The sequence below is a fragment of the Tachysurus fulvidraco genome, chromosome 10 (assembly GCF_022655615.1).
Source record: "Tachysurus fulvidraco isolate hzauxx_2018 chromosome 10, HZAU_PFXX_2.0, whole genome shotgun sequence".
Taxonomy (NCBI): Eukaryota; Metazoa; Chordata; class Actinopteri; order Siluriformes; family Bagridae; genus Tachysurus; species Tachysurus fulvidraco.
In genome coordinates, this window is record NC_062527.1 from 8,940,199 (window position 1) to 9,051,089 (window position 110,891).

Here is a 110,891-nt window from a genome sequence, read left to right on the forward strand (position 1 = left end):
TCAAAGTCGTTGTAGAACTTCTGAGAGCGTCAGGTTTTCTAGACAATTTTTAGTCAATCTGTCCTTCTTCTAGGCTTAGTATCCTACCTATAATTATATAATATTTCCCCTTTAATAACAGTGCTTGCAGTAACACACTCCTGCTTTACTGGATATGTTGTTTTGCTTTAATCTTCTTCGTTCCTTTATTTTTCATGGACGTAAAATGTTTTAAAATGATGCAGTTTTCAAAGGGACAGCATTTCTTTTCGATTCTGATGTGTGGAAACGCATTGATTAGCTCTATAAACTCATACTTCTGTACTAAATAGCAGGATTGGCACTTCAAGATCCGAGCTGTACAGGTTTCTATATTATGACATAAAATTCTTCTTCTCTCTCAAGAGACCAAAAATTACTCGTTTTTCTTTTGGATCATTTTTTTCGTTTGCATTTGATTAGATAAAAATATATGTGCTATTTTTTATAAGCAATTAAATAATTTAAATCATTTTAATATTGTAACAGATATTATCTCTTCACGTCTAGGTTTGGTGTAGCCCAGAGTCACTGCGACGAATTAAATAAAAAACACTCTTGACTTTTCAGCACATTTACTGCTCTGGGTTTGGGTTCGTTTTTAAATTCTCCAAAATTAAAACAAGAAGGAAATGTAGCTCAGGGTCTGAAGATTTGAACATAAATATTTCTAGACAAATATTGTCCAGATGTTGACATTTTGTCTGATTAAATGTGGATATTTCGACCGTCTGTATTATGGATAGTTTTTCTGGTTTGGAGTCATTGATTTACCCAAAACGCCTGTTTTGGATAAGACTTTTGCAGATTTCTGTTTCCTGATTTCTCCAAAAATTATTTAACAAACATTTTAGACACAAATACGTTTGTAATAATAGGTGATTTATTTGTGATTTGTTTATATTTAAATGCGGATAATTTGTTGAAATGCACTTTAATTGATACGCTCATTTAATTAGCTGTGCAAAATTCAAATTTGGGAAAGAATGCCGTCTAGTTTTTGGGAAGTGTTTATATACATAATATTGCATGATAATATATAATAATAGTCAGAGACACGTATGCTATATATATAGTCTTTGACTATTTTTCCATAGTCGCAATATTTTAAATTAATGTTAACCGGAAATAGTTTATCATAAAAATGTTTATTATTATTATTATTATTATTATTATTATTATTAATAATAATAATAATAATAATAATAATAATAATAATAATAATGTATTTGTAAATGTATAATGTAAATGTATTTAACGTATTGTTTTGTATTATGAAACGAATCTATCTATCTATCTATCTATCTATCTATCTATCTATCTATCTATCTATCTATCTATCTATCTATCTATCTATCTATCTATCTATCTATCTATCTATCTATCTATCTATCTATCTATCTATCTATCTATCTGTTTGTCTGTCTTTCTGTCTGTCTCACTTGTCTGTTTGTTTGCCTACAATCGGATAAACACAATATTCTTTTAACTGAAGTTATCTGAAGCCTGAACAGTAGGCTAATTGTTCACCGTCTCCTTTTTTCTTGCCAAAATAAAAAATAAATAACAGTTTCAGCTGGTGAGAATATAAAACTCAGAGTGATTTAATAGGCAGTAGGTCGCAGGTTGACCTCCGAATCTCCGGGCAGATGGGAATGAAACTGCGGCCGCAGGGCTTGTAGAGGGAGTTGCTGTACAGTTCGTTGTTGTTGTAGCTGTGTGTGTGTGTGTGTGTGTGTGTGTGTGTGTGTGTGTGTGTGTGTGTGTGTGTGTGTGTGTGTGTGTGTGTGTGTGTGTGTGTGTGTGTGTGCAGGTGATGCCGAGCGCAGATAAGACGCCGCCCATCTCCCCTCTGTCTAGACTCGCGCCTTTACGAGCCTAATGCTCAGTGCTCACGACTGGGAGGCCAAGCGACACTCTCAATATCCGCTTCTACACCCGATCCGCGCGCTGATAACGCGGATATCTACGAAAGGTTACATCTGACAGTTCAGGCAACTATGAATCGCTTTATAGCGTCTTGGCTCTTTGCCAAGATGTGGGTCACCTAACAGAGGGTGAGAAGAGCCAAACCGAGATCAGGGGCCAAGAATCATTTAGAACCAAACACATCTCCTCTTCACACACTCAGAAAAAAGTTACTAAATTGTATCACCAGGTAAAAAAATGGTGGTGGTCGTGATGATAGTGTACCTAGTGTATATTATATCCACATTTCCTGTTGAAAATACAATGTACAAAAGATTTACAACATTTCACCCCAGAGACAGGGAAAGGTACAGTTTAGTATCCCTTTTCTGAACATCTTCAATCACCGTGATTTAAACTATGAAGATTAGCTCGTTATTGCCAGCCAGACTATTGACATTTTGCATAGGCTGCTTCTCAGGGTATCTGTATTGATTAGGGACAAAGACACCTTCTCACACTATTCATCAAACCATTGTTAGTCCCACAGTCTCAAAAAAAGGCTACTAACTGTATATTTTTCTGTGGCTAGGTATGAAATCCTCAAGGGTACCTGTATTGTACTGTTATACGTGTACATAGTGTAATTTTTAAATACAATTTACAGGACATAAATGGACAGTATTTAGTTTTAGGGTACAGATTTAAAGGTAAGCTACCTGCACATTTCTAGGTAAATGGTTCAGACTTGTGGTACAAAATGTGTACATTTCACAGTAGGGAAAAATAAAATATAGTTTCTTACCATTTTTTTCTGAGATTATATTGATACACAATAACAATGACATTTTAACAATGACTAATTCCTCCCTCAATTAATTCTCTAATTATGCGTCCCTCTATTTAATTAATTATCTAATTATGCGTCCCTATAATTAATCCATTTTCTAAAGATTATGAATTATTATTACATGTAACAAATTAAACTATTTTGTTTAGAATGCTTTTGTTTTGTTTTTATGAAAAAAAAATGCAAGCCATATAATTCATGAAATATTTCTTTACCGTATTGAAATCAGATAGCAGAACATTCAGGCTAAATGCCATTCACTGATATTTAATTCACCATTTTTGGTGTGACGTTGAAATCTGTCCTGTTGATCGATATGCTGTTGTCCACTAATAAAATCCCGAAAAGGTTTTTTTTTTTGATTGGTCTTTTTAAAGTTCTAGATATCTTCGCATGCAAAGTTTTTTTCTCAGACATAAACAACACTTAGAATAGTTTATTAAGGTCATTTCTTAATTCTCGTTCGGACTCTTGTCCTGACAATAAATAACAATAACTTACTTTTTTCTCTCGAGAAGTTCAAACAATTTGTCCTCCATCCGTAAAGTTAAAATAGTTTACATGTCACTTTTATACATTGTCTTCGGAGATCATGCGCATTAAGACAAACGTGGCTCTGTTGTCTCACTGAATTAGGGACATTTCACCGGGTGTTGATAAAACTACATAATGAATACTGGTAAAGACATTATTGTTATTTGGTATGTTGTTGTCGTCAGAGGGTCAACTTGTTCATATTCCTCGGGAAGATCTCTGATCCGTGTGGGTTCCAGCCTTTACGCCTGGAGTAAACGCATATGGAGAGTCCCTGTGGTTTGGCTCCGTGCTTTGTTTTGTTTTATTGGCAGACTTGTGCGTTCCGAGTTTAATCCACAATGTATGTTGTTTTCCGTGATTCAGTCGTGTTCCTCAGGTGGAGGTGGTGAGGTGCTTTGTGTTCATGCAGATCGGGGTGGGGTTCAGCATGCTGGGGTGGACAGAGGTCGCAGGACTCCATCACGTCTCCACAGGGCTTGACACCATGCTGTTGGGGGTGTCGGGTAACTGTGATGACAGCGAAGTCACATCACTGCCCGAGGAAGTGCCCAGAGAGCCCGATTCAGAAAAGGACACCTTTACAGAGTGGGGGGGAAACGGGAATTAAGTATAACTGGCAGAAATATACACAAAAAAAACAACATATTTCTTTATTTACAAATGCGACGTGCTGAAGCTGGAAATTAGCTTACAGAGAAATTTTAACTAATTTACACATAAACTATTGAGCAAACATGATTACAAATTAGCTGAAGGGGCCCTTAAAGGAACCTTTTCAATTCATGTATGATACGTCATGATTTTTTTTTTTTCATTTAATGCGATTATATTATTATGAGACGAAAACATAGAACATCCATGCTCTTGATGCTATTAAAATGTTATTCTTCTAATCATTCGGTTTTGGTTCTTATATTTTGTTTTTAAAGTTTGCATATATTATCATATATGCAAAAATGCGCTATGAGAATTTTGTTGAAACATTCTACACCAAACCGGTGCATCAGAAAAATGACCAAAATTTAAAAAAAGAAACAATAAAGTATAATATATCTCAATTACTTTAATATAAAGTTATACAGCTGAGAGCTAATGTTTGCAAATCGCTCGGACAATTGTTAAGAACACTATAAACATATAGTTAAAAATATCTACAATATATAAGATATTTTGCTCAATTTCCTTAACTATATCACAAGTCAGTCTAAATGAAAACAGCAAAATAGTGTCAAATAAAAATGAACAGTGAAAAGAACAGTTTAAAGGTCTGAGTTTTCCTTCCTGACTGTGATATAAATATTCTCTAAAACATGTCCACCCTTTTCCTTAAGAACTGCCTCCAAACTCTTTTATATACTCTGAGCTGGTTTCGATCCTCTCATTTGCAATATTCGCCTCCTTTTTCTTCTTGACACATCTGTTCTAACTCTGCCAGATTGCTAGATTAGTCCATTCTTTTGGATATATCTGTTAGAACTTTGCCAGATGTCATATACCATACACTGCCAGGTCTGGAGACCAAGAGGGCGCATGACAAAGCTTTGACTTCTTGCATATGATTATTTGACAATAAACGATCTATTTTTTTCCTGTTTAATTTAAACAGGCTATTATCAGCACTAGTTTCAACATAGGCCCATATGTAATTTACCTTTCCTGTTTTTGCTTCTTTCAGGATAAATTGTATTTATTTGCAGGTAAATTGTAAGCTATAAGTAGGCCCACGTTTTGATATTTTTTACCCAAGGACCAGTGGGACGCATTTTATTTTTTCACTCAGCTGTAACGATTTACAGTTTGTCTTTTATCTAAATTGTAGATAACATAATGAGCTTGTAGTGAAGGGGAATCTTTGTACCAGCTGCTGAAAGGCTGGCTGCTCCAGGTCACTCTGTAGCGCGAACTCGCTCAGCGCTTTCCACGGAGGCTGGTACGTCTGCACTTCTACAGGATTCCCCTGCACCGTGTTATCATGCCGAATAGGACTACCTGCCACTAGAGGTGTCCCTGTTAGGCCTTGAAGATTCTGTGGGTAGCAGAAGAAACGAATTTATAAAATGAATTAATAAATATAAAAAATATAAATTATGTATTTGCTTTTTGCACTCAAGGTGTAGCACACGTTTAGAAAATATTTTTTTATTTATAATTATTATTGCACTTAATTCTTCTCGTGCGCAAAGCATTTTCTGTTGAGGAACGGGATGGAGAGAGCAAAACAGAGTCTTACAGTTTTGTCGCTGTGCTGCTGCTGCTGGAGTTGTTTCATGAGCATGGACCTCTTCTTGTCCTTGCAGCGTTTGTTCTGGAACCACACACGTATAACTCGAGGGCTGAGGCCTGTCATCTCCACCAGCTGCTCCTTCATGAGCGCGTCGGGTCGCGGGTTGGCGTTATAGCATGTGCGCAATGTGTGCAGCTGCTTCTCGTTCAGCACAGTGCGCACCCTAGTCGTCTTCTCCGACTGCTTGTGGACGTGGTTGCGGTGTGGGGGCTGGCGCACAGGTACCGGCTCTGCCAAACAAACCGCAATACAGTCTCGACTTTAGGAAATGTCATTATCCACATAATAACATACCCAGGACGCTGCACATAGCTATGCGCCAAAATATGCAAACACATTAATCAAAGCAATACTGAGTAAAAAATGTGCTTTGTGAGAGACAGAAATAGTTGACGATCAACATGTTTGCATCGAGGTAGCAACAGCTCGTGTGGCACATTAAAGATGATTATATAAATTATATTTGAGTAATCATAGCATACCATCTCAACCTTAAAATAAACAAAATGCAAGAACGACATTCATAACATAATTCATCAGTTAGCTTCTGAGCACACCATTCACCTCAATAAACAGAAAACACCATTTTTATATCCACTATCTAATTTTATGTTTAACCCTTACAGTTATGTGAAATTTGTCTGCATAGAAAAATAAACACGGCAGGAATATATGCCAACAGCTCTTTTTTTGCCTTTGCTAAACATTTTATTTTTTTGCATATTACAGATTATTTTGCTCTTAATGCATTTAAAAAAATATATATATATTAGCAGCACAAAATTCAAGCATTTTAAATGTTGCAACTTCTCCATATTGATTTGAGTAAATCCTTTGAATAAATGTTTTTTTGTTTACAGTTTTTCACTCAAAATTCAAGTCAGTAAAAAATAGTCTTAACAACTATTTTTAAGAATGTTACTAATAATGTTACTAAAAATTATAAATGCATTAAGTACACATGTTAAGCGTTGCTTATAAATCCCACATTATTATTATTATTATTATTATTATTATTATTATTATTATTATTATTATTATTATTACATTTTAATAATATTGTCTGCAGAATGAGTTAATGAGCTCACCGGCCATGTGCAGAGCTCTGGTTGAGTGTGTGTTGCCCGGGCTGATAGGTGGACTTCCCGACGCGGCGCGCTCCAGCAGCAGCCCGTGGTCAGCCCGGCACAGCAGCTCCTCTTCCCGCAAAGAGAACTCATCTCCCGGCAGGAGGTGTCTGCTGCACACCGAGCACCTGAAGCACTCCATGTGGTAAACGTTGTCCCGTGCACGCATTACCAAGTCACTGCTGCAGAAGCCCACGTTACATTTCGCACATTTAATACCGAATAACCTGCAAAGAACAAAGTAAACAATAAGCTAAGTAAGCTTCACATTCCCAAGTGAACGACTTTGATTTTATTGTATAATTATAATAAAAATAGTAGTAGTAGTAGTAGTAGTAGTAGTAGTAGTAGTAGTAGTAGTAGTAGTAATAATAATAATACTAATAATAATCGTGACAGCACCACATTTTATAAATATTTTTTTTTAAACAAGCATCTATAAATTATTAGCCATATTATAATCCTTTAAAAACAATGTTATTCATTTATTCAGACATTTTAGTAGAACAAACAGGACATGTTCCACTGCAAACTACAACTTCGGAAATACAGCATTACAAATCCTACAAAATAAGCCTGAGACGCATAGATTCATAATTAGTCATAAAAATAACATTGGATTGCAACACTATGCATATTTTGTCTGCATGTGCTTGCCAATTTTAGCTTTCCAGTTTCTAGGTTTATCCTTAAATTCCTCATCTGCAAATTGTGGAAAGCAGGGGGACGTCTACCTTACGTAGTCTCTTTTGCAGTAGGTCTTGCCGTCGCGGACGAAGCAAGTGCACGTCTCGTCCAGGTACTGACTGCACTCTGCGCACTTCAGACACGCTGCGTGCCACTCCAGGTCCGGGGAGACCCGCAGGATATACTGGTCATGGATCTGACTTCCGCAGCCCACACACATGGCGATCCCGGTCTTCTCTGCGTGCAAACGCGCGAATTAAAGCACCCAACTCCAGCGCTACATATCCTCATATTCAACGATCAATTCATGTGTCTGCCTTCATGCATTCTGCATTGCAATGCGTTTCGTTCACAAGTCCATGCATGCCACCCTAACAGCATATTTTCCCCCATTTATTTGTGGAATCATTGTTACCATTTCATTACACTAGTTGATGATGCTGTCTCGCCGCAGTAAGAACGCAAAAAGTACCGGAGAGAAATCTATCATTTTCTTTTAAGACCTATACAAAATATCGTACAATGCTGTTACAACCTTAACATTAGACGCGCATGCCTTCATTGAACCTTATTTCCAAACCGCAAGTCACACTTTGTGTAGAAAACAACTATCAACCCTAGAATCCTTTTACATAACAAACATGGCACTTACTTTTTGAATGATCCCCCATATCACCCAAGAAAGAAGAATGAAGTAGAATATCCAGCATAAAGGATGGTCAGTGCGCACTGCTATAGATCAAGAGACACAGTGGGAGTGGGGCAGCGGCCCGTGCACATCGAGAACTTGTAGCCGATCCGCGAGCTGCGGCGGCCCACGCGTGCCGTGACGTCACACGCAAACTCGGACCGCGTTCCGTGTAGTGTGTGGGGGAGGAGGTCCGAGTATTTGTGTGTGTGTTGTGGCTGTGTTTGTGTGTGTGTGTGTGTGTGTGTGTGTGTGTGTGTGTGTGTGTGTGTGTGTGTGTTTTATACATAACATTATACAGAACATTATTTTATACATAACTGACAAATACAGCTTGTGAACAGTTTTTTCCCCTTCATATTACAGTTCTGTATTAATGTGTGAAAATTCTTCATGTAAAATGCATTAAAATATATATATACTTCTTCATTATGCTGAGTGACATTTAATAAATTAAAACACACCTTATTTTCTACCACATCATCTATAAACCTAGACTGTCTCAGATTTTTAGGTAAAATAAGTAAAATATGATTTTATGACGACGACGACAACAACAACAACAACAACAACAACAACAACAACAATAATAATAATAATAATAATAATGAATTATTTACTGTATTTTGTTCATTTTAAAATAAACACTGGTCTACATAATAATGAAATGAATAAGCTATAGTTATACCCATTCTATAGTTATTATAGTTATAGAATATCTGAAAAACTAAAGGAGTTGTTCTTAAATACTAAAAATTGGTAAAAAATTATATTGCCCAATTATCTAATTTTGTATTATTATTTTTAAAAATCTCTTTTATTCTCTATTTATTCTATTGACGTCATACAAGAGTGTTTTCATTTCATAAGCTTTAACCCTTGTTTTGTGAGAATATAAAATTCTGCAGGAAAGCAGCAACACGATGTTTGCTTTCTCCAGCTGTGTTCTTCCAGGAGGCTGTTTGCTCTATAGTGGAGAGCCTCCTACTGGAATAACAAAACTATTACATACTGCAGAAGCACATCATCAGTATCTACAGTCCATATTTTCAGTTCATCCTTATCACAAACATTATAACATTAGAATTCTGTTTATAAGTTACTTTTCATGTAATCAGTCGTCAAATGTAAGGTATTAAAACCCTAGAATGTCTATTCAAGTGAAACAAGACATTAAATGATCACATTTTAAAAAATAAAAACTATATCCAGTTCTTTAAAGGATTTTTGCCTCTCTATCATTCTCTTTTTATTTCTCCTTTTTCCCCAACTGTGACTACATATTATTTTTGTACAAAGCATTTTAAAGCCAGTATTACTGTTGATTAAATGTACCTTAAACATTTTTTTATTGCTTTTTTTATTTAAAAAAATATATTATAAATACATTTTAAGCAATTTGTAATTTACAAAATTGTACATTTTTACTGCAACCAATCATTACTTTTATTGCTTCTTTCATAAAAACACTTTTATAAAGTAAATTTTAATTAATCTGGAATTTACAATCCGGTCTGCAACCAATTAGTGAAAGTCAGTGAATAGACTTTATATATTTATTTACACTAAATATTTGCTTAAGATGTTCACAGATTACCAGGCGTAATGACCCTGACCTTTGACATTTACCCTAAACATTACCTTGAAATAAATTTAATTAAAGAGATGTAAACTAAGCAGGTCGTCCATGAGTGCCTTCGGACTCTTTATATTTTTCTAGCTGTAACGAGGAAGCTATTAGGCAACAGACGCAGTGGACTAATTCTGCTGGATTTTTCGCTATAATAATAACAACAACAGTAATAAATAAACCAACCAAAACAAAGATTTAATTTGTGTTAATATAAAATATGAAGAGGGGAAGATTACAAGGTGTCAAACTTACAAAAATATATAAATAAATATAAAAAAAACATATAAATAAATACAAAACAAATATAAATATTAATAAATCCAAAAATATATATATAAATACATTAATAAATGAACAGTTAAAATAACAAATCTGTTCAGCAATCTGCCATATATATATATATATATATATATATATATATATATATATATATATATATATATATATATATATATATATATATATATATAGCACGGTTTAAGATAATAAAGTTATACCTAAAAGTCCATTGGTATGATTATGAGATACAAATTCTTTTTTTCATAAACTATTCACTGTAAGATGTAAAATAAAATGTTTTCATCCCAATTCATTTTCACCAATCTTTTTTTTAATTCCTATTTTGTCTTATTCTAACTCTTGTAAATAAACAAACAAACAAACAAACAGAAAAACAAAATAAATAAATAAAATACATTTTTATTATAGCATATAAAACCCAGGTATTATAGGTGGGCGTTTCTTTTTGAAACGGAAGTGACGTAGTGTACGTGACGCAGTGTGGACTCTCGCGAGACTCTAAGGCTAAACCTTGACGTGAGAGTAAGTGACTCTGCTGCTGCTGCTGCTATCATGCTGAAAGCGACCACAAAGCTAAACCTCAGGACGTTGGTAAGATCCGTGTACATAGCAGTGCGTTATGCTGCTTTCTGACCAATAACATATGATACATTATTTATTCGTTGCTGTAATTAAGGAAAGTGAAGGTGTTGTGAATAAGTGTTAGCATTGCATGCTAACAGCGCCAGTTAGTGAAAAACGCGCACTTATACTTCATTGTGTCATCTACATTACACGGACAAGATCGTTATTAACTCCAACTAACAAGCTTACTGTTCTGAGTTATGCCATTTTTGTAACATAGCTGAATTATCGACTGGGATGCATTGTTTATAATGCTAATGCTATCGCTAACCGGTTAACTTGCTTGACCTTTCACCTAGTTATTTACCTTCAGCGACACCGCACGTGCGACATTTGCTTCAGCTGTCTGAAAACTAACTTTTCTCTAAAAGATGGGCAAAAATCTAAATATGAATCATTTCCATTCAGTGAGAATTTGTCACAGCTGTGTTTAAAACATGCATATGACTTGTCAGTCAGCTGGTTAACTGTTTGTTAGTAACATGTCAAGGTTATTTGTTTCATATATACAGTATCACTCTTATAACACACAAGGTTGACCCTGTATATTAAAACTGTCTGAACTGTATATCAGGATGATTTCAGTGAACAATGAATGTTTATTATTTACAAAACTATTTCCAATATAATATATAATCTAGTGCGACACCTTAAAAAAATCTTGTATCAAGTATTGATCAGAGTATTGATAAAAATATTGATCATATTATTGATCAGCTGCTATCAGCCTAAATTACTCAGATTTGGATTGAACCAGTAACAGCCATGACAGCTACCGGATATCAGCTGTCAGGCGTTGCCATTTATAGACCTATATCTCTATTTCACATTTCATTCCCTTATTTCTAGACTTAAAATGCTTTCTTAATACTATATACATACAGTCCTGTAATCCCTATTTAAAATAAGGACCAGGAGAAAAATATATTACATTTAAAATGTTTTATTTTAAACTTAACCTTCCTCTGATCATAATAACTTCAGTTATTAAGACAGAAATGTCAGCAACCATGGGAAACTCAAATAATTAAAATGTAAACATAAGTCTAAAGTCACAATGAACACTTAACAATTATCTTTTAACATTTAAGGTGCAAAATGAAAGAAAATGTAAGAAATACTTAATATAGTGCAAAAAAATATTGCACTTTATTCACCAGAAGGTGAACAGCTAGTGAACTTCCTAGCACTAAACTTGCTACGAAGTTCACTAGCTGTTCACCTTCTGGTGAATAAAGTGTTTTAAAATATGTGCAGTGTTTTGTAAACATAAATAAAACTGAGGTAGACTGAGATACAGCTGTAATATAAAAAACAAACCTGATACAGAACAGTAACATTGTTTGAAATATAAAACCTGCAGAAATATGAAAAAGTAACTATCTTTTATTTACAATTTCCTCACTTGCTGCGGTGCTCATTTTCTGCTCATCAGTCACCGGTTACTGAAGAAGAATCCAGCAGACCAGCATGAGACAATGATATGGCGCAACCAAACATGATACTGTTACATGATTGGCTGTTAGAGTGTCACTCCCCAAGTTGTAAGGTTACCAGAGAGTGAGTGCCTTTGTTAATGCAAGCAAACATGCTTTGGAACCTCTGTTTTCTTTCGACGAAGAATAAAAAATATCGAATGTTTTTTATCGAACAAATTTTTTATTGATATCGATCATGTGTTTATCGCGATACATATTGTTATCATTTTATCGCCCAGCCCATGGGCGTAAACCCCGGATGCCCCCCCCCCCCATCTGAGGATTGTGCCCCCCCAAAAAATTATTTAAATAATATCGCACTCTCTATTGTGTATGTATGTATACCTAAATAATTGTGTAAGTAGAAAAAAAACAAACGTTAAAAACTGCATTTAGAAACAGTAGTTCCCCCTCCCCTTGCTCACAGCGGTTTGACCCACTGCCTGCTTTCCCAGTCCATCTCACCTACTCTGCACACACGAGTCAGGTGTGTGGCTGCGGCTCAGTTAATGTTGAACTCCATTAAGTAGGGGATTTTATTCACTTTAAATAAAGCGATTCACTTTAATGTAGTTGATGCAGACTTATTCATAAATTAGTTGCGGCAAAAATGCTAAATACCGATGTAATTTTCCATGAATCTGCTATATTAGCGATTAAAATATTACTTCTAGTTAACGTTAGCTTGTTTACAATAGCTTGTTGCGTAGTGCACTGTAACTAACACGCCAAAGCCGTTTCCCATGCATTGTTTTATTTGGGACGACTTGGCATAATGTTAACTTATCATTAACGGCCACAATTAGCGTATTGTTTAGCTGTGCATTTACTAAATGAGCACTGTGTTATGTCCGAACTGACCTCACTGTATTTTTTTGTATAATCAATTTCTATTCTGTTTTAGAGTGTCTTAATTCATTTTAAATAAAATGTTAAGCCTTTTTTAATTCCTTTTTTTATTGTTGTGATTGTTTTTTTATGATAGTTTTACTTTCTTTATGTAAAGCACTTTGAATTACCATTGTGTATGAAATGTGCTACATTGTAAATAAACTTGCCTTGCAGTGTAATAGACTAGATAAGATGACGGAGAAAAGAAAAATTTGAACCTGAGAAAAACTTTGAGAATAACCATAATGACGCAGTCTCCATGCTATAATAATAATGATAAAAGCAAAGTTGTGGGGACATGTATTTATAAGTAAAAATTGACCTGTATTATTTGTCCCCTTAAAAAATTGCTTATGATAAATTTTATATTTATTGTCCCCCCTACTATTAAATGAAATTTATGCCCATGGCCCAGCCCTACTGATTTGTCGTTGATTTGTCTCTGATTTCTCCACATCTATGTTGGCAAGCACTGACGTGAATGAGAAAAGAACACCGTTTTTTTTTTTCCAGTGCTAATAGTAAAACTCAACATTTTACTTTTATTTGGTGAGATTTAAAATTTGTCTTCTATTAATAACCGTTGTAACTGTGCTTGCTAGCATTGTCTCCCGTAACTTCGATGCAGAAGTGTTTAAAAGAAATTAGCAGCAGATTGATAAACATATTGATTTTTTTTTATGTCTTTATTTTTTCCCAAAAGTCAGGACTGATCCGGAGGTTTCAGAGTACCCTGGTGGTTGCAGAGCACAACAATGACACCCTGACGCCCATCACTCTCAGTGCTATCACAGCAGCCAGCAAACTCGGTGGGGAGGTGTCATGCCTCGTTGCTGGAACAAACTGCACTAAGGTAAATGGACACTCTGTTCCAGTCATAATTAACATCGATTAAAGGTTTGTTTCAGATGCTGAACTGTGTCTTTATGTGCAGGTGGCAGAGCAGCTTTCACAAGTTGAGGGACTGAAAAAGGTTCTGGTTGCACAGCATGATGTCTATAAAGGATTGTTACCAGGTAAAGTTTTGCATTAGAGAGTTGGTGATTGAATCAGAATAGTTAGCTTCAGTTAGTTAGTTAGCTTCAGTTAACTTCCAGTTAAAAACATAATTGCCATAACATTGAGCTAATAGAAATACAGACTCTTTCACTCTTACACAGTGTTACATGTCTCCCAGTTACACTGCCATTGATGGCTCAGTTTGTTATTAATTCATCTACAGTAACTTTATCCTGGTCAGGTTGGGATTGGGATGTCTATCCTGGGAACTCTGGGACACCGGTCGATCACAGGATACTGTGTACACACATTCATACAATTTTTCATATCTAGGAGTAATTTACTTTAGCCTGTCTGCCTATTGTCAGTTTGTTTGGAAAGAAACCCATTCAAAAATAAGAACAACTCCACAAAGACATTAATTTAAGCTCAGAATTTATCCCAGGGACCCTGCAGAGTTTAGACAACTACTCTACCCACTACACCACTGCGATGCAGCTATGAGCCACTAGAGTGGCTTATTAAGTGGAATTGTTAATGCTCACTTATTTCGCCAGCGCTAAAATACATAGGACAGTGTAAATCAACAGGGACACACGTATAACTTCAACATCTTGACTTTCTTGGGCCTAAAATATTTGTCACAATGTGTAATCATCAGAAAGTAGCATTCCTGTCTTTTCATTCATAAATAGAGAGTTTGAGGATCAGGCTGACATCATAGGATCCAAAGTAAAATGTAGCTTGTTTCCTCTTTTTCCTTCACAGAGGAGTTGACACCTCTCATCTTGGCAACTCAGCAACAGTTCAATTTTACCCACATCTGTGCTGGAGCGTCTGCCTTTGGAAAGGTAATTAAAATGTATGAGGTTTTTATAGTACAGTGAAAAATGCCAGCATGCACTTGCTTTTCTCCAAAATAGGAATTTGTAAAAAAGTAAAAAAAACAAAAAACAAAAACATGAATGTATGGCATAAAACATTTTGGGATGTGCTGTTGTAATCCGGTGCGAGGGTCACAAAGTGCATTATTGAAGACCGTTGCATCAAAACCTTTATCAATTTGCATACATTTATATAACATCTGTGTAAAAAAATGAGCTCTCGTGGACACTTGCATTTAATAGCGTGATGTAGGACAGAAAATGCAGCATGTCAAGTCACAGAGAAACTACTCCATTTTATAAACGCATGAATAGATTATTAAATAAAAAGTCATTTTTTTATAATAAAAAAAAACGTACTAACTGCTGTACAGTCAGCATGTCCTAGACACACGCTTAAGTGTAACTTACTTTCATTGCTATTTCCCCCCTCTTTTCCCCCTTTTTATGTTCCATTTCTTTAGTGAAGTAGCTTGTAATATTCTGTATGTAACATTTGCTCTGATCTGCTGTAGTTATTCTCAATGGGTTTATTGTAGCGTATAAATGGGATATGAATCATGTCTGACACTCCATAGTTAATGTTGTGCTGGACTTTATCCTTTCTGAATTGTTTGAGAAGTCTGAAGTAAGTGAAGTGAAGCCCAGCCCACCATTATATGCACAGCGATTTGTCATTCTGCAGCCAAACTGTCAGCCGGCAGATCTAATGGTATTTAAATTCAATTGTAATACATTTAACAGTATCTTGTGTAGCGTAACCCCAGACCAAATAGATATATTAGTCTCAAATTCCTCACTGGCTAGATGTATTTCATATGATGGATTTTTTAAGTGGTGGATTTGGTTTCATTATGTCACTATATGAAACACTTGAGGTACCACTATGTGATATTTTTCACATCCAAGCATTTTCCCTCTCACAGACAGGATGTTTGTGTTCTGTCTGAGGTTCAAGATCGTGGACGTTTTCACACGTTACAGAGCCCGAACCGTTACTTTGTACTTCATAACAGAATTGCAATCTTTATAAACATGGAACGTTTGTAAGTTTAGCCCATATACAGGAGACAAGGCTATACATTTAACTCATGCTTAAGTGTTGCAGTAACGTTTAACAGTCACCATTCAGTGTTTTATTTATTGTAGAAACTTTGCCTGCTGGTGGTTTGAGTGATAGGCAAGTCATATTAAATACAGTGCCTTGCAGAACTCACCCCCCAACCTTTCCACATTTCTTTCATTTTCTCACACAAATTTATTAAAAAGAAAACACAGACGTTTTGTTGGTTGCTTGTATTCACCCCCTGGATCAGTACATGGCAGTACTACCTTTGTCTGCAGTTTCAGCTCCAGTTTTCTTTTGGGATATATATTTTTCAGCTTTACACCTTTGGATCCTGATACAGTATTTTTCCGAATTCTCTTGGCAAAAGTGCTCAAACTCATTCAGATTCCCTGCCCAAGCTTTTGCCAGAGATTGTCAGATGACTGATGTTTGGATTTTGACTAAGCTGTTCATACAGTTTAGGTTCTTGGTTTTGTACCACTCCACCAGCGTAGCGCTGGCAGTATGCTTGGGGCCATTGACCTAATGAAAGGTGAGCCTCTGTATTTTGTTTCCCAGGCCATGCTGATGAAAAGTATTCTCATAACATGATTCTGCCACCACCATGCTTCATTGTTATGATGGTGTTCTCACGGTACTGAACGGTATTTAAGTTCTTATCAAACAAGCGACCTTTTCCAATAAGTCTTTTGGGTTATGTTTGTCCTCTCAATAGCTTCTCCCACTTTTTTTTTGATATAAAGGAATTTAACTAACTCAGAATGATAACTTTCCTGAAAGGTGCTGAAGCTGTTTTAATAGCTTGTTTTTCTAAACTCTAGAGTTTTGTAGAAAGAGGTGGATTTATATAAACACATGTATATTGATCATCATTGCATATGCTTACTAGACAGTCAGCAGAGTTGAACTAAAACGGTAACATTTCTGTAACATCTCCAAATGCTGACTTCTTACACCATCCAACATCCATCACCAACAGTGTGGAATGCTGCTTTTGTGTATTGTCTTGTAGTCTTTTGTCTTGCACTGTTTGCACCAGGTTGCACAGATGCACTTGATGTGGCTAACTGCCTTAGTTAACACACAGTCCTTAGCTCTGTTTTTGTTCTATGTAGCTCTATGGTCCTGGAGAAAAAATGTCTCATTATTTTCACTATGTACTGCTTCAGCAATATGTGGCTGAAAAGCGACTTGACTCATAGGGACATGTAGATCATTCCATCTTAATGAAGGAAAACTGAAATTCAGCCAGTGCTGATCTTATTAGAGGAAAAAAAATTCCCAAGAAAGAAAGAAATAGTGGTACTTGGTGCCAGTATTAGCCATCCCCAAATGTAGTTTTTATTTTAGGTCTTTTCCTTATATATATGTGTGTAATTTGCATGTGTAAATTCAGTTTTTGTCTTTTGTAGAATCTTCTTCCCAGAGTGGCCTCCAAACTGGATGTTGCACCGATCTCCGACATCATCGAGATCAAATCCCCTGACACGTTTGTGAGGACAATTTACGCAGGTAACTGTGAAGTTTTTTCATTCTGTATTCATTTGAATGAAGTCCTTTGTGTAATGTGTACAGAATATGTTCCAATTCACATCATGTTTCTCTTGTCCTTCTCACTAGAACATTCCTGTGCTTGTTCATAGGATTTACTACTTTTGGATGAATACACACCCAGTGACTCACTCTCATGTATTAAATCAGATTTTCACTGAAAAATCTGTATTTCCTAAAAAATTGTTTCCTGGTGCCCTTTTGACCAGTGTTTCAGTAATTATGTCCCAAACATCTCTTATGAAATCAGCCTGCATAAGAATGTGCAATAAATGCTGTCTTTAACCACTTTATCTTTTGGCAAGTATATATGTAGTTCATTTTTGCAATCTTCTTGTAACATTTTTCACGTAGGGCTTCTGCTTTGTACCGTAAATTATTTTTAAATAGCCATTCAATTAAATCTGATCCTGTTCTACACTACTAGAGCGTTCACATGGATTAAATGAATGAAAAATTGATAATTGGGTGAAGGTCCTTCAGTTCAGTTAAAGCATTTAGGTCAGATTGAATGGTGCAGTGCTGCAGGTACACATGGTTTTTTGTTTCTTCTGAACCGATAGAAATCACTCTTGGCAATTTGGAACCAATGGTGGTTTTGTCAGCTTGCCTGTTTTAAAAACTCTGCTCAGTGTCTCTGAAGTAGCTCTGGTTTAAAACATACTCTTCATGTGCAGTGTTTTAGAAAAACCTTATATGACAAAGTGTAAACCTCTTCAATCTCTGTATTGTGTTCGCCTTAGGAAATGCCCTTAGCACTGTCAAGTGTAATGAAAAAGTCAAGGTCTTCACAGTGAGAGGGACTTCATTCGAACCTGCTAAACAGGGAGGAAGTGCGACGTCAGAACAAGGTACTTGACCTAGTACTGTATATTGGCAACAAATGATTCTAAAGCTTTTCATGGGTGTAGAGTGAAGTGAAATACAATTATAATGAGAGTTTGGAGAAATATAGTTAAAAAGAAATTTAATTTAAAAACTACAGAATGTTCAGAGAATCTTTTGCTGCTGTTGTAGTGTCTCCTGCTGCTCCTGTTGGGATCTCTGAGTGGGTGGAACAGAATCTGACCAAGAGTGACCGACCTGAGCTCACCGGGGCCAAGGTTGTTGTGTCTGGGGGTAAGAGCCTGTTCTTAAGAACTTCTATATTCTTATAGGAGGCTACTGATATGCAGTGAAATGAATGTGTTTCATTTAGACCTAATCCATTCAATTCAAAACTAAAGTGTGTGTCATGATGCTGAATATCACTCATAATTTTTGAGCATGGTCAATCAATAGGTTGGAAAGCAAGCCAGTATCGATTTGACACGAGTCATAATCTTGTCAATAATGTTATATTATATGGCTGTCTGCTTTCTGTGTCTCCTACCAGGCAGAGGTCTGAAGAGTGGTGAGAACTTCAAGCTGCTGTATGACCTGGCCGACAAGTTAAACGCTGCTGGTAAGTAGGAGAATATTTTCCTTACTAGGTGTGGTTCATGATGTGATTTGAAAATGATTATTATCTGTTAAGTGAGTATTTTTCCTCAAGAATTCACATTTCGTGGGCATTAACTGAATAAAATACTTTTATTTCACAAGTTGGTGCCTCCAGAGCTGCAGTAGATGCTGGATATGTCCCCAATGACTTGCAGGTTGGACAGACAGGAAAGATTGTAGCTCCTGTAAGTAATATGTTTATTTGCAGATGAACTTGACTGCTATTTACTGATTTCCAATTGACTCCTAATGCTCATACTGCTCATACTCATACAGTTTCTAAACATGACAGATAGTTCATCAGAAGGCATTATTTTTTACTTCCTCCATCCGTTCTTACGTATTTGATAGATCGCTCCAACTTTTAAGCCAACAGTCTTTTTTGTAGTCGGATAAAGATGGATTCTTGTTGCTCTTTAAAAAGGTTAATTTTCCATTATCTGGTCCAAGTGGGACCTCCCAACTGTCATTATCCACACATTAGAGTGGCTTGGAGCTGCTGTAATGTAGTTAATGGCACATTCAGGCTCTTAAATGATTTACCAGAGCCATTAGTGGAGCAGACTGCTGTAAATGTCTGCCCTCGGCTCAAATCAGGCAACCCAGTTTCAAACCCAGCTCACCAAATGTTTTGACAAGCTTGTCGGATGCTCCATGGCATTTGTGTGTTTGTAATCATTCTGAAGGAAAGCTCAAAGTGATTTTAACACTCAGACTAATTCATAAAAAATAAAGTTGACTAGTCATCTTTTCTATGACTAGATTTTTTTTGTTCGTGCAACAAAAATTTAAATATTTATTGAACAATTTAAATCTAAACGAAAGTTCAATTTTACTGTATACTCATAATTTTTTTAAATAAGGGTTCTCTCCTACTCTCTCTCTCACTTTCTTTCTCTCTTTCTCTCTTTCTCTCTCTCTCTCTCTCTCTCTCTCTCTCTCTCTCTCTCTCTCTCTCTCTCTCTCTCTCTCTTCCCCCCCCCTCCCCATTATGTTTCAGCCATAATAGTGTCAGAAAACACTTTCTAGGAGTCAGCATATGTTGCTGATCTAACTTGAAACTAATTGAGAGAGAGACAGAGATAGAAAAGAGCTTTTACACAACACTGGTCATTACAGAATTTACAGTGCAAAGATTTTAAATTAATTTTTATTTGCTTTAAAGGATAGCAAAAAAAAAGAAAAGTGAATTATGAATTCCTTATTGAGCAAGCAGCAGCCATTTCTATACTTCATACAGAGAGCTATTAAAACCGTTCTCAGCATAGTCTCTTACAGGAGATTTGGCATCTTCTCCTCTGAAAAAACAAAAAAGCATCAGAAATGTTTTTTTTTACTTGCTGGTTGTTTTTCTCCAAATCCTGCTTTGCTGACAGCTCAACACAGCGGTTACTGTCTGACTGTGTTAACATTGGACATGGTAGTAGTTGCAATTAATATTCTTCCATAACTCAGTAGTTTTTTCTAAAATTGGATTGGTGTCTTTCTATAAACTTCTCACGTTCCAATGACACATTGTAACATTATGACCAGTATACGCTCCTCTAATCTCGCTCCATTGGATAAAAGCTTCAGGTTCTTTTTCTGTGCATTTCTGAGTTAAGGGTCAAACTTTTCTTTCAGACTCCTCCATGATTGTGTCTCAGTATGGACTGGAGTAATAGACACTGGAGCAAAATACTGTATTGGCCTGGCCTTGTTACGGTTATATGTGGCCTGGCTTTTAGAACTGAGGCTGCCTGTATGTTCACAAATTGATGCTGTGCTCCTGGGAAAGCACGGCAGTCGCATTAAACAGCACTAAAATATTCATAGGGCAGTGCATTAAGCAGAAAGCTCGTCCCGAGGGACCAGGGGTGGTGAAGGAAGGGAAGGGAATGGTGGGGGCTCCCTCACGCTACACCCCGTTAAGAGTCTGCTTTTGAGGGATTACTTGGGAAGGCTGCTATGGTGCAAGAAATGTGCAGATGGGGTGCTTGGGTATTTCACTGACATACTACATATAAGCATGTGGTTACCCAAGGCCTGTACTGACCACCTTTCTTACCACCACATCTTTTCAATGAAATATTAGGTTTCCGCTTTAAAAAAAAAAAAAGAAGAAGAAGCAAAAACATTTTTTATAGCTTCCACATTTATTCGCTTCAGTGCAGTAGATCTGGACACATGCTGTTTCTCAGTCTTTATAAGTGCTAGTTGCAGGCAGCAATCACATTTAGTATTCTGCATTTAAGCAGCACATTTGTACCTGCCATATTTCTGCCTGAGGCAGGAACTGATTAGGGAAGAGCTCAGTCAGGCACTGAAAGCTTAATATAGGAGTTATTCTGTTCTTAAACGATTCATTACTGAGAGTGTAATGAAGAAAGAGCTGACCATAATTAGATTTGATAGATCAATTAGGAAATGTTTAAGTTAATGGTAGTTAAATCGAAAATAGTTAGTCAGTATTTTAACACCAATCTTAACTGACACCTGTTTAGTTGAACATAAATGAACCATGTGCATGAGTCATGCACCAAAATATTCTGCTCGATATTCATAATGAAGAATGGAAATATTATTATTATTATTATTATTATTATTATTATTATTATAGAGAACGTTCTGCTTCGTCATTTTGAACTCGATTGCTCTGTGCGCAGGAGCTGTACATTGCAGTTGGAATTTCTGGAGCTATTCAGCATCTTGCTGGAATGAAGGACAGTAAGGTAGGATACTTCACCACCACGACAACACGATGTTATGCAAATTAAAGCTGTAATAGAAATAGTGATGATTGGTATAGTCTGTTGCCCTGTAGCAGGCACTGAATCTTCCACAGTGTCTAACCCAAGTTGTGCCTTTTATTGAACTTGACGGTGTGTTCAACTGGAGAGCGAGTCTAAATGTGATCTGGAGGAGCTTTTTACCTGCATGTATTATTCACATGCATTTTCTGCCTGATCTGTACCTTGTCAGTGTGGCTCTTTGTAACAGTGCTTCTTCACTGTCTAGCAGACCACCCAAATTTTCCCTGTAATTCACCTGCTTCTCTTTCAGTGAATTATAATGATAATTGCTGACTTAATTGCTGTTACCACCTGATTTTGAGTTCATCGAACACCTGGACTGTAGTTTTGGCTGCAAGGTTTAATATGGATTACAAATGTAGAAAATTGTTTGTATAGTGGTTTTTTGTAAAATCTCCAACGTCACTACTTTGTGACCGTCACAGGTAAAGGTGTAACTGTACATTTTTCAGAACGGGAACTTCTTTCTTTGTAACATGAGGAGTTGCATTTGTTTTAGTCTACTTCAAGAAAGTGAAATAGACGCTAATGTTATAGCGTAAGTGATAAAACTCATTTAAGGTTATGGAAAAATCAGTTAAAGGCATTGTTCCTTTTATCAATTAAAAGTATGTTGATTTTCAATTAATAATAATAAAAATAATAATAATACTTTCTGCACTATGATATAAAAGGACATTTTTGGTGCTTATTATCAGCTTACATTACAGTGGTGTTCATTCCATGTTGTGTAGGTTATGAACCATAAGACATAATTGGAGAAACACAAATCTGGCAATTTGTGATTGACATAATTTATTTAATATTCTTTATTTAAAAGGTTTGCATTTCTAAATCCACTTGCCAGAACAGCTACATTGGCTAAAACCCCTTTGTTTTCCAGACTATTGTTGCGATCAACAAGGATCCTGAGGCCCCCATCTTCCAGGTTGCTGATTTCGGCCTGGTTGCTGACTTATTCAAGGTAAACCTTCCTCAGTGATTAGAGAAGAAAAGCAAAATCACACAAAGTATTACGGTTTCAACGGTAGGAACTTCAGACAAATCATAAAACACGGTCATTAAAGGGCCACTGCACATGTAATCGGACTCCTGTATATTCACCAGTGTAGGTAGTGCAAAGTTTACCTGATCACTTCCAGTCAGAGGACGGAAATGCAGAAAGACTGGAGAAATGAAAGCTGCCGTTTTCCCTTATAAATCTTGCAGCATGCATTATTCCAGCTAATGGAAATGTGCTTCTGCTGAATTATTGACCTGCATTAATTACAAGAGGCTGGTCTTGAACTCTGGCCTGCACCTTCACATGAAGGAGACGTAGATATAACATGCATCTCTCTCTCCTTTGCAGAAAAGTAATTGATAGTTGCTACAAGTGTTTGGGGTGTAGACTTTCACCTTTATTTTCAGTGCCCCTTTGCCAGTGCTTTACATGGCCCATTGGTTTCTGTGGTTTTACAGTGGCATGCAAAGTGCAGGAGGCAGAGGATTGCCACACACTCCAGCACCCGTCTGTTGTGGGTGTTTAGCGCCTGTAAACCTAGCGGCATTTATCTTCCTGTGTTTGTCCTGTCATTCATGTTTTATTTAGGATGTGTAGTGCAGGAGCAGGTGTATTTGTGTTTGTGTGTGCAAACTCTGTAGAAGTGATTGGTAATGATAGACCGAGGAGTTGCTCACCGATCAGTTTACACCTGATTACTCCTCAGATAACTGATTAATATAGATAGGCTTTCTCCCCTTCCTGAAACTGAAAAGTGATCTGGGGATATATTTAGGTGATGCTATACTTTTACAGCTGCTTTGCATAACCTCACTTAAAAAAAAATTAAAATAAAATAATTAAACTAAAATAATATTTTGCTTTAAGGAAGGGTAATAGCAGGGAGCAGGGATAACTGCTGGTCTCCTTCTGATAAAGTTCTTTGCATAGGTTTTCACCCTCTTGAGCTTTTTATTTTTTATTGTGTGCTAAAATTGACTCGATTGGGATTATATGTTTTGCATCTACACAAAATATTAATATAGTTTGGAGAATTGTGTCTGTGACTGCCTAAAGTATGTGTATGTTGCTCAGGATTTGGTGCAATGATGACAACCTTGGAAGATTTTTTTTTTTTTCTACCCACATATAGGCTGTTCCTGAGATGACCGAGATTCTGAAAAAGTGAAATTCATTATTCATCTTTTAACTGAAACATACTCAGGAGCCTTGACTGTAACCGTGCAGGACACACGCCTAAGGATACGTCATTCCTCCTGCATTCTTCTGTCCTGATGCACACACCCGGCCTTTCTTTTTTTTTTTTGGTAAAGTTTTCAGGAGTCTACATGTCATGTTACTTTATTTAATAGAATCATAATGTTGTCAGTATATTAATGATGTCTGATCTAATACGTCAGTGTGTAACAGCAGCACAAACAATCCTTATTGAGTAATAAATATCAACTCTCATCAGTCCATTGTTCATTTTTTTGTTATAAAGGCCGCTTCATGAAAGAAAAACGTGATATTTTATAATTTTAAAGCAGGTTTCAATTGCTTTCATTAATGGGCAAGCTCCTGCAGTTCAGTGCAATTAGACAGAGTAAGCTCATTTCACATTTAGTTCTCTGCTCTGGACTTACAGTGTGGAATAAATCATTTAAATAAACAAAAAATATAAATAAGTAAAAAAGTTTTTGCAAAAAAAAAATTTGTCTGGTCTTTTTTTCCCCTGTTTCCGTTTTCCAGAATGGCTGTAATTAGGCATCGTTCATGAAAAACACCAGATTCAATGACTTTAACAGCTTTTATTTGCTTTAAAATTTCTCCCATGACCAGTTATATAAAATGCCTTAATCAACAATACAGGATTAGTCTTCAGGATTCAGCCTCAATCAAAAAGCAGAAATTTTATTCTCACAGGCTCATGCTAAAAGGATTTGGGTTAACGTTAAGGGTTATGACAACATTCTTCATCCTATCATTCCATTAAAAAAAAACTTGCTAATATATTCCTGAATTTTTCTCCCGTCAAATCCAATCATAGCAGGTTTTTTAAAAATACTTGAGTTGCGTGCTTTGTTCATGTCATAGAATTTTGAATACAAACGTTATCATCAGTAAGAAAGGCAAAGGTAAGAAATTTGGCTGAGTAACACAGCTCAACACATTTGAACACAGATCAAATGTAACCCTGCAGCAGTCGGATCAGTAGGCCTGCACTGTACATTGTGTTATTATTCATATAAATAACTCGAATAAAAACGATTACCTCGTTGACCCATCACCTCGACCCAACCCTGAAATAAGAACACAAAGAATCACAAGTATTCCCGCCTCATTTCTATACTACGTGGCTGTCTGAAAGCTTGAGTGCGTTTGTGTCCCATTGCTGGTTTCAGACGGTCACCGAACATGGACAAACATTGAAGTAGGAAATTCCTGATGAATGTTCCAGTGATGGCTCCCAAAGTGCCTCTCCTTGGGCTCTGGAAGGTTGTGCTATTTTGGCAGGAGGGACACACACTGTTTAAGTGTTTTACAGAGAGAGAGAGAGAGAGAGAGAGAGAGAGAGAGAGAGAGAGAGAGAGAGAGAGAGAGAACATATGCCAAGAATTCCTCACCATGAAGTATTGAAACCCCTCTGGAGAAGACAACTGAGAGCAAAATCCTTAGTGTTTTGCTCAGTGTGCCCTTCTAAAGAGCAAGAAGCCTGGGAGTCAGAGTGAACAGTGCTGGCTGAGAGAGACGGAGATAGAGAGAGAGACGTAGAGAAGGAAGCTGCTTCAGCTGGTGATGGTGGCCATGCTGCTGCACTCCATATCCTACGTGTCTGGCATGTGAGTCATTGGGGAATCTGCAGGCTCCATGAGTCTGTACTTCTCGTCCAGCAATGGCTCATTTCCCTGCAGGTGGATCAACGGCTTGGTCTGGAACACAGCCAGACTCTCCTGGTTCCTCTTATTGTAAATATTGACCCTGTGTTCCAGCTCGGGGCTGGCCTTAGCTGAGCCGGCTGGACTGGGGAGCTTCAGGTTAAGTGGGTTCACTCGGCCCTTCTGGGCCAGACACGAGTCCTCAGACAGAGATGAGAGAAGTTCCTGGACCACAGCACTGGGGTTGTGCCCGCCTCCCTGTGTGCCCAGTGTCAGTGGGCTGCAGTAAGGCGGTGGGCAACAATGCTGGCCACTGTAGTCAGAAGTGGAGGCTTCACGTACGGTGGAGCTGCACTCGCTACTGGAGGCCAGTGTATGGCTGCTGACGCTGTGCTGACGTGTCGAGAAGCTGCAGCTGGAGCGTGACACTGTGCTGCTGGGAGCCTCGCTCACTGAGCTTCCTGGTCCATCAGCACTCACCAAAGATGGAGGCATCTGACATGGATTGGTGGGCAGGTGCACGTCTATGGCTGCAGTAGTTATGATGCGTGCACCTGGCTCTGGAACGCCAATATCTGCAACAAAAACTAGTTTGTTATTTTTGGCGTAGTTCTGGAATTAGCAGTAACAACTTTCTGCTTACTAGCAGACAAACATAACTGGTGAATGAATTCTTACCATAAAGCCTTCTTCAGTTTCTATGTCTTTAAATGTTATATGTCAAACTTTACAAATGAGCGTTTCTTGATCACAGAGGGTAAAACAAAAGTTTAGAAAACTACAAGCCTCAGCAACTGAAGAAAACTTTGAGTGGTGGACAACAATCACAAGAGCATATTAAAGATGATGGCATTGGATTGTGATGTTTAGTGAGCACATATGGATGTGGTGTCACATTTTTTCTGTACAATAAGCACGCCAAACTTTGAGAGGAATGTTAACTGGATTACACATGAGCTAACAGATGACCCCAAATGGGTACGGTTTCTCTAACTGGAAGGAAAAGAGGCAGGAGGTCCTTCTCATTCAGACAGAATGTCATTCAGACAGGCAGTCATGCTTGTGGCATGTGTGTAGAATCCAGTAGATGGCTTTTCTTAACGTATCCTAGGTATACCTTTACACAATCCCCCGATGATGGAACACAAACTTTTTTGTTGTTGTTGATTTTTTTTTTCTTATTGGTGAGCAAGCATACAATACATGCAATGTTCTCATATTATCAATATTTTTCTTACCACTACTTGGCTCACTGTAATACTGGCTGATGTAATTGTTCATGTCATCTTGAGTGATGTTTTCTGAAATGAAACAAAAGCAATCATTCACGTAACATAGAAACACAAGTCGGATTATTATTGCTACTAATTTTTCATCGGACAAGCACACTGGGATGTGACATAGTATTTTACCTAAACATAAATTACATGTGATGTATGATTCAAGTTCTAAGTGCTAAGTGTAATGACTGATAGACTAATGTAACCTTAAAGAGTGGACCAGGTAGGACTGGAGCTTAGGCGTCAGACTCTGGATAAGTGAGCTACATGGATAAAAACGATTCACTAGGCGGAATGGGAAGGCTGCCACTCTCTAAGTGCCACTCCTTCATCCCTGGAGACACAGCCTTACTCCCAGCGCCTTTATGTCATTCATTTTTTACTGTTTAAAATATTTATATGACAGTGGCTCAGAAGGAGAGATGTAGTGGCCTAAAACACCAGCAAGACAATCACTCTGGGATAAATAACACATGAGGAGAAGGAGGAGCACACACTGTGTAAAAGCTGTCTGCTTTTATTCTTCACTCCGATTGAGACACAGAAAAAGAGAAAGACAGGGTGAGAAAGTGTGTGGGAGTACGAGAGTGAATGCACTTGAGGCAGACTCAGGTGATTTAATGCCCCCTGTAGTGGTGCTTGTGGTGTGTGCTCTGAGCTTTGACCTCACTGCCTGACAGCTTCAGCCACTCATTTGGCTTTGAATTTTATGCTCTGTCAAAACCTGATCATCTTATCATGCCCCTTTATTTACTTTTCCTATCTCTTTTCGAAACATGAAGAATTTCTGTGGTGGAAATATGGGGACATCCAAAGCAATAATTCAAACAAGTGAGTCTTAGAGTCTCTTGGGTGCAGAAAATGGCAATAAATATTCACAGCGTGACCAGAACATAGCCATGTCCTAATCATTTCTGAACATTCATTACGTCATTGGGAAGCACTGGCACAAATCAAAAAGAGGGTCTTTGTCTTCGGGATCTCTTGTCCACTCCTGCCATGACGTGAATAAGACTTGGCCACTAAAACACACAGCCTCAGGCTCCTCTAGCTCTCTCGTTTTTCTCTGAACGCTCCCCTGAGGTCAGGCGCCACTCCAACAGCCCTTTTCATCCAGACGCTCTTCTGATGAGAAAAAGCCACACGCCGGGGTCCTGCTCCCACAATCCTCTGGGGGCTAGAGTGTAGCTTGCTGGCAGGCCTTTGTGGTCTTTTCAGGTGAAAGGAACAGATGTTTATGCCATATCTGAGTACGCTTTTAGGAGAAACATGGCCCAATGCACAGAGCACTGTGGGTGTGTGTAGCACATCAGCTGTAGCTATACAGATCCCAGTGTGAGCTGACATCATGCACACAACACACAGCCAACGTGCAGCAATGTTTGTTACATTTAGTCACATAGAAGCGATATTTTGGAGCATATTTTCATTCAGATTTTAAGTGTATTATAGAGAGAGTAATATTCTGTTTATTATGTTTATATATTGAGTGCAAATGACTTTAATAAGACAACTTGTTTTAATCATGTCTTCCAATAAGCCATATGCAATGAAAATTAGTTAACAATAAATTGACATTTTTTTTAAAAACAGGACATTATCCTTGCTGAAAATGTAATTCTCCCACAATTCTTGCTTTGTACAAGTCAACAGTACCGACCTGATAACATTTTATCATCCTGCTATAAAATATCCATTTCACACCAAAGGACTAAAAGCTTTTAATACTGTAGTCATATAATAGTCCTACACTTTAGTCATGTAAAACTTATTTTTCAATAGTCTGTGATCCAGCACTAAGTAATGGTTAATGTTGTAATGGTATAGTTTTGGTACCTGTTAACAATACTTAGGGACATTGATAAAAACTCAGTTAATTTCTGTTTCTGATAATAGCTCATATAATGTATCACACCATGCAACAACACAAAATAAACTAAAGAAACACAGAACATACGCAGAACACTGATGTGTTTGCCATGGTTGTGTCATTAAAATCATTCATCATTCATTCATTCATTTAGTAACCTCTTCATACTGGTTAGGGTAATGGTAGACACACACGCACGCGCACACGCACACACACACACACACACACACACACACACACACACACACACACACACACACATTTCATCATGTTTAATAAAAATAAGTAAAATCTTCTGGTATTTTTTAAAAGAGTTTATACTATTGATAGGATGATGTACTGTAGTGTATACTAACAAGGCTCCCAAAGAAAAGAGAGCCCCAGAACTTCCACCATACTGAACAGTTGGGATTAGGTTTTTATCTAAATAACCATGTTTCAGGTAAAATCCACAAAACTATTTTCAAAGGTCCTGTACTGTCTAGAGAACTCCATGTGCTTACGTTTGTGCTTAGTGAAATATTATTGTAGTTGTTGACCACAATATGCATGATCCGTTTATGTCTCCTCTGTGCTCCGGGTTAAACCTCCAAATTACAGACATTTTTATTTTTAAAGGTGTTGCCTGATTAATAAAAATAAACACACCTTTGTTTCTCTTTTTGATTATTCTGTAACCTTTCCTATGCTGACAATACAACTAAATGAATCAGCTTATCTGAGGGAAACAGGAAGAAAAGCCTCATTGGTGCGACAGGTAATGTTGTGCTGCACATTCTTTTCAAGTTCATTTGTGTTTCTTCCAGATTCCCTGGTTTTCGTCACTTGTCCAAAGACATGCAGTTAGGCAGACTGTCTATGCTAAAATTGCTCCTATTTGTGTGTGTGTGTGTGTGTGTGTGTGTGTGTGTGTGTGTGTGTGTGTGTGTGTGTGTGTGTGTGTGTGTGTGTGTGTGTGTGTGTGTGTGTGTGTGTGTGTGTGTGTGTGTGTGTTTCTGCATGGTACACTGTGATAGATTGGCTTCCATCTGTTGTGAATTTTCAGGAAAAAGTGCTTTATAAAAAAATAAGTGAATGAATGAAACAGTAATAGTTTAATAGTTGCTAAACACACAGAAGCATATAAATGATAAAATGCTTTAGTTACATTTTGTTTATATGAAAGCGTTCATTATTGTGGCAAATGATTTTGTTATATTTGTAATAAATCTCTTTATATTAATATTTAATTCAGTTCAATTTGTGTAACACTTTCAACAAAAACATTAGGTACGATTTCTCACATATTTTTTTAAAGTTACTGTAAATACTTTCGATACTTACCGAAATTTTACAGCTCACTGTAAATAGCCATTATATTTAGGGGAGGATTAATAATGTAATGTTTTAGTGAGTATATAATGGTCTTACAATGCTAACATAATTTGAATGTAATTATATTTCATTATCTTCATTAACTAGCCATTAACAAGACATTTACCCAAATCGAATCTGAATAATTTCTGTTCATGATGACATCACACTGGGTTTGGTAACCAGTTGGTCAACAGTGAATGAGAAACAAAGTTCCTGTTTGAGCTAGTTTTTAATAGTGTGCCTGAAACCTGCACAGACACAAGACTAACCTGCAGCCTTGCTAGTGTGACTGGACCCTATGAGGACTCATGTCTTTACCTGTAGGAGCTCCTGGCTCTCTCCTCTTGCTTCTTCCCTCAGTGCCGGCGGCTGCAGGTCCGAGTCCATCCACCTCCTGGAAGCTGCTGCTCTGCTTTCCCCATACGTGATGGATCTGCATAGCAGCTTCACGTTCAGCAACCAGATCCAGATCCTGCTGAGCCAGATGAGCTCGCAACTGCCTGATCTCAAACTGACAAAATAAACAGAATAAGATATTTCACATCACAGAAACTGTATCAAATATTGAAAGTGAAGGTTAAAAAACTGTATTACTTATCAGCAACTCGGCATTATTATAAATAAACCATTATAGTCTCAGATAAGGGGAGTTAAAGAAATTAAATTTGCATTGCATATATGATAAATATTTGAAATTACAAATATGATAAAAATGAATCCTCTTTATAAGACCATTTATATGTAAACATTTCCATTTCCAAAAAAATAAAAAATCTTTTCGAAATCAAATTCCAATCTTTTCTGTTTGTTCCACGATCAAATAAAACGAATTACTTTTCTGTGATATTTGATCCATGAACTATGCTGATGTCAGCTAGATACTGATCATAGGTACTGTACCAGTGACTTCTCTACTTACAAATGTTTGTGATGCTATAGTTCCAGAAAAGTAAGAAATATTGTGAATAATAAGTTGTTCATTAGATTTCCACTTAACCTTTTTACATGTATTTTTCCCTTAAAAGAAAGAAAGTGCTTAGAGCTGCAAGCTATAGCTGCTACAGTATCTGTTTCATTTACCACATTTGGCAGACACCTTTATCCAGAGCGACATTTTATTATCCAACTGAGCAATTGAGTTTAAGGGCGTTGCTCAGGGGCCTAACGGTGGCAGCTTGATGGACCTGGGATTTTAACTCACAGCTTTCTGTGCAGTAGTCCAACACCTTAACCACAAGGCTACCACATCCTCCTGTTTCCTGCCAGTGTTTGATTCAATAGTTGTCACAAATTTCCTACTGCTTATTTCTTTAATGCTAACATTGCTGAAGATCAACCAAGGTGACATTTCCATTCATTTATCCTATCAACCACCACTCACTGTACATAATCAATAGTCTAATGACGTTTACTCCTGACCTGCAATGCCGATATTGACAAGCTCCTCGTCAGATCCGTCCAGAGCCTGCGTTTGGACATTGCCCTCATTATCTAATTTGTCTTTTTCTCTCAGCAAAAAGCAACACATTCCTATGATGTATGAGCTCTTTCACTATTGATTGTTAGATAAGACTTGCTGAAATAGATGAGACCTTAGCTTTTATCTGACTGGAAGCTCAGCACAATTGCCTCAGTCATGTAACTTACAGCTGGGTGCAAAAGATTGCCCTCAGGACAAAACAAAGAAGGCAAAGAAATTTAATTTATAGCAAAAAGACTTTAATGCGTTATGTCCGTCTCATGTTTCACAGACACTCTTTTATTGTTACAGAAAAATTTGCATTTCCCTTTTTGATGGTCTTTAATATCTTGCATGATCATCATTTTCTTTTAGAACAATCTTCACCCTCTTTGTGTAGAATTAAAAAAAAATTTGAAGGAAAAAACTTAGAAAGCAATGTAGTTGCAAATTTTCAAGTCCTCATAAAACTAAACCAATACTGAATTCCCAAAAAATTAATTCAAGGAGTTCACTGACATATTGTACCTTGATAGCTATATGATTTTTATTTGAAGAAACTACAGAAATCTAAAGAAATTACAGCAACTAAATAATAATAATACACCAAAACTTTATTATGTAAAATAATGACCAGAGCCTATCCTGTTTATCAGCAGCGTGCTTATATGTACTATGTGGCACTGCTGCCCTCTGTTGGTGCACAAAAACACGTGACGTGATATTTCTTTATGAGACTCTTTATATCAGTCCTGGTAACTACATCTCCACAAACCTTTGTGTGTGTGTGTGTGTGTGTGTGTGTGTGTGTGTGTGTGTGTGTGTGTGTGTGTGTGTGTGTGTGTGTGTGTGTGTGTGTGTGTGTGCGTGTGTGTGTGTGAGTTCTGGATGAGAACTACCAGAGATGTTGAATCAGGTGTTTGGGATTAAACAAAACACAAATATGCACACTGCAAAACCATTATTATGAATCTTGTATACAGTAGTAAACTGAGTGAGAAGAGGTAAAAGACATGTGTGTGTCTCACCGCCTGCTCTTGACAGATCTGCGTGAGTCTCTCTAGCTGCTCCTCTCGTACAGCTTTAGCTTTCTCATACTGCTGAAGCTCCATCTCCATCTCCACCTTCACCTGCAGCATGTACGCTACAGCCACAGACACAGGAAAAAAGCAGAACAGGAAAGGCTATTTGTTATATGTCACGTCTGATATACATCTCCGATAACAACTCAATTACAGGCCATGGTGCTGCGGCTTACACCGAGAAGCTACTTTTATCTGGATGCTGTGACACCCTTGACTGCTCTTTTTAGCCAGTGAGAAGCATTTACACCCAGGAAGCAGAGCACAACACAATAGGACTGTGGCTGTGGACAGGCTCACACTGTGTCTGCTTTCTGCCGCATGGACTTATCGGCTCTATTATAGTTCAGGCCAGATTTATTCCTGCTGCTCCTAAATGTGACTATACCAGCTGAGCTCCATCATGTAACTCTGCATCTCAATTAGACTATAATCATTAGAGCCATAATGCTGAGCCTATGGTGACTGTGCATGTCCTGAATGCCTCAAGCTTCTACAGAAACAATCAGGCACTGCAGCATCACTTTAAAGAGTAAAACTGGTATAAACTGAACAGCAAACATGTCGTTTAGATCTTGTCAATGTTATTACTATGAATTCTTTTCATTCAGCTGACATTTACCTCACAGCACTACACAAAATGTCTACACTCTGGTTCTGCAATTGGTTTAATCATTTGTTTTTTTTTTTATACACTAACTGAACATTTTGTTAGGAACACTGCACTAATACTGTGTAGGGTCTCTGTTTGCTCTCAAAACAGTCTCAAATCTTCATGGCATGGATTCCACAAGATGTTGAAAACATTCCTTGGACATTCCACTTAATGTTGGCACAGATTTTATGTCGTTTTTTTGAGCTAATCTCATGCTGTGAATCTCCCATTCTTCCACATCCCAATGTTGTTCTACTGGATTCAGATCCAGTGACTGGGAATCAGCCAAAAACACAGAATTTCTTGTCATGTTCATAAAACCAAATTGAGAAGACTTTTGCTTTGTTACATGCTGCATCATCATCATCAAATTGTGGTCATGAAGAGATACACATGGTCAGCAACAATACTCAAATAGATTATAACATTCAAATGATTGTGTTTCTGCCATTCTCTGTTGATCTCTCGACACAAAAAGGCAGAATCTCCAGTTATATATATATATATATATATATATATATATATATATATATATATATATATATATATATATATATATATATATATATATATATATATAATAGGTTGATATTTTTTCCTTTAGCTTAATTTTTTTCAACTTTCTACGTGGGTTATTCATAGAAGATTTAAAGGGGCCACCCATAATTCATTTTCCATATATAATTGTCTATTTCTGGAGGAAAGCACAAATATAACCCTATGGAGGGACCCTTATTCTGTGCTTTCTATATATGTGACTATTACCGGAGTTTCATGCTAGTTCTGCATGTGGTCAGTTTTAGCATTAGCATTAGCATTAGAAAGATATGGAGGTTTATACTGTGATATAAATATATATACTTATACAGTATACTGCATGTCTTTAACGATATATATGGATTATTACATTCTGAGAAAAAGGTACACTAGGGTGGTACACCTAAGGGTATGTTTTTTAATTGTATCATTATCAACACAACCGAGCAATTGAAGGTTATGGGCTTTGCTCAGGGGCCCAGTAGTGGCAGCTTGATGGACCTGGGATTTGAACTCATGACCTTCTGATCCCTTAAAGTATATAGGTCATGCCACATCATTAATGTATATACTGTAATTGAGATGCACCTTGTTGTACTTTTAAATGTACAGGTACATTATTTCTGTCAGTAAAAATATTTTTCCAGAGTGTAATACTGGTAACGCTGTTCTGTTGGTTTGTGACAAAATTGGAAAATAAGATGTGATACAAACAGTACAACCATTTTTGTCACAAATCGTGGAGAACTGGCCTTACCACCACGGCTGTTATTACACCATTTCAGTTTATCAAAAATGTTATCACGTTTTGGTTGATTATTTCTCTCATATCTGTAAGATAACAGTACTGAATATCAGCTGACACGGAACTGATCTCTCAGCTGTACTGTTTTCATTTATATTTTTAACTCTACACCTGTGTTCCATTCAGTATTTGTGTGTGAAATCAGGGGAGAGCCACAGGAGGGCGTTACAGTAAAGACCTCACACAAATCTCAGATGGATGCATGTTAAAGGCTAACAACAGCTTGGCAACGTTGCTTGCTGCAAGATATTTTTGGAAAAAGATCAGTGTAAAAATAAAAATATTTCTAATGGCAAAAAAAAAAAAAATCTCATTTAAAAATATGGCTTATAGTCTATAGATTAAATAAGGAACCATGGCCATGTGTATTTAGCTCTGTATGGGGACCAAACCTCCCAGTCATTTAAAAAAAAACCCAAAAAAAGGAAGAAACATTTCAGCATTGTGTTAAAACTAAAAAAGGCTAGTCCTTTTAACAAATGTGCATTGAGGTAATAATAAATAAAAAGTAACTTCAGTGCCTGAAGTAACGACAACAACAACAACAACAACAACAACAACAACAACAACAACAACAACAACAACAACAATAATAATAATAATAATAATAATAATAATAATCTGTTAAAATAATTGTTTCAAACTTGGGTTTTGATGTTGATGTTGAGGATGAGGATGAGGATGCGGTGAGGTGTAATTATTAAGCTATATTAAAGCAAGTTAGAAGGAAAGAAATATCCCACAAATACCCTTATTTAAATAAGTAAAATATGACTTAAACATTGCCTGTGTGTGTATGTGTGTGTGTGTATGTGTGTGTGTGCTGGCAACTACCTGAAAATAAACAACGCAGGAGTTGCCTGCTCTTGTAAAGCAGGGGTGACAGTATTAATTTGTCTTTGCACATTTTCTGCTGACTGCACACTCTCTAACAGATCCAATAACTCAAAGATGAAACTAAGCAGGCAAAGACACATTTAGAGAAGTCAGTATTTACACACTGCTGAGTGAAACACACACTGATTTCAGGGTGCAGGATTTATACAAATGCACCAGAAGCAGGTTGAAACATGGCCTAAATGAAAATTCACCACGCAATACAAAGTGAAATGAATAAGCAATGAAAATTCTTAGCACCATCCAGAAGACTAATTTACTAATATATCAGTCTGGACATGGAAGTAAATTAAACATCAGCAGAGGAGTGAAGCAAAAAGGCAGACTCTTTTTGCAACCGGATCATTTATAGTTTTTCGAAGGGATGATTTATTTCAAAATCACTAGGTCTGTTTGCAAGGAAGTTGGAGTTTGCTCGGCTTCCTGTTCCAGCAATAGACAACCTGGCCTGAAACTGAGTCCTGTGAGGGGAACAAAGGTGACCTGCCAAATTCATCAGCCCTGCAAACGCCTGCATTGATAGGAGCTGTGCTTAACTGCTATAGATAGGAGAGGTCACCATGAATTTTAATCGAATGCATCCTGGCTGAGCTGCCTCGAGAAGGACTTGATTGACGGTAAAATAGAGTTATAATGACTAGCTGACACAATACGCACTTATTTGTGGGAATCAATTCTTTTGATTAGCACTTTAAATTTTCCAGGAAAGGATTTTTTCCCTTAACATAATGAAACGATCACATTATCATATTTTATCACATCTGTTTGACAATTTCCTAGAATATCTGTATAAAACTGAAAGGAAAAAAGCCTAAACTAGGGGCAATAAAATAACAAAACAAGGCAATATAAGAAAGACAAGATAAAGTAAAATAACAAAGAAACAAACAAATATGGAAGACCAGTGCAGGGGTTTTGCTTACCGTCAATAATTCTCTTGACCCTCCATATGCGAAGGGTGATGATGAGGCTAATGGCATCCCAGGGGCTGCTGGGTCCATTAGCAACAGTGGAGGCAACCATTGGGGCCAAGGAGAGAACAATCACAGCACCATCAAACACCTAAAGCCACCACACACACACACACACACACACACACACACACACACACACACACACACACACACACACACACACACACACACACACCATACAGCTATATTTATTATTTCACTGACCTTTTACAAAAATAAAAAATCACAAAATAATGCACATACACTCATGGCAATTACTGACCCTGGACATATAGCTAAGTTATATTTCTGTCTGCTTTGTAGACTCCAAATTCCTGCCACAAAATATAACTTAAATATTCATTCGTTCATTTTAAGTAACTGCTTAATCTTGGTTAAGGTGACGGTGGGTCTGGAGCCTACCTGAAGACACTGTGACTGGAGCAGTCACAGTCACACACTAACATCTAGGAACATTACAACATTTCGGTTGCCAATTCATCTACTAGCATATTTTTGTGTGAAAAAAATGTAGCCACAGGGAGAACATGTGAAACCTAGTACAGAGAGTAACAGAACTATGGGATCCATGCCCAGACCTTGGAGCGGTGTGGCAGCAACACTTACCCACTGTGTTACCCTGCTTCAATATATACAACTAAATTGGAAAATGTAGTGAACAAAAACAGTACAATGCTCATGTAAATAATGCAACATTTTTTCACAATTTATGTTATTGTGTTAAATCATAGTAAATGCCATATTATAGGTAAAATAAGTTTACAGTATAAGTAAGTATCCATTCTACCACTGAAACCTGAAGTCTGTCCCAGGGAAATTTAAGGCTCAAGGTGGGGGACACTCTGGATGGGGTGCCAACCCAAAATAGGGCACAAATGCAGAAAACATTCACATTCCTACACTATAGACAATTTAGAGATGCCAATTAGGCTACAATGCATGTCTATGGGCCGAGGGAGGAAAACAAAGTATCTGGAGGAAACTCTTGCAGCACGTGGAGAACAAGCAAACTCCAGGCACACATGGCAAAGATGGGAATTAAGGGAATCCCAACCTCAGAGGAGCGAGGCATACAGTACATGTTAAACGCTAAGCTCTCGTTCAGCAAAATTGATAAAGCGTTTATAATTGTGCGGCGATTTTATTATATTGCTAAACTCATTGAAAATGTAACTATATTTGCCTTTATGTGAATATGGAAACTGGGAATATGGATTTTTTTGCCTCTCCCCAATTAGGTTATTTGCCACATCCCATCACTAGCCAGCTATCCCCTATCACATATCAGTGACTAACGACCATGCATGAGCATACAGACACAAATGATTGTTTAGTGTTTTTTTGATTGATGATAGAGTCTAACACCAGCCCTCTAGACTCCCAGCCACAGATGACTGTGGCATCGTGTGGATTCCCCCAATGATAGCGTGAACACCTTTTGTTTCAGTCTGTTAAACACCGAATACAATGCAAAACGTTGCATCTGAATGCTAAGGAACAACGACTGCCTTTTTAAAAATGTAATTATGAGCATTTAATTATGCAATGCTGTTAGACATGCTGAAGTATATATTCTTCCATATGGCAACTTTACATAGTTTCTCTTGGAACAGAAACCGAAGCTGATTGGTGAACAGTATATACACGGTGCACAGCGGTGCTGCTACAACACAGCTGTGACATTGAGAGCATGACACTGCAGCAGATAAAGAGAAAGTCTCCTTCCTCATTACCTTGCTCTCTCTGTCTCCCTTTCCTATATTAATGAGTCCCTGAGGAGCTTACCTCAACTTTGTTCTCTATGTAATCCCATATCCCCAGCACCACAATCCTGAAGACAGTCTGAGAGGGAGACAGAAAGAGAGACAGAAATAGAGAGAGAGAGAGAGAGAGAGAGAGAGAGAGAGAGAGAGAGAGCAGACAGAGAAAAGCCATAGAGAACAGAAGAACAGAAACAGATTTTTCACAGACCATTCACATATGTTTTAAAAAGAATTGCTTCATCTAAAGCAGAAAGTATGCATAGAACGTAGAGGAGAATCCGTAAAGAAAAAAGACAGACCCATGCACATTTCAAGCCCAATCAATGCAGAAAAGCTAGATAATGAGTTTGCAGAAGAATTTCTAAATGCATGGCAAAATACTAAATTAAAAGGATTATGAGCAGCAGCAGAAGCTATTCAAATCACTACTGCTTGAACATGCTGAATGAGTTGTAGGAAAATGAACACCTCAGCGAAACAGAATTTAAACTTTAATTTCTTCATCAAAATTTTGTTCTAAAATTTTGTTATAAATGACATTTTCATACAACAGAAATTCATTTAAATGTCTGTAGGACTTTGATAGATAAAAGAACTAAAATTGATCAGGTTTCCAAGTCTCACACACACACACACACACACACACACACACACACACACACACACACACACACACACACACACACACACACACACACACACACACACACACACACACACACCTCAGAGAAGAATATGGAGAGAATGACCAGGCTGATCCAGTGAATAATGCCAGCAAACTGGGACGCATTGGTAACTGAGGACATAAGACACAAACAACAGAAAGCATTTAATCAAAATACCACAGAGTTTTGTCGAGAAGTTCTAACTGCTCAAATAAAATGTAATTCTCGACATGTACATGTACTAAAAGCATACAGGTTAAACAATACAGACATTTCTTAATTCATTTGATCACATGTTAAAATGAATGGATTTGTAATGAACTTCACATGAACACTGTTTCCTTATACTAATGACCTTAAATGAACACCTGTAGGGTAGAAGGAAATTTCCCACACATAGCTGCCTCCTATTCAGATGTCATGAAAGGCTTTGGCTCCTATTAAGACATCCGTCTGAACTGAAAGCATGTCAGGTATTTATGTTATTCAGATACACCCGTCCACTCCCACAGGGCCAGCCGAGCGCACTCTCAGCGCTTTACCTCTGCCTGCTTGTCTATTTATCAGCCCAATTATGGATAATCACTGTGCTGCTTTCAGCTGTCTCCCTTCTGCTTTACTTTTTCTTCATACATCATCTCCTTGCCCATCTGTCTTTGTTTATCTCGTTCGCTAATCTATCCATCAGTCCATTCATCTCTCTCCATCCGTTAATCCAGGTGGCTGCTCTGCTGTCCCTTCATCTACTCCTCTGCTAATCTCTAGCTTGGCATTTGTCTTCCTCTCACCCATTCCTTCTCAATCTGTCTAGTAGGACTTTTAAAAGGCCAGACATGACACAGGGATTGAGGCTGACTTATGGCTGCTGTCATCTATGCTATAGCTGTGTGTTGTGCTCTAGGCTATGTGCTGGTGTGTGGACCACTTGTAATGAAGAAGAGCATGTATCTAGTGTCAGATCATGTAGACCTGCTTGGCTCTCTGAGGTATGATGGAATAAGGCCACACGGGAAAACAATACTGATGTATTTTCCAAATTTTCCAAGGCATAGACTCAGTCAGCAATGACAGGAAAGCTCATGATATTTGTGATGTATAATTGTTTGTATTCATGCCAATCAAATATACAGAACAGGTTTCAACAGTACAGTGCTTTTCAAAAATACTGTTGCAGTAAAGTATTAGATTGTACCACTGCAGAGAAATGTGATTAAGGTCGATTAAAGTATTGCTACTGACTAAGACATAAAATGTGTCATATTGCAACAGACAAATATACCATATGTTTGACAATGTTTATATTTTTGACAATAAATGGAAAAAAGTCTACACACCCCTGTTCAAATGGCTGTATTTTGTGCAGCAATTTGAGGATTAGTGTCTTATTTAACACATTTAATATTTAATTCAAGTCGCCTTGGCCTGGGTTCGATTCCCGGGGAGAAAACCAACCAAGCTACAGGAAAAACACTAATGGTCGATCTTCTGTGGCGAAAATAATTTGATTTTAATTTTCAATTTTCATAAACATAAAAAATAAATTTACAACAGCACAAAAAGCTGTTTAGGAATTAGATGGCAATGCTACTGACTACACCAATGTACTGTGCATCAATCAATTATCAAGCATTTTTATTATTATAATAATAATAATAATAATAATAATAATAATTATTATTATTATTATTATTATTATTATTATTGGGTTTTCATATCATGATTGTGATCAACTATATAATAAAAATAACATGTTAAAATTGTCCAAATCATAATGCACACAGAATTGCTGTCTGAAAAAATATATTCCATTATTTGTCAGAATATATCAAAATAAAAGATTCCCACCCCAGAGAATCTCTGTGATTAGGCATCTTGGTAGGGTTTCATTTACAGAGGTATCTGTACACTCTGGGGCTGCAGCCCTGGGTCAGTTTGGATGATCTGGTACTCACACTGCAGCAGCCGGGTGTCGATGAGCAGCTCCAGAGTCAGCAGCACCACCACCAGAATAACACACGCCACCAGCAAACAGTTAAAACCTGCACTCAGCAAACACACCTGCCAAAGAGCTGCCCTCCTCCCACAACATGGCTTCAGCCAGTTAGACCTGGGAGATATAAAAGAACAAAAGAGAGAGAGAGGAGAGAGAGAGAGAGAGAGAGAGAGAGAGAGAGAGAGAGAGAGAGAGAGAGAGAGAGAGAGAGAGAATAACTCATCATATCTCCTTTAATCTATGCAGAATAACAGATTGTAATCTTACAGAATCTTATTTTAATTTACATGCAAATGATGTGAGGGCAAAGGAGGCAAACTGTATGCAGAAATTAACCACAGTATACATTTCTGTTCACTCTGCCTATAGGGGACATCCTTCTGTGCATGTAAAATCATATCCTTCATACAGTCAAGTGCAAAAATTTGCAATCAATCCAGACATGAAATGTAATTTACTGCATCTTATAAGATATTGAATGTGTGAGGTTTCACAGATGATTTTTTTAGAATTATTAGTAAAATGCTAGTAATTAAAACGACTAATTCAGGCACTTCTTTTTCCTTTTACATCCTCTTATTTAAATGTTTTTTTTGTCACACATATAAGCTCTAGAAACCTCTACACCTAACTGTGTATGGAATACACAAATATATAAAAATGGACCTGTACAAAACGGTACTAGATTATATTCTTTTTTTATTTCCAGGAGACCGTACTTTATCGCTAAAAAAAAGAGAAACTTGCAATCACTGTGAAATTTCTTATTTCACAGCTGCAATTTCTTCTGTAATAAATGAGAATAAGCAAACCCTCTCCTGGACCAGCTCTAATTGGTTCCTTTCTCATTTATCTGTGGTACTCACATTTTGTCACATTTTGTGGGACCTCGTCCTGAACGGAGATCTGTATGATTAATAGCTTATGCAGTTAATGTCGTCGTCTTGCTCTCTCTCCTCTCTCTCTTTCACTCTCTGCTTCCCACCCTCCTTTTCTCCCGCCTATAAACACTGGCTAATTGAATTGCCCCGTTGATGGCCTTTTTCACTCCTATGCTCTCTGTATTCCTGTCACTCTCCTGTTTCCTCATCCTTTCTCACTCTCACTGTTTCTTTCTCTCTCTCCTCTTCCCACCGTCTGCTGCTGTATTACTGCCATCAACAATCTCTGTTTTGGCACATTTAATGGAAACAAGGGGATATTCATTATCAGGAGCATATGCCATTATCTGCATTTCCTGATCACAGGAACAACCTTAGAGAATCTATTTTCTGCAATTTGGCCAGACGAGAATAAAAAAAAAAAAAAAAAACAGAAAAAGATCTGCATCCAGGAGCTTTCTGGAATGCATTCAATTTTGATGTCTCTCTTTCGATTAAACGCTGACTGTGTCTAATATAACATTTCATATGGAGAAGAACCATTTGCGTAGTATGTTCCAGTGTGAGCTCCAAGCTTGTACCATACAAGCTGTGTCTTTCCATGGGAGCGGATCCTGATCTTGGCAGGATCGGACTGGGCCATTCGTGGAGCCTGTCTAACCTCATCCTGTGTCCCGGTCCACACACACACACACACACACACACACACACACACACACACACACACACACACACACACACACACACACACACACACACACACACACACACACACACACACACACACACACACACACACACCATCTGGAAGCCACAGACTCCAACCCTCAAAAGAAGCCAAAAAAGATGATTGCTTAACAGCATGACTTTGCCTACATTTGATTAGCCAGACAATGCTTACATGCTTCAGTATTTGCCCTTGTGCTGTGCAAGCGAGAAGGACAGAGAAGACACAGGAGCGGACTGGGTGGCTCAGAGGCGATGCCTGATTATAGCACCTTAGCACTTCGCTCTCCCCAAAGTGCACACTCCAAATCCCTTGATAGTCTGCAGGTTGTTCTCTTATCAGCTGATTCTGCACTGATTCAGTATGTTTTAAAGTGCAGCTGGGGATCCACAGTATTGCTCTATGTGGTCTGATCGGAGTAGCAATTTTGCTTAACAGGGATAAGAATAATAGCTGATCACCAAGTCTGTCATAAATCTAAAGCTTCCATTCTACTCCTTGTCCCTTCAGTCTGGCTGGGTGACAGAGAAAGTGAGCTGGGATTTATGGCAAAATAAAGAATAATAGAAGAGTCTGTGCCTGGAAGAACAGGCAGGCAAGCTGATTTAGCCAGAGTTCACACAGATATCTTAGGAGGATTCCAACAGCACAGCAACACAAAGAAGCCTGATGGACCTTCAAATGATGTCAAAAGGCTTAAACATAGCTGTGGGCCTTAAGACTGAACAGACTAAAGCCTGAAGACTGCAGCAGCTCATGAGCATAGTTATTAGAAGTGCTATACATTCAGGTTTCATGAGAATTGCCAGTCTAAGGACACCTTAAAAAGCACATAAAATCACTAAACTAAAAAAAAATCACTGTGGTGCCTATGTACTGTATGTCTAATGTACAAGTATTTCCTACTCCACAATCCTCCCATCTATCTCCCAAACAATACAATATACAGTATCATACTGAAGAAGTGAACATCATCTGTAGGTCATAGACAAACTATTGATTGGCACCTACATTTTGACTTTGTTTGTGGAAATATATCAGACTTAATTCTGCTTATTTGCTATAAAACAAAATCTTATATGTAGTCACACTTCAGGTTAACAAGTTCAGTCCGTATCCGTGCAGGTTTTTCTCACCATTGAATGAATCAGAAACCACAGACCCCTGACATAACGGAGGAGGGGATATCCTTTGGAGAAAAGAGTGAATCATAAGTGTATATGTTCAGAAGTATCAAGATCAGAATCAGACAGGTCCAGTAGGGCCACAATAGTAAAAATGTGTTATGATCAGATCAGGCAGTAGAAACACAAACACACACAGTTACGTTACTATGATTTTTCTTTTGTTTTTTTTAAACTTGAAAAAGGAAGTAATGTGCCAATGTAAACCAGTTATTCAGTGGATTGTTTCTCACGTGGCCTGCAATGTGAAAAATATTTCACACCTGACAAAACAGACTGAACTCTCAGTACCAAACGGTATCGCCTGAGACACAAAAGCAACGCAGAAGACACGTCCTCCGAGACATATGATAGATGTCAGTTCACTTGCTCTACAGTGTCACTGTCACTGATGCAAGAACCAAGTACACAAATATGCAGCCCTACCCACAGAAAAACAATTATCATTCACGTCATTGTAAGATGGTTTCTATGTTTGGCTCAACTGGGACACAGTGAAACCTTTGGCGTATTATGAAAATGAGAATGATTTATAGACAACATTTTACACCTTCCTGTGAGCACAAGTCTCTGTTCCAGCTTTTCTTCTAATTGCAAACTAATATAGGAAAGGTGTGTGTGTGTGTGTGTGTGTGTGTGTGTGTGTGTGTGTGTGTGTGTGTGTGTGTGTGTGTGTGAGAGAGAGAAAGAGATAGAGATGCCAGAAAAATGCGAGGTTTACAAAAATGACATGAATAGATTTTGTTTTTAATTTGTTCACATACTGTCAGCACAATTTAATGTATCATACACGTGAAAAAAATTAATACTGTAATACTGTCACTTAAATGTCACTTAATTTATGAATCATTTCCATGAGAATTGCACAGCTATTGACGAATATACATCAAACTCTTAGCAGGAACGTTATCTTTACCAAAAAACATACATTTTCAAACACAAATAGAGAAAGGGTTCAAAATGTAAAAAAGAAAATCATGCATATTGTCCATTAATATTTTGATCTTTATATACAGTACATAGTATCCCATTGTCATGTGCACAATTTAGTGAATCTTTCACACAAAGTCATATGATGCTTTTCTTGGCCTGTTCAGGGTTTTACAGAGGTGAGAGGTATTATAGACTGCAGGACATGCAAAGTGTCTAATTCTAACAGGAACTGTGGTATTGGATTCAAGTTGACCTCCAAGCTAAAACAGGACTCTAGGAGCCACCTGGGCTCACTGACTCAGTCACCTACAACATTGGTATAAATCAAACTCAACACCAGATCAGACTTCAGGACAATGACTGCAAACTGACATACAGTTCAGACTGGATTTACAACCACATTCCATAAGTGACCTGAATAATTGAAGAAAAATAAACTACATGTTTAGATTGTAACAGACAGATAAGAAGGGATCTTATTTTAAGCCCCTTGGAATAACCCCTGGTCTATCCATTGTATGGTGTTACTATGTACTTACTGTACACTGTTCAGCTTAACTGAATCTATTTTTGAATTGTGGTGTCAGCCATTTACACATTTAACCTTGTGTCCAAATTTAAGGTAGTCATCGTGAACATTTGATAGATAAAGGTAGATAGCATAACGCATCATAACTTGATGGTTTACAGTAAATACGTCTCAGTTCAGGTAACAGGAAAGGTAAAAACTTTAATCCCCAAACACAATGCACAAAGGATTTAGGGCAGTAGATAGGAACTAAATACCAGCCAGGGTTATTTCAGGTAATATATTATAAAGAGTTGATAAAATATATAGTCATTACATCACATAGAGTAAAGAGGTTGTATGTTGCATTTAGTAATATACAGCTAATCAACAATCCCGACAGATAACAGTGATATGGTGGCAATTAATACTGACATTGCACTACAAGTAGTTTATTTTAATTACCAGGCTTAAAATAAGAAGTTTAGATCTGCAGTTTGATTTAACAGTACCAAAAAGTATTAAATAAAAATCTAAAGGGTATTAATATTAAGATATTAAAAATTTGAGTTCTGAATGTGATATAATGGTGTACTTTTTTCTCCAGGTATCCTGTTGTTTGTTTTGGATTTTTGTCAGTAAATCTCTCCCCCAGTTTATTTCCCCATAATTTTTCAACTTTTTGCTTGTATCTTGTATCTGTGTTTCTTCCTTTTCTGAATTATTGCCTTCACTGTCGGTAATGGTATCCATAAATACTACTTATCTTTCTACATGCTTCTCCAGCTCTGTGAAAGGTCAATATATTTAGTTTTGTTGACCCCATTAACTCTTAACTTAAGCACTCACAGGAAACTGCTTGAGAGGTTTAGCTTGTTTGAAGATTCCATGTGTTGACTGTTTTGAGTCATTAGTCTTTTTTAACAAGGAGTCGAGCATGTCACTGAGAAAGCAAGGTTTTGAGCTTACCATAAAGATAATTGCTGACTCGATCTGTGTAATATTTCTGCACAATACCGATAAAAGATCAGGGAGTTTTATGATCTATAAAGTATAAACTCTAAAATAGGGGTACATCAGATTTTATACTGACACCAAGGGGGATGCAAATTTTTGCACACTATTAAATTCCAATGGCCTAAAATGAAAATGGTGCCCAACAAGATAATGGCAATGGTACCAAAACTTTATTTGTTAAAAATAATCTAATTTAACACTATTGATGGTGTTTATGGGAAACAAAGATAGCAGTGACAATAGATTTATCTGAAAAAAACAATAAATTACCAAACAAGGGAAGAGACAGGCATGTAGGATTCAGGATTAAAGTAAGTGTCTGAATGTATACAGTTTAATAATTCATTCTAACAAGTACCCTTCAGCAAAGTGAAATAAATATATTTAATAGAAGCATTGAAAAAATGGGTCCGGGTGATGGATTGAGGAGAGATAGAAACTTCATTTCACACAAACGGCCTTAACGGCCTACTGCAATATTTATGAGGAGATGAGACTCTGATTGGGGCAGAGAGAAAAGAGAGATGAAGAAAAGAAGAAGAGCAAGACTCTTGGCAGATCACACTGATGTGGGAATGCCAGGTTTTTCTGCCACTTAGATCACTGCTCTGATTTGATGGCCTGATGAGTCTATGAGGCCTCAGACATCACAGATGGCTCAAGTGAGGAAGGGTGACACAGTTTTGTAGCAACGTGAGGATACAAGTGGACTTTGTTGTAGAAATAGGGACACTGAAAGTTAAATGTGGCTGGTGACCCTGAATCAAAATCTGTGTGACGTATAAGCAACTGGGGTGAGGAAAAAAGTCTGAAGGGACTAAAAGACTCCTAATGTTGCCCTATAAACAGAATCAAAGGACAGAGCATAAAAAAATGAATATCTATCGATGTGAATTGCAGAAAGACATTAGTCAGTACGTTGCATAAATGTGAGGAAAATAGAAACACATTATTTTCCAGTCACATATCCTCTGACCCACCCCCGCACTTCCACACCATAATAACTACAATAACCTATAATAAGCTTATTTATCGTATACAATACACACATACATAACTCCCACCATCCGCAGTGCAAACTCTCAATTGCAAAGCCTCATTTTACTCTATTTTTCTTGCTGGTTTTTTTTTTTTTTTTACATTCATATTCCTCACATTGTTTTTAACAGTCCTTATGGATGTAGATCTGGCACGAGGAAATGACTGGGCTACACTGGACAAGATTATAAAGATCAACATCATCAGCAGATCCACTGATTTGTTTGACAAAGATTAAACTGACTGCCGAGTCAGAGGCAATCAGAGGAGGCTGAGAGCTAAGTCAATAGCAGACAGATGTAATGTGCTACCAGAAATGACCATCAGTTATATTCCTCTATGGAGCAGGTGCAGGAGCCATGTTAAGTGTATGTCATGTGACCATGAAAGGGGGGCGTTAGTAATTACGTGAGGTTAAAACACCTGTGTGTAGCGCTGGAAGCATGGAGGGGAGTGTAGGAGAACATATCTTTTTGGTTGACCGTATAATCACGGTATGAGTACAATATCAGTATTGTTGAACTTGAGCAAATCACTGTTATACATTTCTATATAGAAGCAATCTTTCAAATGGATGGAGAATAAACAGCAAACTGCAAGGATGATTAACGTGTCCTGATTTTATTGCTCCCCACTCAGCTCCTTGGTGGTTTTAAGATCATTGTCCCGCTACAGCAGGGAAAGGAAATGTGAATTTGCTTTGTGCCATCATGGTAACATTTATTCATTTATTTGCAGTCACTGCTTTATATTGGCCAGTTACACGCTGGATACAGAGTCTATCCTGGATCAACAGGTGCAGTGCATAACAGGCGACCATGCACACACAGACATCTATTCCCAGATTTTAGGAGATCCCTGAGAGAGAAAACTAGGAGAATGTTCACACAGACAATAACAGTGAGTTCGGAATCAGACTGTGGACCCTGGAGCTAAAGCATCATTAGCTACTGCATGTGTTCCACCATCTTGCTGACTTATTTTTAGACCTGACTACAAATAAACATCCATTGCTATATATCAGGTGTATAAATTTAGCAAATATGGATTAATCCTGGTATTAACTTACTCTATTAAACATGAATTGCTTAATCATGCTAAAGCTTAAGGTTCTTTTGGTAATACGAATTAATACAGTTAACAATACTAGTTTAGCGTACATCAAGGAAAACTGTTAATAAACTTCAAGACTTATACCTGGAAGTAGCAAAATAAGCTGTAGGTGTTATTATGAGTAACTATGAGATCTCCATTTCACACAGACTCAACCTTTTCTTCTTTCAAAACAGTATTTATAATATTACTAATGACTGGAAAAATTCAGTCTCACCGGAAGTCTGAAAAATAGACCTGGCCAAGCCGCAGACATTTCATCAACAGAAGCAGCTCACAGTCGATCACTACTCTGGCAAACCTATTAAGTCTCCCAGCACATCGATAGAGATCTTTTTATTTTTTTTAAAATAAATTTCCTTCCCCTTAAAAATCATGAGATAAATATATAATACATTTTCATTTGCCATAATAACCATTTATTAAGTACAACCAATTCTTTCTAATTACTTTTTCATGCTTTGATAATAACATGGCCTTATGGTTTCATCACATTAGAAAGCCTGACTAATTCACATGGACTTTCTGACCCCAGTATTAATGGAAAGAAAATGACAGACTAGAGTGTGCTGCTCAATTCAAGTCCAGTGGATCGCTATGACTGACTGGTCAGCTAATTATCAAGTCCTTTATGAACTGATTCAGGGCTGGGAGAGGAAATGTAAAACACCAAAATGTGCAGAGCAAGAGATCCCCAGCACTGGGAACAAAATAAAAAAGTGTTAATAGGTTGAAACAGAGATTTCTCCCCTCTTCTAATACTGATGATGAGTATCAGTAGATAAATGAGCGATAGTTCTGTGACTCTTCAGGGCTGTGACTGCATGTGTGCAAATTTCTTTTTTCATCTCATGGACAGCAGTGCGGATGTGTGTGACTTTGAACTAAAAGGGAAAATGCTATAAAAAAGTATGCAGCTGAATTGTTCTTTTTTCAACAAAATGTATTGGAAGAACATCAATTTGTTTCCAGGTCCATGCAGTGTAATCATCACAGAAGTGAAGATATATAGTCATGAGAAATAATTATGGTCAATTAAAGGTCAATTAGGTCAAAAATTAAATATTCAGTTTGTTATTACACAATTACATTTTATAGATCATTTAAAAAAGACTATTCTTTTTTATTTATTTATTTATTTATTTATATTACACGAGTCCTCCAATATTTTAAAAATATATTTAAAAAAAAACACAGGCTTCCTGGGTGTCTTAATTCTTTCACATGACCGTACATTTATATTTACTGCATTTATCAGATGCTCTCCAGGTCCTAAGTGAGTTAGAGAAGTGCCTTGAATTCTTTGTTAAAAACATCCTCATGTTAGAGCAGTAAATAATACAGTGCTGTCATAGAAGTATTGTTTGTTTTAGGAATCTTGTTCTAAAAAATTATTTTACATACTGGTCAGGATCACAGTGAATCAGGAGCCTATCCTAGTAACACTGGGCTTAAGAAGGGAGAAGTCAGTCTGGATAATAAAGGCAGGCAAATACACTATATCCCCATTAACTAATAATTACCATGCACATGCAACAATAATGTTGCTGTAGTGCTCTCACCACAAATTTTCTCAGCATATTATTTGCACATACATACACACACACACACATATATATATATATATATATATATATATATATATATATATATATATATATATATATATATATATATATATATATATATATATATGCACACTTTAAGATCACTTTATCTGTACTTATCTGTAAAATCTGCACAGTACCTGCACAGTATTTGTATCTATCTTTAGTTCATTCTTATATGGTGCTCAAGTTGCTTTGCATTATACGTATGCTGATGGAACAATTTCCTTACTGGAATCAATAAAGTGTTATCTCATCTTATCTTATCTCATATTCTATTATAATCTACTGTAGGTTGAAAAGATTATTACTTGCACCTTGAAGATTATAACTGAACATTTTTATTTTATGCTCAATGAACATACTTTTTAAATAAGAACATGGAATTGAGAGGTCTAATAAGAAAGGTCTGATGGAACTGAGTATCTACCAACTTGCACAGGTTAATTTCTTCTCCCTAAAACAAGATCTCCTAAAAGCAAACCTTAATCGGCAAATGCAAAAAAAAATAAAAAAAATAAAATAAAATTATGTCAGTTACAAAAAAACCCCCAAAGATATTGTCCACTGATATTGTGTTTGCTTTAGCTGATAATTTCAAAGTTAAGTGACGAGGCAAGAAAAGACAAGCAGTGATAAATGTGGTGTTCATCCTTGTGTCATAACCCACTTTTAAACCTCAACAGTTCAACAAGGAGGAAGAGCTAAAAAAACAAATAAGGACTAAGCTATATATGTGCTGAATGTGCTTTTGCTGTTGTTGTCACAGCTAAACAGTTTTACATTTGAGAGGTTCTTTATTAGACACGCGACTACACACCATTACTCTCGCAAATTTATAGCAGAAATGTGAAACTAGGAAAAAGTATTTGTCTCTTAATCCCTTAAACTACCATAAATAATGGGTCAGTTGGGAGAAATCCTCAGTGATTTGTGAAATGAAGTTGCTTCCACAATGCGATTCTGACAAAAGACACATTATAAAGGCATAGATCATTTAAGTCTGTTAAAGAGTAGTCAGAGTAAAACACTGCGCATGTTCTTTATGCAGTACTAGATATTGCACCATAATCTTTTCTACTATAGCACAGACAACTCTTTATAGGAATAAAAGCACCACAGTGCCAAAAAAGGAGGTCAGAATTCAGGCCTGCTCTTTCTGAGTAAAATTGGCTTTTAATGCACAGAAAATGGAAATAGATCTAACCTGCATCTGCCTAGCAGTCAACCAGATATTTTCAATTACATCTAAGTTTCCTGGACATTTCAGCCTTTCAGCTGGAAAAGCAAACTCCATGAATAATAACAAATTCTCATTGAGCCAGAAATGTCGACCCAAATCGAGTGGTCATATGAGGCACTGATTCTGAATGAAATCAAAGCAGCCTGCAATATTTAACATGATAAACTAAACAACATCAAATCCAATTTATTCAGGTTAATGCACTTCATGAATAAGTTACTCATGTTAGAGCAGAATGATGAAAAAAATAATATAATGATCGAAATTATTACAATAATATTTTTCTATAGTCCTGGCTAGTATATAAGTAATCATATTTAGGTAATAGGAGCACTGGGTTGTTGACAAATTTAAGTTAAAAACAAAACCCAAATGCCCTTCAAATGGATTGAAAGTGTTGGAGTTCCATTTTCCTTGCACCCAGTTGAGCTGTGTCTTCTCTAAGCGCCTTGGAGAGAAAAAAAAGGTTTTGATTATAAAACAGCTTAAAGGCTGGCTCCTGCTAATAGAAATATAAACCTGGGTATTAGATCAGCATGACAAAGCCATCCTCTACTAATGTAATAACTTTGTTGCAGGATTGCTACACTTACAGCATTCCAAAAAAACTTTAAAATGTTTGTTAAAAAGCTCAAACCAGGAAGATGCAGTGTGGTGTATTTTAAGTTTTACACCTTTCTAAAATTAGTGCTGAAATTAGATTCAGCACAATAATCTAAGCAAAAGTATCCAAATACATTCACAGCATAACATTCACAAGTCTAGTCGCACAAGCTTTCTTACTACAACTAGAGAACTACTATAACTTGGAACTTTCTACATTTACCAGAAAAGGCCAGTTGACCAATCACAGTATTAACCAACCTTACTTAATGCTAACTACTTCAATCATAACTGTAACTTCTAAATTGAACTGTATAGAATTTAATTCCAAAATTTTTTTTAATAAATCCAGTAAATATATTTTTTTGAAACTAATTCACAGAAATGCATAACATGTAGATTTGTTGGACATATAGGGTCCGAACTGAAAGTATTTGAAGTCTAATGTTATGGTTTTTGCTCAACATTAAAGATATTTGGGTTTGAGATCAAAAAATGAGATGTTATGATCAGAAGTATAACAATTTACAACATGGCACATTTATTAACCGCACACCCTGTGTACAGTAGGTGAGCAAATGTACTTGACCGCATACATAATACTTAACATTAAAGTAAATAACACTTAATATTTGCATATCCCTTGCTTGCAATAATTGCTTCAAGATAGTAACACTAACACCAAATTACAGATTTCTAACATACATATAACAGGACAAACCACAAGCAACAAATCGCAGTGACACTATTTATGATCACTTGAAAAATGGGTGGCTCAAACAAAACAGTTCCAAGTTGTAAATTATTTAGATAAAAATATCTGGAAATGGATCTAGATCACACCCAACTATCTTTAGTGAAATAAAAGAATCGGCTATGGCCAATTTAATTATATTTTCAGAGGGGACTGTATACATACCCCCCTGATGCCATGCTGTGCAGAACAGTACTGTATGCTCTGGACAGGAAACCCTTCTGCAAAAGTCCACTATGAATAACCCGAAGATAGTCATCTTCACCCCTGCACTCAATTTGTAAGATCTGTATGCACCCCCTGAAGTTAGATAGAACAGCCATCTACCCACACAGCCACCCTTTGTGACCAACTGTAGGCTACTTTAAGCAGCAGGACCAGACCCCAACACACACACAGCACTGATGTGGAGCTCCTTTTATATGGCAACACAGAATAGCACAATGTGGGTGAAAGTCATTCAGGGTAAGGAACAGGTCTCATATCTGTAAACCACCAGATAATGTAATGCTCAATAGGATTGTTCGGTTCTCATAGACTTGAAATTATAAACCAATACAGCAGGTTACAAGGTATTACAGCATTTCTAACACTAAGAATGTGTGTACAGGTGGGTGTTATAAATTAAAGCCACTGTAAGTTAATAGCATGCCAGTGCCACAGCTTCTGCAGTGTGAGTTGGGTTTTTGCAAAAATGGTCAAGATAAGATGTGCTTCATGGAAGGCAGCAATAGTGTTAAAAAAAGATTAAAAGACCTAAAAAGCAATCTGAAAAAAAGCTTATTGCTTTAAAGACAGACAAATCAAAAGGTCTCAAATAAAGATATATAATCTATGTTGGTGCTACATTTATTTTTATCAATATTATAAAAAAACAACACAGTTGAATGCTGTTTTTGTACAGCTGATTATACAAAAAAATTACTTCAAAATTCATCCATTTATTTAACCTTACATTAATTTCAGGTGTATCGTTCAGTAGCTGACATGACAACAAATTATAGTCCACCTTCTCTGAAAGCATGTCTATTACATTCAATCAAGCAACAACTGAGCAAATACCAAACATTTTATACATGCTGTTTTGTCAGTGTTACCAAGAAGACTCTGTCCCATTTAATAAATAAAAACAGAATAACATTGGAACAACAGAAGAAAAGAAAATGGCTGAAAACATCCAGTGTATTTTTAGGGGAGAACAAGGACATAGTGTCTATGTTGAGCTGTAGATCAGCTGAGACTTGGAAACGTTATCGCCTGGGCAGCTGAGTCCTATAAATACTGCCCATTTTTTTGCTGGCTCAATAAACCAATTAAGGGCTAAAATCTATGGGAGGACATGATAATGATGCTAAAAGATATGATGCAGCTAGTACAAGAGCTACTGCAGCGTAACTGTGCATTTAATTCCTTACATTTTTTTTTCATTGAGATCATTAAAGGGGCTGTTTCTTCACCCATTTACAAATGTCATGGTCAGATTCATGGTCAGTCTAAAGCCTTTCCTGGGAATTTTACGATTGAGTTTTATGGTTTTAAGATTTACGGTTGAGGCCAAACGTTTACATCAATCTTTTTGCACGTCAATTAGGTCATCTCTTTTGTTCAAATCAAAGGTAATTTTAAAACTAATGATTAAGAACAGATTTATTTCATCTTTAAATTATTATATCAGAATTCTAGCAGGTCAGAAATGTAAACACACCGAGCTGAATGTCTCTTTAAACAGTCTGGAGATTCCAGAAATATATGTAATGAATTCTGATTGGCTAAATATCATAATTAGGAGTTAAATTGGATTTAAGTTGGACATATGGCTGTAAATGGCCTACCGTTAGAGACAGTGCCTTTTGCCCAAATTAGCCAATTGGCCTTTTTAGTACCTCTTTAGATGCTATTTTCAAACCGTTGAGGATTCCTGGATCATCTGATAAAACAGTTGTATGCAAATCCAAAAATCTATGGAAACAGGCACAAATAAACTTCCAAATATGAAAGAACTTTGTCTTGATGAACCCCAAGACACCCACAAAGGAACGGGTTATGGAGATGGATGCATGAGATACCAAAATAAGTTCATCCACTATTAAGAGAATCCTACATTGCACTGGATGCCACACAGGGAAGCCTCTTCTCTAAGACTGACATGTTGGCACAACTCATGGTGTGGGTTGCTGTTTTGGTGGAAAACAGACTGGTATCCTTTAGAAAATAAATGGAGAGGAAGGAGCATCTTTTAGAAATACTAAAGATGATTAGTATACATCTATAGTCTAGATTTTGAGTATATGATCTCACAGTTTTACTAAGAAGCTGTTCATAGAGCGGATAAATAAATAACAAAAAGAAAATAAAAAATGCCTAAGGTTAAGCTGGCTGTGTGCTTTAAACAATGAAAGAACTAAATAAAAAAACAACCTCTGTTGAACAGGCAGTTCTCAGTTTACTCGAAAGGACCTCTGTACATATTTCTAGAACTCCCTGCATGTTTACAGAACAGTTTAGAAAAGGCTGTGAGCTGATAAGACTTCATAACTCTACAGTGTTGCCAGGTCTCTTTTGTCATGGACTATATTTGCTTGAACATGTTTGTGTTACTGCTTCTACAAGTCTAAACACATGCAGACCCAGAAATCAAGGAAGTCCTAGAACAAAATATGCAGTGATTTGAAGAAGAGAGTCATGTTACCAAATCTGAGTTATATCACAAAGTCTCTGATCTGACGTCCAAGTTAAGTCAGGCCTAAATGGGACACCAGTCTATCACAGGGGAGTGAACACACACACACACACACACACACACACACACACACACACACACACACACACACACACACACACACACACACACACACACACACACACACACACACATCTAGATGGACAAAGAAGCTGTTAATAGAGCAGACAAAACAGTGGAGGTAAACTGGAAATAAAGTTTAACACAATAAAAGATTTAAATGGAAATGAACCTCTGCCAAACATGCGCTTGTCTGGTTATTTAAAAAGAACTCTGAGTATGTTTAAGAGAGCGATATACTGTAAGCTGATCAAGTTTTATAAGTTTGTAGTGTTTCCAGTTGCACAAGTCACTAAGCTGGAGTATCTGACCATGCACATTTTATTGAAAATATACAATATTCCATATACAATATGGAATATTCGAACAAAAAAATTTTTCATTATTTGAATGTATATATTAAATAATATAAAACAACAACAACAACAACCACAAGAACAACAACAACAGTGTATTTAATCATTAATTAGTTTGATAATGGGCTAGACAGAGGACACATTTGCTATCCAAGCTAATCAACAACTCTGGGTTTGTTTTATATAAAAGTTAATTGTTTTTTAGATGATACAAAGCAAGATGCACATAAGGTTCACAAGGTATGTATACAAATTTGACATTATATTTTTATATCACATTGCAGCATGACCTTACAGTTCTGGTCAATATCATAGTTCCCACACAGTTAACAGAACAAAAGATAGCTAACACTGACAAAATAACATTTTGTATAGATATTGAGTTATTTTTTTCCCTTCATGCTGAAAAATATGTAATGAGGAAATTCAGCTGTGGAAATAATGTGTACTATTCATTATTGTGTGATTTTTGGTTTGACACAAATACCTCATAACGTGTATCCTGCTATAACATATAAGTTGTCAGGAGATAATGTAATAGACTTAACTGAATGTCACTGTATAGTCAAAGATGTTGACATTCTTAAGGGAGAGTTTGTGAATTATTATATTTTAAGAGTAAACTAATGTCAGTGTCTATATTTTTCAGTTGTGATTGTGTTGGTGTGTGCGTCTGTGCGTGTGTGGTTGTGTGTGTTGTGTGTGTGTTGTGTGTGTGTGTGTGTGTGTGTGTGTGTGTGTGTGTTTTGCATACAGCTACTTTTAAATGATCTATTTTGTTTGAGAATAAATTAATTAATAATCCTATCTGGAATTTTAGCTGCAGTGTAAAAGTAAAGTAAAATACTGAAGTTTTATGTGGTATTTGATTTACCACTAAACAAAATTACCAAGAGTTCAATCATCAGGAATAGGCCAATGTTAGTTTGTGACCACACACACCCACACACACACACACACACACACACACACACACACACACACACACACACACACACACACACACACACACACACACACACACACACACACACACACACAAACACACCTAGAAGTGTGCATAGGCCATCTGGTCTTACACAAATAAGCACACACATAAGCACAAACACCCAGGTAGGTGTGGCCTGTGGATGCTGTGACGCTTGCCATAATTAAGCGTATGGTGTTTGTCTACTTGCCCAGCATGAAGCAGAGAATTGCGCAGTGCCCGTCCAGCATGACTCACACTGCCCAGACCGGACAGCAGAGTCCAAAAGGCCAACAACCAAGTGCATAACCCTCACATTGAAGAGTGTCACAGACTCACTATACTCAACACATCAAGGGTAAAAAAAGGTGTGAAAGAGTCACATGGTTAGTCTGTATATGTTATAGTTTTCATGCTGTATTTCTGTAATTCCACAATTTGAAAGTAGATGCTTGCACACTAATTTTCAAAATAGTAGGTTTAAATTCATGGTTAGTTTGTTGTACACTTATTATCTGGACAGTCACCTGATCTTTTTCCAGTTCTTGTTTAGGTCAGTCTGTGCTCAGGGTTCTTGTTCTTGGCTGACATGATAAATTTCCTGACATGATGCTTTTCTGTTTACCACTGTTGTTAAGAGTCATTATTTAAGTCACTATAGACTTGCTGTAAGCTCAGACCAGTCTGTTCTTTCTCCTGTGATTTCGCTCATCGATAAGCTGTTCGGTCTGCAGAGCCTCTGCTCACATGATGTTTTTTGTTGTTGCACCATTCCTTGTCATCTCTAAACAATAATGTGAAATTCTCAGGCGAACAGCAATTGCAAATCCTTACAATTTTGATGGAGATGAACAGTTTCTTAATTTTTCACATAATCCCATACCTTGACATCTACTTGATGCAAAGATTTGCTTTAATATTTTTTAAGTTGAAGAGTTTTGCTATATCTATACATTTCAGTATCCATATTCAGGTATCATGTTGGATAAGAAAGCAATAAATGACATTGTTTCTCTGCCTTATATTAATGAGACCATGTTCTGATTTGTGTCAATATGACAAACATCCTGCTGGAGTTTCTATTTGGGGTTTAGTGAAACTAAGATTATGATCAGTCCAATTCCATGCAGAGAGACCGAAGAGCGGTTTACACAACAATCTATTGTTTTATCTCACATCTAACCAAACATTCAATAAATTCCAGGAATACCATTTAAAAGTCAGTATCGTTGATCTGAGTATGAACTGCTTAGTATGTTGTTCCTCCTGATTTTTTAGATGGTTTATCTTTTAGTAGGTTTTGAATATGCCAAACTGCAAGGACCTAAAAAACTTGTGATGAATGTTATTGGAAAATTTGAAATTTATCTTCAGTTTTTATGTTCACCCTGAATCCCATGAGCCATAGAAAATGCTTAGTATAATTCCTAACCAGCGCCCAGTGGTTTAGCACAATAATCACATAAAATCACTTTGATATCACCTATGGGTTTTTTTGTGTTCTTGCATGTATGTGTGATGTAAGATACTGAAGATATGCTGATGTGTATAAGATGTTCTCCTACCCTTCTCTATTTTCCTCTTCATCCAGGTTGGAGATGAGCTGAGAGCCTGCCAGTGAGATGTCGAGTGCGGCCAGAGGGAGATCTCGGTAAGCAAAGCTGACCAGCTGCACTGGAGCCATGCACTGGCCTTCATCCTCCACCTGCTGGGAGATCACTTCCAGGTCGGGTGCTGCGGACGGCTGAGAGGGCCTGCACACACAGGGGGCTCAATCACACACCGGGCTGCTGGAAAAGAGCACTGAAGCATCTCACACACTGAAGCACCTCCAAAGATGAAACCAGAGACCTACTGACCTGAGCAGAGCAGCCATGACCGCATTAGTCATTGAACAGCCTACAATACACCAAAGCATATACTGTACACTGTATGCTTTAAATACATTAGTACAAGAAGAATATGTTCTTACTAAAACAAAAAGACAGAAAGACTAGATGCTATGATGCGTATAGTATAAGGTCAGTAAAAAAAAAAAAAAAAACAATGTTAATTTGACCGTGTACATCATTAGAGTAGAAGATTTCGTACAGGAAACAGACAGTGAAGGAGAAAAAGCAACAGCGTACAGTACCTATATATATGTATTATCACTGACAGGCCTTACAGTTGCATACCACTCCAATTGACAGCAACACTTCATGAAACGAATGCCGTAAAATATAAATGAACAGATAAATAATATTCCTGAGGTCAGTAAATGGAAAGCGCAAACTTCGGCACAAATAACATGAATAATAAATCATAGTGTGAATACACATTCAGTGGGATGAGAAATGCACCTTATTTCAACAGTACATGAAACCTGGGATATGAAAACAAATCAGTATGGTGAGGGAGCTGGATCACACAGCAAGAGGAGTACAATCCCATTTAATGAAACACATTTATGTGCATTACTGTGTAACATGAGGCAGAGCCCAGATGCAGAACACAATGAAAGCTATAGGAGAAACTGGAAAAGAAATGTTTGATGATTAAATGATATATGGGAATGTCTACGTAACTGACAAAGCACCTCTTCTCCAAATATGATTTACATTTACATTTATGACATTTGACTGCCGCCCTTTTCCAGAGCGACGTACAAAAGTGCTTTGTATTCTATCAAAGAAAACATGTTGTAGCCTAGTGTTTTAAATTTTGGACTACCAATTGGAAGGTTGTGATTTTGGGCCCCTGTGCAAGGCCCTTAATCCTCAACTGCTCAGTTGGATAAAATGAAATAATAAATGTATGATGCTCTGGATAAGGTTGTCTGCCAAATGCTGTAAATGTAAATATATACATCATAAGCGCTAGTTCAAGTGTTTCAGGATGAGGTAGGTCTTCACCTATCATTTGAAGATAGCCAGTGACTCAACTGTTCAAACATCTAGGGGAAGTTCATTCCACCACCTCGGTGCCAGAACAGAAAAGAGTCTTGGTTTGTGTTTATCCAAAGTAATGTTGTTTTCTTGCAGTATAATTTAAGACAATATATATAGCAATGGATATAAAATCACCGCTGTTAAAATCACGTCTTTGTGATGAACAAATAATGAAATCAATATAAATCATTTTCACCTATAATGTGTTATAAAAACCAACAAGATTTAAGTAAAAATGGAAATAATAAAATAGGAAAAAGAAAAAGAAAACATTTCTCTTTACCTGGTTACACATGTGTACACACCTTTCATATGTAAGTGTGGCATCATGAAGGCGTTTACAAGAAATGTGGTACATTTTTGACAAAAAAAACCCACTTCTTTTGAAATGAGTCGGGACATTTATTTACTTTATTACAAATTTATGAAAAAAGATAATAATAAATAAATTATAATATATTATATATATATATATATATAAATCAGGAAAAGACAGGCTCTAACCAGGGCTTGTTGATCATTTACTGAATGAATGTTTGCAATCTGTAAATCTATTTTTTATTCTGCAGCAATGACAGAAAAGTGCAAGCAATTAATACATTAAACATACAGAATACAAGTTATAAAAAAAGATACTACTAGTTATAAATGTAAAGAAATGCCAGTTACCATGTTTGGCAAAGGAGCATCTACTCTAATCCACTTTATAGAATAAATATGAATAAACATGAAGTCATTAATTATAACATAGATGTTTGACTCCTTTTTAAAACCTTATGATAACTGAAATCACCTAAACAACCCCAATCAAAGGTTTACATATCACACACATTGACACACAGAGGTTTAAATGGCTATTAAAGGGATGTTTCCACACCTGTGATTCATTGTAATTGTAATTAGTGTCTGTGCATAAATCATCAGTGAGTTTCTCAGCTCATGAAGTGATGCACTGAACCTGCAATGGACCTGCGTAATAATGTAGTACTGAACTTTATAAAGCAGGAAAAAAGGATACGGAAAGATATCAAAACACTTAAAAAATGGCAGTCAGTACTGTTCAAAAAAGAGGTGGAAAATAAGCGGTTCTGTTGATACTAAACCACGGTCAAGTAGAACAAGAAAGATTTCACCCAGTACTGCAAAGAAAAACCCATAAACAACTTTGATAGAAATACAAGCTGCTCTTGAAAAAAGTGATGGTGTTGTTTCAAGGTGCACAATAAGGAGGTACTTAAACACAAATTACATGCGTGGTTGAGTTGCCAGGAGAAAGCTGTTACTGCACCCATGCCACAAAAAGACCTGCCTTCAGTATACCAGAGAGCACCTAGAAAAACCTCACAGCTTCTGGAGCAGTCATTTTGAGTGATGAGACCAAAATAAAACTTTATAGTCACAAGTATAAACACTATATTTGGAGAGGAGTCAACAAGGTCTATGGGGATCCTTGGTGATCTATGGATCCCAACTGTAAAGCATGGTGGTGGATCTCTTATGATTCGGGGCTGTGTGAGCTCCAGTTGCACAAGGAAGTTAAAAAAATTGATGGCAAGATGAATGCAACATGTTGTCAGACAATACTGGAAGACAATTTGCATTCTACAGCACAAAAGCTGTGCATGGGACGCTCGGATGTTCCAAGATAACAATGATCCCAATCACAAGTCAAGGTTGACACTCCAATGGTTAAAGCAGAAAAAGCTGAAGGTTCTGGAATGGACATCACAGTCTCCTGACCTCAATATCATTGAGCCACTTTGGGGAGATCTCAGACGAGCAGTTTGTGCAAGACAACCAAAAAATTGATAGGAACTGGAGGCATTTTGCCAAGAAGAATTGGCAGTTATACCACCTGAGAGAATTAAGGACTGCATGCACAATTATTACAAAAGACTGCATGCCATCATTGATGCTAAAGGGTGCAATACACCATATTAAGAAGTAAAGTAATGCAAACTTTTAAACAGGGATTACTCACTCACTCACTCACTAATTTTCTACCGCTTATCCAAACTACTCGGGTCACGGGAAGCCTGTGCCTATCTCAGGCGTCATCGGGCATCAAGGCAGGATACACCCTGGACGGAGTGCCAACCCATCGCAGGGCACACACACACTCTCTCATTCACTCACACACTACGGACAGTTTTTCCAGAGATACAAGGATTATTTATTACTTATTTTCTTTATTGTTATGTTTTTTGATGATTGTGCCATTCTGTTATGCCTTATATTAACTTACATATGTCCTGTAAATCCTTAGATTTGTCTTTGCTTTATGTAGCACCATGGTCCTGGAGAAATGTCTCATTATGACTCTGTGTACTGCAACAGCTCTATATGGTTGAAATGACAATAAAAGCTTCTTGACTTGACTTGATAGGAAATAAAATACATTTTTTTACCTTCTCACTCATGTTTTCTTTAAAAAATGTTACACATCTTGCAAATACCATCATATACTACCTGTGATATCAAAATTTACCAGACATTAACCTTCTGGGGTCGACAGGCTCGCAGGCGCGTTTTAGGCGCTTTTTTCCTCTTCAACGTGAAATCCACTTAAAATACTCCGTCATTCATAATCATACACATACATGTAATACATCATTCAAAACTGTGAAGTGTCTACTTTTATTTGACTGCCTTCATAATAACAACAAAACACTGTGCTTTTGGCAAATAAAGAAAATAACCAGGGTGTGCATTCAGACATCTCTGTCTCCTTGACCATCTTCCTGAAACACGTTACAAACATGAACTGATAACTCCGCCAATTCTTATCACACGAACATGATACATATGTCTAATGAAAGCCTGAAATGTCTATGAGGTAATTAAATCGAAAGGAAATATTGTCTTTTTGTGTAATCTGTATGTAAGTAAAGAGAAGTACAGTTTATCTGGCTCGACCTTATTGGCACTTAAATAAACGGTTATTAAATTTTAATGACTAAATAAATAATCCAGCACAATGCTAGCACTAAACAAATCATTAAATGAGCACTAGGACCTCGCATAAATTCCTTTACCTTTAAAGCTACACACATTGTAATAATGTCATAATCCTTTATGCCTGTACTTATAATGAAATCAATACTTGCAATACTTAAAATGGATCAATCAAGGACAGAGGAGTCAAGCAGGAGCAAGAGCTGCTGCCTAGCACTTGTCCATGTTCCTCTGGGTGAAGACGTCAATAATGACAATGTGTGAGAAAGAGGAGGGGGCACTGATTAAAAGTAAGGAGGAACAAATGGAAATGCAGAGGTTAAAGAAAGTCTTTTACATTTAAAATAGAAGAGAGAGAAGTCATTGTCTACAGACATGCAGTGTGTGATATGGTGTCGCCTTTGACCCACTCTGAAATGTTAATACAGTCAAAGTTAGACAGTCAAATGTCCCTAAATTAGTTTATAAGACTTTAAACTTTTTTTTTTTTAATTCAAGAGTTTTTAAAGGCCATCCTTTAATTTCTATGCCATGTGCAATTTACAAACTAAGAGGTAAAATATAGCATCTTTAAAAATGAAAAAAAGTTGAAACAGTTTTGTGGTTGGGTAAAAATTTGAAAGATTAAACTATACAGAATACAAGTTATAGAAAAAGACTATAAATAAGAGAACCAATTACTACCTTTGGCAAAGGAGCATGAAAAACTGTTATGATACTAAAAAGATGAGAATTAAAGCTGTGCTGCAGGATACTGTAGGACTGTGTAGTGATGTAGGCAGCAGAATATTCCTTCCTGAAGAGCAATGTTCTGGCTGTAGCACTCGCCTCTTCTACTGACTTCGACTGACCTCCACGTCTCGGAAACAGCAGCCTCAGCATGCTTGCTGCCCTCCACCCTGATGCTATATGCACACTTGGCACTCCTCCCTACTGATCATCGGTAGAGCTTTAATCATTCCCGACAAACACAGACTGCTCAGAGTAGCAAAATCACATTTCCGGATTATCATATGCAAATGGATGGAGATGGTCGGGTTCGGGTTCTTATGAGGTTGGGATGCTGGCTTAATGCCATTTTAATGGCACGGGGTGGGGGGGGGGGTGATGAAAGTTAGATGCTAGCCTTAACTCTACAAGATGGGCAAATGACACAAATTAGCACCCATTAAATATTTTATATAGACTAGATATTCAGACCTATCAGTGGATACATGATAAGAAGCCATACTGATATTAGAAATTTAGAAATAGTAAACAAAATCACTGAAATCAATGTGATGTAGTGAGCGCTATGAGATATATAAGCATTATAGATGCTAGGCTGACAAATAATATAAATAAACCAGGTTACAAGCTTTGCATGTCTTCCTTAACCATGCTCATTCCCATAGCTGTCTCAGTCCAAACAATTACCTATCTGCCCCTGGTGAGTTTACAGCCCAATGCCATTAATCAGCCAAAGAGAATCGATAGAAAGAGAAAAATAAAGAACCCCAATGGGAACTAACTTCCAACCCTGCTCACCAAGGATGCAATTTTTCACAGGTTTTAACTTTAAAGTGCATACACAGCAAACACACACGTTTTACCTTTTATAAATGCTGGGAAAATAATAAAGGTCCACGAGATGCTGTAGAGCATATGCGGCATGAAATGGCGCAGGGTAAAGTCAGGGAAGGACGACCAATTCCCTTTACAGAGCACATACTGAATGATTATATCTGATAACATAAAATGAACCAATGTACCTCATTAATTACTTTGGGATTTACAATGCCATTGCCACTGCTTAAACAGTTCATGTCCGGAAAAAAGAATTACTGAGAGTTACTAAGGCTGTATCACTCACTGCATGCTTTGAATAGAAGCTTTATATAAGGTTTTTTTTTTCGCATCTGCACATAGTTAACAAACTTTTATTTGCAGAAAGCAAAGACCTAATACAAATGTCCCACATTTGGAAGAATTACATAGAGTACCATAAAGCAATTGCTTCTGCAGGGGGGATACAGTATATGGCTGCCACTTTCTTTGTACCATGAAAACTACCACAAAACACTCACAGACTTCACTCAGAGTCAAACTGCTATCTGTGCAAAAGAGCAGAGCTGGAGTGAACATGAGGCCTGACTGAATTTTAGCAAAAGTATTGAATCATACTGACATACAGAGAATCTCCATTTGAGTAAAGGTGAAAAAAGTTAAATTAAATCAGTTCTACTTCAAAGGTATGAAATGAAATAAGAAAAAAATTGTTAAAAGCCTGTCTTATATATTAACTAATTCAATAACATTCTAAGATCCTTAGCTTCTCAAACTTATGACGATTATGGTGGGAAAAAATGCACTAAATAAAGAAAAATATTGAGTTACCATTAGCAGCTCAAAGTTGATTTCTTTTCTACAGCATTTTCCAAAGTGATTTGTTAATCTAATATGACAGCAATTTATCAATGTTTACCTGATAGAAATTTAAGTAAAGAATGACATTTTTTATTGAATTCTTTAATGTTAATTATTATAAATTTTTATTTAACACTTATGTTAAAATAAATATATCACCTTATAGAAACCCTCATGAGATTGATTAGACCTTTATTTTATTTATGTAGAGTGTTAATTTAATGCAACCCCTTCTGATGAGAAGTAAGCAATAAACCGTGCTACACTATTGAAAATAAATCTTCATAAATAAAAAGTCAAACGTTTGCTGACTTGACAACAGACATGCAGTGACAAACTATATACTGCTTAATGACATGGAATCTTTTGTTTTACAGTATACTGGTATAAAATCTCCCTGTTGAAATATCTGTAAAACATGTCAAGAGTAAAGTAAAAGTTATGATCATCCGTCAGCTCATAAGATAGAGAATTGCTGTTTCAGCACACTCTGTGAGATAGGGAGGGCATCCAAGTCATTGGCATTCTGGCTGCTTCCTGCCACACTCTCCTAACCAGCTGCCCATAGCACCATACAGACATTTAACTGAACTATTAGAACACAGTAATCATCAACAAATCCTCTTTATGTACAGTATAGTGGGATGTCATATTTAATGCACATTCATTTGTTCAAAGCATTAATATAAAATATGGTGTCGCCAGATTAAAAGGTAGGCATCGAAGGCCTCTAACCATCAAAACCACAGAAGGACATTGTTTCAGGAAATGAATCTATTCGTCTTCAGTAGCACCTTTATCCTAGTCAAGGTCACGGTGAATCCAATCCCAGAGAGCACTTGGTGGAAAGCAGGAGTAATGGGATAGGATGCAGTTCCATCACACAGCAGCACACACCCTCACATCTAAGGGCAATTAAAAATCATCCCTGTGGCAAGTTTTGGGGAGGTGGATGGAAACTGGAGAACCTATGTAAATTAAAGCCATGATCCTGGAGCTGGCATTTTCAGTTAATTAGAGCTCATTTCCAAGTTGAACAAACTGCACTAAACTATCTAACAAGCCACACCGCCACCTGCACTAAGGAAACCGAGAACACGATTTGGAGAGATAAACTTTGCACGTATCCTGTGCACATCTGTTGTGCAGTCACAACCAGATGCTGCAGGAAGCACTCAAGTAACAAGCCTTCAGGATGAGTTAGCAAGTAACAGATCTTCACACTTATGCTGAGTGTCAGGTGCCTTGAAAATATGTACCCACTCACCCAAAGTAAGTCTTTCATACAGATTAGATAACGATATAGCCTGTACTGGTGTCATGTTGTGAGAAATAAATAGGAGGAAACTTAAGTTGGATTAAGACAAAACAACAAGGCTGTAAACTGCTAACTAGCAATTTTGTTATGGTTTCACTCTTATGCATTTCATATTCATTTCTGTAAAGCTTCAGATGAGTATCTGACCATTCGAAAGTGGGCAGTATATATTTAAAAAAAAAATTGTACCGCTTCTAACCAAATGTGATCTGTTTGAGAACTGTCCTACATAAACATGTCTGTTTATCAAAGGAATTATGCAATGTAATGCAATATAGCTATTGTGTGGGTGGTTAAAGCTTTGGCTTCCCCAGATTGAACAGGCTGAGGGAGTCGACTGCAACAAGCCGACAATTCACTTCTATGCCGAAAAAAATCTCTCTCTCTCTCTCTCTCTCTCTCTCTCTCTCTCTCTCTCTCTCTCTCTCACACACACAAACACACACACACACACACACACACACACACACACACACACACACACACACACACACAGAAAGTGGGGACAATGCATAAAAATCCATGCAGGCAGATTAAATAGACAAGTTAGTTCAGTAAAGGTAGAAATTGAACTGTTGAGGTACAATCACTGTGAGTATGAGTACTCATGTTTTGTAAGGAGAGTGCCAATAATGTGTAAACAGAACGGTCTACTTCTTAAACAAGACAGTCTCAACACAGTCTCAACCCAGTATTAACGTGGTCTCAGTAATAACATTTACATGCAACCTATCTGCAGCAGCTTCTCCACACTGATTATCAATGTTCTTTTAACTTGAAGCTAAATACTCAGTATGTTACCAACATATTCTGTATCCTTATTTCAACCACACTATGGAATCTGAATTAAATAAATCTGTTTTTTAAACATATTAGCATAGCCCACATTCTGTGTAAAGTTTGTACTTTTCATGACATGTGATTAGTTTAATCAGGCTCATGAAACTTCTGAGTTGCAATTTTGAAAGCCAGGCTGTAAATAATTTTGCCTATTGAGAATACAGAGTACTTTTCAAAATGTGAAAATACCTACATTAGTGTACAACTTATCATGTGACTTACAAGCCTGACTGTGTTTTATTTTCTTATTTGCATTAAATTAATGCAAAGCACTAACAAAAGAAAAAGAAAACGTTTTTCCTTACAAGTATAGGAATATCTGACAAGTATAGGATTGGGTATGTGTGTGTTTGTGTGTGTGTGTGTGTGTGTGTGTGTGTGTGTGTGTGTGTGTGTGTGTGTGTGTGTGTGTGTGTGTGTGTGTGTGTGTGTGTGTAGAGCATGAATGCAGAACGTAGATTTAACTGTTTCTGAACCATCGATACCAAATAATCTCCTCCCACTCTAGAATAAAGAACTCCCGGATTCTGTTATATGAAAAAAATAAACTTCAGGGTGGCAACAAACTTTGCCTCAGGCTGCATTACAGCACCCAGCACTGAATATTTTCCAGAATGCCCCATTAAGTTTTATTCCTTGTGTGTTTCTTGTGAGTCATTATTGACTGCCTGGTCAAAAATACCCCCTAAAATGTTATTAATCTCTGGGTGCAGATTCTTTAGTAGTATGCATGCACAAAGCAGAAGCAGACAGTGATTAATGTTGTTGTGCACTATATATAGCAATATCCTTATATACAGTAGTAAATACAAGTACACACAAGTGAAGGATGACAACAGAGCTCACCCTGTCAACCTATAAAAGCAATGAAACCAGTGTTACACCTGAGCATGTTCTGCTACAGACACAGTCAATATCATTTTATTGTGTATATCATTTGTATTACTGTATAAATATTAAAGTATTCTTTCAGATCTCCAAAAATAACAACTCAGTAATAAAAAGCTTCTAATGGCCATTTATAAACAATTCATTTGATCAGTTTTATGGGTCTGTCTGTTTCCTGTTCACACTGAATATGAGCAGCACTTCATTCATCAGAGAAAGAGGAAGAAAGGCAAAAAACGACGGACAGGCAAAGAGAGATCAGAATGAGAGAGGAAGAATGGGATGGAGGAAGAGAATACCACTCTCCTCCAGCCTATGAGACTCTTCAGGAGCACAAAAATATCTGGCCTGAGATAATACAGCAGGAGATCTTCTCATCTGCTTTTTACACGGCAGCTCCACTGAGGAAACAAAGTTCAGCAGCATAAACTGCATCAATTCACAGTTCTGTCCAACAGGGAGGACATTATAATGGGTTTCCCTCTTTCACTATATGCAGTGTTTTCTTTCCACATTTTTTTTTTCTTGTCAGACAGCTTTGTTCCACCCTGCTTGGTTTATGTAATTGATTCTTGATAGTAATGAACCTCTTCATTTGTCATTGACCATCTGTGAAATCTCTAACTGCATTCTGCCCCTTTACACTGTGCTTCTCTCCATCTCTCACCATTCACATCTGCTTTCTTTAAAATGCTGACTGACAGATACACAACAATTACCGATAACTACTGTATTAAACAGAAGCACTAACGTTCAGAGGTTCCCCTTTTTCAACTGATCAGAAAAAAGTGCAAGGGTAACTGAAGGAAACAACTATAAAAAGGAGTTGCCAGTTAATATGGCTCACTCATCTTGCTAACCGTGGTTCAGAGACACTGGGGCTAGAAGGACACAGAAAGGGCATGGAGGGATCAGGTGTTTCATATGAATCTCACAGCACACTGAGAAACTGATGGTACATCAGTGTGGGGCCATAAATGATGATATCAACTCCTCAGGCAGCAGACTGAAGAAGGAGGAAATGAGTGCTAACATCAGGACACCACCGTGTCACTCTTGAGTGAGGTGTCACATTAAAGAGCTCTCCTGCTGCCATGACCTTGTTATTAACTCTGTGTAAATGGATGCAGAGTTAAATATTGTGTAGAAAATGAAATGGCCCAAACCAGACTTTTATTTATATCAATTAGTGGTTAAATTTGTAATTCTTTATATAGACTCACAGAGCACTTGATTAGGAATAAACAAACACCTGCTCATTCATGCAATTATACAATCAGCCAATCATATGGAAGCAGCACAATATTGGTCCTGTCTAGGTGATATTTGCAACTGCCCAGTTGAAAATGCCTCCGGTCCTGCTCTTGGTTGACAGGAGTGAAATTCGATATGATCTTGTGCTGTTGCAATCCATCGGTCTCAAGGTTTGGCATACTGTGCATTCTGGGATGCTTTTCTGTTCACCACAGTTATAAGGAGTTATTTATTTCCTGTCAGCCCACACCAGTCTGGGCATTGTCCTCTTTCATCAACAAGGCATTTTAATGCATGCAATACTGCTACTCATTCGCTGTTTTTGTTGTTGTTGTCATTTTATGCACCATTTTATGTAATCTATAGATTGTTGTGTGTGAAAATCCCAAGAACTCAGCAGTAATGTTGCATTAATTATATATGATTTGAACAGTACCTGAATCTTTTGACTTGTATGTGCATGATTTTATGCATTGTGCTGCTGCCACATGACTGGCTGATTGGATACCTGCATGAATAAGCAGGTGTACAGGTTTTTCCGAATAAAGTGTCTGATGAATGTATATTTCATTCCATTGAAAATGTGAATGTGACTTGATTTGGCCCACAGATTTCTAAGAAATCAGTATTTTACACCTTTACAGCATTATCAATTCAAACAGAAAAAAAATAAAGCAAGGAAATACTCTGACAGTGTGAAACATGGTACAATCAACTCAAGGTAACCAATTCCCAAACATACCTCACAAAAGCTAGAGGAACAACGCTCAAACACTCAAAAGTCAAACACCTTCTATTCAGTCACACAAAGCTGTTCAAATGCAATAAATGTTCCAAGCTCTTGACAGTAGCCCATAGATTACATATACATACACACACATTCATGCATTCATACTGCTATCCTTGAGCGTGCAGTGCAGACAATAGCATTCTTCATATTGACTTGCTCTTGGTTGATTACTCAACATATTTCCTTATCAGATAAGATGGTGTAAACTGTAGCCTACTTACTGTGGATGGCTCATAGTGAAGGCTGCAGTGGACAAGGACCAGACTTCCTCAAAAAAAAAAAAAACTAAAAATAAATAACTAATAAAAATAAAGGAAACAAAATAAATAAATAATAACAAAGCCCTCTCCTTAATTGAAGGTCCTAGTTGATCCAGATGGGGATGATCAAACTCACACCAAACCTGTAATAAGAAAAAAACACAGGCTTGGCAACATCCTAGGTAGTTCAAAATAAACTTAAAAAATAAAGAAATATAGGCCCTGGTAACATAAATGAGATGGATAATTGTGCAACTAAAGCTGCATACTCAGGTTTTAAAACACATTTGTGGCTTAGATTATTTAATCAGTCAAGGGAAAAGAGGTATCGGCTTGTGAAATTGAACCATCAGTATAATGAATACAGCTTTTCCTTTACAACTGAGATTATAATAAAGTTATAAGAGCTTTATGCTGGAACTCACCCAGGCTTTTTTGATTCTACAAAAGAGCATACAATTACAAATGCAATGATTTGATATTAGAGTGAGCCATTGTATTTCATCTGACCTTGCTGAGACTGGAATTTATGAAATAAGCTCTTATCTCCTATCAGCCTGCAGCAATTATGTGATTCTCCCAATGCTCACGGATTTTTGATGGATTCTAGTTAAGGTAATGAAACTTTATGGATAAGTCTTCAGCTCCTCTGGATAAATCCGAATCTGGCCATGCCACATTCTTTGAGCTCTAGTCAATTCAGCCTACTGAGAATTCCCCTTGCTCCTTTCCTCTTACTGCGCTCAATATAAAATGCATGTGTGAGCACCGAGTGAGGCTTTAGTCACGTTTGATCACAGACCTGCCTTGAGGGAAATGGTGGCATATTATTGTACAAACAGCACTATTTTCAGCCAAAGCAAGCTTTATCCAAAGCCTGAGCTGGTGGTGTGACACTCTTTCTTCTAGGTGTGATGAAACTGTCAAACTCAATCTGGACTAGGATCCATAAACATCCATGGAACTTGTTTACCACTCGTTTCAATTATTTAAGTGTTGAGATGAAAGGTTTAGTGAGTCGTGAAATCCAAGCGTCCAAGACTGAGCTCGATATCATAGGATAAATAAAAACAAGTTTGAGACAGAGAGTGAAGTAATGAAGAAAATAAAAATGGTCTGTTCAATTATAAAAGCTCAAGTAGTCATATACAGTTGAACATTTATATAAATGAGCAGTAAAAGTATCAGGATTTACAAGATATGTATTAAGGATCATAATTGGAGAGCAGAATACTAAGAAAGCAGAGCAATGTTGGGCAAGTTGAATTAAAATGATCGAGGGTGTCTAAAGTCTAAAATGTTTTATTTGCAGGTCTGTACTGAATATCGGTGTATTCAGTCCAGTAGGCCGTCATTGCACCCATAGTGTTTTGCATAACTTTAGGTGATTGCAACATAGCAGCTTAGTTACTGAAGGATATCAAATCAGTATCAGGTCTATCAATGCAGAGAGCTCTGAGTTTTGGTAAAATTAGATTTCATTGCTATTTACTAGCATCCCAACTGATGCAACCATAACAGATTATAAAGCAAACCTAAAATCCTACTGTTTATGCATACAAGGTTTTTTCTCATTTGTCTTCTGCCTTAAATCGGGGTCCATTTTTATAAGTGGTACAGACTAATATGTTTAAAGAGACGAAGATGACCTATTTTTAATAGTGCCACTATCAGGTCTGGGCAGTAGACTAGCACAGCTCCCTCTCCTGCCTTCACATCACAAAACTTTAGCAACTGATCACTGATACACACACTTTTGCACATTAGCTGGCACAAATCAAATGCATAAACAGGACTCTTTGGTGTATGAAATATGTCAATTTTTTAATTCATAGCGTTTGTATAGCTTTACTAGTCTAGTCTGATTATAAACAGGCTTTATGATTTACAGCAACTCAGTTAAGGTGACAAACGATCTCTGAAGTTTCACATGTAAACCCTAATTCCAGACCAAACCCAAAATATAAGCCAGGGATGAAAGACATGTCTGTAAATATCCTTAATTTTACAAGGCCTAAATCATCAAATAACTGTGTACTGTATGTGATTAAATGCATTAACACTAATGAGCAAAAGAGCCTATGCGTAGCTACTAAAGGCCATGGCTTCCTGACATGGTTGAGACGTCGTCACCTGGTTTAATGAAATAACATGATGACAAACGGCTACTGAGGAAAGCAATGAAGGGTACAATAAGAGGGGGTGGTAGTGAAGAAGGAAGAAGAGGAAGAGGAGGAGGAGGAGAAGGAGCAAGAAGAAGAAGAATTAGCACACTCACTAAAATAAGTCGCCTATTTAAGAACAAATAAACCTACCTTTTTGATAAATACATCATCGGAAGTTCAGTCGTGTCTCTCTTGCTCTAGTAATACTGAAGATGAGGATGAGGAGGAGGAGGAGGAGGGGGAGGATGGAGATGTGTGCCTAGCCGATTCTGCGTGTAGGCTGCTACTGTTATCCTTGCCAAGCATCCGCTCTGATTCTGCTTCTTCTGCACCTTCGGAGAAAAAAAGGGCACGACTATCGAGCCCGATCCGTAATGCGATCATCGTTTACCGAGATGCTATGAGCAGTCCGCTGGCGAGTAAACGGAGAGGATCAGCACCAGCATCAGCAGCATCCGTGAGCGCGGAGGAGGAGGTGGAGGAGGAAGAGGAGGAGGAGGAGGAAGAGGAGGCGGGCATTGTGTGCCCGCTCAGCTCAGTGTGAGGATGAGGAATGAGGGCTTTCCCGACAATCGGTCTGGGGACTCCGCGTGTCCAACTGAGCTTTAAAACACAGAGTCCAGTGTTTTGTATATAAAAATAAATATATAGATATAGATATATATTCGTATAGAACTGAACGAGTGATCGCTTGTAAACGTCATGTCAACGTTGCCATGGTGATTTGGCGGGAAAAGCTGATTTTTTTTATCTTCTTTTCTTTAAACTCTCCTCCTTTGCATTTTCTTAAACGAGTGTAGAATAGAAATACCACAATATGTTGTTTCACACTGCCCTAATGTGAGGCTTTCCCAATCTGTGCCTGATCCTGATACTCTTCTGCTGCTCCTTTCATGCTCTTGGTTCATCCTGATGCTCAGCTTTGTTTACTCGTGTCTAATCTTCTGCTTCTGTAGATAATCTCACATGGATAACCTAAATATTTTAATAAGTAAATAAGTAAAAAACCTGTTTATGCCCCCAATCATCCTTGATTCAATGGCCATTCATTTATGGATACTGTAGACTTGTACCTAAGAACTGCTGCTTTAATAATGAGGACTATCCTGTGCTCATCCAGGACTCTTATGCACAATATGCTCACAATATAACACATTTTACAGTTTGTACGTCTTTGCTCCTCTACATCAGGGGTGATAACCAGGATTGCATTTTAACATTATTTAAGATTAACATTGTAGTGAGGTGTCCTAAATAATATATCACAATGCCAGATGTGAAAACATCAATACTTGAGTTGTTATGTAATTTATGTTGTTATTCCTCCATTCTTAAATAAACTGACTCCTGACTCATGTTAGTTTGATTGGAGAACATACACCATAAAATAATACCATAGTGGATTGGTCTTCAATATCCTAGAAAGAGCAGTCACAAATAATAAATGATAAATAATAAGTTAACTGTACACATTAAAAATTCAGGCCTTTGGAAAAGGAATACTTTTAATATGCTGTATCGAATCCATATTATATGTACAATAAATACAGATGGTAACCAATTGAATGGAAAAAAATATATAAAATGCTGTAATTAATTCTTACCATAAGTGCGGGAAAAGCATCACTATACATTGGCATAAATGCTACAACTGTCAGGAACAGTACTGGAGCAATGCACACTCTTTATTCAGTACATATTTCCTCAGCTGGTGTTTTGATGAATGTGATGGAAAGTCCCGTACAACACGTTGCTTAAAAATGTGTTTGATTTAGTGTATTGTTTACTTCATTTGCACACTTATTAAAACATTTACAGAGTCCTCATTTCATGTGGATGAGACATCAGAATTAAAATGTTTTTTTTTCCAAAATTGTTTGTTTGTTTAAATTTGACAAAGGCGATCAGCAAGTTATGCAGCAATAATGTCCGTGTTTAAAACACATTAAATCACAAAAGATTTTAGCTGTGACTGTTTCCCTTTCTAACGGTTTTACTTAAGAATTTTCCTAAAATTCCATACATACCTGTGATGTCCACAGGACTTCTCTTTAAACATAGCAGTCATAACTGAGTCATAACATCACCTGACACAACTGGCCTGGCTTAAATCCTAATGTACATTCTCAGTACAAGCCGGTCTTTAATCGACCACACCTGACCAATGTGGTGTAAATAATTTCGCATTGTTTCCACACTGATCCAAAATCTGTCTCAAAATGAAGGACATTAGACCCTCATTTATTCAACACACCCTAAACGATTAATAGGTAAAATGCTCAAATTTGAATGTAAATGGGCATATTTGGAAAAGAAGATGCCTAAAAAGTTTGTGAAGTAATGTGACAAATGGTCATTGTTAGCTCACACTGCATTTTTCTTATGATAGGAAGTGTTAACTGAACCATAGTAATGTGGAAAAACAGCAACCACAACATTTCTGGGCTTAAATGTATACGCCCAGTGAATGCTTCTATGACGGGCACAGACTTTCCTTTTTTATTTGTCACTCAGACAAGCTGAAGAAACCTGTCTACAGTGATTCTATCTGGTAAGTCATTCTCTATTGTGATCCAATTTTCTTAAAAATCTCTATTTCACGCCAAGGTTTACTGGTCAAACTGCTCTGCTTGGTACAAAATATGCGTTTTTATTTCCATAGGTTTTTACTTTAGCAGAAATTTTGTCAGAATTTCTCATTTGATAAAATAATCTTTGAAATATTTAGGAATGGAGATTGAAATGTTTCAGGATGACTAATGTGTATTTTGAAGATACTAAATTTTTCATACAGTTGATTCTCAATAAAGTCAAAACAGGGAGAAAATGTTTACCTTATTCTTAGTCTTTTTATATTCTAAGCAATGTTTGTGTGTGTACAATTTCTCACATACAGTATAATTGGTGGTATGTAAATAATTGATTTATAACATGATCTCACTGTGACTGTGATAAAGTTATTTAAGTTCTCAAAATAAAGAATATATTTAAGGTAATCTGAGATAATAGCTTGAACATGATTTTTTTTTTGTCAGGTGGAAATAAAAGATATAATAACTACATCCAACGTGACGAGTTCATCAGAAACTATAATGATGGCAGGTAAACTGAAGAATGCATAACGTTTAAACCCGATATAATTTGTAAAACAAATACACTCCCTGAGCACTTTATTAGGAACACCTGTAAACCATCATGCAGTTATCCAATCAGGTATCACATGGCAGCATTGCAATGCATAAAATCATGCAGATACTGACCAGATGTTCAGATGTTCAAATCAACCATCAAAACAGTGAAAAATCTGATCTGAGTGATTTTGACCGTGGCAATGATTGTGCTTGTTTGAGCATTTTTATAATCGCTAATCTCTCAAAACAGTGTAGAGTTTGCACAGAGTGGTGCAACAAAGAAAAATATTTAGTAAGCCTTGTTGATGAGAGAGAGATCAGCGGAGAATGGCCAGACTGGTTTCAGCTGACAGAAAGGCTACAGTAACACAGTAACAAATAAAATAAAACTCTATACAATTGTCCTGAGTAGAAAAAATATCTCAGAATGCACAACACTTCAAACCCTGGGGTGGATGGACTAGAATGGTAGAAGACCACGTCAGGTTTCATGTCTGTGAGCCAAGTACAGAAAGCTGAGGCTGCAGTGGGCACAGGATCACCAAATCTGGATAAGTATAACCTTGTATGATGAATCTCAATTTTTGCTGAGGCACACAGATGGTAGCGTCAGCATAAATTTGGCACCAACAGGATGAATCCATAGACTCAACAGACCAGGCTAGTTGAAGTGTAATAGAGTGGAGAAGGTTTTCTTGGCACACTTTGGGCCTAGGACAAATCAATCGTTGCTTGCATGCCACAGACTATTTGAATGTAGATGCTGAGCATACGCATCTTCTAATGGAGCCAGCATGATAATGCAGCATATCATAAAGCAAAAGGTTTCTCAAACTGGTTCCACAAACATGACAATGAGTTCAGTGTTCTTCAGTAACCTTCCTAGTCTCCAGAGGACAGCAGAACACCTTTGGTATGTGGTGGAACGGGAGGTTCACAGCATGAAAGTTCACCCAAGAAATCTGCAGGAATTGTGTGATGTCAAACTGAATGAGAATCTCAAAGAAATATTTCCAAACATATTGTGAAATCCATGCCACGATGAATTGAGGCTACTTTTAGAGCAATTGGAGACCCTACCCAGTATTAGTGCAGTGTTCCAATAAAGTGCTCATTGAGTGTGTTATACAGTTGTGTGCAGCAGTTTACATATCGACATTATGTTTGTCTATTTTTAATGGTATCCCTAAACATAGCAATACTTTATTATACTATTTTCTTTGTATAAAATGTTGTCTGTTTAAGGTATTTCATGGAAGGCCATTAGCTTCTTGACCTATTCACAGTCAGACACCACAATGAGTCACACACACACACACACACACACACACACACACACACACACACACACACACACACACACACACACACACACACACACAAATATATATGTATAGATTACAGAATGAAGCTTTTGCACACAATTGTACAATACATTCTGTTACATTCTAATGCATCACATGCTGTCTTTTGTTGTTGTTGTTGTTGTTTGTATCAGACAAAAACATGTCAGCAGCAGTTAAATAAACTCAAACTTAAGATTTGTTCTTTTGCTCTTTTTTAGATCATGGTAAGCCTTGCACTGAATCAGATGCATCCTATTGCATGAATGGAGGAAAATGCTTCAAAATAGAGATGCAGAAAAATGCAGAGAACCCTATGTCCATGCTCACTTGTGTGTAAGTAGTAGTTTCTAGACCTTGGGTTTGCAAAAGATTTTGACCATAGGCCAAGATAAACTTCAAAGTAATAGCTAAAATGTATTAACCTCAATGGCACCTCCTAAACCCATTTCACACCACAGGGCAATCTAATCTGCTTCCATTCACAAATTACACCAATTGTCTGAGATCTATTTCAGTGATATATAGCTAGAAAGCCTAAGATATACAATATCCATGCTATTTTTGCAGCATGGTGACACAGTGGCTAAATATAACAATGGCCATAGCATTAGTCCATCCATCTATTTTCTATACCATTTATACTACACATGGTTACAAGAAACTGGGAGTCTATCAAAGTGGACAGAGAGCACAAGGCAAGGGACTCCCTGGATGGAATGCCAAAATATTGCATGGCACAATTGCACACACACATTCAGTGATTGATATGCCAATCAGTCTACAACACAAGTATTTGGTCTGGGAGAGAAAACACCAGAGTACATGGAGGAAACCCCTGAAGCACAGGAAGAACATGCAAATCCCATTCACACTCAGTTCGGATATGCGAATCAAACCCGCATCCTCAGAACTGCAAAACAAACATGCTAAAAACTGTTTTTGACAGCACTTATGTTTGTGAAGTATGGTTACTTCAGTGTGCTTGCTACTGTACAAACCAAAGTATCGATCTAGGTTGGATATATATAACAGCACAGATGAAATACAAGCTTTTGAAAGACGTCATCTAGTGTGGCTTGACGTTAGCTCTTAGATATAATGTATAAAAGCATTCTTAAATGTTTAAGAATCCATTAATGATCTCTTCCCCTCTTCATTGTAAGACAACTGAATGTAAAGTGTTGGCCTGCATTTGCAAAAACACCATATTTATATGTATATATGTAGGAAAGTTTTGATCCTGTGCTTAAGTTGGGGAAGCCGTGGCCTAATGTTTAGAGTCTGACTCCTAACCCTAAGGTTGTGGGATAAAGACTCTGATAAACTGGTCACTGAAAGTGAGCGAGGAAGAGTAATTTAGTAATTTACTAATTAATATTATAAAAAATAGTAACAACTATTTTTCCAGAATCAGCTTTATTCACCAAGTGTTCTCACACATATGAGGAATTTGTTGCGGTGACAGAAGCTCTCCTAAACATAGTGTATACATATATAAACCTAGACTAAACGGTAAAAATATTAAAATATAAATAATATACAAGGTGCAGTTGAGTCCTTTACAGATGTACCAAGTAATTATTGTATATTGCAATTGTAAATACTTTTATAGAACATTTAAAAAATATAATATGTATTAACATGGATTCTAGTAAAAGATATTACACTATAGAATCTTGCACTTTAACAGACAGGATATGTAAGGTTGAGTGTGCTAGTTGTTCAAAATAGATATGAGAAGAAACTATTCTTGGGACTAGATGCTTTAGTACATAGTGATTTATAGCATCTGCCTGATGGCAGAAGAGCAAACAGACTGTGTCCAGGGTGGGAGGGGTCTTTAGTGATGCTACCTGCCCGTTTCTTCACCCTGCAGTTGTACAAGTCCTGTAGGTTGGGCAGGAACACACCATTAATCCTCTCAGATGATTTAACAGTCCGTTGCAGCCTAATGATGTCTGATTTGGTGGCTGAACCAAACCAGACTGTAATGGGTGTACACAGGACAGACTCAATCAAAGCTGTGATTTCTCTGCAACAATTAAACATAATTACTAATTGAATTATCTCATTATCTAATACCTCATCACAGGTTCTTTGCTATATTTTATACAACCCACTGTTCTTCACATAAAGACGACATCATACACACTTCATTACATCTTATGTAACATCTACTGTGTAACAGTTTTTTACCTTTATGTACAAATTCTATTGCTGTCACTCATACAGTATGAGCTAATTAGATCTCTTTTCCTTGCAGATGCAATAACAACTATGTAGGTAGCAGGTGTGAGCAGTTTCAACTGGAGATCATGTCAGACAACAGTCATGAGACAGGCATGATCGCTGCAATAGTCATCCTCCTCATCCTCATCCTGCTGGTGCTGGCTGTTGTCATCTACTGCATCTGCAAGTGAGCATCAACCAAAATGTCACTACTGAAGTTCTTAAAATAATTAAAAATGCCAAAGTCATTACTCACATATGTTTCGTTATTATAGTTTGCATTGTGTAATCATATTAAAACTGTCAGATGTGTTTAAATGAACATCTTGCTGGTGCAGAACACCTCTTAGCATGTTTGCATAAGTTCTGTTTCTAAATCTGGCTTTTACAAAAGCCCTAAATTAATTCAGGATATCTTTTTCCTTTCAGAGTGCGAAGGAAAGCACCAATAGGTAAAAAGGACGTATCAAAATCCCCGAATGGAGCAATATGACTGAATGCAATGAATGATATAAATCGACATCAAAGGCATTGTGTTTTTTAATACTTTCTTTATATTTAAATGAACACATGTAAATAGTTATTTTCCAATACATTTTTTCCCAAAAAGAATTTGTGTCAAATGAACTTTATATTCCAGATTAGGAAAATGTTAGAATAATGTAATATATTTAAAAAATAATGTTATTATTCTTGTCGGTTTGAACCTACTGGCAATATAAAACTCTGTGGAAAATGTCTTCTTCAACAAATTCTTCAAATTTACGCACATATAGGCAAAAATAAAAAAGGTTCATTCTTATACAGACTCAGACCAAACCATGTAATACATTTTGTACTCTACTCTTCATTCTGACAGTTAAAAGAAATCAAATACTCTATGAATGTAATGATTTAAAACAGTCTGTACAGTTTCTTTTTTTTTTAATCATGTCAAGAAAATAAAGTTCTAGCAGTATTAATATACACATGTTTATTCCTGGTTATTTGAGTAAAATAAAGATAATGCATATTAACAAGCTCGGATGAGATTAAAGAGGTTGTTTCTTTCCCAATCTTAAAACAATACTAGAATATCTATGGCCATAATAAAAGTTTATAATAAGATTTTGCCTTAGATTAGTTTCTTGGGTTTGTTAATATATTATATAACATTCTATATTATTAAATATTATATATTTAATAATATATATTTAATAATATATTATTATATAGGACTACTGTAACATTTGTGCAGTTATGTTAGTAATGTTAGTAACATATGCAGAGTGGAGACCAAAAGTCTGAGAGCACAATTGAAAATTCATATTCACTTAATGTCACGGTTTTCTTAGTATTTGGTAAATCCTCCATTTTTGATTTAATGACAGTTTGCATGAATTTCACAAGTTAGTGTGAAACATTATGATTCGTTGTAGATCAAATCCCTCAGTGACTTTTCAGCACATACATTAATCGAAGAGATTATACATGAACTATATTTTTTATATATATTATATTTTGAGTATACGTTTTTTTTCAAATATTTCAACATTTTTAATTTTAAAACCTTCTATTTATAATTTTAAAAGAAAAATAATCCCAGATGTTCGGTGTGGATCCAGAATTTTGGACCATGGTGTACATGTAAAGTAAATAATAATCTCTTTAATTAAAAAAAAAAGTTCTGAACCTGTTACCAAGATTCAGGAGCAGAGTCTCCCTCTAGTGGGGTCATTAACACACACCAGTTTAGAGGACATTTAGGACCTCATTTCATACTATGAATGCTATTCTTTCTTACGAGATAAACATAAACAGAGAATGTAACAAACATTTAGCATTTAATTATTTATACAATTTGATATACAATTCATATAAAAAGATTAATGTCTCACAATACAAAGAAATGGCAATGTGTGATTTACATTGTGTGTACACTTCACTCATTCATTGCTTAACACTGTAAACAAAGTGCACAAGGCAGCATTATGATATGAAATCTATAACAGATGTAAATAACTTATAATCCTACCCTGATACTCCCTCTTTAACTGTCTCTGGCTTTCTCAAACTCATGTGCAATCTTCAGTGCAGTTTTACAGAGTCCTACAGACTGCATATTTGTCATGATAGCCACTACCACCCCCTGAGGGGGAGTCGCTTTCTGTCCTGGAGCCTTCAGTCTCTCACTGGGTAACACCAATAACACGCTACTTGCCCCTACAGCGCCTCCCGTGTGTGAGACGTAGTGCCTGCGCATGCGACACTGCCCGTACCTCTGCAGCTTTTCCACCACCGCCCAGCCCTGAGCATAACGGCCATCTTTATCCCATGAAACCTCGGTTTTATCCACAGGAGCCCATAGTGCTTTGGCCGTGACGGGTTTGAGGAAGCCTGGCAGGAGGCCGCTTGTGTCCGTCATGTCCACTAGCTGATAGCTGTAGAGCATGGCATTACCAAAAAGCAGCAGATCACCAACCGTGGACAGAAATCCTCCTCCAGCCCACTTATAAGAGTTGTCCACATAGGGGCAGTTCACAATGCGCCCCTTTTTATTCCAATGGTAATACCTGCCGGAGGGTATAAATAATAAATACAAGCAAATAAAATGGGGCCATAGCAACCACTTTGACAGGTAGTATAGATGGAATTAGCTACATGACTGACATCAATTCCTAAATTTGCAATTACCACTTACCTAATAAATTCACAGATTTAAAGCAAATACTTAAATATTTGCTGAACTCTAGCTTGAGGTCACACTCAAACAGACTCAGAGACAGTTTCTACCCCAGAGCCTTTAGAGTACTGAACACCAAAAAACACCGTCACTGAATGTGACTACACACACTAACGTCTACATATTCCATAGACTCCTACCTCATATATATTTATAACCAAACACAAATCTGTACAGAAGACATTGAATGTGCTGTTTACTATTTCAACTAAATAATTTTGTATTATATCACTAATGTTAGTTTATATTCTTTTATATTTGTGTATACTTTTTTCCTTTTTTACCATTTCATGCACCATAAGGACTAACACTTATTTTCATTGTACCCCCTGCAATGAGAATAAAAAAATCTATCTATCTATCTGTCTATCTGTCTGTCTGTCTGTCTGGGTCCTTTATTTGTTGTTTTTTTCTAGTTGGAAATGAAGAGTTATGACCTTTTCCAAATCATGCTGAGACTTACAACACAGAAGCTAATTATTAAACATGAGATATATAATCCGAAGTTTAACCCCAGATTCCGTCTTAAGGAGGAACCCCAGATTACCTGGAGCGGTTGTAGATAATGGGGTCGTTCTCGTCTGGCACGGTGTTAAGCATGCCTAATTCGCGGAACATGTTCATCATGAGGTCCAGGAAGCGCTGACCTGCTGCTCTCTCCAGCACAGCGCTCAGCAAAGTAAACGCATGAGTAGAGTATAAGAATGTAGTGCCTACAGAAAACAAACAACAAGTTCATATATTACATGTGGTTTTATATATTACCTGTAGTTAGACTAGAAAATCAAAGCAAGCCATATGTACCTGTAGCTTTTCCAGTGACAGCCACGGAGGCTCGAATTGGTTATGAGGTGTAAGGTTAATGTGCTAAACTCTAAGCCAACGTGCTAGATGTTCTCACAGTTTTTCGGAAATTTAAATAACGGTTGCACAATGTTGCCCAATAGTATGGCACCCAAATATTGGTATGATTTATTGGGCAATTATTTTAACAATTTATTTGTTATCATTATTCTCAAAACATCAGAAGTTGAACAGTTTCCAAAGAAAAAGTTTGTAAAGCAGGATGCATTAATAAAATAAAACTAAAATAGTAATTGCAGTACTTCTTTATGAATTATCCACAGAGACCAAATCCAATGACGTCACAAATACTTCATTTTGTAGCGAGTGCTCACCTGGCTCGAAAATAAGTGGATCATCCTTAAAGAGGTCTAAGGCCTGGATAACACTGTCAAAGCCGTCTTTGAGGTAGTACTCCTCCTTCTCAAACTCTTTCTTCTTTTTACTATGCTTTGCATCTTTGCTTTTTGTTTTGTTATTCTGTTGTGTGGATTTTTCTTCGGTCTCGTCAGAACTTTTTTCGTCTTCTTTTTTCTCTGGCGGTTTCTGTAGACGTTTTGCTTTTTCGTCCCTCACTTTCTTGGAGTCTTTTTCGTAGTGACGGATACCACTCAGGTGAGACAGCAGCAGTCGTGGGGTTATCGTTATCTGGTTTAAGCAAACACCAAATCAATTGATCTTGTTAAAATAAATGCATTTATCCTTTTTAAATGCATTTAGCACAAACCCGAAAGCAATAATAATCAGTAATGGCGTGGTGTGCTGAGGTACGATCCATTACCAAGGACAAAATGCTATAAGTCTTTAACTCCTCTCATACCACAACAATGTGGCAATTTTATAATAACTAAAGAAAAAAAACCCATACATTTTATTTAATAGTCCACAAAAGAAAGTTGGATCTCAACGAATTTGCAATTTTAGATTCTGACTTTAGAAACAAATTCCAGTTATTTTTTACAAGTAATTCAAAATTCAAAAACCTGTAATTCGAAAATTGAAGGTGTAAGACGGAACTAGTAAGTCGAAATTTAGATTAAGACGGAAGTTGGAATTCGTTGGAATTTTTTATCGGGACACATAACATTAAGCTCAGCAGTCGGAACTCTGAAGTCGGAACTCGGAAGACTCACAGTTCCTGGGATTCCACATTTTTGTTAAACCCATAGTTTCTATTTCCCTATCTGTCAGGCTTAGTATTGATCACTGAGGGTCGTCATGATCTACGGCTGGATAACCTGAGCCGTACATGTTAAGAAAATGAGATCAGACACTGGACAGAGACTAGACCATAAAATATTTGTTTTTATGTTTTGGAGAAAACACAGCCTTTGACTGTTACAAAGCGCAGACACTGGAGACTCCTTTAAAATTGCTGAATACCCAGAAAGCTTCACCAAACCAGCTGTTAAAACATTTTCTGCCTTAAACACCCAATGTCTTTAAGAGCTCTTTACATGGATCAATGGATTTGACCAATCAAAATCAAGTAAATATATATATATATATGTATATATTTATTCAAAATATTTTTTACATTTTTAAAAGTTGTATCTTACATTCTTTCCCTCGAACTGTTTGTCAGGAAACTCAGGCACATATTTTTGAACCGGAGCATCTAGATCAAGCTTCCCATTCTCCCACACTCGAGCAACAGCAGCTGCAGTCAGAGATTTACTGATGCTAGCAATCCTCATCACAGTGCTCCCATCACAAGGCACTCTGTTTTCCAAGTCAGCATACCCTATGCCTGGGGAAAAACATCTATATCAGATGTAATAACCTGAACAGAAGGTGATGAAGCACTGATACAGCTACATACCTTCACTCCACACTTGAGTACCATCTACAGAAACTCCAATGACCAGGCCAGGGGCTCCAACTTCATCCTGTTAGCAAACAGCACACTGTTGTGTTAAAAAGTTAATAATTACTGCAAAAGGAAAGAGTGCACAATAATTTTGACAACATTTTTCAACATAGTTTCACTTGCAAATAAGTAACTACTCACATCGCTCATTTAAACGAGGGGATCTGACTGGGGGAGTGTGTGTACATTTCCTTACCATGTCATTGCTTCACAGGCTTTTTTTTTAATGGCAACAGGGCAGCACAAAAAAGGGTTACGTAAGAGCTGAACATTACACTGAATACATTCTCTATCAATTAAGTTAACTTTATGGAGCTTATGAGACATTCAGCTCAGGGTTTTTCTTTTTTAAAGGAACCTGAGCAAACAATTTTTTTTATGGAGGAGAAAAAAAAATCCAGTTTATTCTTAACAGCTGCTAAAGTTGTTGTTAGGGGCAATCATTTATCAAAAATAATTTGTTCTTTAACTATTTTTCTCTACTGGTTTAATTTTATTTTTTGCACAGAAACTTTTTTGTCTGTATTTTGATGTCCATGTCAATTCAGTGCTCAAAACGTTAAAAGGATAATTCACCTCGAAATGAAAATTTACTAAACCTTATGCCATTTCAAACCCAAACACCTGTAACCTGTAACCTTTCATAATATAAAAGAAGAAATTTCCAATTCCACTCTCTATTTATATTCCGTGAAATGTCAGAAGATAGTGAGCTTTAAACAAGCTTTAAAAGGTGCACCACCATTTTATAAAGGCACCATAAAAACCTGTGTACACATTCTTCAGAAATCTCCTTATGTCTTTCCCTGAAAACATAAAATCGTTCAGGTTTGGAAGGTTACTATTCACTAGCTCTATGCACAATAATCATAAGCTGAAAGGCTTCAATTATTTATTGTAATGCACAGTGGTATTGTAGAGCCTAGTGGTTAAGGTGTTGGGCTAGTAATCGGAAGGTTGTGAGTTCGATCCCAGGTCCACCAAGATGCCCCTTTTGGGCCCCTGAGGAAGGCCCTTAACTCTCAATGGCTCAATTGTATAAAAAAAAAACACACGAAAAATTAGATAATGAAAAACGAGATTAAAAAAACGAGATAATAATAAAAAAGAGAGATAATAAAGGGGGGGGGGATGAGATAATGTAAGTCGCTCTGGATAAGGGCGTCTGCCAAATGCTGTACATGTAGTCATTTATATAATTTGGCTATAGTTGGGCAGATTAATATAGTAAAGTTAGCGTGATGATACCTTTACCTTTATCCTCTGAAGGAGGTCTCGGCTGATTTCTTTGGCTGTTCTGTAGTTACTGTAAGAGTTTACTGTATCCTCACACTCACAACGCTCACGATTATAAACGTGATATTTCAGCCCTAAAGCTAACAGAACCCCTGTCCCGATGCCTAATGCCCAAATATGTCGTTTTCCGCCATTATTCGTGTGTAAAATCCTCCGTGTTAGTGTCAGGGTCCTGTGTGGACTGTGCTGCTGTGGACTGTGCTGCTGAACCCGAGACCAGCAGGAGAAGGAAGAGCCTCGGCTCTGTTTACACCGGGATAAACTTAACAACCGGGACATTTCTATACATGTGCAGTAATAATAATAATAATAATAATAATAATAATAATAATAATAATAAAGGTTATACTCTGTTTACGAATAAGTCAACATAAATATTCACAACAAAGAAGATACATGAAGCTAGCTACAATAACGGGTGCCGAAATGGATTATGGGATATTGAGAATGATTAGAATGAGAATAGTGTAAAAGTCACCGCAAATAAATGCATATATATTACGATTGGAATATTTATTAAGAATAAAACATATGGTTTTTCAGTATAGAAGTCATAATAATAATCATTATTATTTCACGTTTAATTAAAACGTTATATTCCCACACACTAACGGGATCTTTTACTTTGAAAAACATCGCGATTCAAAATACAGTAAGAATTTACGTTTACAAGCTTAAAGAAACAGGGATAGCTAAAGTTAGCTCAGTGATGACAGACAGACAGACAGACAGACAGACAGACAGACAGACAGACAGATAACCTCAGAGCCCCTGAAATAACAATTCTAGCTTTGTGTATTTTTTCCTATATAAAACGAAATAATTATATTGATACAAAGGTTGAGTATACAATGTCTTTGACTCATGGAATGATTGATTAAAAGCCAAATTCACGGATTGATTAAAGCTCCAAAGTCAGCCAAACTGCCCTGATTCTGCTTCCTCCTTCTCTGGCACTGCTGACTGTAACTGCTTGTGTTATTTATTAGCTAACAGAGATCTTTTTAATAATGTGCTTGTGTAACCATCTAATGTATAATGCATGTCTGTAGTTGTGTTCTGGAGACAGATTTAATCACAAGTTAAAATATTTTAACTGTCCAAGTTGCACATGTTTATTTAATGCTGATATCCACAATGTGATTCGCATGATTTTCCATGATGAGTATAATCCCATTTTTCATAATGATATTACAACACACAACCCAGTTGTATATAATAATTATAATTAAAAAAAAGGTGCACACTTCCTTACTGGTTATGCTTTATAGGTCTGTGTTAGTCCTACGTTGAACCCCTTTACACTGATGGACAAGAAAGGCTGACAAATTCCACACAGCAACAGAACAGCTACTTTAATAGCTGTGTGAGAGACATGCATCTACTGTATACTGTCTATGTACTACTAACTACCTCTTACACGCACCAGTTAATCATCCTTGTTGTGTTACAAATACACGGTCATTTTAGAAAGGCTAAAGCCGAATTTTCAGTTGTTGGCAACAATACTAAAAGCTAAGCTTTCAAAATGAATAAACCACAAAGTGGAAGACAGAAGTTATTTACATCTGTGCAATGTACACTGAAAGGCAATGAGGAAAAGAGATTGTGTTACCTCAGACACATTTGAATGTTAAAATATATGTAAATAAAGACCCCAGGCTTTAGAAAATCTAAAATTGTGTAGTTTTATTTATATTTAGCTTTGTACATTTTAGATATGACACACATTTAATACATCTATATTTAAAATGGCTTTCGAAATGGATGAGGCACAACCAAATGTGATTTAATTAAAATCTTTCAACTTATAACATAGGCGTTTGACCCATACTGGTTTCATTATGGGGCAAAAAAAAAAAAAAAAATCTAAAAGATAATGCTGTCCGGCATTTTGCACTGAGTTAAGGCTGAAAATAAACAGACACTGGATTGTGGGACCTTTCTTGCTAGGGCTACAACTGGCCTTCAAGTAAAAGCCTAAACCAAACTGCTAAGGTGATTTGCTATGTAAAAGCTACAAACTGCTCGACTTTTGTCTTCACAGTAGCACCAGTGTACATGTTGGAAACCTAATCCAAATGTACACTTTAATGGAATCTTTGGATAATTAAAATACATCTACTTCATTCTAAACTTGGCTTAAGACTCAACCGTGTCCACTTTCAGAATGTGCATACATTGAGGCTTAAGTGCAAATTTTACTTGCAGACTTTGTTATTTCTTATAGAAATGACAAAGCATGTGCATAACCAGAATAAAAATGAACAAGAACCAGAATATTACTTTAAAAACAATGAGTGTAGAACAAAATGTTGTTACATATGGCACGTCTTGCAATTTAGTAACAAAAAAGGAAACCACTCAAAAGTTACAAAAATGCAGACATTGTCAGGTGTACAGGCCTTTCACATATTATTCAACTCCATAAGTGTCTGTTCCAACATCTGGTTCATATCGAGGTTCTCTTCTTTAGCATGGGACAGTTTCTCTGTTAGAACATCAAGTGTTAAAAAGAACATTAATACCATCAGTAATCAATTAGGACAAAACAGAGCATGCACAGGTACTTCAGTAAAAAAAAAAAGTTGCTTTAGAAATGCACACATTGTTATTCAGTTAAGTAATATCTTGGTTATTGTTGGTCTCTAAGAGACAGATGAGGAACTTTGAAACCATGAAACACAGAACAGTAATTAAAGGCAACACACTATCTTTGTTTATTTAAGGCATGCTTAATAACTACGGCGTGCATAAGCAATGTTTTGCAGATAAGACATCATTAACACAGTGCTAGATCACAGACACTTGTAACAGGCTGTGAGAATGATTAACATATTAGATTGTATATTTTTCATAAATAGTTTAAGCCCACACAGTGTAATATCATACATCATTTGGTTATTAATATGGAACAATACAATTCGCACTAGGTTTAGTCCTCATTCAAGGCCAGTCCTAGTTCACAAGAGAGAAAACGGTTTTTCTCAAGTTGCCGGTAGAGACGGTCTGTGCAGTCAGGCAGCAGGTTAGGGAAGAAAAAACAGACAAGAAAGTGAAAGAGAGGACTAAAAAAAAAGGCTGAAGTGAAGAAGGTAGTCAAGAAAAGTTAGTACAAATTCGATGGACTCTACCATGATAAGAACAGAACATTTACAGAATAGACTAAAAGGGAAATATTTTCCTCTGTGGAGAAAGAAAGGATTGTAAACAGTGACATGGTCTTTCCCAACACTAGTCCTTGAGTCCCCTCTGTCCTGCACACTTTGGTGTTTTCCCACATCGAACACAAACATATTTCAACTCAGGAGGCTCTATTGATTATCTTAAGTAGATCAGGTGTGATGGGAGCATAAGAAACAAATCTGGGACAAGAAACTCTGCTCTAATAAAAGAAAAACACTGTAGCACTAAATGTATGCACTATAGAAATTCATTGTTTAAATGCACCATGGGAGGTTTATTCTGACATGTACGTACACATCAAATGAACAAAATTTTCATGCATTCATTAATATTTAATAGTAAAGTGCAATTAAGGACCAAGATCACTGGTATCCGTTTTGTTTTCTCATAAAACTATTTTTAGTTTCTTTAGTTTTCCCACAGGATATTAAATAACATGCAACTGCTGTACAGAAAAGTGACAGATCAAGCTGCTCAGGAAGAATCATCATTGCTAATGCAAATTTACCCAAGGAGCTTCATTAAGTCTTATTCTGCTTGCCAACTACTAAGTATTACTTTCAAGAACATAAATCAATTTCAAGGTCATATTAAAAATTTATCCTTTGCTGATAAGAGTAATGTTCAGGGCTCATGTTTATGACAATTCAGAAAGCAAGAACGTTTAAAAGTATCTTTTAGCTCATCTTCAATTACAAATTAAAGATAATACAGTGGGCTTTAATATAATCTCTATAATAAACCTACTGTGTGACATCTTACAGGACTGTGAACAGGCTCAGTCTCGTACATGTGAATGAGATCAAATGGATTTGTATATATGTAAATGCGGTTAAGCCTCAGTGTAGGTTTGTAGTCTCTTATAGAAAACACACTCCAGCTTTATTACGGGTTCTCCTTTGAATGATTACCATATGAAGGAAATAAAATGCAGGAGGTACCAGCAGGCCATCTTGATTTTATTATAGCCACTCAAATAAATTAAAGCACATAGAAATGAAAATAAGGCAGCGAAAAATAAAGACAAAAAAGGACAAAAAGTGAGGAGATATAGTTTTACAGAGAAGGAAGAATGTTTATTTTTACACAATGCAGAAAGAATCAAAGGTTCTGTACAAGAGAGGGGGGAAACAAACCGACACTGAAGGAGAGAAGGAGACAGAAGAAATGAGGGGGGAAAACAGACAGGTGAAGAGGAAAAAAGGAACAGAAGGCTGGAGAGAGCAGGGTGATACCGCTCAGCCGACAGGAGGCGTCTTTGATGGGGCGTAAACAATTTATCTGTGCAGGGAAAAGGAGCAGAGAGAAGGTGATGAGGCCTCGCTGTGAGGCTGAGACGATGCACAGCACACACCAGAAAGGAGAAGAAAAGGGGCACTGCAAACATGAGCCACAATGTCACGGAGACATTGCTCAGGGGGCACAATGGTGTATTTCCCCTCTCACACAATCTCACACTTCTAAACAGGCAGTTGATAAAGGCTCAGTAATATATAAAATTCTTCTAATTTTAATGATGGTCTGATAAAAAACCTCATTTAAAAGCGTTAAATAAATTGTACACTCTGTGATTCTCGGATTTTGTTACAAAAAAATAACCCATCCACAAAGTGTTTACTTTAGCTATAACAGCCGAGTGTTTTCACAAACTTGTATGATTAACAACCCTGTAAAACGCTAGACCGTATCCTGCTTTCTCAAACACACTACAGACTTACCGAACTACACACAGGCCAAGCATAAAGGAGAACTACATACTGCACACTGTCATCTCAGTCTCAAACACTATGTTGAACTGAGGTACACAGAGCACACACTGTTAGTAGGAACAGGGCTAGTCACAAACGATACACAGCAACCCGGTACAGATTTCAAAGACATGCTTCCCCTTTAACTATCCTTCATTTTAGCTGTGTACATGCTCTAAGTCAATGTTAAAAATCTTGATTCAACACATTTTAAAATTCATACAGAGGTTATAGAAAAGGCACACTACTATACACTGCTTTCACAAAATCTGGCCTCACTGTTGAACACATTACATAGTGGCTCCTCCGTCACAAATGACACATTTATGACTACAATACTATTAAGACATAAAAGAAAGGAAACTGCATGACTAGCACACATTCACAGCCTTTACCACAGAGTGTGCAGAGGCGTGAACATGCTGCAGACAATCAGAAGTGAACTATCTTTCAAGAGGAGCAGTAACAGTAACAGCAGCCATTGATCTTGCTAAGGAACAGAGATAGCAGGATTTGTTTTTAAAGGAGATACGGCTGGTGAATTACAGGAACAAGGTCACACAGTCAGAGAGATGGGGTGACTGGGTAAAGATGGAGGAAAGTAGATGGGGACGGGAGGATGGGCAGGCAGAAAGCAAAGGCAAACAGAGTGCATGAATTACATTGAAGTCATGTCGTTGAGGGCGTGGTCCAGCTCCTCGCTGATCGCTTTGTACTTGAGTTTCTGGGAATACAACTCATCTTTTGGGTGGGGCGAAGGGAAAGGAAAGGGGATAGGGAAGGATAGAGGTGACAAGGAGGTGATGAGGTGCGTGAAGCATCCATTCCAGCAGTAGAATGAGAGGCCCGAGAGAAAGACAGACAGAAAGCACGAAAGAGTGGGGGGAAAAGATTAGAAAAAAAAACAAAACAAAAAACAATGAAACATGATGCCAAGGTAAATTCTTCAATGCTACGACGAATATACTAATAGTAATTACAGAGGCCCACAGTTCAGTTACGGAAAGGCTAAATACCATTACGCAGGCCCGTAACTTAAGGAGATACTCTGATAATGTGGCTACTACACACCCCACTAATACCTCCAAAATAATATAATAATAATGAATAACTAAAAACTGAGAGAGTGAGGGATGGATACATGGTAGCTTAGGATTAAATCTTAAATCTCATAAACTGAGTCTAAAACACTCCAATGTATCATATGAGGCCAGACTGGAACCAAAGATTAATGATATGTACTTTATTAATTATACGTACAAGTCCATCAATGAGAATGGAAATTTTTAGGAACTTTATACAGAGAAAGTGTTATATTATTCAGATAGAAAAGACTAAAGAACAATTGAAAGAAAAGCAGGGAGCTTTTTTTGATTGTATGAAAGCTTGAGAAAGTTTGCAGCATAAAAGCATATAAGCTGTAATAACCCCATAACTGTACACTGAAAAAAGTCATACCTTCCAGATCATCAATGGTCTTCTCAAGCTTGGCTACTGATCTCTCGGCAAACTCAGCACGAGTCTCAGCCTGAGGTGAGAGGAAACATTGGCTCATACACAAACATGTGTGTAAAGTCTTCTGATAACAGCTATAAAAATCTTTTTACCTCCTTCAGCTTGTCGGTGAGGACCTTGATCTCCTCTTCATATTTGTCTTCCTTCTGTGAGTACTGTAAAGTGAAAGAGAAAAACAAATGTCAGGATTCAGACAAGCAATTTATTAAACCTGCACTGCAGTGTTTGCTACAAAATACACAAAAGAGAGAGTTGTAGATACTTTGCATAGAAAACTAGGTTAGAATTAGAATTAAGGTACTCCTTTAAAATCAGCATATTTTCTGGATTTTCTGTTTAATTACAGGTGATAACTTGAACACAACAAACATCCATGTTGGTATTTTGGTATTTATCAGATAACAGCCCTGATCTACTCTACACCATTCAGGTCACAGGAGGATGAAGGAGTTTTAAGGCAGAGGGGTTTTCAGGGGGGGTTGGAATCACCTACCTTCTCAGCCTGGGCCTCCAGAGACTTCAGGGTGTTGGTCACAGTTTTCAACTCTTCCTCAAGCTCAGCACATTTGCTAGTGGTTTACATAAAAGGGTGCAAGAAGCGGGAATAGAGAAGGGAGGTAGGGAACATGGCAAGAGAAAAACAGATGAAGAGGACAGAAGATACAGAAACAATTGGAAGAGACAGAGCAGGTTGAATGGAGAGAAAGTCAGACAAAAAGACAGAAGGGGAAAGAAAAGGTATATGAATCATTAAAAACCCCAAGGTGAATGAAAACGAAATATAAATGGTGACAGGATGTCCAACAAAACCATTAACAAAGCAGGATTGTGAAAAGTGAAGGATAAATCCGATATCATTTATGCCTGTGGAAGGAGTTTGCATGAAGCTATTCATGTACAGTCTTCCTGCTTGGTTAGTTGGGTTTAAAAATGGGGAAAATAAAGCTTAACAAAGCAGGGTAAGCAAAGCAAGTTTTGGTTTTTTGTCCTGGAAGGACGGAAGCAGGAAAGGCTACATCAGAGTGAGGAGGCCTGGCAGAGTGTTAGTGTTAGTATTAGTATGCAGTACCTTTACTTCTGCTGATTTTAATGACTTAAAGTTTTGGTCCAGCACAGTGATCTCTTCCTGTAATCGCCGCACGCATCTGTGAGCGCATGTGCACAGACAGCACAAGGCCATTCCAAACAGGGAATACATGCAAGTTAACAATGCATGCAAAAGTACAAAATAAAAGTGTAATACAATTGTGTTAAAGCAGCAGCAAATGATTTAGATTTATAGACAGGAAGTAGCATGCGGCTATATTGCGTAAATCCAGGCAAAAACACGTTATAACAGGTCAGTAGGGTCATATAGGCTGCACTTGAAACAGCAGTGAGCTGGCTCACCCCTCAGACAGCTCAGCACGCTCCTCTGTACGCTCCAGCTCACCCTCAACAATTACCAGCTTACGGGCCACCTGAACACACACAAGCCAGGATATGAAGTACACACAAAACATACATGTAGCTCACCTTAACATGCAATAACATAAAATTCAAAAGTGACTGTATTTACATTTAGAATTTTAGAGTGGTACCAGCACTTAGACCCAAGTCCAATTTCATTCTTTTTAATTACTATAAAATTAAGAATGAGTTATTTTACTTTTTGATCTTTAGCCTATAATTGGCTGATATGTTTGTTATGTTGCAAGCTGAGTATGCAAATAAAAGCTAATGAATAAGATACCACACATTTGCTCTTAAAGTAGTTAAAGTTGCAAAAACATTTGCTAATTAATTGGGAATTAGGGACACTAGCTAATGATTGAGGTTACTCGTTAGCACAGCTAGCAACAGAGCTTTTATACGAACACGAATGATGAATAATGCAAGAAATGAGACTATGAACTATTAAAAACATGAGAGTTTCCTAAAAATATGTTGGGAATAACAGAAATGTCCCTGAATGATTCATATTATACTAATTACTATCATGGGCTCAGCGGTCATGAGAAATAAAGCACCTTCGTAGCAAAACTATACCACAAGAGTGAATCTTTCATGTCGTTTCTTTTCATCTGTATATTAGTAAGTGAGCTGAGAATCTCACCTCCTCGTATTTGCGGTCAGCTTCCTCAGCAATGTGCTTGGCCTCTTTAAGCTGGATTTCCTGAATTTCCATCTTCTCCTCATCCTTCAGGGCCCTGTTCTCAATAACCTTCATGCCTCTGTAGAGGAACAAAATAAGAGGGAATTGCAGTGACACAAATGGAGAGGTAGAAGGGAGAATGGCAAATACAGCCCAGGTAAGATAAAGGTCAGGGTAACTCAATCTGCAGCAATAACCACAGATTAAACTCTGATAGCAATGCCATCATTGTGCAGTCACTCGAATACTATACTTATGTGCACCATTTTGACTCTGTTTACACACCAAAACTTATTTGGAAACTGTAAGCCATTAACTGAAAGAAAGAAAAAAAAATAATGCATTAGTAAGTGAAGGGAAGTCTCTGCCTAGAGCAGCGGTGTACGAGGGTGTAAGGCTGTGCTACACAGAGGGGCTGTGTGTGAGGCAAACAAAGAACGGGAAACACAGCCTTGTGCCCCGTGAATTGCTGTTTATTCAGTGCCATGGTGTCACTACACAAACCGCTCACGTCTGTTTAGGCCAAAGAATGGCATCACCAGAAGCATGACTTAATGCTTGCAGCTGCAACATCCTTAAGCTTCCTGACTTTGCTTGATCTTGAATATGCTTGAGATTTAAAGTTGTTTTTTTTAAGACATTTACAGTTATCTTGGCTAACTGGGTGTGACGGCTGGAACACTATAATCTCAACGAACCAACATGCAGTCGATTAACAGGCACCGCTTCTACAGTGCTGCTTAGGAAGTATGATGGTAGAGTCTGTTACTGTGGTTGCTGTGAACAAGTTGTGAAGTGTTATAAAGGATAAAATAAGGGTAGTGCAATGTGTGCGCTTTTGCCATTTACGCATATCTGTTGTATGGTTTGGCAAACGTTTTGCATGGCTCACCTCTCGCTCTCATCGGCAGCCTTCTCAGCCTCCTCCAGCTTCTGCAGGGCAGTGGTAAGACGCTCCTGAGCACGATCCAACTCCTCCTCAACCAGCTGGATACGTCTGTTGAGAGAGGCTACATCAGCCTCAGCCTAGGGAAGGACCACAGGAAAAAACCAGCATGAGATGAAACATAAAAATTACACATACACTTTTTCCCACCACACGTGTGTACACAACAGGCTGGGGTTCACCAGTAAACTCAAGGAACCAGAGGAGCCTGGCCTTTAAAGACCGGTTACTTAAGCATTTGAATGCCCACAGCGTCAAACTTCCTCTGAGACACCCTCTTACTCTCATCCTGCATATGTTGGCAATAGTGCTAATCAAGCTGAAAGAACTGGGCACTCTACTGGTCAATCAGAGAGCATTACTGAGTAATCACAGTCTCTAAAGTGCTGAATAAACAATTCTGTCAATGGTAAATTACACGAGTTGAACCAAGCTTGCTTTCCACATTTAGTTTTAAAGTCAGTGTAACTGAAAGGCACTGCATTGTAACAATTACACTGATGGACATAAACCTATATAAATATATATAGCCTTGTGGTTTGGGCAATATTACTATAACAATAAAAAAAAGAAATAAAAATGAAACCATATGCATTTCTGTCTAATCAACTACTTGTTCCTATGAGAGCCAGCCAGGTATTATTATAATACTGTCAATACCTGCAGTATATCTAAAACTCTCAAATATAGGTGCTAACAACTTTTCTTGGATGATGCAATGCTACCATCAAAAGTACATCTCTGTTACATACAAAGGTTTATATTTATGGTACATAAGTGGCCCTTAAGGTTCAGTTACATACCTTAAATTAAGTATTTTAATTACAACATATTCATGTTCTCAGGTCAAATTTAAAGGTTGAAAAGATGTAGGTTTATTGTTGTACCGTTTCGGCAACAAGAAAAAGCACAGTTTGTTACCTTTATTGTTTACTGTGAATTGGTTGTTGATGAATATTACTTATCACTTTTTTTTACGTCCCAACTGCACATGGATAGATACAGCAGAGCCAGAACTGACTCCAACCCTTTGCAAAAGGTGTGCGGATACAGAAAGGTAATTCCCCAGGGCCAAAGTACATCAGCTGTTCTCAGTGACAAGGAACTAGACAACAGCTGATAGAATAGATCCAAAGTATCACATCTGTATTGATATCTTAGAGATGACTCATATGTAAACTCTGGTGTTTAATATTGAACTAAAACTGTATTCAGCAACATACAAATAATAGCAACGGTTTGGTGTCTGGTTCAGTTGCTCCACTTAAAGCGGTTTCCTGGTTGTGTTCTACAAGCTAATGTGGCTGATCTAGCTGTAGCTCTCCCTCCTCCTCCTCCTCCCCACCTCCTCTTGCATAGAACGACGCATCTTTCCCTTATAAGGCAATTGATTTGCTCCTGATTAGTGAACAAGCGCGACTTCTACAGCGCTTTTAACCGCTACTCAGTGTTGGAGATAACAGTAACCCAAATACTACATGACCAAAAACAAATCTTCTTAAAGCTCTTAATCATACAGTCTATTGGTAAATAGGCAAGTGAATGGATTTAACAGAAGCCAAATAAATTGATCATTCAAAACGGATAGAATTTGAGCGCTCTGGTGCTCGTTAATAAACTCTCATTATTATACACGTATTTTTCTGACCAGAATTTAATATTAAAGGTCCAGCAAAGCCAGGCGTTATTCTACCCGAACTGTTAAAGAACACCACCCTAACAATTGTTCATTTGGAATAATTCTACGGAGTAAAATGAGCCGAGGTATTGAGCTTGGCACCGACGCTTCATTCCGCTGTCTCACTATTACGCAGCAGCAGCAGCAGCAGCATCACATGCGTCTGAGACGCGCCTCTTTAAAGCAGCCTGTTAGTAAACAAGCTCATCTCAGGACATCCTGCTACAAGTCTGCATAGATATCGACGGCGCTATATGAGCAGTTGTGACTGTATAATATTCCTCTTAATTCTCACATGCTTACCGCTTCTCTGGCTTTTCTCTCCACAGCCAAATCCCTCTGCAGCTTCTCCACTTTCTCTTCAGCGCTGTCTGCCTGCTCTTGCAACAATTTTATTTTCCGCTTCACAGCTTCTAGCGAGCTTAATCCAGCCATTATTCTATAGAACGACTGATTTTTGTAATTGTAGCTTATATTAAATCCGAGTTCAGAGGGCAGAAATGCCCTGGAACGCGAAGCGCAAAAGGAGAAAAAAACAAACACTCGCCCTGTTCAGTGTTTGGGTGAAAACGCTCAGCTGAGACCGTGGATTTCACACCGGAAGTAGCCATGCTTTCGTCGTCACGCCCAAAATATATACGTCATCGAGCTGCCAGCTTGCTGGTATAACCCAATGATACTAATGAATTTAAATTATACTAATACTAATTCTACTAATTCTAGTACCACTAATTATCATGATGATGATGATGACGATGATGATGATGATGATAATGCTGATGCAATGGTACTCGTAAGTAATTTATGGCCTGATCAGGCATAATGTTAATGATGTGCCATTAAGAAGCGTTTGTAAATGAGAAAAAATAGATATACGTAAAGGAGGCGCTTTTATGGATTTGTTTACGGATAAATGGCGCCCTCTACTGGTTGAGTAATTGAACTGAAAGCCTAAAACTGCGGTCTAAGTAACAGCATTTTTTGTCTTTTGACGGTAGTTTAGTTTAAAATAAATAAATAAATAAATAAATAAATAAATAGATAGATAGATAAACAAACAAACAAACAAACAAACAAACAAATAATAATATATCAGTTCAATTAATCAGCCAGTAGATGGCGCCATTTATCCCTGATATATATATATATATCACCAGAATGAAATAAATCATCTAATTAACATGGAAGAGATGCGTAAAATTTGATTAAATCCAGCTGCTGTATATATAAGCTTTAAAGTATATTAGTGCATTTTGTCCTTAGTCCAGAAGGTGGCGCATCGAGATAAAAAAATACTTTTTAATAATTCATTGTGTGCGTGTGTGTATTTTAAACACTTGTATATTAATAAGCTATATATTTTGTTCACAAAAGTGCCAAATAAACCCAACTATTCTGAAATGTGCCTTCACCGACCTGTTTCTCACACAGAGGTTTAAATCCTTGTATAATTTCTCATTGAAACACTATACGCTTTCTCATAGGAAAATGATTTACCATTAACAAATAATAAACCAGAAATTGCTAACATGACTAAAAAGATTAATGAGTTAATAAAAGTCATAGATTTATTCTAAACTGACAAAAGTTGATTAAGACGGTCCACAGGGATTGATGAAGAGTTCTGAGACTTTATCTTGTTCTCAGAAGACACATCCCAAGGCTCTGTGCTGCGTCTTTACCATATAAAGCTCTAGTCTAAATATAACAGACCGGCTGCTCAGAGGAGCCCTGGCTGGATCCCCAAGTCTATGGCTACGTCCAAACCCACATACTATTTTGAAAAGCTATTCAGGCTTATTTATTCTAACCTGCAACAGAAAGTCCCTCTTATATAGGACCTTGCGTTACAGATTACTCTCTCTCTCTCTCTCTCTCTCTCTCTCTCTCTCTCTCTCTCTCTCTCTCTCTCTCTCTCTCTCTCTCTCTCTCTCTCTCTCTCTCTCTCTCTCTCTCTCTGTGTGTGTGTGTGTGTGTGTGTGTGTGTGTGTGTGTGTGTGTGTGTGTGTGTGTGTGTGTGTGTGTGTGTGTTGGTGACATCAAAGGTGAACACAGGTCTGCTCAGAAAAGGTAATAGAGGGGAAAGTCTGTGAAGCAGTGAGCAGCTGGATTGCGGTGACTCTTCACTTTCTATACTTACATCTGCGGCCTTCTTCTCAGCCAGCTCCAGTTTCTCCTGGGCATCTTTAAGAGCCTCGGAATACTTGTCCAACTCATCCTCAGTGCCCTTTAGTTTCTTCTGCAGAGCTACCAAATCGTCCTCGAGCTGAGTGCGGGTGTATTTTACGCATAGTTTGGTGACAGTGGTGAATAGCAGTAAGCAGAGCGCAGGGCGAGAGGAGTGCACAGACAGACAGACAGACAGACAGACAGACAGACAGAAGGAAAGAAAGAAAGAAAAGAAGTGATTAGATGCAGACTAGGCAAACTGAATACCTTTGCGGCGACCTCCTCAGCGGTCAGCAGCTTTTCCTCGGCAGTTTGGAGCTCCTCAAACACTTTGTCGCGCTCGTCCTCGGTTATGCGCAATTTCTTTTCCATTTCCCTTAATTCATCCTCCAGCTACACATGCATGCAAACGACATTTTTTTTGTTGTTCATGAACAAATTACGTGCATTATCAAACAGACTTAGGTTATATCACATCGCATTTTAATAAGAGTCTCTATGATCATTTAGGATCAACAGTTAAACTACTACAGAACATCACATAAACATTATAAAGCTATTTACATATCCAGTTAAACCTAGAACCCTATCATTGATCTTCTGTTCCTATAAATCCACTCAGGGTAATCCGTTTAATTGAGATATTGATGAGTCAGGCACACCATGCCACCAGAATTCATGCCTTTTTTAATGGATAACAATAAAGTCCCGCAAAGATATAGCCGACCTGCTTGCTCCTGTCCTCTGCTGCCTTCTTATCAGATTCAGCCTGCTCAGCTCTGTCCAATGCGTTCTCTTTGTCGAGCTTGAGCATCTGCATCTTCTTCTTAATGGCATCCATGGCTGCTTATTTGTGTGTGTTTTTCAGCCGCACGAAAAGTTAACGTCCCACAAAAGACACGGCGGTTCTGGTCCTAAGCTCGGAGCGTCTGTACCGAACTGAACGCTAAGCTGGAGTGCGGGCGCGCTCTCTGAGCGCACTGTCAAATATGTACTTTCACATGGGGGCGGGGGGGACTGAATTCCTCAGGACATTCAATACTTTTTTGGAAACTGCCTCTGCCCGTTCCTTCTGGAGTGCCCTGTCTTTTTTTATGGATCTGCATGGTGATTCGCTGCTGCTAGGCATTTGACTATTCATATGCCTATATATGGGGTGTGATGGTAAGGAGGCGCCAAGACGTTCCTATTTCTAACACGGTAAAAGTGCAGGAAACTCTGCTGTGGAAAAAAGTTGCCGTACTGCTTGTTCTGATAGAGAGTATTAGAAATCAAACCACGAATCAAGCCGTGCAGGGGAATTTAGTGAAGTCCATGGTGGCATTGAACGACTCAGGCGTCCATAAGAAGAATGGGGCACCTGTATATCTACATCATTACAAAGTGTCAGTAGGTGCGCGTGTGCTCTTCAGGAAGGCGTCCACGATGGGCTTTATCTAAATCCTGCTAAAATGTCAATCTCAAGGGAAGCCTTCGGTTAGTGGGTTTAAGTGCTCAGAATGTGATGAGGACAAGTTGGTGACAGAATGGATATCAAGTCTCTTAGGTTGCTTGTTTTCAAACTTGGGTTTGGATAGATTTAAGCTGATATATGTCTGCCTGTGATAACCTATAAGTTTTGTCTGTGCAACCCCTGGGTTAAGACCACTGTCAAGGTAGGTTAAGTAATTACAACGAGCACATCAAGAGCTTCTGAAGATCCAGAATGAGAATATGAAGATATATTAATTCTGTAAGTATTGAAAACACCTATATTAGGTTTTCTTGTAAGACTCTGATCTCACAGTGGTGTTTGTTTTCCTTCAGGTCTGATGTCTTCTCTGAGGATACGACTCTGGGTATTTTTAGGCTAGACTCCTTCTGACACCTGCTGCAGTCTGTAAATTTCCTTCAAGACACCCTGACCAAATGGCTAAAGTCACATACTGTACAGTATAAGCCTCTAAAATAATCCTCATCTTAAACAACACGGCTTTAGACTCTTTTAGATGTGTGATAGTTATCTGTGTTTCATGCAGATATCTCTTAATGAAAGATTAGAGCAGTAATATATATTGACATTTTATATTCCAACCTTTACAACAGTTTATTTTAGTGCATTCATTTGGGAAATTATAGCCTATTTCAGAATATTTCTTACTAACTGATCATTTAATAGTGGATTCAAATATATCATCTAAAGGAAGAATCAATAAAATTGAGACCAATAAATTACAAGTAACCTGGGTAAAAAAATATATATAATTTTGCACGGCCATCCTAGCATGTAACAAGTTCTGGGATTCGCCTTGCCTGGATGTAAAATAGTATAGTATATTTTGTGAAGCCTGAGTGAAAAACTATCTTCCATTTTCTGTATCACTTATCCTACTGTATGCAGGTCACAGAGTGTCTGGAGTCTATCCCAGGGAACTCAGGGCACATGGCGGGGTGCGGGGTGACAAGGTGCCAGACAATTGCAGGGCACAATCGCACAGACACTCACACACCGTGGACAATTTAGAGATGAACAGGCAAAAAAATAATGTCATTATAAAACCAGAGTACACAAAGGAAAACCCCATGAAGCACTGGGGAAAATGCATGCCACAGGTGGGTATCGAACCCCCAACCATGGAGGTGAAAGGCAAACATACTAACCATCTACACATTGCCAAGATCTAAAATAATTCAGAGACTTTAAAGGAGAACTAATGTAGTCCGAGACAAAATATGAGCTCTGTTTCCACATTCCATCAGCGACAAAAGCAATTTATTTGTTATATTTATTTTTCTTTGGTCAGTTTTGTCCAGTCCAGACATCTGTCAGCCTTTCCAAATTCAAATTTTTCCTTTGAAATAGTTTGTGTGATGCCTTACACTGTGTAAGTAAGTAAATTCTTTCTAAAAGGCTTAATCAGATTATTTTGTCTTAGACTACAAGGTCAACGTGTCATTGTGAGTATGACACACTGAACAAGTATTAGACTGTTTGTGTAATCCCAGATGGCAGGAGTGATGCAAAAAATTAACTTGTTTTTAAAGGCACATATGGTATGAAAAATTAAAAATGCCATGGAATCCTCTAACTTGACTGTGAAAGTGTTACAATATACTGCTTTCCTACAGTAAATCCATTCCTGAAGTGGGCTATAAATTAAATTCAATATAACAGAAAGAAACCCATTATAATTTTACAGGCATGAAAGGGTCACAGTAGTTTAAAAAGACCACTAATCAACTCATGAATAAAATCAAGTCAAAAATCAAAAATTCCTTTTTAAAATGATTAAAAATCCACAGATGCATTTTACACGAATATCAACATTAGCATTATCAACGTTAACATTATCCTGTGCATATTATTATACATTACAGTGTAAGCCTCAACATTTGTAATTGTTTAAATGCTTTCATGCTTTTCATTTAATATGAAAATTTAAAAATAGACATGAAGTGAACGTGTCAGCCTTTATCAGGAAGGAGTCTAAACTGCAAAGTATTAAAGCACAGAGCCAGATTCAATTGCCTCTCAAACATAACTGTGTCACTGACAGCATTTTATTCATCTCCCTTTTTCTGTTTTTTCTACAGTGAAATAGGTCTATGTACAGTAGTATCCACTTCTGTTCATATTAAATTTGTGCTATATTCACAGTGTTGTCTCTGTCCTTCTCTTTGTTATCTACTGTAATGTATAATCTCTATAAGCACAACAAGAGCTTAACAACCAAGACAAATTCCATTCAGTTGGATTCCATTCAATTTGTCTCAAAACACCAAAACATGTTGCAGCCCAGTGATTTATATAATATAATAGAGATTTGAATCAAATTTGGAATATAATATAGACAACGATATATAGTATCAAGTCACAATTTTGTGGACCCAAAAACAAGAGAAAGAGTGATTGTTCAGGTCCATGCTCATGCTACCATTTTACAGTGACCATGTATTGTATAGATTTTGGGAAAAGTCTCATCCCACCAATATATAATCTATCTAATTCAAATTTGTCATAACTCGTGAAATATTTATGTGTAACGTATATTAGTGAGACAATTATTAAGACTTACTACAGATGGTATGACAGACAACCGAAAAAACATCAATAATCAGAGATACCAGAGGATTTCCATCAGAAATTTCCTGAGTGAAAGTGAAGTATTCATAGTTTAATTCATCTTTTAGTGCTAAACTGCTGTTTATCAGTATGCTGATCTTGTAAGGGTCACATAATTTGTGGCACTTGCCATAATCCTTCAAGACTAGAGAGAAGGAAGCTAAGCAATGTTTATATGAGACTTTTGACCCTTGGGAATGTCTCGTTGGAATAACAGAATAACGCGGGTTTATATCATCTCCTGTTTTCTTTGCAATTATGTGTACAGAAGATTGTGTTCTCTGAGATTCATAAGATTTCCTTCAAATGCAGTAAGAGTAAGCATGCAGAAATGAGCATGCTAGAAAGTACAATGAAACATTACTGCAATCCTTGTAATGAGGAAGTTACATGAATTTAGGTTAGTACTAAGAATAGATTTGAGTATATGTAAGTTTATTTTGTCATTTATATTACCCTATTATCACCTATCTTCTTGCCTTGTCTCGTTCCTGATTTTAATGCTTTTCCTTGTTTAGTCATAGCAGCGTCATGTTCTATGGTTTCAGCCTTTGCTTTCCCATCTTCAGTCTCTGATTATGGAACTGGCTATGAGCCCAGTTGTGGATAATGACTATACTTTTTAGGCCCCAGTAAATTTCTTTGCACAAACATTCAACCAATTCTGGCTCCTTACAATACAGAACCATATGCAGTGACAACAGCTATACAGAGAGATCTTACAAGCCTTGACCAGCTAAAACGAGGTCGCTGACACAAAAAGACACAGATGTTGTCTGTATTTAAAAACAGGAATGTATTTTCTAACACAAACGAGAGAACATCTTAATCTAACCCTATCCTCCCTAAACCCAATTACTTCCTTCCTACCACATAAGTAACCATCATAAGCCATCACTCCAATTCCACATGGACAAATCTGACTTTAGAACAACATTCACACTTAAACACACCGAGTCCCTATTATCTTGTACCTTGTCTCACATCTCCTGTAGACAGAACTGATGGTTTAAACTCCCCAGACATGACTGAGTGATTGAATAAGCAGGACCCTGAGGAGTCTCTTGTCTAACCATCTGAGAAGGCCTATGTCATCCTGTGGTAGATATATACGTTTATAAATATATAGTATGGAGCTGTATGTGCTTGGTCTGGGGGTGTTAGCCACTTACACGGGCCATAATCACTGAGCCCAGCAAATGGAGGAAGCAGAGAGTGAGAGTCTGGGGGATGGAATTTCTGCCATTTGTAACATGATAGAGCTGTCAAACCAACCACTCTGTATAACACACACATGATCTATGTAAGGGCAATATAGATACAACAGATTAAACCGCTTTAGATGGTTAGTTATGTGTTTGAATCTCCTGGGTATTTACTTTGTTAATGTTTCTATTACTCACTCCAGTCTGAACTCTATTAAACAATATTTTCAGACTAAAATCATGGCACATGTCCTCCTCTAGTACTTTCATGCCAGCACAGATTTTGACATTTTCTCCAGTGCAGAATCAGATAATTCTACTGCTGATTCTGTAAACATGTGGTGCTTATCATATTGACTCTGTTGGTCACTTGGAAAATGCCATTTGTTCACTGCTGATCTTCTTTCAATATTCTCACAAACCAAGGGATAAAAGGCAACATGTTTAGACTGGTGACTGCCCATGAAGGCCTATTAAAAAGCTTGCTAGCATTCCATCTCTGTGAGATGTTTGCAAATGAGAGATCAGCTGTGATTGAGATGGTCTGCTAGCAGTCATCCAGAAGGAAATGCTTGGCAGAATAATGAGTAAATGAGTCTTAAAGGAGGCTTTTTCAAGCCCAAGCCCACTAAGAATGCTTCCTTCACAGGAAAGCTCACAGAAAAAGACCAGGATAGAAGTTTCATTTTTGCACTGATCTGACAGCAACATTGTTAATCCATCCATCCAATAATCCATAATCTAGCTATATTTATGATAAGAGGAACTAAAATGACAAATCCTTCTCACATTACACTCCTATCCTTTCCAGTCAATAGCTTATATCCACTGAAGCAAATATCCGCCTCATGAAAAATGTAGAGAAGTAAAGTGATTGGGCTGGCAAGCAAACAACCTGTTCAATATTTGACAAAATTCACATTCACAGAGACACAGAGACAAAAATGTGAAAATGTCATGCAATGATGAACAGAATAACAATCCATTCCAAGGACTCACAGGTGGTCATCAGTAGGCAGTGGTTTATGTGAAGGTTTTGTTCTTTTTCTACTCCAGACTCATAACTTCCTACAGCAGTTATGGTGAAATAGCTGTGGCCTCAACATCTCTTCCCTCAATGTTATAGTGTTCCCCTGACATACTGTACAGATGAGTGGGAAAGAAGCAGGAAATCTTGTGTGGGGAGGTGTGTGGGTTGTGTGTGTGTGTGTTGTGTGTGTGTGTGTGTGTGTGTGTGGGGGGGGTGACAGGAAGGACATATCTACATAATTGGGTCTAGTCTTCAAACCCACATTTAAAGAACCCAGATCTTCATGACTCAATTTCCTAACTTTTTTATTCTCAAAATATTATCAAGTCAAAAATTCTAAAGCATATTATTCACTAATTACTAGAGTGAAACTAGTAAAAAAAATATGAAAGTGAAAATATAAATCTAGATAGTTGAAAGACAGTATTGTGTTAAATAAGTGACATTTTTTAAGACAAATAAATTGCGTCATTTATTTGCACTAAATGCCTCAGGACTCTTCTCTTCTCTGACACCCAGGTGGTGGAATGATCTTCGCCTGTCTGTCGTTCCCCGAACAGCTGAGGCACTGGCTATCTTTTAAACAAAGACTGAAGGCCCAGGTTTTGCTGTAATATTTTTTTAAATGGTTAACTCTTATACAACAGGGTTTTAGCTTGATAGTATGTTTAGACTCTGACCTATTTGTTCTAGCATGAGGATATGTTTTTGAGACTACAGATAAGTTCTTAGGTTTGTTGGATAAAGCATCGGCCAAATTCAGTAGTGCCTCAGTGGGTGATGTTGTTACCCCAGAGCTCCAGCTTCAGTGCTTCCATCATAAACTTGTGTTACTCTCTGGATGGTGTTTTTAATGTTATCCCTATGTCTGTCTTGATTTCCTGTGGGTTTACTGGTTTCCTCCTACCTCCCAAAAACATGTTAGTAAGTGGATTTATCTGTTTTTCAGAGTGTATTCACATTTTTCGCCTTGTTTTCTCTGGATAGACGCTGGATCTGACGCACCCTGACCAGGAAGCAGCTGCTGAATATATATGAATGAAGGATGAATGTAAAAAATTATATCGATGGTTTAACATCTTTAAACAAGGTTTTAGGGAACAGATACATAAAAATGCTATGTGCTCAGGTATCTGTCTAGTGGCAGGTGGCCACACACACACACACACACACACACACACACACACACACACACACACACACACACACACACACACACACACACACACACACACACACACACACACACATAGCCATGTCTTTTATTTGAAGGTATAGTGCTGCGGGAAGTTGGTGTCTTCTCCAGGGTCATAGACTCTGCCCTGAGTTCCTGATTCTCCCTGAGTCTGCACAGGCTTCACCCATGTTCTCTAAATCCTGGATTAATCTTATACCAAAACAATCAAGTTACAGCAAATCTCATACATTTAGCTAGTCTAAACAGTAACTGAAAAAAGAACATGTTAAGCATTTCATTTTTATAGAAGTCATTACCTCACCACACTTTTTGTCTTCTACAAAAAAAAAGATATTCATATCAAGCCCTTTCCCCTTATTATAGAAAATTAAAATAACAGCTTGCTTTCTCCAAAACGTTTCTTAAATCCATACAATTTCATTTTATTGAAAGTAACTTGTAAATAAATATAGTATTTTATTAAAACAGTATAATATAATATAAACTAATGTCATTTGATGTCATTTGTAAAACACCATATCACTTTATGACTCATAACAACTGTCTGCTATCAAAAAATGAAAGCCTTATTACGCTTTTTATTGGAATAATGCACTTTTTTACACCTCCATTTCAAGGCAAGGGGCAAGGAAAAAGAAGAAAATAGGGAGGGGGTTGAGGGGAAGGCAAGCATGGAGAGACAAAGTGCACTTACTAGGAACTGGTTTTGTACGCCATTGTACAGATAAGAGATTCCTTTACAGCATCTGGGCTGTGTTTGCACTGATGGCCTTCTTCAAGCAGATGTAGATACGGGATGTTTTAAACCGCTCCAGTGAAAATCTCACCACAATATGACAGAGCAAGCGGTTTGTTCTGAGAACGTTTGATATGTTGTGTTGCGGTACAGTGTGGTGTACCACACCAACTGCTGTATACATGCAGCTGATTGTGGGTTAATTTAGAAAGAATAAACAAGAAGTGTGAAAATTGTAGTGTTTCCACAGTAACTCATACAAAAACAGTGCTGCTTTTTTAAAGACCACAATAAGCTGATGGGGAAATGTATTCCCAAATTTCTTTTGCTCATCCTTCCTCTGAAACACACATGATGTAACATGGTGATTTAGTGTGTGTGTCAGAATTTGTATTGCACTACATGGGAAAGAATGTATCAATATTTGCCCGGTTCTTCCACTCTGAAGTGTCACAAGGTTAAAACTGTATGGAGCAGTTAGACAAAGCAAATCTTCCCATATATGGAGTGAGAGCGAGCATCAAGCCCTTCACTGTTTGTTTCCATTTCACTGTACTATAAAACTCCATGGTATGTTCAACTCCTCATTAATGTCATGCATAAGTCACAATCAGTTCATCCATACTGGAATAGATTGTCAAAGCTAAATGAGGACAAGTGGGTCAGAGAGAGTTCTGATTCAGGATATTTGCTTGTGAATATGTTCAGCACAGACGAATCAAAAGGTTGCAATAATAAATCTGATCATCAAATTCATGTGAATTTACCAACTGCTATTTACATACTTCTGTCATTGAAAGGGCATGTGCTTTTAACAGCAAGCATGAGACTGGCAGGAGAAGAGCCATAACATCCAAGCAAATAGAAAGCAGGTCAGAGAGAAGGTAGATAGTGAGGGTTAGGGGCTTTTTGGCATTCCTTGCATATGGTAAGGCAGAGATGGTGTGTGTGTGTGTGTGTGTGTGTGTGTGTGTGTGTGTGTGTGTGTGTGTGTGTGTGTGTGTGTGTGTGTGTGTGTGTGTGTGTGTGTGTGTGTGTGTGTGTGTGTGTGTGTGTGTGTGTGTGTGTGTGTGTGTGTGTGTGTGTGTGTGTGTGTGTGTGTGCCTTATGCCATTCATTCAAAACCACACTGGAATGCATGGGGTGAGTTACTCCAGACTGATAATTTGTACAGAACAAAGGCCTGGCTTTTAAACGTGTTTGTTAAAAGAAAAAAAAAACATTTCCTTACTGGGCATTTCCTTTCCTTCATCACACAAAAACTTCATGACAAAATACTTGTCTGCTATTAAGGGAAAAGCTATTATTATGTTTAACATTATGCGAAGGCTACATACTGGCCTCTCTAGCATTTCTTCATTCACGACTACCCACATTGTGGACTAAAGTATGTTTTCACTACTTTCCTACAATTATAATGCCAGAGAAAACTTTCAGCTATGAGCAAGTCCTGTCACTCAGTACAGCTGTGGAGACAAACCAACCTGGAACATAAGCCCAATTACTGGAAAGCAATGAAAGAAAACATCTGATGAAATAAGAGGAATGGATCAGTCATCAAGTCTTTAACAGCTCCTGGTCATCTAGAGGAGACAAAGGAAGGGGAACATGGCATCTGTAGAACAGTAAAATGAGCAAAGACTGAGAAGCTAGGCTCTTCCTGAATTGATAATTGCTGATAATTCAGTAGAATTATAGTATACTGTGCATAAAAGGGGCATTAAACAGTCTTGTTGTGAGAGTTGTGCCTGGACCAGATGCTTGCCATGTATCTGGGAAATTGTTCTATGCCTCAAAAATGTCGAAAATGAGAAAGACCCATTTCCTTAACACATTTCCAGACTCAGCAAAGCCCTTGTTCACTCATGTTTATTCAGCTTTAATAGAGTCTGGGTGGAGAAAGCCACAGCTCTAAGGAAGAGAGAGAGAGAGAGAGAGAGAGAGAGAGAGAGAGAGAGAGAGAGAGAGAGAGAGAGAGAGAAAGAGAGAGAGAGAGAGAGAGAGAGAGAAAGAGAGAGAGAGAGAGAGAGAGAGAGAGAGAGAGAGAGAGAGAGAGAGAGAGAGAGAGAGAGTTACACTACAAGGCTTTCTAAAAGTGAAAAAGTGTGGCCTCTTTAGCTTGATGAAAGCCTCCAGCACGTAGAGGTTTCCTTTTTGGACACAAGGAATGAGATGGAAATTGTTTACCCTCTGGTTCCCATATACAGTAGCTGCTGGGGAGCCTTAGTGCAGAAAGAGGAACACAAAGAAAGTGCTTGAGATTCTTTAAAATTACAGAGTGTTGATATAGGACTAGCTTCAGAACAACAACAGCAGTACCACTGATTTGCTTGATAAACAGTGGAGCCCTGGGTGTGTTGGCAACCATTTTTCAGCATGTCCCAGCTGTGCAGAGGCACTGGTCATTACCTCCTCCTCAGGTTTATAGCAGTGTCCAAAATTAGCAAGGGCTTTTAACAGCCTAATATAAATCTAGCATTAGTGCTGACTCAGATTAAGTATATCCATCTTCACTTTGAAAAAATGAACTGACCAACAGTTTGCTGCTAAACCGTGTTAGCATCTGTATAATACAGTATACAGTAACATAACAGGGGCATTATTCTGTTGTCAAACAAACTGTACAATATTTTAGAGATATTAGAGTGTCATTATCTAGTCCTAGGGAATAAAGATTTTGCTGAGTGGAAAGAAAGACATTATTATCATACCATATTATGCATCTAAGATCTTAGAACTTCTGTAAAATCATATACAGTAGATTAATAAGATATTATGCCTATCAACATACAACAAATGACTTCATTAATTTAGAACAACAGCATCACTAGTGCTTATAAGTACAATGTACTGAATCAAATGAAGAATGGAGGCTGGGGCTTTTTTTTAGCTCAAACTCTATGTTCATGCAGCCTATCAATGACAGGCAAGTGTATGTACTGCAAACTGGAGTCACTTAGCCTTTGTTTACAGATATATTCAGTTTTAGCTCTCCAGTCTAATAACTTTGAATTTCTATTTATCCAGTTGAATATATATTTATATACAGTACATAACTTGCAGAGAAATAAAAGACCATCCTACTCCTCCCTAGACTGTGCATAGAAATAAACTAAATTAAAAATAAGAAATAGATAGAAATTAGAAATAAGAATAAATAAGAAATAATATGAAAGAAAAAGAATATTGTTGCACAGTTGTGTTACATGCAGTAACAGTAGAAAGTGCAGTGTGCACTGTCAATGGGGAGAGAGAAAGGGATTGAGGAAGG

General features: G+C 37.3%; 6 protein-coding genes and 1 long non-coding RNA gene across 22 annotated transcripts; 3 read left to right on the forward strand and 4 right to left on the reverse strand.

Annotated features, from left to right (window-relative positions):
- Positions 1-3,196: 3,196 nt before the first annotated feature.
- On the reverse strand, positions 3,197-8,275 carry isl2a (ISL LIM homeobox 2a). The gene is made up of 6 exons (XM_027173046.2): positions 8,064-8,275; positions 7,459-7,648; positions 6,686-6,951; positions 5,544-5,827; positions 5,172-5,339; positions 3,197-3,889 (listed from the first exon to the last, which is right to left on the reverse strand). The coding sequence occupies exons 1-6, from the start codon at positions 8,119-8,121 to the stop codon at positions 3,773-3,775; spliced, it is 1,083 nt and encodes a 360-aa protein (XP_027028847.1). The 5' UTR covers positions 8,122-8,275; the 3' UTR covers positions 3,197-3,772.
- Positions 8,276-10,483: 2,208 nt separating this feature from the next.
- On the forward strand, positions 10,484-24,260 carry etfa (electron transfer flavoprotein subunit alpha). The gene is made up of 12 exons (XM_027173348.2): positions 10,484-10,623; positions 13,729-13,878; positions 13,960-14,041; positions 14,793-14,875; positions 17,390-17,489; positions 18,272-18,379; positions 18,546-18,647; positions 18,904-18,972; positions 19,113-19,195; positions 21,656-21,721; positions 22,686-22,766; positions 23,938-24,260. The coding sequence occupies exons 1-12, from the start codon at positions 10,585-10,587 to the stop codon at positions 23,971-23,973; spliced, it is 999 nt and encodes a 332-aa protein (XP_027029149.1). The 5' UTR covers positions 10,484-10,584; the 3' UTR covers positions 23,974-24,260.
- Positions 24,261-25,334: 1,074 nt separating this feature from the next.
- Positions 25,335-73,075, reverse strand: tmem266 (transmembrane protein 266). Of its 3 annotated transcripts, XM_027173345.2 has the most exons (11): positions 72,687-73,075; positions 70,333-70,514; positions 58,296-58,484; positions 40,959-41,113; positions 39,064-39,137; positions 38,364-38,420; positions 36,528-36,666; positions 32,657-32,772; positions 30,488-30,680; positions 26,902-26,964; positions 25,335-26,238 (listed from the first exon to the last, which is right to left on the reverse strand). In XM_027173345.2, exons 2-11 carry the CDS (start codon positions 70,344-70,346, stop codon positions 25,613-25,615), a joined length of 1,626 nt encoding a protein of 541 aa, XP_027029146.1. In that variant the 5' UTR covers positions 70,347-70,514; positions 72,687-73,075; the 3' UTR covers positions 25,335-25,612. The 3 variants fall into 3 exon arrangements, with proteins under 3 accessions (XP_027029146.1, XP_027029147.1, XP_027029148.1); XM_027173346.2 differs by lacking the exon at positions 58,296-58,484 and having other exon boundaries at positions 72,687-73,074; XM_027173347.2 differs by lacking the exons at positions 58,296-58,484; positions 70,333-70,514; positions 72,687-73,075 and adding an exon at positions 41,866-42,169.
- A 1,940-nt stretch (positions 73,076-75,015) lies between these two features.
- On the forward strand, positions 75,016-80,051 carry LOC113660214 (pro-neuregulin-4, membrane-bound isoform). Its single transcript, XM_027173538.2, has 5 exons — positions 75,016-75,087; positions 75,572-75,638; positions 77,232-77,346; positions 79,277-79,429; positions 79,672-80,051. Exons 2-5 carry the CDS (start codon positions 75,629-75,631, stop codon positions 79,733-79,735), a joined length of 342 nt encoding a protein of 113 aa, XP_027029339.1. The 5' UTR covers positions 75,016-75,087; positions 75,572-75,628; the 3' UTR covers positions 79,736-80,051.
- A 997-nt stretch (positions 80,052-81,048) lies between these two features.
- Positions 81,049-86,384, reverse strand: lactb (lactamase, beta). 2 transcript variants are annotated; one of them, XM_027173536.2, is made up of 6 exons: positions 85,932-86,384; positions 84,630-84,696; positions 84,367-84,557; positions 83,143-83,455; positions 82,512-82,677; positions 81,049-81,794 (listed from the first exon to the last, which is right to left on the reverse strand). In XM_027173536.2, exons 1-6 carry the CDS (start codon positions 86,250-86,252, stop codon positions 81,272-81,274), a joined length of 1,581 nt encoding a protein of 526 aa, XP_027029337.2. In that variant the 5' UTR covers positions 86,253-86,384; the 3' UTR covers positions 81,049-81,271. The 2 variants fall into 2 exon arrangements, with proteins under 2 accessions (XP_027029337.2, XP_027029336.2); XM_027173535.2 differs by having other exon boundaries at positions 85,926-86,376.
- A 1,263-nt stretch (positions 86,385-87,647) lies between these two features.
- tpm1 (tropomyosin 1 (alpha)) lies at positions 87,648-100,330 on the reverse strand. 13 transcript variants are annotated; one of them, XM_027173122.2, is made up of 10 exons: positions 100,077-100,329; positions 99,617-99,742; positions 99,321-99,446; positions 95,449-95,582; positions 94,518-94,635; positions 93,812-93,882; positions 92,916-92,991; positions 92,515-92,577; positions 92,366-92,435; positions 87,648-88,464 (listed from the first exon to the last, which is right to left on the reverse strand). In XM_027173122.2, the coding sequence occupies exons 1-10, from the start codon at positions 100,188-100,190 to the stop codon at positions 88,382-88,384; spliced, it is 981 nt and encodes a 326-aa protein (XP_027028923.1). In that variant the 5' UTR covers positions 100,191-100,329; the 3' UTR covers positions 87,648-88,381. The 13 variants fall into 13 exon arrangements, with proteins under 13 accessions (XP_027028923.1, XP_027028916.1, XP_027028917.1 ...); XM_027173113.2 differs by lacking the exons at positions 87,648-88,464; positions 99,617-99,742 and adding exons at positions 90,211-90,440; positions 91,570-91,648 and having other exon boundaries at positions 100,077-100,328; XM_027173115.2 differs by lacking the exons at positions 92,916-92,991; positions 99,321-99,446 and adding an exon at positions 93,492-93,567 and having other exon boundaries at positions 100,077-100,330.
- Positions 100,331-100,406: 76 nt separating this feature from the next.
- LOC125145663 lies at positions 100,407-102,983 on the forward strand. The gene is made up of 2 exons (XR_007144069.1): positions 100,407-101,081; positions 101,156-102,983. It is a non-coding gene; the product is annotated as an uncharacterized LOC125145663 (long non-coding RNA).
- The last annotated feature ends 7,908 nt before the right edge of the window (positions 102,984-110,891 follow it).

Excerpts from the sequence above, each read along its gene's own strand:
- isl2a (XM_027173046.2), bottom strand. The coding sequence starts at position 8,121 with ATGCTGGATATTCTACTTCATTCTTCTTTCTTGGGTGATATGGGGGAT. Across the intron at positions 7,649-8,063 it reads TATGGGGGATCATTCAAAAA|AGAAGACCGGGATCGCCATG; the intron begins GTAAGTGCCATG and ends GTTTGCACGCAG. Across the intron at positions 3,890-5,171 it reads AGCCAGCCTTTCAGCAGCTG|GTGTCCTTTTCTGAATCGGG; the intron begins GTACAAAGATTC and ends CACTCTGTAAAG.
- etfa (XM_027173348.2), top strand. The coding sequence starts at position 10,585 with ATGCTGAAAGCGACCACAAAGCTAAACCTCAGGACGTTG. Across the intron at positions 14,876-17,389 it reads GAGCGTCTGCCTTTGGAAAG|AATCTTCTTCCCAGAGTGGC; the intron begins GTAATTAAAATG and ends TGTCTTTTGTAG. Across the intron at positions 19,196-21,655 it reads CAGGAAAGATTGTAGCTCCT|GAGCTGTACATTGCAGTTGG; the intron begins GTAAGTAATATG and ends CTCTGTGCGCAG.
- tmem266 (XM_027173345.2), bottom strand. Across the intron at positions 39,138-40,958 it reads CGACACCCGGCTGCTGCAGT|TTACCAATGCGTCCCAGTTT; the intron begins GTGAGTACCAGA and ends TTATGTCCTCAG. Across the intron at positions 26,965-30,487 it reads AGAGCCAGGAGCTCCTACAG|AAAACATCACTCAAGATGAC; the intron begins GTAAAGACATGA and ends GTTTCATTTCAG.
- LOC113660214 (XM_027173538.2), top strand. Across the intron at positions 77,347-79,276 it reads ATGTCCATGCTCACTTGTGT|ATGCAATAACAACTATGTAG; the intron begins GTAAGTAGTAGT and ends TTTTCCTTGCAG. Across the intron at positions 79,430-79,671 it reads GTCATCTACTGCATCTGCAA|AGTGCGAAGGAAAGCACCAA; the intron begins GTGAGCATCAAC and ends TTTTCCTTTCAG.
- lactb (XM_027173535.2), bottom strand. The coding sequence starts at position 86,252 with ATGTCCCGGTTGTTAAGTTTATCCCGGTGTAAACAGAGCCGAGGCTCT. Across the intron at positions 84,697-85,925 it reads TTCAGAGGATAAAGGTAAAG|GATGAAGTTGGAGCCCCTGG; the intron begins GTATCATCACGC and ends GTTTGCTAACAG. Across the intron at positions 84,558-84,629 it reads TACTCAAGTGTGGAGTGAAG|GCATAGGGTATGCTGACTTG; the intron begins GTATGTAGCTGT and ends GTTTTTCCCCAG.
- tpm1 (XM_027173122.2), bottom strand. The coding sequence starts at position 100,190 with ATGGATGCCATTAAGAAGAAGATGCAGATGCTCAAGCTCGACAAAGAG. Across the intron at positions 99,743-100,076 it reads CAGAGGACAGGAGCAAGCAG|CTGGAGGATGAATTAAGGGA; the intron begins GTCGGCTATATC and ends ATGCATGTGTAG. Across the intron at positions 92,578-92,915 it reads TGGAGGCCCAGGCTGAGAAG|TACTCACAGAAGGAAGACAA; the intron begins GTAGGTGATTCC and ends TTCACTTTACAG.